The following is a 130,541-nucleotide window of genomic DNA, read 5'->3' as shown; positions in this document are numbered from 1 at the left end:
CATATATTAAACTCTCAATTTTAACTTTATTTTTAAATAAGTGTTATTTTACAGTTTTCTCTTATTTTGTATTTAGCTTACTGGGACTGTGTCAAATATGTATATATATACACACACACATACACATAGACAGATACGTATATGTACACACATGTATATATGTATGGGTATGTAACATGTGGATCTTTTCACAGATAATTGAATACCTGTATGTTTACTGTTTACTATGTATTTATTTTATATGTGTGTGTATATATATATATATATATAGAAATGGTTAATACAATCAAATTAATGAACAAACACATCTATCACCTTACATGCTTACCCTTTTTGTTGTGAGAACAATTAAGATCTCTCAGCAAATTTTCAGCATACCTAACAGTATTATTAACTATAGTCATGAAGCTGTACATTAGGTCACAATAACTTGTTTTATAACTAAAAATTTGTACCATTTGACCATGTCCCATTTTTCCCATATTCAGGCCCTAGTACTCAGCTTTAAACTCTCTGCTTCTAGGAGTCCAACCTTTTTATATTCCCCTTAAAAGCGAGATGGCACAGTATTTATCTTTTTGCTTTTGGCATATTCCACTTAGTCTAATGTCATCTAGGTCCATCTATGTTGAAATGGTAGGGTTTTATTATGCTTCATGACTAAATAATATTCTGTTCTGTATATATACCATGTTTTCTTTATCCAGTCAGTATCCACAAACATTTTAGGTTGCTTTCATATCTTGGCAATTGCAAATAAGGCTTCAATAAACATGAAGGTGCAGATTTTTTTGAGGTACTAAATTTATTATATATGCAGAAATGTAATAGCAGGATTGTATAGTAGTATTATTAAAAATTTTTAAAGAACTTTCATACTGATTTTATAATGACTCTAAAAAATTACAAATCACCAAGAGTGTATAGCATTTCTTTTTTTATATTCATGTCATCACTTTTTATAACACTTATTTTTGATGTTAGCAATCATAATAGGCGTGAAGTAATACCTTACCATGGTTTTAATTTGCAACTGCCAGATTGGTGATATTGAGCCTCTTTCCACATACCTGCTGGCAAATTGTATGTTTTCATTGAAAAAAACATATATTTAGTCCTTGGCTTGTTTTTCAATTGTATTATTACCATTATTACTAAGGTTTTTGCCTTTGATTTATATGAGTTCCTTATATATTTTGGATACTAAAATCAGATATGGGTTTTTAATTTTATTGTTTTCTTGGTTGTGCAGAAGCTTTTTAATCTGATGCAGTCCAACGTTTTTATATTTGCTTTTATTGCTATACTTTTGCTGTCATATCCAAAAATTCAGTTTCAAGACCAATATTAAGGTTTCTTCATATGTTTTCTTTTAAGATTTTTAAGGATTTATGTATTACATTAGAGTCTTTATTTTATATTTAGTTAATTTTTAAATATAGCGTAAGAAAAATGTCTAATTTTATTATTTTACCTGTGGGTATTCAGTTTTCCCAGCAGCAAGTATGGGAGAGACTGTACTTTCCGTGTGGTGTATTCTCAATGCCTCAATGTCAAAGTCGATTTAATATGGAGGGGTTTGTTTCTGGGCTGTCCGTTCTGCTCCACTGATTTTGGTGTGCATTTTTTTTTTTCTTGAGGCAGAGTTCAAGTTCTTGTTGCCCAGGCTAGAGTGCAATGGCCGGATCTCAGCTCACCACAACCTCCGCCTCCTGGGTTCAAGCGATTCTCCTGCCTCAGCCTCCCGAGTAGCTGGGATTATAGGCATGTGCCAGCACGCCTGGTTAATTTTGCATTTTTAGTAGAGATGGGGTTTCTCCATGTTGGTCAGACTGGTCTCGAACTCCTGACCTCAGGTGATTCGCCTGCCTCAGCCTCCCAAAGTGCTGGGATTACAGGCGTGAGCCAGTGCACCCGGCCTTGGTGTGCCTTTTTACACACAGACCATCTTGTTTTTATTGCAATAGTCTGCAAATGTAGTTTGAAATCAGAAAGTATAATGCCCTCAGCTTTGTTATTCCTCAAAACTGCCTTGGCTATTCCAAGCAAGTCTCTTGCAGCTCCATAAAAATTTTAGGTTTGCATTTTCTATTACTTTAAAAAATTCCACTGGAATTTTGATAGGATATTTATTAAATCTATAGATTACTTTAAATAATGTGACTCTTTAACAATATTTATTTTTCTAATCCATAGACATGAAATATTTTTGCATTTATTTGTGTCATCTTCAATTTCTTTCATTAATATCTTAACTATTTCAATAAAAATTTTTTTCACCTCCTTGGTTAAATATATTGCTAAGAAAGTTATTATTTTGATGCTATTTAATTAAGATCTTCTTTTTCATTTCTATTTGATAGCTTGTTGTTAGTGTATGGAAACACAAATGATTTATATATCAGTTTTATATTTCTCTAATTTACTCAGTGTGTTTATTAGCTGAAACAGTCTTTTGGTGACATTTTTACTTTTGTTTTTCAATTTAGATGCTTTTTTTCCATTGAGACAGGGTTTCACTCTGTCAGGCTGGAATCCAGTGGCGTGATCATGGCTCACTGCAGCCTTAATCTCCTGGGCTCAAGCAATCCCCCCACCTCAGCCTCCCAAGTATCTGGGACTACAGGCATGCATTACCACACCTGGTTAATATCTTAATGTTTTGTAGAGATGGGGTCTCACTACAATTCCCAGTCCAGTCTCAAATTACTAGGCTTGATCCTCCCGTCTTGGGCTCCCAAAGTGCTGGCACTACAGATATAAGTCACTGCATCTGGCTGGATGGCTTTAAAAAATTTTTTTCCTAATTGTTCTGCCTAGGATTTCAGTACTATGTTAAAAATAGAAGCATTAATGGTCACAATGTACCCTTGTATTGGTTTCTTTGAAACTGAAGGACCAAACACCTCTTCCATTTTTATAGACTGGTTTCAGCAGGCATAGATCTTCTCTTGGGTTGACTGGCTGATAACATCCCTTCTGGGTTTGCAGTGGTATGTGGGTTGTAGGTGGGTCATGTGACTGCTTCTTGGTCTGAGTGGAGTTTGCCATTAGTGGGCTTGTTACCACTAGCCTGGGTAGTTATTAACCTTCTCTTATTTTTTGGAAGACTGGATTGCCTTCAGGACGTTGATCCACAGGGCCAGCACTAGGGTGGTGTTCTGCAGCTGAGTCAGCATGTGGTGGATCTGATGTGAGGTGTGGGGTGAGTGCTGAGTGTGACTCTCCCTGAGTACCTGGCAGGGTTTCCCCAGGTTACTCTTTGGGTTCCTAACTGGGCAGAACTAGCCATGAACTGTGGCTACGAGTGCTGAAACTGAGTCACTGAAATGTTTACTGTCACAGTAAAGGCCAGGTTCTGCAGGCCTACCTCTATAACCACAAATAGGCATCTCCCCCAGGTCTCTGAATGTGCAAGACTTTTACACGATGGCTGGAAGGAGCTGGAGATGGTTACAGAGTCACTGCAGAATTTTGGTTGGGGTCAAGATAGGTGGACAATTTCTTGCCTTGTAGCCAAGACCAAAGGTTCTCAAGCTTGTCACTTGAATGAGTGCCTGCCTTCTCAAAATGACTCCAGTTAGTCTTTGGCATTAACAGGTTTTTAAAACCTTCTCCCTTAGAAACAAAATTATAATAAAGGTTCCTTTTTTGAGAAGGGTTCTTGCCATATTACCTAGACTGATCTCAAACTCCTGTCCTGAAGTGATTTTTCTGCCTCAGCCTACCAAGTTGGTAGGATTACAGGTGTGAACCACCATGTCTGTCAACATAATGAACTCCATGTAGTATTTCTTATAAGACTGTTCTAGGGGGTAATGAACACCATTAGCTTTTGTTTATATTGGAAAGTCTTTTTTTTATTATTTTTAAAGTAAATGCCTCCCAGATTATGTATCCTTGGTCGGCAGTATTTTTTTCTTGATCACATTCACATTTGGGAAGTCCTTAGTCCCTTTTCTCTTCAAATAACCTCTCGACCACTCTTCCCCTGCATTCTTTTTCAAATAATCCTTTTATGAATATGTTAGTCTACTTGATAGTATCCAATGTTTCATATTTCTCAATGTTTTTGTTTTCATGGCTCAATATTTATAAATAATGTCTTCTGTTTTTAGTTTTTTCTGTCTCATTAACTCTATTGTGACTCTAGTAAACTTTATAACAATTTTTTTTTAGTTCGGCAATTTCTACTGGGTTCTTTTTAAAATAGTTTTTATCTTTTTGTTAACTCATTTTTATGCATAATTTTTCTTATTTTGCTTTCTGTCTGTGTTCTATTTTTGCTATTGGAGCATATTTAGTATCATTATTTTGACATATTTGTCAGATAATGCAAAGATCATCTTTTCTTAAGGATTGAGTTCTGAAGATTTATTTTGTTTCTTCAGGTGCCTTGTTTTTATGTCCTGTGATCTTTTGATAAAATTTGGCAACTTATACACAGACATCTAATCTAATATTTAAAGACTTGCTTAAAGACTGGTTATAGCAGCTAACCAAGCAATAGATTTTCAGTGCTTCACAAACATGTTCTCAGTTGTGTCTTTGGACCTTTGTGGGTAATTTCCAAGTTAACAATATTTTTTCTTTCATTTTCTTTTCAGATTGTCTATTCTTTTGCTTCCCCTGTTGACCGTGGCATTGCAGTTACTTTAGTATCGTAACAAGTGTTCACCTTCTCAGGGAGACAGAATGTAGTAATTAGACAGTCCACTAAAATGCCACAACTTTGAACGGATCCACTGTACTATCTTTCTCCTTAGGGAGATACCGGGAGTTGGTTGTGTTTTTCTTAGCTCAGTTGCTGTTCAGGGAAAGAAGGGTTGTGTTGGACAGTCTTTATGCTAGACCTGGTTACCTTCTGCAGCATAGAAAATATTCCTTAAATGTGAAAAGAGAGGAAAGAATAGTTATACACTCAGATATGTGTGAATGATTTAGCAGATAACACATGTGAAAGGTCCAAAGATGAAGGAGAAAACCAGAGTTTAAAATGTGGTTGAGACCAGCCTGGCCAGCACAGTGAAACCTTGTCTCTACTAAAAATACAAAAACTAGCCGGGTGTGGTGGCACATGCCTGTTGTCCCACCTACTCGGGAGGCTGAGGCAAAGAATCGCTTGAACCCAGGAGGTGAAGGTTGCAGTGAGCCGAGATCGCACCACGGCACTCCAGTCTGGGCAAGAGAGCGAGACTCCATCTCAAAATAAATAAATAAATAAAATAAAAATAAAATAAAATGTGGATTGGGAGGCTGTGCTTCAGTGGAATTGATTCTGAAAGCCTAGGTATATTTCTCTTACTGTCATGGAGGAAAAGTTTCTGATGTATGCTTATTATGGTCTTAAATCCTCTAAGTCTTCTGTCCATTCAATGATCTATGCGTTCATAGTGAGAGGCAAACTCCTCTTTTTATAATATGAGGACCCATATAATCTGACTCCTTTTCCATTTCTTTGAGGGACCTAGGAAAATTTGTGCACATTTTTGGAGACCACTATGTTAAGCTGTTTTAAAAGATCTGTTTGTGCCTTGTGTTAGACATCTGTGAGAGGAGTAAGGGAGACATCGGGATTTGGTTAAGAGATTCCAGAGACACCGGAGACAGATATCCTTTGTTTTCTGTTTTATAATTTTCAGTCAGCTGATCATTTAGAAAATGAGACTGAAAACTTTCATCAGAGCACAAAGCATCTAATTAAGTACAAGAAAATCTAAACATCTATTTTACTTTAAAAGTATCTTTTTCTTAGTAGAAACCAAGCTTAGAAATTTAAATGCAATATGATAAATACCTCTACGGTAGAAAAGTTGATTTTATCTACTCACCTCATAGAATTCTTAAAAACACTAATACCATAGGTTACTTAGAACACTGCCCAGCATATAGTAAATTTCCAATTGTTACGTATTTCTTAATAACTATTATTTTATGATTTTATTTTCTTTACTATGAAGATTAGTAAAATTGTGTCCTATATATATTTTCATTTTCTGATCTGCTGTATGCCAACTTTGCCTGTAGTTTCACAAGTTCTGAGATAATGTGCTTGAATGTATGTTATATAAAAAGTGAGTTAGATAATAGGCATGCCACATTTATTTAAATATTTGATTTTTTTTTTAGTTTACTGCATGCAAAAAGTTATCGTTAGCATTTTCATGCACTTTTCTCAAAATTTATCTAAATGATTATATAAATTTATTTCTAATTGTTCATTTTGTATATTAGTGTTTCATACCATATTGTATCGTATTTATGTTGTTTATATTATTTTGAAATGCAATGCTTTGCTTTGCTTCCAAAGGTTACATTATAGCTTTTACATTTTATTTAAAAATAACAGCAAAATATTAATGACATAAGAAGTTTCTCCAGTATTATTTAAATGCCTGTTCCAATAAATTTTATCAGAGCTTTTCACGAATGATTATGATGGATTTTCTATGAAATTTTATTGCTCTAATTGTATACTAACGATTCAAACTTATTGTCTTCAGTAGCAAAGACATGGAATCAACCTAGATGCCCATCAGTGGTTGATTGGATTGAAAAAAAAAAGTGGTACTTATACACCATGAAATACTACACAGCCATAAAAAAAACAAAATTATGTTCTTTGTAGCAACATTGATGCTGCTGGAGGCCATTATCTGAAGTAAATTAATGCTGAAACAGAAACCCAAATACTGCATGTTCTTACTTATAAGTGAGAGCTAAATATTGGGTATACATGGATGTAAAGATAAAAACAATGGACACTACAGACCACTAGAGGAGGATGGGAAGGAAAGAGACAAGGGGAGAAAAGCTACCTCTTGGGTACTATGCTATCTACCTGAGTAGTAGATGTAGTACCCCAAACCTTAGCAATACAAAATATACCCATGTAACAGACCTACACATGAACCCTCTGAACCTAAAGTAAAAGTTGAAACTTTAAAAACACCAAAATATGTGCTTTTTGTGAATGTACAGTCATAGCTGAAAATTGTAGATACCTGAAAAAAATTCTTTAGTGGTACACTATGTTTATTCAGTATTTTTTGGTTAATTTTTTTGTTGAAATTTGTTCTATCATTTTACATTCCTTTGTCTCATGTTTTAGATTAGGCTATGTCCGATTAATTGTGTTTTTAGTTTTATTTATGTATTATAATTTTGTATGCCAATATTCAACTCTGTACACATTAGGACAATGTTTAAACATTGACATATATTAACCAGCTATACATCTATTGCCAATACAATTATTTCTATGTTTGTTTGCCTGTATAAATATTACCCCTATTTTATGACTTGTGTATTTGCTTTTTTTGGTGGGTAGTCAATGATATTTTTATTTTTAATGTAAAACATACATTACAAAATGTGTAATCTTTAATATTTTCCATTATATAGTTTAGTTATGTTAAGTATATTGACATTGTTAACAACATATCTCTAAAACATTTTTACTCTTGTAAAAGCAATATGCAATACATGTGAATCCACTACTCATTTTTCCCATTGCCCTGCCTTTTACAAACATTATTCTATTTTCTTTTTTAAGGGTATAACTACTTTAGATATTCCATGTAAATAGACTCATACAGTATTTTTGTGGCCATGGCTGCCTTATTAAATTTAGCATAATGTCTTCGAAATTTGTCTTTATAACACGTATTAGATTTTCTGCTTTTAAAAAGCTGAATAATATTCCATTTTTTGTATTCCAAATTATATTCATCTGTTCATCTGGTAAAAAAAAAAGTTTAAATTTCTTTCACCTATTGGCTTTTGTGGATAATGCTTCAGTAAATGGTGAGCAAATAACTCACTTGACCATATATGCAAGAGTTTATATCCGTGCTGCATTCAGTTACATTGCTTTGGTGTTCTGCCTTTATACTGGTACCAAAGTGCTTTGATTACTCTGCTTTAGTTTTGTGTTTGAAATGATTAAGTGTAATGCTTGCAGTATTTTTCTTCTTGGGTAATTGAAAAGGGTTATGTTGAATGTGTGGGTCACTTTGGGCAGTATGGATATCTTCACAGCATTATGTCTTCCAGCTCTTGAACAAAAGCATGCTTGAGTGTGTTGTTTATTTTTTTATTTTATTTTTATTTATTTATTTTTTTGAGGTGGAGTCTTGCCCTGTCACCCAGGCTGGAGTGCAATGGCATGATCTCGGCTCACTGCAACCTCCGCCTCCCAGGTCAAACAATTCTGCTGCTCCAGCCTCCTGAGTAGCTGGGATTACATGCGCACACCACCATGCCCAGCTAATTTTTTTAATCTATAGTAGAGACGGGGTTTCACTATGTTGGCCAGGCTGGTCTTGAACTCCTGACCTCGTGATCCACCCGCCTTGGCCTCCCAAAGTGCTGGAATTACAGGCGTGGGCCACTGTGCTCAGCCATGTTGTTTAATTTTTATATTTTGTTAATTTTTTAGTTTTCCTTCTGTTACTGATTTCTAGTTTCATTCCATTTGGGCTATAAATAATACTCTGTAAAATTTCAGTTTTAAAAAATTTGCTGGTACTTGTTTTGTGGTGTCACAAGCAGTCTGTCTAGGAAAATGTTTTATGAGCTATTGAAAATAATGTGTATTTTGCTGTCTGTATACATTTGTTAAGTGTAATTGTTTTATAGTGCATTCAAGTTTTTTGTTCCCTTATTAATATTCTGTCTTGTGTCAAAAATCCCTATGTATTCAGTATTATTCATTACTAAAAGCGGGATATTTAAGTATCCTACCATTATAATACTGCTGTCTATTTTTTGCTTCAATTCTTTCAATGTTTGCTTTATGTGTTTGGGAAAACTGATGTCAGATATATTTATAGTTTCTCAGTGAATGAACCCTCTTATTATAAGTTAACATCCTACTTTGTCTCTTGTGAATTTCGACTTAAAGTAAATTATATAAAATATGACAGTTTTTGACAATATAATTGTTGCCTCTCCTTTTCTCAGTTGCTTAACACTTCTTTGGAATGTTTTTTCCAGCCTCCCATTTTCAGTCTATTGTTTTCATTAGATCTGAAGTGAGTCCCTTGGAGACATGATATAGTTAATTTTTTTTTAGTTTTCAAAAAATTCCTATATATTCATGTATGTGTTTTGATTAGGAAGTTTAGTTCATGAATATTTAAATAATTTTCTAAAAGAAAACATACTATTATCATTTTATTATTTGGCTATTTGAGCTAATTTGTCTCTGTTTTTCTTTTTTCCTGTCTTTCTATATTTAGTAACATGCTTTTACTTCAACTTAACTTTTTATCTCTACAATTATTTTCAATGTAATTAACATGGGAATTACATAAATCCTTTTAACATTACCATTTACTTTAAACTGGTAACAACTTACCTTTAGTAGCACACAAAAATTGATACTCATTACACCTGTCCCTTTTTATCAACACCACTAATAATATATTTTATATTGCATATACATTAATAGTTTTTAAAATTATTTTTATGCTTTTATTATTTAAAGTCTTTTTCAGTTTGTTTGTTTAACAAATTAGGAACTAGCTGAAACACATTGTTCAAATTTTAGAGCCAAATTCAAAGTGCTATTTGAATCATCATTATAGTATAGTACATTTTTATTTTGGTGTATGTGTGTATCTTTTCCAGAGTTATGTATTTTTACATGATTTTTTCTTCTTTTATAGGATACACTATTTTCAATGGGAGGGACCTTTTTGCATTTGTTGTAGGAAAGTTCTTCCGATGATACATTTTTCTGCATTTGGTCATCTTGGAAAAATCTCTTTTTTACCGTATTTTAAAGGATATGCTGGGCATGGTTGCTCATGCCTGAAATCTCAGCGCTTTGGGAGGCCGAGGTGGGCAGATCACTTGAGGTCAGGAGTTCAAGACCAGCCTAGCCAACACTGTGAAACCCCCTCTCTACTAAAAATACAAAAATTAGTTGGGTGTGGTGTTGGGTGCCTGTAATCCCAGCTACTCGGGAGGCTGTGGCAGGAGCTTGAACCTGGAAGGCGGAGGTTGCAGTGAGCCGAGATGGCACCACTGCACTCCAGCCTGGGCAATAGAGCAAGACTCCTTCTCAAAACAAAACAAAAAAGAATACTTCTGCTGGATATGGTATTCTTGGTTGGACATTTTTGTATTTTTCAGTGTTTTAACTATAGCATCCAACTTTCTTCTTGCCTGAAATATTTCTTCTGTTCATAAATTTACTGGTAATTTTGCAGGAGGATGAATATGAATGACACATCTCTTTTCTCTTTCTGCATTCCAGATTCTTTTCTTGTCTGTGACTTTCAAAATATTGCCTATATTGTATCTTGTTAGGAATCTCTTTGTGTTAATTTTAGTTGAAATTTGCTTAGCTTTTTGATTTTCTTATATATTTTTTCTAATGTTGAAGTGTAGATTTTTTACCTCTGCTCCACAATTTATTGACTTTTTTAATGGTTTTTCATGTCTCAGTCTCCTTCAGCTCAGCTGTAGTTTTAGTTATTTCTTGTCTTCTGCTGGCTTTGGGATTTGTTTGTTCTTGGTTTTCTAGTTGTGATGTGAGGTTGTGAACTTGAGGCCTTTTTAACTTTTTGATGTAGGCATTTAGTATCATAAATTTTTGTCTAAACACTGGCTTAGGTGTGTCCCAAAGATGCTGGTTTGTTGTATTATATCTTTATTCTCATTAGGTTCAAAGAACTTTTTTATTTCTGACTTAATTTTATTATTTACTCTTAAGTCATTCAGGAGCAGGGTTATTCAATTTCCATGTAATTGTATAGTTTTGACTGAATTTCTTAGTCATGATTTTGAATTTGGTGGTTCAAGATATTGCTGTGATAGCAGTTTTTTTTTTATTTGCTGAGGGGTGTTTTATTTCCAGTTATGTGACTGATTTTAGAGTATGTGTTTGTGGTGATAAGAAGAATGTATATTCTGTTGTTTTGAGTGGAGAGTTCTGTATATATCTATCAGGTCCATTTGACTATGTGCTGAATTCAGGTTCTAAATATCCTTGTTAATTTTTTGTCTCAGTTATCTGTCTAATATTGTCAGCGGGTGTTAAATTCTCTTACTATCATTGTATGGGAGTCCGTGTCTCTTTGAAGCTCTCTAAGAATTTGCTTTATGAATCTGGGTGCTTCTGTGTTGGGTGCATACACATTTAGGATCGTTAATCCTATACCGTTTTGTTATGCCCTTCTGCATTAAAGTAAGAGAAACATTTTTAGTTTTAGAAGTAAATTGTTTTACCATTTGCACATTAAGGTAATTAAAATACAGTGAATTTCAAAATACTTTTATATGACAATGTGAACTTAATTTGTTTTTGTTTTTTGTCTTTTGTTTTGAGACGGAGTCTCGCACTGTCACCCAGGCTGTAGTGCAATGGCGCAATCTCTGCTTACTGCAACCTCTGCCTCCCGGGTTCAAGCGATTCTCCTGTCTCAGCCTCCCAAGTAGCTGGGATTACAGGCACACGCCACCACACCAGGCTAATTTTTTGTATTTTAGTAGAGACGGGGTTTCACCGTGTTGCCCAGGCTGGTCTCGAGCTCCTGAGCTCAGGCAATCCACCCGCCTCAGCCTCCCAAAGTGCTAGAATTACAGGAGTGAGCCACTGCGCCTGGCCAACTTAATTTGTTTTAATTAAAGTTGTATTTAATGTGTTTTACATTGAATATGTATCTTGTCACTGACGTTAACTTATTCTATCTTACTCAAGGTTGTAGGTAACAGATGGTGACAATATACTATTGGGTGACAATGGAATAACATGTGTAGTGATTCCTTTTGTCAGTGGCCTTAAACTTCAAACAATTTGGAGAATATTTTTCCTACAAATTGCATTTTTATTTTTTTCTTTTTGTAACTACAGGTAACTATGATGGTTATAAAAAAGATTATACAAGTATAATGGAGCTATATGTTTCTGAATTCTGAACAACTATTTACAAAATTTTATCCTACATTTTTTTGTTGTTGAACATGTGACTAGTCTGCAAAACACATACAGACCTTTAGTTTTGATTTACATGGATTTAAATATACAGATGTGTCACTTAAAATAAACTTTAGGTGTAACAGATTTATGGAGAAAGTAATATATTTGTGTATAGCTGTGTACCTACTTTGAGAAGAAAAGAAAAATATTACAATAAAAAAGATAATGTTACAAGTATTGATAATTAACCAGCCAACCAGAAACTTCAAAGATTTTGAAAGCAAACCTATTTTCTCTGCTTTATATTGAATTCATTTATCTAAAATATTATTGCTCCTGGCTTAGAATCTTATGCAGATTTTTGTTTTCTGTTTATTTGCCTGTTGCCCTAGACCTAATATATAATTATCTTTTTGTCAAATTTCATGAAGTATTTTTTATATTATCCCCTTAGGATTATAAAATTGACTTTTATAAAATTTAATGGTGTCCACAAAATAATTTTAAGATGTAAGTAATTTCACAGTGAGTGTATTATTATATGTTATTTAGTTCATGTGTTGTATATTTTTCTTTCAATTAGGGAATGCTGTTTAATCCAATTTTGTTTAGTTATTGTTCGTTTTACTTTTTAAAATGGGCATAATTGAGTTTATTGAATTTATTGGGCCAACTCATTCAAGTAAACAGTTGGAGGCTTCATAAGTCATGAGGTCTTTTTGGCATATATATAAAGTAAACAAACACAGGACAATGCTAGCTATGTACTAGAAGCTAAATAATTAATAATGAATATTCTTGTTAAAGTTAGCCTGTGGCCTCAGGTGAAAGATTGAAAAACCTATAGTGAAGAAATGACATTGATTCTGCCTATGAAGAGAAAATAGCTGTACCCATGCTGCACAAGTGACTCTCTACATTTAGAAGAAAGTATTGTTTCTTTCACTTTGTAAATATTGTTAGTCTATTTCTATTTCTTTATATTCATCTCCAGCTACATAGGTATCACAGCCTTTTACCTTATTTGCCTGTAGTATGGCTACAGCTTTCTCACTGTTCTCCCCAGCCTGCGTCATTTCACACAGTACTTGTAGGTTTTGGTGACATATTTGGAATTTTGTAATCAGTAAAATGCTTTAAAAAAAAACTGGAAAGTTTAAGGTCATTTATGGGTTGTAAATGCACCATTAAGTGATGTAAATGCATCAACTAATTGAGATAAGAAGAATGATGCACTTTCCACAGACCAGAATCTTAAATCAATCAGCATCTTTTGTAAAAGAAAAATGTTATTAGATCCCAACACAAAGTGTGGCAAATATAAAATTAGTTAGAATAGTTAAAACATTAATAACGGTAGGCCATAAATTGTGAGCACTATATGTAGAAGCACATCAGAATTTGGAAAGCTGTTAAAAGAAAATATATCTTAGAAATAAATATTTGAGAGGTAATGGGAAGTGATGGAGTTTGAATTTTTTAATGAAATGCTTATAAGATAACTTATGTTTTTATGCAGAATCTTTTATTTTTGAGTGTGTTTGTTAAATGTTGAACAAGAAGAAAAACCTCTGTGGATTTAAGATTTGGAAAGATTTTTCTTTTCCAGATTGATATTGGAGTCTTAGAGATTTTCTCACTTTTGTACTATATCCTTTTTATTTTTATGAGTGCAGTTTACAGTCCACAGGTATATTCTTTGTCACTTAACTACAGCAAATTCTTGATCATTCTCTTTAGAAAAGTCTCAGAAATCATGGCACCTTGAAAATGGAAACATTTCATTAGTAATTTTGGATGCAAACTGCTTTCCTGTGTTCACAGAATGGGCAGAGGTGGAACCGTTAACACCACTTCCCTCTTTAGTGACTTCCATGCCATCACCATCAGTGTGACTCAAGTAGGTTAGTGCAGCAGAAATTTCAGTGACACTTATAATAATAAAAAAAATAAATGGAGATCAGCCAAATGAAAACAAGAAATGACTATGTATTTTAGCTTTGCCCTAGGAGGGGAATTAGCCACCATCACTTATGTTTGGTGGAGACTCAAACCAGCAGAAGAGTGGGAAAGCTTTATAGTGAAAAAAGACATGACTTCAGATGGGCCTTTATTGGAGGCTGTTGACACGGGGAAGCTGTAGGAGGGCTAACCAGAAACAATATCCCATTTACTTGGTGAGGATGTATGCTTGGCTTTCTCAGTTTAGTTCTAATTTGGAAAAAGAGGCAACAGAACAGCTGTGACTTATTGATTTGAACTTGGCTGTTTGGGACTGGTTATTGTAGTTTGTATTCAGAGTTATCTTTTTCTATATAGACTGGCTGTTATCTCTTTGTATATTCATCTGTTCAAATAGAGAAGCCACCAGAAGGAATAAAATATTTAAAGGGATACATCTAAGAATGGGCTTCTATCCAGACAAAAGCTTCTCTTACTACTCATTAAAAAAAGATAAACTATTGAAAATGCAAAATGTGTTTCTGCAAAAAGATGCCATACAACTACAATACCATACAGCTTTACATCCACTGGAATGCTCTTACCAAACAATAGACGACAATAACGATAGCAAGGAGGGGCAGAATACAGACTCCCTGTACATTGCCCATAAAAACGTAAGCTAATGCAGTCACTTTGAGAAACGATTTGGTGGCTTTTCAGAGTGTCATATGTAGGATTATCATATGATCCAGCAGTTCTACTGCCAGAAATTTTCCCAGAATAATTGAAAACCCATGTCAACACAGACTCATATGAATGCTCATAACAGCAGTATTCATAGTAACCCAAAGTAGAAACAATGCAAATAACTACTAGCTAATCAAAGGGAAAAAGTATACCTGTAGAATAGAATACTATCTAGCTATCAAAAGTTTAGAATGGGCAACACCAGACCCAAGGCCACCTGACTGCATCTGCATTGACGGTGTGGTGTGCACCTCTGCATGCCCAGGTGCTATGCTTAGACTTCAGGCCAACGTGTGGGAGCCCACAGGAGCCCCTGAGAGCTGAGCTAGAGCAAAGGCATGGCCTGGTCTGCATGGCAGACCAGGCAGCCAGCTAGGCCAGGGGTGCAGCTGGGGTCATCACGAAACTATGCGCACCAATGAGCACAACAAACTTGAAGGGTCTAAGTGAACATTTAAATACAAATGACAGCTTTTAATTTGGGGGGCCACCAACTAAATTATGAGTTTGGGCCTCAGGTAATCACAAGAGTCCTGAAATGTGAAAGAGAGACTGAGAAACTGAATTCTGTGATATGAGAGAGTCAATCAGATTTTTTAGAAAGAATTTTTAAATTTTATATATATAATTTATATACACACAAACAATATATATATTCCCAGTATACACACAGATAGATAGATAGATAGATAGATAGATAGACAGATAGATAGATAGATAGATGATAGTAGATGGTGTATAAAATAATGATGAGACTGTATTTTTAAAAATTTATGTAATAGGATTTATCAAAAAAATTTAGTGAGATAAAAACATGATAGTGATGATTTTGAACATACAATAAATAATATGATATGAAGTCTGTTATTTTCAGATATTCAAAATATGTGTCTTTTTACAATTTAGATTATTACATTCCACTGCTTCCATTTTAAAAATGCCTCTTTTTTCAAGCTGGCATTGGGATCTCAACCAACAGTTTCCTCCTTCTATTCCATGTCTTCACACTTTTTCTAGATCAGAGGCCTAAGCCACTGACGTGACCTTCTGTCACCTGACCCTCATCCACATAGTGATGCTCCTGGCTGTGGTTTCACTGTTGTCTCCAGGTCTGTTTGAGTCACTGTAGTTTCAGAATGACTTCAAGTATAAAGTATCTTTTTCACCTGAATAAGGTGGGACCTTGAGCAATCTTCTGCATTTCAGTAAATACTGCTCGCTTTTCCCATGAAGTCCACCATCAGAGGTCAGAGGACTGTTTCTTATTCTGTCATTATCCAGATATGTTTTTCTTGCAGGACCGATGCTGCTTTCAAGTGCATACATGGTGGTTCTTTTGCTCAGCCATCAGAAGAAATCCTGGTACCTTCACAGCACCTGCCTCTCCCCAAGACCTTCCCCAGAGCAGAGTGCCACTCAGACCATCCTGCTGCTAGTGAGTTTCTTTGTGGTCGTGTACTCGGTCGATTTCATCATCTCATTCTCCTCAGCCTCACTATGGGCATATGACCCTGTTGTCCTGGGTGTCCAGAGGCTTGTGTGCACCGTATATGCCACTGTCAGTCCTTTGGTGTTCCTCAGATCTGATAAAAGAATAATCAATGTGGCCGGGTGCGGGGGCTCAAGCCTGTAATCCCAGCACTTTGGGAGGCTGACGCGGGCGGTTCACGCGAGGTCAGGAGATCGAAACCATCCTGGCTAACACAGTGAAACCCCGTCTCTACTAAAAATACAAAAAATTAGCCGGGCATGGTGGCGGGCGCCTGTAAGTCCCAGCTAGTCCGGAGGCTGAGGCAGGAGAATGGCGTGAACCCGGGAGGCGGAGCTTGCAGTGAGCCGAGATCGCGCCACTGCACTCCGGCCTGGGCGACAGAGCGAGACTCCCTCAAAAAAAAAAAAATAATAACCAATGTGATGCAAACTGTGAGACAGAAGTTTCAGTTTTCTTTTTATTGAAAACAGATTATTCTCTCACCAGTTAAGTTATTTAAGTAGCACAGAACCTGCTATCTAATTTAACTTAAATATATGGATTTACACTTTCAATATTTCTAAATATTTTTAAAACTGTGCCAATTGTTTGTGGTTTCTCTCGTTTAATATATATATAATCGTTTGATATTCCCATCTGTTTACAAGTGTCTTCCTCTTCCATTTTGATTTTCGGGCCTTAATATAGAAAAGTTTTTATTCTTTCTGAAGTGTTATATTAAGAATATCTTTCTGGGGCAACCCCCTTTGGGTCCCCTCCCTTTGTATGGGAGCTCTGTTTTCACTCTGTTTCACTCTATTAAATCTTGCACTGCGCTCTTCTGGTCCATGTTTGTTAACGGCTAGAGCTGAGCTTTCGCTGGCTGTCCACCACTGCTGTTTGCCACTGTCGCAGACCTGCCGCTGACTCCCATCCCGCCACTGACTCCCATCCCTCCAGATCCGGCAGGGTGTCCGCTGTGCTCCGGATCCAACGAGACTCCCATTGCCACTCCCGATCGTGCTGAAGGCTGCCATTGTTCCTGCAGGGCTAAGTGCCTGGGTTCGTCCTAATCGAGCTGAACACTAGTCACTGGGTTCCACTGTTCTCTTCTGTGACCCACAGCTTCTAATAGAGCTATAACACTGCATGGCTCAAGATTCCATTCCTTGGAATCCATGAGGCCAAGAATCCCAGGTCAGAGAACATAAGGCTTGCCACCATCTTGGAAGCCACCCGCCACCATCTTAGAAGTGGCTCACCACCATCTTGGGAGCGCTGTGAACAAGGACCCCCGGTAACATTTTGGCGACCACGAGGGGACCTCCAAAGTGATGCGGAGTCTCACTGTGTTGCGTAGACTGATCTCGAATTCCTGACCTCAAGTGATCTTCCTGCCTGGGCCTCAAAGTGCTGGGATTATAGGCATGGGCCACTGCGTTCAGCCTTTAAATTCTATTAAAAACAGCGTTTGTGAGAACGAAAATGTCTACTTCCTGAGAGAGACTGATAAGAATCTCCAAGGCATAATTTTCTCATAAAAGGATTCTCATTCAGTAGGCTTGGGCTCTGGCCTAATACACTCTCAGTGGAGTACCTGTGCTGCTCCTCACCTGGAAGCAAGAGGCCAGACACGGTGGCTCATGCCCATAATCCAGCACTTTAGGAGGCCAAAGTGAAAGGATTGCTTGAGCCCAGGAGTTCAAGATCAGCCTGGGCAACATAGAGAGACCCCAGCTCTACAAAAAATAATGAAAAGAAAAAAAATAGCCTGGTGTGGTGGTGCATACCTGTGGTCTCAGCTACTCAGGAGGCTGAGGTGGGAGGATCACTTGAGCCCAGGAGATCAAGGATGCAGTAAGCCGTGATCATGCCACTACACTCCAGCCTGAGCAACAGAATGGGACTCTGCCTCCAAAAGAATAAAAATAAAATAGAAAAAAAAAAAAAGAATATCTTTCTGGCAATAAAATCTCTCCATGTTGGTATTTTGGATAATTTTTTAGTAGGTATGTATGTATGTATTTGGAGACAGTCTTGCCCTGTCACCCAGCCTGGAGTGCAGTGGGGGTGATCTAGCTCACTGCAACCTCCAAGCTCCCAGGTTCAAGTGATCTTCCTGTCTCAGCCTCCTGAGTAGCTTAGACTACAGGTGCATGCTACCACACCTGGCTAATTTTTTTTGTTAGAGACAGGGTTTCTCCATGTTGCACAGGCTTGTCTCACTCCTGAGTTCAGGTGATCTGTCCACCTCAGCCTCCCAAAGTGCTGAGATTACAGGCTTGTCTTTATTTATTAAAAATATTTGGCTGAGTATTAAATTCTTACACTCAATATATATTTCTCTGTGTTCTGGCTTCTATCGAGACTGTAGAAATGATGCTCACAAATTTGTGGTTTACTTCTGTTTTCCATCTCCCTACTTGTCGGTTTTTTCTGTCCCTTTAATGTTACACAGTTTGACTATTATTTCTGCTGGAATTATTACCTTTATTTGCTTTTTTGTTGAAAACTTTGCATTTCTACATTCAATAATTTATTTCTGGCTTTTAATTTTCCAAAAAAATTTTTTTTGACTAAAACTGTGTTCTATTTTTGAAATATATTTTTGTAAAGCAATTGAGTATATTTTATTCCTTCTAGTTTTAGTCTTTATAGATCTGTAAATATATTTGCATTTTATATCAGTTTGTCTTTAATTACCATAGATTTGCTCTGCTTAATCTCCCAGTTAGCTGTTTCTCTCATTGGCTTGTTATAAGTTAATAGTTAACCCATACAATGTATATCCAAATTTATAAATTTTATTTTTCTTTCATTCAATTTACATTTGGCTCTTTCCACATACACTCTTCAACTTTTAAGTTTCTTCTTCAGCCAGGCGCTATGACTCACGCCTGTAATCCCAGCACTTTGGGAGGCTGAGGCGGTCAGAACACCTGAGGTCCGGAGTTTGAAACCAACCTGGCCAGCATGGTGAAATCCCATCTCTACTAAAAATACAAAAATTAGCCGGGCATGGTGGCACATGCCTGTAGTCCCAGCTACTCAGGAGGCTGAGGCAGGAGAATTGCTTGAACCCAGCATGCAGAGGTTGTAGTGAGCTGAGATTGCAGACACTGCACTCCAGCCTTGATGACAGAGGGAGACACTGTCTCAAAAATAAATAAATAAATAAATAAAGTGTTTTCCTCTTTCAATATTATTTTGGTTTCTTATTTTACCATTTAATTGATTTAAACATTTTAAATACAATTTTAATATTATAAATGTATGTAACATTCAATTTCTTCTTACTCTAGATTCTGAGAACTCGATAGACTGGATTAAGAAAATGTGGCACATATACACCATGGAATACTATGCAGCCACAAAAAAAGATGAGTTCATGTCCTTTGCAGGGACATGGATGAAGCTGGAAACCATCAAGCTCAGCAAACTATTACAAGGGCAGAAAACCAAACACCGCATGTTCTCACTCATAGGTGGGAATTGAACAATGAGATCACTTGGACACAGGGCAGGGAATATTACACACCAGGGCCTGTCACGGGGGGAGGGGCTGGGGGAGGGATAACATTAGGAGAAATACCTAATGTAAATGATAAGTTGATGGGTGCAGCAAACTAACATGGCACATATATACCTATGTATCAAACCTGCATGTTGTGCACATGTACCCTAGAACTTAAAGTATAATAAAAAAAAATTCTGAGAACTTATTTGCTTGTATATGTCATAATTTATCATTTAGATCTCACGTTTTGGAGATCTTTTTTTATAAATATATGCAGTCTGTATATTTTATTTGTTTGTTCTCCTTGACCTGGCACAAGATTATCAGTTTTGCTTTGTGATTAACCATTGGCTTCTCATGTTGACAACTCCTTTGAATCTTTTCTTATTTGTGTTCCTGCAAAGTCCTGACTTTTTTTAGCCCTATTTGGCATTGTAGGGATGCACAAACATTCACACTGCACACATAACAGTGTGATTACTTTACTTTATTAATATGTGAAAATATTAGTAGCTGCACATGGCTAAAATGAATGTTTCTGTCTTTAACAGTAAGTTAGTACTGGTAGAATTTGTTATGCAATATTTGGTGATTTGGTTCCAGTCTCAATGCTTCTTTCTTGGCATGTCATTGAATCTCTAAATTAACCTCAGTATGAATTTCCTTTGAAATTCAATAATTATTCAACTTGGTCTTAAACTTGTCTGTGGCTAGATATTGTCTATGGGTTGCACTCTAATTCACGGCTTCTGATGTCATTTCACAATGTCTAAACAATATGACCTATTGAATGTCTACTTTCATGAAGTTACTGACATAATTTTGAATCCAACATTTTAAAATTTTAAATATTTTCTATGGAATTTGAAAATAAGAAAATAATATGTATGCTCTTTATACAGGTTTATAATGCTATCCATTTGTTTATCTGATAACTAATCAAACTGACTTTTTTTTTTTTTTGAGATGGAGTTTCACTCTTGTTGCCCAGGCTGGAGTGCAATGGCATGATCTTGGCTTACCACAACCTCCATCTCTCAGGTTCAAGTGATTCTCCTGCTTCAGCCTCCTGAGTAGCTGGGATTACAGGCATGTGCCACCATACCTGGCTAATTTTGTATTTTTAGTAGAGACGGGGTTTCTCCATGTTGGTCAGGCTGGTCTCAAACTCCTGACCTCAGGTGATTCGCCAACCTCGGGCTCCCAAAGTGTTGGAATTACAGGTGTGAGCCACCGCGCCCAGCCCAAACTGTCTTAAAATGTTAATGTGCACTCTTTATGTTAACTTATTTGTTGTATATGAAAACAGTTTATTTTTATGACAGTTTAATGTCACCTAATATTATTTTTAATGTTTCAATTTCTCATTTACATGAATGTTTGTGTTGTTTATTTTAGTCTTACAGGCATTAAAACTGTATGTGCAAATGACTTGGAATAGTGCGTAACACATTGTGAACTCTATGTACGTGTTCAGTGCTGTTTCATCACATTTTAATCTGTTGTATGCTTCTCCACTTACCATCATTTTGTGTTTGTCCTTATTCAAATTATGTTTCTGTCCTGACTACATATTCATGGAAGAGAGAAGGTAGACTCAGACTTCCATCCTGATTAAACACAAAGTTAACTAACATATCTTCCTAGTTCACTTTAGATAGAATATCATATTTGTTTTACAATATAAATGTGAATATTAAGTACAGCATGAAGAATAAGCTTCTCCATCTTACAACAGAAGATCATGAGATATTCGATCATTCATGAATTACCCAAAGCTTTATTCTCTCAACATCATTTTTTTTATTCTTACATCTCAACCTCCAGGAAAATCTACAGGCATGAAATACTAGAAATTAGAAACAAGTTTGCAGATAAACACAAATTATCAAAATTAATCCAAGAAGAAAGGTAATATATTAATATACTTACAACAGGTAAAGAGGTTAATAAAATTCCTTCCCATAAAAAAGGTTCAGATAGCTTCACTGGTAAATTCTGCTAAATATTTAATGAATAATTAATAGGAATGCTACACAAACACCTGCAAAATATAAAAGGGGAAAGAAAACAATTCATTTGTTGAGGCCAGTATCACCCAGAAAACAAAACCAGATGAAAGCATCAAAGAAAAAAATGAGAAACCATTATTCCTCATAAATATAGACACAGAAATCTTTTTTTTTTCTTTTGGTGATGGAGTCTTGCTCTGTCGCCCAGGCTGGAGTATAGTGGTGCGATCTCGGCTCACTGCAACCTCCGCCTCCCAGGTTCAGGTGATTCTCCTGCCTCAGCCTCCTGAGTAGCTGAAATTACAGGCACAGACCACCACGCCCAGCTAATTTTTGTATTTTTTAGTAGAGACAGGGTTTCACCATGTTGGTCAGGCTGGTCTTGAACTCCTGACCTCGTGATCCACTGCCTTGGCCTCACAAACTGCTAGGATTACAGGCGTGAGCCACCGCACCCGGCCAGAAATCTTTAAAGACGCTAGAAAACTGAATTCAGCAACACATAAGAATGTTAGACAACATGACCAAGTGGAATTATCTCACCAATGCAAATTTATTTTAATATTCAAATATTAGTCAATGTAATATACCATATTAATAGAACAGAGGACAAAGCCATAATGATTTCAGTAGACACACAAAAGCATTTGACAAAATTCATTACTCGTTAACAATAATGCCTCCAGAAATCTAGGAATAGAAAAATCTTGCTTAACCTCTCCTACAGGGCATCTATAAAAATTTCACACATTCCAGTAAGGTATAATAGAGGACATACTTATATTCCTTACTTAATGGTTTTAAAAAATTAATAATACATAATAAAGATAATTTATTTACCTAGAAGAAAACACTTCTAAAAATGTTTCTATTGCATATGATAAAAGTGGAAACTAGGATCAAAAAGAGTAGTACTGTTGAGAATGAAAAGATTTGGTATTATTAATTTTCTTATTAGCAATAAAAATATTATTATCAACAATTTTAACAAGACACAGGTGCATTCTCCCCAGCAAAAGGCATGATCACATAAAATCCTTATGTAATACATAACAGAAAGTATTTTATATTTGAAACATATGGTAACATTGTCATAACTGCATTCTACTAAAAATGTCACACAATACACACTCCAAAAATTTAGAACTTTCCCTGGGGACATATGATTTTTCTAAAGATAATTGTGTTGATTATTCTGATAATCAATTCCTCCAAAGGTAAATGTGGCTATCTGGGATTCTGGAAATATTCTGAAAAGTTACATGTTTAAAAATAGTTCTCTTGAAAAAACACCATAACAGCTGGACAATGTAACATGTGCTTAACTGCAGAGATTAGTTCTAAATGCTAAAGTAAAAATAAGGAGACTGGGCATGGTGGCTCACGCCTGTAATCCCAGCACTTTGGGAGGCTGAGGTGGGCAGATTACTTGAGGTCAGGAGTTTGAAACCAGCCTGGCCAACATGGTAAAACCCCCTCTGTACTAAAAATACAAAAAAAAAAATTAGCTGGTCATGGTGGTGGGCGCCTGTAATCCCAGCTACTTGGGAGGCTGAGGCAGAAGAATCACTTAAACCTGGGAGGCAGAGGTTGCAGTGAGCCAAGATAGCACCAATGCACTCCAGCCTGGGTGACAGAGTGAGACTCCACCTCAAAAACATAAAATAAAATAAATGAAGAAGCACAAGCAGCAGAAAGAAGGGAGGATGAGACAGTACATCTGGCAGGGTGAGGCTTCCTACAATAGGTTGATAATAATAGGGGCATCATTTCCTGGATTTTTACAGCTCTCAGGGGTAGATGTGGTGCCACACTAGAATCAAAGTAAGGGGGATGAACCTGACCAGCCCAACTAAAGCCAAAAGCCTCAAAGTTCTGCAAATCTAAGAAAAATGAGATAGAGCATGCAGCCTGCAGTCAAAGGGAGATAAATAGTGAAACTAGTCAGTCCGTGCCTTGGCTGATGTAGGAAGGAAGGCCAGCTGTATTGATATATTGGGGTTTGAATTGACCCAGAGTTTTTGTAGAGAAAAATTTAATAAGTTAATTTAAATGTTTTCCAGATGCATGTAGAGAAGAAAACAAAAATTCCAGACAATTTTTTTTGAGGGAAAAAAATCTCAACCCAAGATACTGAAAATCTTTTAAGTTCAGACTTGTCAAGTATAATCACACAATGTAATTTTTTTAAATATGCAAACTAAAGGACACAAAAATTAATTTTGTTCAGAAATAACATCATAAAATACTTGTACAACTAGACGTCAAGGAATTCCAAAGCAGATGCGCCGAAAATATGTAAGCTAGGCATGGTGGCACGTGCCTGTAATCCCAGCACTTTGGGAGGCCAAGACGGGAGAATCACTTGAGGCCAGGAGTTTAAGGCTAGCCTGGTCAACATAGCATAACCTCATTTCTACAAAAATACAAAAAGAAAAAATATATACATAGTTTTTTTAGATAAATATAAGGGATATCAGCAAAGTAAAAAATATGAGCTAAAGTATAAGTAAAAGAATGAGCTAAAAAGGCCGGGTGCGGTGGCTCACGCCTGTAATCCCAGCACTTTGGGAGGCCGAGGCGGGCGGATCACGAGGTCAGGAGATCAAGGCCATCCTGGCTAACACGGTGAAACCCCATCTCTACTACAAATACAAAAACTTAGCCGGGCATGGTGGCACGTACCTGTAATCCCAGCTACTCGGGAAGCTGAAGCAGGAGAATTGCTTGAACCTGGGAGGCAGAGGTTGCAGTGAGCTGAGATCGCGCCACTGCACTCCAGCCTGGGCGACAGAACGAGACTCCATCTAAAAAAAAAAAAAAAAAAAAAAAAAAGAAAGATCTAAAAGAAATACTTAGATGCCAGGAAAAGGAGAAAAATGAGTGGAAAATATACAAGTTAGAGTAAGTTAAAAATGAAATAAGAGTGCTATGTCTAATGGTTTGTTGTTGTTGTTGTTGCATGGTTTTTGTTTTGTTTTGTTTCTGAGTTGGAGTCTCACTCTGTCACCCAGGCTGGAGTGCAGTGGCACAATCTCGGCTCATTGCAACCTCCACCTCCCGGGTTCAAGTGATTCTCCTGCCTCAGCCTCCCGAGTAGCTGGGACTACATGCCCGCCACCACACCCAGCTAATTTTTGTATTTTTAGTAGAGACGAGGTTTAACCATGTTGGCCAGGCTGGTCTTGAATTCCTGACATCAGGTGATCCACCCGCTTTGGCCTCCCAAAGTGCTGGGATTACAAATGTGAACCACCGCGCCTGGCCTTGTCTAATGATTTTTGAACAAAATAGAGAAAATATGGCATGCTTAAACATTTTAAAGAACTAATAAAATATCAACCAAGGAAAGTACAACAAATATCTAAAAACATCATAATAACTAAAAAGCTTAACACCAAAATGAAGTGATTTAGAATCATTGAAATATAAAATGCTAACTACAAAGCAACAACAGATTTTTAACTCATATTTTGACATCTTCATAGAATTCACAAATCAATGGATATTATGTTTAAAGTTCTGAGTTAAAATATCTGTCAATTTTGAATTGCATAACTAGTTAAAATTTTTTTAAGATAGAAGATAAAATGTAAAATAATTCATATAATATAAACTAAATTTACTTCAATTATTTACTTCTTTAATACGCTTATTAATTACATTAGTAATTACATAAATAAAATGCCATTTCCTATTAGAATTTGTGAAGCATATAATGTTAAAAATTTTGTCTCTAAAACAGGTAACAATTTGAATGAAGAAAACAAAAATTTAATGAATGGCATAAAAATAAATTTCAAGAAAATGAAAGGTTTGTATGATGACTTAATTAAAAGAATGTAAAGGATAGAGATCTCAATTATTTGTTTTTACACATTTTGGAGGGAAAGTAACCCTGAGATAGTAAAGTGCAGAAAATAATATTAATTATATTCTTGAGTTTTCAAGCCCCTCTTACTGACCTTAGTACTTACAGAACATCCGGCACAGGCCCACCAGGATTCCCTGGGTGTTTCTGCCAAGGAGACTATCCAGTGGAAATGAAGCAGACAGCCATGTGCACAAAGATGGATGGATGCTCACCTCCAAGAGACTAGTGGGTGCAGGTTGCAGAGGGAGTTGACCCTCTTGGAGGTCCAGGGAGGGGCTACGGGCACCATCCTTGAAGAGGGTCCTGGAACTCCACTGAGCCCTCCTGCCTACGGGGGCCTTAGAGGGTGCCCTGTCCTGTCCGTGGCCCCTGGGTCCTATCTCACCCGCTAGCTTTTTTTTTTTTTAACAGAGGAATCAAGGTGGCAACCCCAATGCAGCCTTGCTAGGGAAAGGATCAAAAGTGTCAGGGCCCACATCCATCTTGGAACATTAAGTGACTGATTAGTAAATAGGTTAGGAAAGAATGTGCTGTTGTGGTCCCCTGGGATCACATTCCAGGAGGGAACCTGGGTAGCAGCTGCCTGAGGCTGTGCACTGGAGGGAGGCTGGACAGCCCACCTGGGCTTCAGTGATCCTGGGCCCCCAGCTCTCCTGGGGAGACATGCTCTTGGCCAGAGCAGACAATGAAGGTGGCATCCAGAAGACATGCTGAGCTGTCAGGTGGGCACAGAGGGGTAGGCATGAGGGGTCCTTGGGGGTAGAACCCTCTCAGGGCCCTGAACTTATCCCAGAGACTCCCCAGCCTTTCAAAGCACAGGCCGTACCTCAAGCTGCATGATGGGCACAGTGCAGTGGCCTGGTGAGAGTGGAGTGAGCAGCCAGTCAGTTCATTTTCCTGATCAGCAAATTGAGTCTCCAAAACCATAAGCCACGTGGGGCAAAGGCACTGGGCTGAGGCATTACCTTCTTTGTTCTCTGGCCTCCATAGGCCTCTGACCTTCCTGGGCTTGTCTGAAACTGGGAGAAGATCCCTCTTCCTTGTGAGTGTTGATGTAGAAGCCACCACTCATGTGTGGTAAGCCCACCCACAGTCACTCTTGTGGGCCCACCTGGGCCTCCTCACTCTACTGGCCTGTGAAACCCAACTGGCATTCCAGAGTCCAGAATTCACATTTGGTTCCAGAACCAAATAACTCAGCACCGAGGCCAGAGCAGAAATGGGCCTGTTCATTCCATGGCACAAGGCCCAAATCAGAGAACTGGCCTGACTGTTCTGCTGCACCCAGGCAGTGTGTGTACTGTTCTAAGTAGGTCTCATCCTCTTTCTGCCTCCAATTATTTGACCTGCAACTTGTCATTTATACCAGCTCTTTCTCTACCCCACACATCTTATGGTTTGCCAAGCACTAAGGGTCACAATCCTCCTGCTCATTCATGCTGTGGCAGGAAGAGAGATCTCTCAACCTACCTTGACACTTGTATCAATAGTACCAACTCTAGGAATAGAGCTCTCACATACTCAGACTCGTTTCTGGCTTCCATACCAAGGAATATAGCAGAATGAAAAGGAAAATAAGACACAGACCTGGCAGTTCTGCCCTTTAAAGGGCAGCTTCAGGCTGGTCACCCTAAGCCACAATTTGAGGGTCTGGTTCAGCATGACATGTCCCATCTTGGAAAATAGTTGGGCTGGAACAAAGAGCCCCAGAATTTCATGGTCCAATGGTAACCTGGAGAAGGAGCACCCCAGCAGCCTTTACACATTCAGTCACACCTGTTTTAGTAATGAAACCCACCAACTAAAGAGCCATCTCATTCACTTGAAAAACCACACCAGCAATGTGTACAAACTTCAAGCCTTTTGGATAAGCTCCTATCAACCCAGAGATGTAGAAAGAGGCACAAACTTTTGAATCTAGATGCTCAGTAGAAACAGCCTCCACTTCCTGAACCACCCTGTATGGCAGATGCAGTTGACAATGGTAACTTGACTTGGGCATACCTGAAGACTGACCCTGTATGGAAAATGTTTCTGAATGAGTGTTCAGAGTTCTGAGCTAAGGAATCTAGGAGCAGCCAACCTGGAGATTCACTATTTATCTATAAGGAACCTCTGAGCTTCTGGCCTGTCTCATCCTGGGCCATGGAATGCAGGCCATACAGGATATTGAAGCCCTTCACATTGTGTTAAACGAAGGTTGCCTGGTGAAGGTTGTTCAGGTGAAGGTGCTAAATAAAAATGCTATACAAACTGCATGCATTTTGCAAGTGAGTGTGGTTCTCCTGCTCAGCCCACTGACACTAGACTCCCTCCCCTCTATGTAAGCCCCCAGTAAATCTCCATATCTCATTCACTGGCTCTGGGTCCCTTCCTCAGCCTCTTGAACCTGCTGCCATTCCCATGGGAGTAGATGGGGATTTTTTTTCACAACATACCCCACAGGGAGAGTAGATTTCAGGCTCTGCTAAGTGTGCTTCAGAGCTCACCAGGGCATCAGCTCTAGAAGGATGCAGTTGTTCTTTGCACCACCCCCGATCCTGTCTTCTTTTTCATAGATGCACAATCAGTGGGATACCAAGGAGAATGAACAAGGAACACATCGTGGTCAGGAGCAAGACTGATGCAACAATAAGCAGTAACTACTTGGAAACCCAAAGGGAGCATTTTTTCTCTTTCCTATGGGCAGCCCTCAACTTTTGTCCTCACTTCCTGGCCTCAGTGATGGGTTTTGAGCACCATCCTGCCTCTGGAGGCACCATGGGCCCTGCTGGTAAACGCCTTTACTGAATCCTGGTGCAGGAAAGCTTTCTCATGACAAATATGACCTCTTCTCTGTGATCATCAGCTTCTGGGCAATCTGAACAAAGCACGAACTAGAAACCTATAAAATGGAGAAGAGTAGGTCTTAGGAAAACATATGCCCACTTTTTCCCTTGGCAAGTTCAGACAGCAACTGTGAAGGCAGATGGACGTGTAGAAAATGATAGCATTCTATAACTCCTCATCATGTGAGTTTACCATCAGGAGTTTTTAATTCTAGCTCCAAATGGGAACTGGAAGTCGCTTCACTGTGCATCTATCAATGATTGATTGCACAACTTTTGTCTATCATACTGAGGAGACTTCACTGGATGTTTTTCCATTGAACATATAAACATAAAGATAAAAATAGGGAAAGGTGAAATAGCAACTCCATAATCATCAAACAAAGTGTAAGAATGTTACTCTCACATCATTAACATTTTTGTATAAATTTCCATGCATATTTACCCATAAAATGAACATTTTAATAATAAATCAGCTCTATGAAGTCAAAAGAAAAAGCCAATTAAATCATTTTCTCTTTTTTAACAACAAAGAGACACACATATGGTCCAGACATGCCCTGATAGAGTGGAGTGGGTGTGGGTCCTGTCCTGGGAAAGGGGAGGAAGGGCAGAGTCAGTGCTCTGGATCATGTGTTGAGGTGAAAGATGGGACACAAAAAAAGAGGGAGTCAGGGCCTTGACCAGCAACACTGAGGCTTGCAGGGGCCTTCTGCAAGCAACAGACATGGCCTGCAACACTGAAGGCTAGATAGGCCAGTTTCAATAAGAAGATCTGCCCAGACATCTCAGCAACTTTGCTGGGAGGCCCTGACTACACCTGGATTGGATACTCCTGAAGTAGAATGGCTTCCAGAGAGCCACACACACAACGGTCCTGACCACTACGGCTGGGAAAATCTAAAAGAGCCAATTTCTTCTGTTTTCAGAGGCTCAGGTGAGTGGAGACCAGTTAAGACTTCAGTGAAAAACCCCTGAAGAGACAGGGTCTTATAGGTTTTTACCCCCTAAAACCCAAACCAGCTGGCCACCTTTCTCTCTCCTCCATGCCAAGGACACAAGCAGGGCTTCTTGTAGACATCTCTGACCCCTCTGCCTGCGATGCAGCCACCTGAACATTTTGCACAACAGAAGAAGGTGAGAGAAGTACGAGGGCAGCTGCACCAACCTTGTTTTGGTGGGCACCCTGGCCCAGGCTGCAGACAAAGCTGTGGGCATCAGGTGGTGGGCAATGCACCTACCCTCATGCCACTCCAAGCTGAAGCTGCTGTTTCTTCAGTTTCTTGAGCACCCAGTTTAGGAATGACTTGAGATTTGCCCTGGTGCTCTTAGATGGAGGTTGGGAATAGCAATGACTCCTGGCACCCTGGACCACCTTGCCTAGATAGCAGCCGTTCCTGCCCACACTGCCACCAAGTGGCCCCAGGTGCCTGGTTGTCCTGTTTTCCCTTCTCCCACAGCTCACCTTCTCCTCTGACTTTCCTCAAACCCCACTCCTCCATATTCTCATAGTGAGGTGCCTGGCTTCTTAGAGACAGAGGACCAGCCCAGATCTTAGTTCCTGAACATGTGGAGCAAGCAAGCAAGGAGGTCGGGAGAAAAGTCATCTATGCCTCAAGGACTAATAACAATTTTCACACACCAGAAAAAAGTAAGGTGTCCAGTTGGGGACTACAGGCCTCAATTTTGTTCACGTCTTGCCTTGTATATATTGATTTTTTAACATTTAAGTTCAGAGGTACATGTGCAGGTATGTTACATAGGTAAATGTGTCATGGGGATTTGTTGTGCTGATTATTTCATCACCCAAGTATTACGCCTAGTACCCATTCATTGTTTCTCCTGATCCTCTTCTTCCTTCCAACTGCCACCCTCTGATAGGCCCCAGTGTGTGTTGTTCTCCTCTGTGTGTCTATGTGTTCTCATAACATAGCTCCCACTTATAAGTGAGAACATGCTGTATTTGGTTTTCTGTTCCTGCATTAGTTTATTAAGGATAATGGCCTCCAACTCCATTCATGTCCCTACAAAAGACATGATCTCTTTCTTTTTTATGGCTGCATAGTATTCCATGGTGCATATGTACCACATTTTCTTTATCCGGTCTATCATTGATGGGCATTTAGGTTGATTCCACGTTTTTGCTATTATGAATAGCGCAGCAATAACATGTGTTTGAATGTGTCTTTACAATACAATGATTTATATTCCTTTGGGTATATACTCAGTAATGAGATTGCTGAGTTGAATGGTACTTTTGTCTTTAGGTCTTTGAGGAATCGCCACACTCTCTTCCACCTGGTTGAACTAATTTTCACTCCCACCAACAGTGTATAAGCATTTCTTTTTCTCTACAATCTCACCAGCATCTATTATTTTTTGACTTTTTAATAGCAGACATTCTGAATGGTGTGAGATGGTATCTCATTGTGGTTTTGATTTGCATTTCTCCAGTCATCAGTGATGTTGAGCTTTTTTCACATGATTATTGGCCATCTGTATGTCTTCTTTTCAGAAGTGTCTGTTCACCTCCTTTGCGCACTTTTTAATAGGGTTGCTTTTTCTTATAAACTTGTTTAAGCTACTTATAGGTGTTGGATATTAGACCTTTGTCAGATGCATAATTTGCAAAAATTTCCTCTCATTCTGCAGATTGCCTACTCTGTTGATAGTTTCTTTTGCTGTGCAGAAGCATTTTAGTTCAATTTGATACCATTTGTTATTTTTTGCTTTTGTTACAATTGCTTTTGGCATCTTTGTCATGACATTTTTGCCTGTGCCTAGCTCCTGAATGATGTTGCTTAGGTTGTCTTCCAGGAGTTTTATAGTTTGGGGGTTTTATATTTAAGCCTTCAATTCATCTTGAGTAAATTTTTGTATATCGTGTAAGGAAAGTGTCCAGTTTCAATCTTCTGCATATGGCTAGCCAGTTATCCCAGCACCATTTATTGAATAGGTAATCTTTTCCTCATTGCATGGTTTTATCCAGTTTGCTGAAGATAAGATAGTTGTAGGTGTGCAGTCTTATTTCTGGGTTTTCTATTCTATTCACTTGGTCTATGTGTTCTTATACTAGTAACATGCCCTTTTGGTTATTGTAGCTCTGTATTACACTTTGAAGTTGGGTACCATGATGGCTCTAGCTTTCTTCTTTTTGCTTAGGATTGCTTTGCCAATTTGGGATCTACTTTATTCCCACATGTATTTTAAAATAGTTTTTGTCTAGTTCTGTGAAGAATGTTAATGGCACTTTAGTGGGAATAGCATTGAATCTACAAGTTGCTTTGGGCAGTATGGCCATTTTAATGATATTGATTATTCCTATCCATGAGAATGACATGCTTTTAAATTTGTTTAATTTTTTTCTTGTTTCTTGGCTGGTGTCAAAGGATGCTTTATCCTGTTCAGGTGAGAAGTCATAAAAATACACTTAATTTTATAATGTATTTATTGAGAAATCTATATTATCTTTGTGTGAGCAAAATCCTTTGTGATTTGAAGGTAATTTTTGAAAAATTTTATAATTCTGTATCCATTGTAGGCATCATTTTACAACATTTTTTATTTTATTTTACTTTGAGTTCTGGGATACATGTGCAGAACATGCAGGCTAGTTACACAGGTGTGCATGTGCCATGGTGGTTTATTGTACCTATCAACCCATCATCTAGGTTTTAAGCCACACATGCATTAGGTATTTGTCCTAATGCTTTCCCTCCCCTTTTGCCCCACTCCCCAACAGGCCCTGGTGTGTGATGTTCCCCACCCTGTGTCCATGTGTTCCCATTGTTCAACTCCCACTTATGAGTGAGAACATGTGGTGTTTGTTTGGTTTTCTGTTCCTGTGTTAGTTTGCTGAGAATGATGGTTTCCAGCTTCATCCATGTCCCTGCAAAGGACAGGAACTCATTCTTTTTTATGGTTGCATAGTATTCCATGGTGTATATGTGCCACATTTTCTTTATCCAATCTATCATTGATGGGCATTTGGGTTGGTTCCAAGTCATTGCTATTGCAAACAGTGCTGCAATAAACATACATGTATGTGTGTCTTTATAGTAGAATTATTTATAATCCTATGGGTATATACCCAGTCATGGGATTGCTGGGTCAAATGGTATTTCTGGTTCTAGATACTTGAGGAATTGCCACATTGTCTTCCACAATGGTTGAACTAATTTACACTCCCACCATCAGTGTAAAAGTGTTCCTATTTCTCCACATCCTAGCCAGCATCCATTGTTTCCAGACTTTTTAATGATCGCCATTCTAACTGGCGTGAGATGGTATCTCATTGTGGTGTTGGTTTGCACATTTCTCCAATGACCAGTGATAATGAGCTTTTTTTCATATGTTTGTTGGCCACATAAATGTCTTATTTCGGGAAGTATTTGTTCATATCCTTCACTCACTTTTTGATGGGGTCATTTAGTTTAGTTTTTTCTGGTAAATTTGTTTAAGTTTCTTGTAGATTCTGGATATTAGCCCTTTGTTAGATGGATAGATTGCAAAATTTTCTCCCATTCTGTAGGTTGCCTGTTCACTCTGATGATAGTTTCTTTTGCTATGCAGAAGCTGTTTAGTTTAATTAGATTCCATTTGTCAATTTTTGTTTTTGTTGCAATTGCTTTTGGTGTTTTAGGCATGAAGTCTTTGCCCATGCCTATGTCCTGAATGGTACTGCCTAGGTGTTCTTCAAGGGTTTTTATAGTTTTAGGTTTTAATTTAAGTCTTTAATCCATCTTGAGTTAATTTTTGTATAAGGTGTAAGGAAGGGGTCCAGTTTCTGTTTTCTGCATATGACTAGCCAGTTTTCCCAGCACCATTTATTAAATAGGGATTCCTTTCCCCATTGCTTGTTTTTCAGGTTTGTAGAAGATCAGATGGTTATAGATGTGCGGTATTTCTGAGGCCTCTGTTTTGTTCCATTGGTCTACGTATCTGTTTTGGCACCAGTACCATGCTGTTTTGGTTACTGTAGCCTTGTTGTATAGTTTGATGTCAGGTAGCATGATGCCTCCAGCTTTGTTCTTTTTGCTTCTGATTGTCTTGGTTATATGGGCTCTTTATTGGTTCCATATAAAATTTAAAGTAGTTTTTTTCTAATTCTGCAAAGAAAGTCAATGGTAGTTTGATGGGAATAGCATTGAATCTATAAATTACTTTGGGCAGTATGGCCATTTTCACAATATTGATTCTTCCTACCCATGAGCATGGAATTTATTTTTTCCATTTGTTTATGTCCTCTCTTATTTCCTTGAGCAGTGGTTTGTAGTTCTCCTTGAAGAGGTCCTTCATGTCCCTTGTAAGTTGTATTCCTAGGTATTTTATTCTCTTTGTAGCAATTGTGAATGGGATTTCATTCATTATTTGGTCCTCTGCTTGTCTATTATTGGTGTATAGGAATGCTTGTAATTTCTGCATATTGATTTTGTATCCTGAGACTTTGTTGAAGTTGGTTATCAGCTTAACGAGTTTTTGGGCTGAGACAATAAGGTTTTCTAAATATACAATCATGTCGTCTGCAAACAGACAATTTGACTTCCTCTCTTCCTATTTGAGTACGCCTTATTTCTTTCTCTTGCCCAATTCCCCTGGCCAGAATTTCCGATACTATGTTGAATAGGAGTGGTGAGAGAGGGCATCCTTGTCTTGTGCCAGTTTTCAAAGGGAATGCTTCCAACTTTTGCTCATTCAGTATGATATTGGCTATGGGTTTGCCATAAATAGCTCTCATTTTGAAGTACACTCCCTCAATACCTGGTTTACTGAGAGTTTTTAGCATGAAGGGATGTTGAATTTTATTAAAGGCCTTTTCTGCATTTATTGAGATAATCAGGTGGTTTTTGTCATTGGTTCTGTTTATGTGATGGATTACGTTTATTGATTTGCGTATGTTGAACCAGCCTTGCATCTCAGGGATGAAGCCAACTTGATTGTAGTGGATAAGCTTTTTGATGTACTGCTGGATTCAGTCTGGCAGTAATTTATTGAGGATTTTCGCATTGATGTTCATCAGGGATATTGGCCTGAAATTTTCTTTTTTTGTTGTGTCTCTGCCAGGTTTTGGAATCAGGATGATGCTGGCCTTATAAAATGAGTTAGGGAGGATTCCTTTTTTTTCTGTTATTTGCAATAGCTTCAGAAGGAATGGTACCAGCTCCTCTTTGTACCTCTGGTAGAATTCAACTGTGAATCAGTCTGGTGCTGCCTGGGCTTTTTTTGGTTGGTAAGCTATTAATTACTCCCTCAATTTCAGAACTTGTTATTGGTCTATTTAGGGATTCAACTTCTTTCTGGTTTAGTCTCAGGAGGGTGTATGTGTCCAGGAATTTATCCATCTCTTCTAGATTTTCTAGTTCATTCGCATAAAGGTATTTATAGCATTCTCTGATGGTAGTTTGTATTTCTGTGGGATCAGTGGTGATATCCCCTTAATCATTTTTTATTGTGTCTGATTATTCTCTCTTTTCCTTTTTATTAGTCTAGCTAGCAGTCTATCTATTTTGTTAATCTTTTCAAAAAACCAGCTGCTAGATTCATTTATTTTTTAAGGCTTTTTTGTGTCTCTACCTCCTTCAATTCTGCTCTGATCTTAGTTATTTATTGTCTTTTGCTAGCTTTTGAATTTGTTTGCTCTTGCTTCTCTAGTTCTTCTAATTGTGATGTTAGGGTGTTGATTTTAGATCTTCCCCACCTTCTGATGTGAGCATTTAGTGCTATAAATTTCCCTCTTAACACTGCTTTGGCTATGTCCCAGAGATTCTGGTACATTGTGTCTTTGTTCTCTTCGGTTTCAAAGAACTTCTTTATTTCTGCCTTAATTTTGTTATTTACCCAGTAGTCATTCAGGAATAGATTGTTCAGTTTCCATGTAGTTGTGCAGTTTTGAGTGAGTTTCTTAATCCTGAGTTCTAATTTGATTGCACCGTGGTCTGAGAGACTGTTTGTTGTGATTTCCACTCTTTTTCATTTGCTGAGGTGTGTTTTACTTCCAATTATGTGGTCAATTTTAGAATAAGTGCTGTGTGGTGCTGTGAAGAATGTATATTCTGTAGATTTGGGGTGGAGAGTTCTGTAGATGTCTATTTGATCTGCTTGGTCCAGAGCTGAGTTCAAGTCCTGAACATTCTTGTTAATTTTCTGTCTCATTGATCTGTCTAATATTGACAGTGGGGTGTCAAAGTTTCCTACTATTATTGTGTGGGAGTTTAGGTCTCTTTGTAGGTCTCTAAGAACTTGCTTTATGAATCTGGGTGCTCCTGTATTGGATGCATATATATTTAGGATAGCTAGCTCTTCTTGTTGCATTGATCCCTTTACCATTATATAATGCCCTTCTTTGTCTTTTTTGATCTTTGTTGGTTTCAAGTCTGTTTTACCAGAGACTAGGATTGCAACCCCTGCTTTTTTTTGCTTTGCTTTCCATTTGGTTGGTAAATATTCCTCCATCCGTTTATTTTGAGCCTATGTGTGTCTTTGCATGTGAAATGGGTCTCCTGAATATAGCACACTGATGGGTCTTGACTCTTTATCCAATTTGCCAGTCCATGTCTTTTAATTGGGGGCATTTAGTCCATTTACATTTAAGGTGAATATTGTTATGTGTGAATTTGATCCTGTCATCATGATGCTAGCTGGTTATTTCGCACATTAGTTGATGCAGTTTCCTCATAGGGCCATTGATCTTTATATTTTGGTGTGTTTTTGCAGTGGCTGGTACCAGTTTTTCCTTTCCATATTTAGTGCTTCCTTCAGCAGCTATTGTAAGGCAGGCCTGGTGGTGACAAAATCCCTCAGCATTTGCTTGTCTGGAAAGGATTTTATTTCTCCTTCGCTAATGAAGCTTAGTTTGGCTGGATACGAAATTCTGAGTTGAAAATTCTTTTCTTTAAGAACGTTGAATATTGGCCCCCACTCTCTTCTGGCTTGTAGGGTTTCTGCAGAGAGATCCACTGTTAGTCTAATGGGCTTCTCTTTGTAGGTAATCTGACCTTTCTCTCTGGCTGCCCTTAACTTTTTTTCCTTTGTTTCAGCCTTGGAGAATCTGATGATTATGTGTCTTGGGGTTGCCCTTCTCAAGGAGTATCTTAGTGGTGTTCTCTGTATTTCCTGAATTTGAATGTTGGCCTGTCTTGCTAGGTTGGGGAAGTTCTCCTGAATAACATCCTGAAGTGTGTTTTCCAACTGGGTTCCATTCTCCCCATCAATTTCAGGCACACCAATCAATTGTAGGTTTGGTTTTTTCACATAGTCCCATATTTCCTGGAGGCTTTGTTTGTTCCTTTTCATTCTTTTTTCTCCAATCTTGTCTTCCTGTCTTATTTCAGTAAGTTGATCTTCAATCTCTGATATCCTTTCTTCCACTTGATCAACTTGGCTATTGATACTTGTGTATGCTTCACAAAGTTCTCATGCTGTGTTTTACAGCTCCATCTGGTCATTTATGTTCTTCTCTAAACTAGTTATTCTAGTTAGCAGTTCCTGTAACCTTTTATCAAGGTTCTTAGCTTCTTGCATTGGGTTATAATATAGTATTTTAGGTCAGAAGAGTTTTGTTATTACGCACCTTCTGAAGTCTACTTCTGTTAATCCGTCAAACTCATTCTCCATTCAGTTTTGTGCCCTTGCTGGAGAGGAGTTGCTATCATTTGGAGGAGAAGAGGCATCCTGGTTTTTGGCATTTGCAGTATTTTTGTGCTGGTTTTTCCTCATTTTGTGGATTTAGCTACCTTTGATCTTTGAGGCTGATGACCTTTGGATGGGGTTTTTGGGTAGGGGTCCTTTTTGTTGATTTTGATGTTGTTGCTTTCTGTTTGTTAGTTTTTCCTTGAACAAGCCCCTCTTCTGCAGGTCTGCTGCAGTTTGCTGGAGGTCCACTCCAGTCCCTGTTTGCCTGGGTATCACCAGCGGAGGCTGCAGAACAGCAAAGACTGCTGCCTGCTCCTTCCTCTGGAAGCTTCGTCCCAGGGGGCACCGGCCTGATGCCAGCTGGAGCTCTCCTGTATGAGGTGTCTGTCCACCCCTCCTGGGAGGTCTCTCCCAGTCAGGAGGCATGGGGATCAGGGACCAACTTGAGGAGGCAGTCTGTCCTTTAGCTGAGCTCAAGCACTGTGCTGGGAAAATCCTCCTTGTCGGGATCTGCTGCTCTCTTCAGAGCCAGCAGGCAGAAACGTTTAAGTCCACTAAGGTTGTGCCCACAGCCACCCCTTCCCCCAGATGCTCTGTCCCAGGGAGATGGGAGTTTTATTTATAAGCCCCTGACTGGGGGCCGGGCACGGTGGCTCACACCTGTAATCCCAGCACTTTGGGAGGCCGAGACGGGCGGATCATGAGGTCAGGAGATAGAGACCATCCTGGCTAACACGGTGAAACCTCATCTCAACTAAAAATAGAAAAAAACAGCTGGGCGTGGTGGCGGGCGCCTATACTCCCAGCTACTCCGGAGGCTGAGGCAGGAGAATGGCGTGAACCCAGGAGGCGGAGCTTGCAGCGAGCAGAGATCATGCCACTGCACTCCAGCCTGGGCAACAGAGCGAGACTCCATCTCAAAAATAAATAAATAAATAAATAAAAATAAGCCCCTGACTGGGGCTGCTACCTTTCTTTCAGAGATGCTCTGCCCAGTGAAGAGGAATCTAGAATGGCAGTCTGGCCACAGCCGCTTTGCTGGCTCTGTTGAGTTCCACCCAGTCCAAACTTCCTGGCCTCTTTAAAACTGTTAGAGGAAAACCGACTACTCAAGCCTCAGTAATAACAGACACCCCTTCCCTCACCAAGCTCGATCATCCCAGGTTGACTTCAGACTGCTGTACTGGCAGTGAGAATTTCAAGCCAGTGGTTCTTAGCTTGCTGGGCTCCATGGGAGTGAGACCCTCTGATAAGACCACTTGGCTCCCTGGCTTCAGCCCCCTTTCCAGGGGAGTAAACTGTTCTGTCTTGCTGGGGTTCCAGGCGCCACTGGAGTAACAAAATAAATTCCTGCAGCTAGCTCAGTGTCTGCCCAAACAGCTACCCAGTTTTGTGCTTGAAACCTAGGGCCCCGGTGGTACAGGCACACACGGGAATCTCCTGGTCTGTGGATTGCAAAAACCGTGGGAAAAGAATAGTATCTGGGCTGGATAGCACAGTCCCTCACAGCTTCCCTTGGCTCGGGGAGGGAGTTCCCTGGCTCCTTGCACTTCCTGGGTGAGGTGATGCCCCACTCTGCTTCTGCTAACCCTCCATGGGCTGTACCCACTGCCTAACCAGTCCCAATGAGATGAACTGGGTACCTCAGTTGGAAATGGAGAAATCACTGCCTTCTGCGTTGGTCTCGCTGGGAGCTGCAGACAAGAGCTGTTCCTATTCAGCCATCTTGCGCCAAACAATCCCACTTTCTCTCTTTTTGCTCCCCAAAGTCACTAAGGTCTTAAGAGCTAACATTGTAGATCAACTTTGTATTTGTATACATGTTTCATTACAGAAAATTTAAAACATATACAAAATAAAGAAAACAGTATAATACGCCTGTTACCCAGCTCAACAACCACTAATAATGTGCCAAATTTGTTTTATGTATACTCCAATCCATTTTCTACCCAGACTTTATTCTTTATTATTATTTTTTTCAGAGGTAAGATGTGTGCTAATTGAAGGTAAAATCTTGGCTGAGCACAATGGCGTAAGCCTGTATAATTCCACCATTTTGGAATGACAAGACAGGAGGCTCACTTGAGCTTAGGAGTTTGAGAGCAGCCTGGGCAATATAGTGAGACCACATCACTACCAAAAACACACACAAAAAAATGAGGCATGACGGTGCATGCCTGTATTCCCAGCTACTTGGGATGCTGACATAGCAGGATCCCTTGAGTCTGGGAGGTTGAGGCTTCAGTGAGATGCGACTGGGCAGCTACACACAAGCCTGGGTGACAGAGTGAGACTCTGTCTCAAAAACAAAAGAGAAAGATTCAGTCTTAACTGTACTTCTTAAAACATCAATACGCACATATAAACAATTTTTCTTTTAAGAATAGAAGTATCCAAGTTAATAATCATTACTGTAAACCCATTTGTTACTCAGACTTTATCTTTTAATTAGGTTTTTAAAAAAGTAAGATGTGAGCTCATTGAAAGGTCCAATCTTGGCCAGAAATAGTGGCTTGCATTTGTAATTCCATCCCTTTGGGAAGCCAGAGCTCAGGAGTTTGAGACTAGCCTAGGCAACATAACAAGACCTCACTAGGGCAACATAGTGAGACCTCATCTCTACAAAAATTTTTAAAAAATTAGTTGGGCATGATGGTGCACACTTGTAGATGGTGCAGTTATTTGGGATGCTGACTTGGGAGGATTGCTCGAGTCTGGGAGGTGAAGGCTGCAGTGAGCTGTGATTGCATCACTACACTCCACCTTGACTGACAGATTGAGATGCTGTCAAAAAAAAAAAAGGTACAATATTAACTGTACCGGATTGACACATCAATACATACATATAAACAATACCTCTCTTAAAAATAAAAGTACCCCACTGAAAAATTATTGATATGCATGGGAATTACCTACACATTTTTAATTTGTTTTGGTTTGGATTTTTATTGAAAGGAAACACCTAGAAACATTACCTAAAATCTAGATTTTGATAAAAATAGGGAGAATTTCAAAATAGTCATGAGTTTTGTCTGAGAATTTGTCTTTCTAACAAAGTACAGATGTTACAGCACATGGTAGATACAAGGTCTCTTTTATTTAAAATAAATAAAATTTGATGAATAAAAATTTTTAAATTTGACCTGAGGTTAAAGGACAAATCAAAACACCTGTGCTATGTGTTATCTGTAGAAGTATATTTTTAATAATGACATAAACTATTAATAACCAAAAAAGTTATAATAATTTATTAACCAAAGTGAGCAAAATTCCTATTATGGTATCTATGGAAATGCTCTCTGCTGGGCGTGGTGGCTCACGCCTGTAATCCCAGCACTTTGGGAGGCCGAGGCAGGTGGATCACGAGGTCAGGAGATCGAGACCATCATGGCTAACACGGTGAAACTCCGTCTCTACTAAAATTACAAAAAATCAGCCGGACCTGGTGGCGGGTGCCTGTAATCTCAGCTACCTGGGAGGCTGAGGCAGGAAAATGGCTTGAACCTAGGAGGTGGAGCTTGCAGTGAGCCGAGATCGCGCCACTGCACTCCAGCCTGGGCGACAGAGCGAGACTCCTCTCAAAAAAAAAAAGAAAAGAAAAGAAAAGAGAAAAAAAAGAAAAAGAAATACTTTCTTAGAGTAAAATATTCTCTTATCTTGCAAGGGCACTGGTTAATAACAGTGATGATTTGGAAGTCAATGTCTCATAAAGTAAGTAGCAGACCCTTTTCACACTCATAGCTGGCCTTCGCAGAGTTATCGAAAAAGTGGTCATTTACATGAGAGCAGATAATTTTCTTAGGTTCTATTAAGTTTATATGCTAATGTTTTTACAAAATTTAAATCAATTTTCTTATAAGATTATAAGACAAAATTTTATGTTATAATATCACAATATACTACAATATGTAATATAATGTAATATAATAAAATTTTGTCCAATATGATGTCATATTATTATAATTTATGTTATTTTATAAAAAATATAAAATATATTAAAAAATCAAAATGTTATGTTATGATATCACAATGTATTATACCATATATATTATGGTATAATATATTATGATATCACAATGTATTACATATGACATCATTATATAATGTCTGACATATATTATATCGCAACATATTATATTATGTTACATATTATATTATATTATATTATATTATATTATATTATATTATATTGTCCAGCTAATTGACATGGCCCCGCAGACTGCCTAGGGCATGAACTACTTCCATGTCAAGAATATTATCCAAGAAGATCTCAAGTCTAATAACATTTTTTGACACAAAGGGTTCCCGGTAAAGATGAGTGACTCCCGTCTGACCACAGTGAAGACACAATGAAGCAGGGCCCAGCCCTTGGAGCAGCCTTCAGCCTCCATTTTATGGATCGCAGCTGAGGTGACTTTCATGCAGAACCTGAAACCCTTCAGCTCCCAGTTGGACGTCTATGCCAGTGTAGCTGTGCTCTAAAAACTCATGAATGGCTCACTGCTTACAGCCACATTGGCAGCTGTGACCAGATCATCTTTATGGTGGGCTGTGACTCTTTGTCCCTGGACCTCAGAAAAATCTCCAGCAACTGCCCCAAGCCATGCGGTACCTGCTGTCTGACTGCCTCAAGTTCCAGTAAAAGGAGTGGCTCCTTTTGCCACAGACTCTGGCCACAATTTTTCTGCTGCGAGGGTCACTCCCCAAGATTGAGGGAGATACCGCTAAACCTTCCTTTTATCAAACCCAAGCTGATGAGTTGCCTTCCTGCCTACTCAGCACAGGCTGTCTTGAGCCTTAGACCTCACTCCCAGCCACTAGGAAGCCAATCTTAGCCCGCCATGCCAAGGACCCTTGCCCACCAACTAATCAATGTTTTATTGCTGTTCTGATGTTGCGTCAGGATCTCATATCCCCCACCCTGCTAGATGAGGAGGTCCCCATGTGCTTTCCCAGTTCCTCTAAAATTGAAAAACTCTTAAGGATTGAGCCCCTGCCCTGCTCCATCATTTTGTTTCTTGGCTTAGGAGATACCTCTAAATTTGGGGAATTCCTTCATCTCATATGGCTAAATTTTCTAGCAGGGATTTCACTCAGAACCTCTCTGGAATGTATGCCTGACGTGAATTCCACTGGACTTTGGGGTTCTCAGCACGTCATGTATTTTGGGGTTCCCTTTTTGTCCTCTCTTCCATTCAAGGACTACTCTCTTACTTCACCAAAATACAGAGAATTTTTCTGAAAAATCAATAAAGTGTTTCAAATAAAACCTTCCCAACCTTTGCCTCTGGGGAAAACATAATTTTTATTAAATTATTTATGTATGTATTTGACCTCTGCTCTAAAAAGAGACACTACTCACTTCACACAAGGCTGTTAGTTATTTAGAAACATCCTTGAAAAGATTGTCCAAACAGAAGCTTATATAAGACATAAAACAAATTAACCGACAGGTCTATAAAAACTGTCTCCCAACAGAGTATAACATGCCCTTAAAAATACAGAAATATTAGTACGACCATTATAAAAAACACTGTGAACCTTTTTCAAATAATTAAAACAGAATTACCATATTATCCAGCAATTTCACTTCCAGATATACAACCAAAGAAAATAAAATTAGTCTCTAGAAGAGACATCTGCACTTCTATATTCATTGCAGAATTATTTACAATGACTGAGACATGCAAACAATCTACGTATCCATTAATAGATGAATGGATAAAGAAATTATGGAATATTTATATAATGGAATATTATTCAGCCATAAAAAAGAGAATTCTGCCATTTGCAACAATATGAATGAACCTAGAGGACATTAGCTTAAGTGAAATAAGCTAGACACAGAATGACAAATACTGTTTAATTTCACTCATGTATGAAGCCAAAAATGTCAAAGTCATAGAAACAGAGAGCACACAGTGGTTCCTAGGGGGTGGTGGGTGGAAGAAACGAAGACATGTTGATAAAAAGTGCAAACTTTTAGATATAAAATAAATAAGTTCTGGTGATTTAATTTATAGCATGGATGACCATGAATGTTGTCTTAGGCTATCCCTATTTCTGTAACAAAATATTTTAGAATAGGCAATTTATACAGAGTCTAAACTTAGTTCTCACAGTTATGGAGGCTGAGAAGTCCAAGATTAGGGCACCAGCAGGTACACATAATAGTACCTGCTAATTACATTAATTTGAGAATTACACTATGTATATGTATGTATGCATTTGTTGGAGCATCACATTTTAACCCTATGTTCCTTTTATGAAAATGTTACTCCTGTACAACTTTATTCTCTCTTTCCCTGCTAGTTTGGGTACTGATGTTTAAATCTACATATGTTACAAACACAATATGTTTTTATAGTTATCTGCTCATATAATTTTATTTGTTTTAAATTAGCTGAAATAAGAAAAAAGAGCACTTGTATATTTACAGGTTTATTTTGTTAAACTTCTTATTATTCATGGTATTATTTTAATCTTTCAGTTTTACTAATGTATTTTTTTAAATCTTTGTGGATACAAGTTATTACCTGGACAGATTTTCTTAGCCCAATATAGCTTTTTTTGAACCCACCTTCTCTGTGCTGTTATTGGCAAATAAATTAAATTTCTTTATGTTATATAAATTGCACTGAAGATGCAATTACAAACAATATTACAAAGTTGCTTTTGACAATCAGTAATATGAGAAAAAATATTTCTTATATTGCCTTAAATATTTGTTACATTTACTAGTCCTCTTTGTCTTTTTGGGGCATTGAAATTATCTGGGATTACTTGCATTCAGCCTGAAAACTTATTTTTATTCTTTCTCAAATGATCTGTCTGCTATCAAGAAATTGCCTCAGTTTTTATTTATCTGAAATGTTTTTATTTTTATTTATTTTTAATTGATAGTTTTTCTGAGGATAAAATTTTTAGTGGACAGTTTTTTGTCTTTGAGCATTGAAATATATATATTCTTAGAAGCTGAAAAGCTTTTACGAAGAAAAAAATTCGAGACCTGAGAATGTTCAGCGATTTGAGAAATTCAGAAAGGAAGGAAATGCTTTCTGAGGAGTGAGCCACAAGTACTATATGAGTATAGATAATGTGCACCCTACATAGGTGTGATTGTGGATGTGTGGATGTTTGAGATATGTATTTTATGATATTTATTTGTTATAAAATAAAGCTCAGGCTACATTTTAAAGAATTTATATAAGATAGTTGGGGTTAATCGAGATAAATGGGTAAAATTAAAATGATAATGTTGGTAATAATTTTGACCATGCAATAAATAGTGATGATAGGATATCTATTGCTTTTTTCAGATATATAAAGTATGATTCCTCTTCATGATTAAGATGACCTTGTTCCACTTATGATACTATTAAAAATTGCCCTTTTTTTCCAAGCCGGTATTAGACTCACAGCCAACACCTTCCTCCTTTTCTTCTGTATCTGCACACTCCCTCTGGACTGCAGGTCTAAGCCCACTGACCTCATCACCTGTCACCTGGCCCTTGTCCACTTAGTGATGCTCCTCACTGTGAGCTTCTTGGCATCTCCAGACCTGTTTGAGTCACAGTATTTTCAGAATGACTTCAAGCGTAAGGTATTCTACATGCATAGAGGGATGAGGGCTCTCCATCTGTACCACCTGCTTCCGGAGTATGTTCCAGGCTGTCACCATTAGCTCCAGCACCTCCTGGTCGGCAAGAATTAAACAGAAATTCACACGTTGCATCTTTCACTTCTTTGGGTTCTCAATTTGTTTCTCAGTAATAACCTGCCCTCCTCCACTGTGGCCTCTTCTAATGTGACCAATAGCAACGTGCTAAGTATCAGTAAATACTGTTCACTTTCTTACATAAGGGACAACATCAGGAGCCTGTTTTTCATGCTGCCACTACTTACAGATGTCTTCTTTGTAGCAATCATGTTTCTCTCAAGGGCATACATGGTAATTATTTTGTCCAGACATCAGAGACAACCCCAGTACCTTCCCAGCACCAACCTCTCTGCAAAAGCCTCCCCAGAGAAAAGGGCCACACAGACCATTCTGTTGCTGGTGAGTTGCTCTGTGGTCATGTACTGGGTGGACCTTATCATCTCATCATCCTCAACCCTGTTATGGGCTTATGACTCAGTCATCGTGGGTGTCCAGATGCTTGTGGGCAATTTCTGTTAGCCCTTTTATGCTAATTAGTTCTGATAAAAGAATAATCAAAATTTTGCATAATGTGTGATATAAATATCATAGATGATTAATAAATTATGAAAACAATTATCTGAAAAACAGATTTTGACATCAAATTTTTCAAGAAGCAGGCGATTTGATATATTATTTTATTACACTTTTATTTCATCTTAATACTTTTGAAAACTATGCTGCCAAGAACTTGGTGGTTTCTTTAGTTCAAAGTCCAACATCATAGTTCCCTTTGTCCACAAGTTTCTTACATTTAATTTTGATTCCCTAAATTTTATATAAGACAACTTTTCTATCTTCTTAAAGTGTACACTTAAGATGCTCCTGTTGGTAGATGAAATTTCTCTTTGTGTGTGTGTGTGTGTGTGTGTGTGTGTGTGTGTGTGTGTGTGTGTTTACTTTCGAAGGTTATTTAGTTTACCCTTATTTATTTAAAAATATGCTAGTTGTGTATTCAATTATAGGTTGAACAATAATTTTTCAGCACTCTTAGTATCTCCTTCTCAGTTTTCTGGCTCTGCCATGGGCTGTGGAGATTTTATTCTCACCTGTGTAGATTCTCTCTCTCTCTCTCATGGATTTTAATTTTCTTCATTCTCTTTGGTGTTATGCAGTTTGACTTATCGTGTTGGATATCTTTCTTTATTGCTCTCTCACTTTTTTTTTTTTTTCGGAGATGGAGTCTTTCTCTGTCACCCAGGCTGGAGTGTAACGGTGCAATCTTGGCTCACCGCAACCTCAGTCTCCCAGGTTCAAGCGATTCTCCTGCCTCAGCCTCCAGAGTAGCTGGGATCACAGGTGTTGGCCACCATGCCTGGCTAATTTTTCTGTATTTTTAGTAGAGACGAGGTTTCACCATGTTGCCCGGGCTGGTCTCAAACTCCTAACTTCAAATGTTGCGCCCACCTTGGCCTCCCAAAGTGCTGAGATTACAGGCATGAGCCACCGCACCCGGCCTCTTTATTGCTCTCTTTCAGGCACAGTGTCTCTTTTAGGCACATGTCTGGTTTTTAATTTCAGAAATTTGTAAATAATTATTTATTAGTATGACATTATTTGTATGGATTCAAGTGAAATAATTGTGCTTTACTCTTTCTATTCTTCACATATGTATAATTGCATACATATTGCTATTATTTTGTTTCTCTTCCTTTTATTTGGTTATATTCGTTCTGCTCAAAATTCCAATTCATTAACCCAGTTTACTAATTCTCTCATCATCAACTTAGTCTAATTTTATAATTAACTCACATATTGTATATTAAATTTCTTTATGTTTAAATTATTCCATTTCTATTTGCTCTTTTCCAAATTTGTTTGTTCAGTTTATAGTTTCCTGCTCTTTCAAAAATTATTTTGATATCATCTTTTCCCCATTTGTTTTTACTTAAACATTTAAAATAATTAAATTTAATATTTTATATTAATATTTATAAATATAAATATATTTATAATACTTTTTACATTTAAAATATTATAAATATATTTCCAGTATGCAAAGTTTATGTGATATCAAATTTCTTCCAAACCGGCCAGGCACAGTGGCTCACGCCTGTATTCCCAGCACTTTGGGAGGCCGAGGTGGGAGGATCACTTGAGGCCAGGAGTTCCAGACCAGCCTGGGCAACATAGTGAAACCCGTCTCTATTAAAAATACAAAAATTAGGCGGGCTTGGTGGGGCGTGCCTGTAATCCCAGCTACTCGGGAGGCTGGGGAAGGAGAATCACTTGAACCCGGGAGGTGGAGGGTGCAGTGAGCCAAGATCGTGCCACTGCACTCCAGCCTGGGCAACAGAGCAAGACTCTGTCTCAAAAAAAAAAAAACAACAAAAAAACTTCTAACCCTTTTTCCTCGTACCTTATCTTCTTCTGTGCTTCATACTTTATTTTTTATTTTTTGCAATAGGATCCGGTTTACTCTGCCTTGGCAGGGTGATCCTGAGAGTGGTGGGTGTCACCCTCTCCTGGGCGTAGGGAGGGCCAGCGGGCCAGTTAAGCCAATAGTGGGAGAAGCGCTGGTGGGGGGCGGGATTTGGGGGTCAGGGGTGTAATCCCGAGAATGCGGTGAAACCAGGCCGAGGCCTGGAGGCAGCTGTGGTAGCCCAGGGCAGGGTGGAAGGCAGTGGACTGGGACTGGGCCAGGGCGACAGGCTCGAGGACCCAGGCCACACGGGCACCCTGGGAGGTGGGGCGCAGTGTCACATGACGCAGAACATGAATCACAGGCCCAGGGCTCACAGTAAGCACATGGACAAGGGGGCACAGACTCACAGGCCAGATGGACATCCAGCCAACACCGGGCCAGACAAGTGGACACAGGGCCGCTGTCACATACAGACCACGGGGCGACATGGCCCTAGGGGACACACAGACTTGACGTCATAATGCACAAGGCAGGTCACAGAGCTCGAGGGACCTGGGCAGGGGCCGCTTGGCATTTCTGCACTGGAATCCTGTGAGACAAGGGTGGTGGCCGCTCTGGAGGTGCCTGGGGCGGTCCCCTCAAGGCCCTTCCGGGCTTACTCCGTCTTCCACACTGTTGAGCAGCTTTCCTACCTCATGGCAGAGGATAAACACTGTGGTCACATCCAGGCAGACCCGGCCCAGGTGGGGGACAATGCCGTTGTAGAAGGCCTTGAGCCCTTCCTTTCTCAGGATTTGCAGCCGCAGTCCCGTGTGTTCTGCATTTGTGCTTTTCAGGCCCCGCATCCGGGTCTCGATCCCGTGCAGTGGAGCGTTTCCCAAGACACTGGCTGCGCCTGCAATGGCTCCGAAGGCCCCAGCGACCAGCGGGTTCATGGGCTTGCTGGGGTTGTCCCCTCGGTACCAGCTATGCAGGGGGGTCAGGAGAAGAAGCGGATGGCCTGGTTCCAGCCCTGCTTCAGCGCGGGGGCCGTGAGGCCCCGCTGGGTCCCCTTGTTCCCGCACAATCTCCCTAACCCCGGTGGGAGACTCCTCTGCACTGGACGTCTGGGGAGGTCTGGCGGTGGATGAACTTCACCTTGATGGCGTCCATGGGAAATATGACCACCACGGCCCCGGCCACGCGGGCGCCCCAGCCGCACAGCAGCCTGCGTTGTTGTAAGGCCGTCCCTGGGCATCCCTCGTCTGGCTGCTGAGGAACAGGAACATTCAGAACCCAAAGCCGCCTTGGGGATAGAGCGGCAGAGCAGGGAGCCGAGGCCGCGGTGCTGGCCCGGGATGCCGTGGCCGCGACAGTGTACTCGCGGAATCCATGCGCCGTGTCCCGCGGGTGCGAGCGCTCGTCGGGCTGCAGGTGCGTCCTCCCGCGCTCCGTGGGCAACGGACGCCGATTTCGATGTCGCGGGCCTGGCCGCCTGCCAGGGTCGCCTTCCCCGGAGCCTCCGCTGGGCCTTCTTGGACGCGGTCGGGCCACGGCGGGCGGGAGGCGGGCGCCCAGCATGGTCTGAGGTCCCAGCATCCTGAACTCCACACTGGGACCTTAATTTGGTTTTAACACAAATAAATATTCTCACTAAAGATAAAAAGGGATGTCTTGGCTTCTAATTTTTGTTAAAAGCAATAGCATATGTTGTATAGGATAGTGCATTGGGGTAAATGGGTTTTTTATTCTTTTTATTTTTTTCATCAGCCCACTGGCATTGAAAGGGGATAGTTTTTAGGTTATCGATGAGCGATTTTCCCTCAGATAGGCCTTAGTGTAGGGGTTTGTGGTCATGTAGATGAGAGGTAGGCTGGGATTAAAAGTCGTTATGGCAGTAATAGCCTTCTGATGACGAGGAAATTCAAATCCCTTTCATGATACTTTGCTAATATCTCCCGGGTTTGCTGTGCCTTCCCTTTGTGTCTCTTCCCACACATGGTTTCTTGCACTTGGCCCAGCTATATTCCACTGTTCTTTTGACTCCATGCTTCTTAGCCTGGTAGCAGCGGTGAGGGAGTGAGGGGATCTCCAATGTTCTGAGGAAGCCTCAGACTTAGCACTGTGAACTGGGGTGTGGGGTTACTGACATTTGAAGAGTTTCCTGCCCCTCCTGTAGATGCAATGCCAGGGCAAGAACACATTCCTGTCCCTACTTGTCCATGGTAGGGGAGAGATACTCCTTCTCCATGTTCTTAACTCCCAGTTGAAGTGGGCCTGCAACAGTGCCCTGTAAGTTAATAATTTGTTTTCTTTATGGGAGATGCATCTGTGCAAAAATGTGGGTGTTGGCCTTGTTTCTCTACCCTCAGTTCGGGAGTTTTTCCCCAGTGCCTTGTGACTCAGGTTTGGATGCTCTTTCTCTGCAGATTAGGCCTTGTGTCATATAGGGGAGATAGGAGAGCTGTGTCTCCAGAGTTGTAGCAGTGGATGGGATAGTGGTCCTTCCCCATCAGCACTGTGTGGGAGCATTCTCAGGATTCTACCCTATCTTCCCTGACAGGCCTTGTAGGGTACCTAGAAAAATTATACACAACAGTGTAAACCCTATATCTGTAGACTCCAAGGTTTCACATTCTCCTCACCCTCCCACACACAGCCACTAGGAACTAGTTCAAAATTTCTGGCTTAATTTTACCAGTTTTCATGGTTTTCAGGGTGCACATAAAACCTGGGGCCTGTGTGACCTGCAGGCTTCTGCATCCCCTGATGTTGGGTTTGTAGTCTGCCCCATGACCTCAGTTCTCTAAAGGGCTCAGGAGAAACCATCCATTCATTTGCAGTTTCTCCAGGGTTTTGTTTGCTTGTTTTATGTGTAGGAGCAACTCTTTGTCAGGTCTCTATATCTACAAACTTAACTCAGAAACTAATATTTTTAAACACATTATCATACTTTTAGTGCTCCTCTATGCTAATTGTTCTTCAGTATTTTTTATATTTGTATGTCTTTATTTTAAAACCAGGCTTAATCTAATTCATAACAATCTAATTCATAATCTTAATCTAAGATTAATTCATAATTTTAATCTAATTCATAACTGTTCTTTCATGTATTCCCTGTGTAACTTTCTTTTCAGACATTTATTGTTGTGTGTTTCAAGTGGAGGAGGTCAGATTATAACTGACATTTGTCCTTGACTACTAGACATTTCACTTCAGCCCTGATTACAGTTATACCTGAAGCCAGATCTACCCTTACCGTGTATTTATTTTACTATTCAATAAATATTAACTTATCATGAATGGCATATTTTATTACAGTTGTAGGTTTATGAAGCTGAACAATTAAATAAATAAAAACCAAATTACATGGCTTCAGGAGGGTATAATTTTTTAAGTTTTTGGTTCATTAAAACATTTTTGTCTTTTTGTGATTTGCAACCTTCAGTGATTTCCTTGAAACAGGAACCAGAGTTAAAACTGAAGTAGTAGGTGTTGGTGAGATTTTGATGGCTAAGAGCATCAGGCTCATTTTGTAACTGAGAGGGAAATTAGAACACGTCACCAGTTCGATGTAATCACAGTGCATTTGGATTAATCACCATGGCAACCCATGACTTGTATTTTAAGGGAGAATTGGAAATAAAATGACCAAGCATAAAGCTGACCCAGTCTAACATGAATCTTTGTCTTTAAAACATATCTGCGATACTCATGTAGGCAGTGTATAAATAACTTGTCAGAAATATCATTTATGCCAAGGTTCTTGAATTTTTAGGATTTTGTTTCTCCAGTAGTGTGTGTGTTACTGAGCAAAAGGGGCTTTCTATCCAAAACACCAGAACCCAAAAACTGTGGCAATGGGTTTTTCTTTTTAAGAAAAAAAAGCTTTTTATTATAATTTTTGTTTATAATTATATAATTTTAATTTTATTATGGTTGTTTTATTATAATTTTTATTTTAGTATCATTTAGGGTACAAGTGGTTTTTGGTTACCTGGATGAATTGTATAGTGGTGAATTCTGAGATTTTAGTGCACCTGTCACCTGAGTAGTATATAATGTATATATTGTACCAAATAGGTAGTTTTTTCACCCCCATCCACTCCCATCCTCTGCTTGTGAGTCTCCGAAGTCCATTATATCACTCTGTATGCCTTTGCATACGCATAGCTTAGCTCCCACTTATAAGTGAGAAATAATGGTATTTGATTTTCCATTCCTGAGTTATTTCACTTAGAATAATGGCCTCCAGCTTCATTCAAGTTTCTGCAAAAGACATTTCATTCCTGAGGTGCTGACCTTCGGTTTACTGGACACATCTCATAGACAGGGCAGAGGATGAGGGCAAGATCCCTCTAAGGCACTCCCCCACGCCCTACCACTCCTGCTCTGGAAGGACCCCTGAAGGGCACTGGAAGGGTTGGACTTCTCAGTGCAAGCCAACACCCACACCTGTGAGTACCAACAGACCCAGAGAGCAGCAGGAGCCCCTCACTTCTGAGAACCCCTCCCAGGATGTCAAGACTTAAGCCAGGGAGTAGAGAGAATCAGTCTCTCAGACCCAGAGAGGATTCAGGGAAAGGGCACAGGAGAACCCAGCCCAGAGCCAGAACACAGTTCAGCTCAGTGTGGGAACTCGCAGCATGGAGTGGATGGCCCTGCACGGCTGAAGAGACCAGTGTGAGGGGGAGTCTCACCCATTGTGGAGTCAGGCCCTTATATTAGGTGGCGAGAGGGTGAGGTGAGAGTTACAGCCCTTCCCAGCTGAGTTCTGGACCAGGGCTGGAGCCCAGGCCAAACATCCCTGGGGAAAGGGTGTGAGGCAGGAAGCCCTGAGCCAAGTTGAACACTGGGGTGCTGTCCCCGGAGCAGCCTGGGATGCCCTGACAGCACCCATGCCACAGTCTGCACACACCCCTTACTCTGAAATTAACAGCCTGTAGGGGTGTCCTCAGTATCAGAACAAGTGGGCCACACAAAGCCCTCGAGGACTCCAGGAACCCAGTTCCATGGGGTGCAGCCCTGCAAGGGCCAGATGAGCTGGGTAGAAAAGCTGACGAAGTCTTCCTTCCTTCCAGCCAAATCTGGAAGAAAGGCCCCTGGCCTGGAGCAGTGTTCCTGGTATCCAGGCCTCTGTGGGCATCCCTCAGCACAAAGACCCTCTCCAAGGGGGATGGGACGGCCCTTCTAGGACCACCGGCCCAGCTCCAGAAGCCCATGGGTAATCCCCACCGTCACCTGACTGAGCTGTCCCTGAGGCTAAGGCCCAGCAGCATGAAGGGACTCCCACAGAAACCAGGGCAGTAGGCTGCTCTCTGGCGGCACTGGGGGAGCAGGGTCTGGCTAACCTGTCCCTGGCTCAGGACACATGCCTGGAAATTAGGGTTTTCTCCTCTGCTCTTAACATCGCCTGGGTAAACCAATAATTACCCTCCCTCATGTTTCATAATTCACAACTATGTAAAAGTTGCTGGTGAGGGTGACATTTCCAGGAAGCCACAGCCCATGTCACCCCCCTGCAAAGTTGTGACCTTATCCGCGGACAGGTCAGGCGGCAGAGTTCTCCCAAAAGCGGGTGAACTGGCGCTCTGGCTGGAGGGTGTAGAGGGCAGCAGCACAATGGACAGCGTCTGGGACCTCAGGCCAGTTCCACAGCAGCTTAGGAGAGCAGGCGGCTCCCTGGGCTGGAGGAGGCGCGACGCTTTTGAGGGAAACCGAGCTGAGCAGCGGGAGATGGAGTGAGGCTGAGACCCGTCCGATTTGGGCAAAGGCGAGATGCACTTCGCAGCATCACACCCTCCTCACTGCCCAGCACCGACCTACCCCTCAAGTCCCTCTCCGGACTCAATCCCCTTAGCCAGGGTGGCACAGACTGAGGGGCCAGCGTAGGTTTGGAAGCAGAGAGGTCCACACGGCCCAGCTCCTCCCTCTGAGGCTGCGCACCACCCCCGAGCCCGGCGCTTGCTGGGACTGTAGGCCGGTAGCCCTGCGACCAATGGCCGAAAGCGGTTAAGAAACTACTCCTCCCAAGCTTGCAGTGAGCCGAGATCGCGCCACTGCACTCCAGGCTGGGCGACAGAGCGAGACTCTGTCTCAAAGAAAAAAGCAAAAAACAAAAAAAGAAACTACTCCTCCTAGCATGCCTTACGAGGCGCGCACCGCCCTCTCCAGGTATCATCACCAACCCATTCCCCTTGCATGCTGGGATTGTAGTCTCGCAGCCCTGCGAACAACGGCCGAAAGCGGTGAAGAAACTACTTCTCCCAGCATGCCTGGCGAGGCGCGCCCCGCGCTGCCCCCCCAGGTGTCCTCACCAACCCCACTCCCGTTGCATGCTGGGATTGTAGTCCCGCAGCCTTGCGACCAACGGCCGGAAGCGGCTAAGACACTACTCCTGCCAAATACCCTGCAGTAGCGCACCGCGCTATGTCTCCCTCCAGGGATCTGTACCACTCCCAATCCTGTTTCGTGCTGGGATTGTAGTCTTGTAAACCTACAACTAACACCTGGGTGCGGATAAGAGACTACAGCTCCCATCATTCCCAGCAAAGGGCCGTTCTGCACCGAGCTCTTTCAGGATTCCAGTGCAGTTCCGCCATGCGGAGGGAAGCTTGGCTGTTCACAAACCTCTCCTGCACTCGAGGAGACAGCTTGGCCGGGGCAGCTGATCTCACCTTGTCATTGTGACACGGTGTCTCCCCAACGTGCCGACTTCATGACTTGTCGTGCCCAAAGTTTACTTTCTCGCAGAACCGGTAGAGGCCAAGAGCTTCTCAGAGCTTCCGCCGCAGGGTTGCCATGGTAACGCTCGTTTCACCCCACCCCCCCCCCGCCGGGTCGACCCCACCCGTTCCCACTGAGGGGCCTCTCCTTTTAGCCCCACCCTCTATTGTTCCTCCCCTGGCTACATGCGCAGTGCTGCCCCTTGGTCCGGCGACGGAAGCTTCCTCGTGAGTGTCCTAAACCGTTGTTTGCTGCCTCATGTGAAGGTGCCCAGTCTCTGGTAACCTGGCACTTCACTTTTGAAAACCACCTTTTTTTCGGTCTCCCTTTGCTCCCCAGATGCACCTATTGGACCCCGGGCTGGCTGCATGGCCGGCGTCTGGGTCAGGCCTCGCACACAGACGCTCCTGTCACTGTGATAAAGAGGAGAAAATGTCCCAGGAGAAAGGGACATTTTGCGAGCCACATCCACCACTTCTCTGCCCCCCCACACAGGCTGGTTCCCAGGCCCCGGGGTCCTGGTGTGGACCTGCCTGCCGTAATTAACGCAGGTGCAGGACCTGAGCGCCTTGGTCCCTCCCAACACGTGAGAGAAGTTTGTGTGGTGAGGTTTGGACAGTGTCTGTGTTTCTGCCCTGAATAGGGTTCCCTGGAAAAACTTTATCCCTTTTTAAATACTCCCTTTGGTACCGCTTTTAAGACTTTGCCGGTGGAACTTAACAGTGATCATTTTTTTGAATCCATTTTTATATTTGCTTTTTTAGATTAACTCTTAAGTACTCCACGCTTCTGAAACGGGCGTAGGCACAGCGTCAGTTCTGTACAGTGCGGACGCAGCAGGACAGAATCTCCCTGGGCATCTTTCTGGAGCATCAGTTTTACTGCAAGATTTTAAGAAACAAATTTAATTGATTTCCAAGTTAAGAAATTAAACCTTGAAAACTAGACTAAAAAGTCATCTGCACCTGACGTAACAGACTTTCTGCAGGAAGAAAACTCTAAGGAGAGCATATTGTCCATTATTATAAATAGTGAAAATGAGAAATCATAGCAAGTCCCTTGAAAACCCTGCCCTGCCAGTCTTCTAATAGGGCCTTGGTATGGTTTTATGTGTATTTTCTTTTTGAAGTGTGCTCACCTTTTGAATATACAAATTTGGGGTTTTGACCAAATTTTGCAAGTTTTCGGCTATTGTTTATTTGCTTTTGTATCACATTTAATTTTTCTGTCTCTCCCTCTCCTTCTCGGACTCAGTCATTCCACAGGTCTCCAAGGCGCTTTTCATTTTCTTCAAACTTGTTTCACTCTTCAGATTGGATGATTTCTATTGCTGTCTTCTGTTTCTACTGTTTATAAACTCAACGGTCTTTTTAATTTTTCATTTCATTATCTCTCTATTCCATTCTTTTCATCATTTCCATTTCTCTGCTGAGGCTCCACATGAGTTAATTCATTATGAGGATGTTTTCCTTTATCCCCATGAACATACTATACTTATAATAGCTGCTCTCAAACCCTTGTCTGCTGATGACATCGTCTTGGACATCTTAGAATTAGCTTCTGCTGCCTGCTTTTTATCTTGTGTATAGATTACATTTTAACGTTTCTTCACACATTTCATGAATTTTAATATTGTGTACTAGAAATTATAAATAGTAGTTATAGAGACTTTAAATTCTGTTGTATTCCTTTGAAGAGCATTGTTACTTGAAGAGGGGTTAATCTGACTGGATTCAAACAGCAATACCTACCTCCCCTACAGTGGACACAGTTGAAATCCTCATTCGGTGAACACACACACGCATGTATTGTATATAGTTGTGCATTTCTGTGTAACTATATATATTTTATCCAGATTTTCTCGTTACCTGTGAGAGTGTTCAACAAGCTACTCTAGCATTACTGAAAGTCAGAACCTCAGTTTTGTTTGCTTATTGGATTTGAATACATAATGCCTTTGTTTTCTTTTGTAACATTTTTCAATTTGAAGTCTTATTTTGTCCGATATTAATATAGGACAACCCAAATCTCTTTTGCTTATTATTTGCATGAAATATCTGTTTTTCTCTTTTCACTTTCAACCAGTTGTGTCTTTCAGTCTAATGTGAGTCTTGTACAAACATGATAGTTGCATCATGTTTTTTAGTCTGTTTTGCTGATCTCTGCCTTTTAATTTGATAGTTCAATCCATTTACATTTAAAATAATTATTCATAGGTAGATTTCTGTCATTTTGCTATTTGTTTTCTGTATACCTTACGTCTTTTTATTTTACATTTTCTACATTATTTTCTTCTTATGTATTGGGTTAATTTTTTTTAGTAAAATATTTTAACTTTTTATTTCCTTTGTGTATATTCTATAGCTTCTTTTTGTGATTACCATCATGGTGATGACATTTAACATCAGAATTTATTTATTTTAATTGCTGCATAGTACTATATTCAATTATATGAACATAGTATAATTTTTAAATCTATTCTACTTTTGATAGTCATCACTGGGATATTTAATATGACTTATTTTTTAGATGAGTATCGAGTTTACATAAACATTGAGCGGAACATACAGAGTTCCCATATATCCTCTCCCCACACCCAGCTTCTCCTCTATTATTAACACCTTACATTAGTGTGGCATATTTGTTACTCTTAATGAACTAATATAGAAAAGTTATTAACTAAAATCTAAAGTTTGCATTCGAATTCATGTTTTCTGTTTTACACTCTGTGGATTTTGACAAATGCATGATGACATGACATGTATCCATTATTGCATTATACAAAATAGTTTTATTGTCTTAAAATATCCACTGTACTCCATCTATTCATCTCACCCCTTTTCCCCCCAAACTTTTGGAAAGCACAGGTCTTCTTACTGTGTCCATGGTTTTGCCTTTTACAGAATGTCATATAGTTGGAATCCTATAGTATGTAGCCTTTTCAGACTGTCTTTTTCACAGCCATATGTATTTAAGGTTCCTCACGTCTTTTCAAGCCTTGACAGCTCATTTTTTTAAATCAGTGAATAATGTTCTGTTGTATGCTTGCACCACAGCCAGTTTATTTATTTACCTATTGAAGAACATTATTTACCTATTAAAAACATTATTTACCTATTGAAGACCATCTTGGTTGGTTCCATGTTTTGGCAATTATGTATAAAAGTGCTCTAAACAGTCACCTGCGGAGTTTTGTGCAGATGAAAGTTTTCACCTCTTTTGGATTAAGGCCAAAGAGTGTGATTGCTGGATTGTATGTAAGTGTGTTTCTAGCTCTGTAAGAAACTGGCAAACTGTCTTCCAAACTAGTCATAGGACTTTGCATTTTCACCAACAAGCTCTTGTTATTCTACATCCTCACCAGCATTTAGTGTAGCCCCTGTTTTGGATTTTAGCCATTCTAATATGTGTGTGGCAGTATGCCATTGTTATTTTCAATTTCCCAATGACACGCTGTTGAGCATATTTTCATGTGCTTATTTGCCATGCTTATATGTTCTTTAGTAAGGATCTGTATCTTTTGCCATTTTATAATTGGGTTGTTCATTTCTTATTCTTGGGTTTTAAGAGCTCTGGAATTTTTTGCATATTTTTGATACCAGTCTTTTATCAGTTATGTGTTTTGCAAATATTTTCTCCCATTCTGTGGCTTGTCTTTTTATTTTTTAACAGTGTCTGACAATGCAGAAATGTTATTTTTAATATGGTTCAACTTAGCAACTTTTCCTTTCATGGATCATGTTTTTGGTGTTTTTGTTTTTGTTTTTCTTTGTGACAGAGTCTCGCCCTGTCACCCAGGCTAGAGTGCAGTGGTGCAATCTTGGCTCACTGCACCCTCCTCCTCCTGGGTTCAAGCAATTCTCCTGCCTCAGCCTCCGGAGTAGCTGGGACTACAGGCATATGCCACCACGCCCAGCTAATTTTTGTATTTTTAGTAGAGACGGGGTTTCACCATGTTGGCCAGGATGGTCTCGATCTCTTCACCTCGTGACCCACCTGACTTGGCCTCCCAAAGTGCTGGGATTACAGGCGTGAGCCACTGCGCCTGACATTTTTGGTGTTTTATCAAAGGAGCAAAACCTGAGGTAATTCAGATTCTGCTCTTTGTTATCTTCTAGGAGTTTTGTGGTTTTTCCTTTTATATTGGTCTCTGATCCATTCTGAGTAATTTCTGTGAAAGTTGTCAGGTCTAGGTTTAGGGTTTTTTTTTTTTCTTTTTTTCTCTTGCATGTGGATGTCCAGTTGTTCAGTACTGTTTGTTGAAAAATTATTCATTCTCAATTGAATTGTCTTTGCTCTTTCCTCAAAGATAAGCTGACTGTATTTTTATGGGTCAATTTCTGAGCTTTCTCTTATGTTTTATTGATGTTTCTCTATTATTTTTTACCACTACCATGTTGTTTTGATTACTGTAGCTTTATAGTAGTGCTTAGAGTTGGGTAGTGTCATTCCTATAACTGTCCTTTTAAAATATTTTCTTCGTTATTCTGAGCCTTTTGCCTTTCCATATGAACTTTAGAATCAGTTTGTCAATATCCACAAACTAACTTTGTGGAATTTTGATTGGGATTGCATTGAATATGTAAATGTAGTTGGGAAGTACTGACATTTTAACAATGTTGAAGCCTTCTTTACTTGAATGTGGATTATCTCTCCATTTATTTAGATCTTCTTTGATGTTTTTACAGTTTTGCCGGTTTCTTCATATAGATTCTATATTTATATTTATTTTGTTATATTTGTACCTAAGAATTTCATTGTTATTGGTGCTAGCCTAAATGTCACTGAATTTTTAAATTTCAAATTCTAACTACATTACTGATATATAGGACAGTAATTGACATTTGTATATTAATCTTATATTGTGCAAATTGCTATAATTTCTCATTAAAATTGGTTATTCTAAGATTTTGTTTTGTGATCTTTTTGTATTTCTCCATAGGCAATTACATCATCTGTGTAAAAGGACAGTTTTATTTCTTCCTTCCCACTCTGTGTACCTTTTCTATTCTTGTCTTATTGCATTACCTAGGGCTTATAGTATAATGTTATATAGGAATGGTGAGAGGAGACATGTTTGCCTTGCTCCTGATCTTAGCAGGAAAGCATCTAGTGTTTCAACATTCAGTATGAGGTTAGGGCCAGGCGCGGGGGCTCACGCCTGTAATCCCAGCACTTTGGGAGGCCGAGGCGGGTGGATCACGAGGTCAGGAGATCGAGACCATCCTGGCTAACATGGTGAAACCCCGTCTCTACTAAAAAATACAAAAAAATTAGCTGGGTGCGGTGGCGGGCGCCTGTAGTCCCAGCTACTCAGGAGGCTGAGGCAGGAGAATGGCGGGAACCCGGGAGGCGGAGTTTGCAGTGAGACGAGATCGCGGCACTGCACTCCAGCCTGGGCGACAGAGCGAGACTCCCTCTCAAAAAAAAAAACAAAAAAACACACACATTCAGTATGAGGTTAGATGCAGGGTTTGTTTGTTTGTTTGTTTGTCTGTTTGTTTGTTTTAGATGGAGTCTCGCTCTGTCTCCAGGCTGGAGTGTAGTGGCGCGATCTTGGCTCACTGCAACCTCTGCCGCCCGAGTTCAAGCGATTCCTCTGCCTCAGCCTCCCAAGTAGCTGGGACTACTGGCATGCTGCACCACGCCAGGCTAGTTTTTTGTATTTTAGTAGAGACAGGGTTTCACCATGTTGGCCAGGATGGTTTCAATCTCCTGACCTCATGATCAACCCGCCTTGGCCTCCCAAAATGCTGGGATTACAGGCGTGAGCCACAGCATCTGGCCAGATGTAGGTTTTTTATAGACATTATTTATGAAATTGAAGTTTTCTTCTATTTCTAGTCTTCAGAGAGGTTTTCTCATGAATGGGTTTTGGATATTGTCAAATGATTTTTCTGAAAGTATTGATAAGATCTTATCTTTTTTTAACTTAATATGATGAACTAATTTTTTTTTAAGACAGAGTCTTGCTGTGTTGCCCAGGCTTATCTTGAATTCCCAGCCTAAAGTGATCCTCCCTCCTTGGCTTCCTACTGCATTAGGATTACAGGTATAAGCCACCACACCCAGCCTAATTTATTTTCAAATGTTGAACCAGCCTGGCATGCCTGTAATAAATCTCACTAGGTTGTAGTAAATAATTCTTTTTTTACATTTTTGGACTTGATTTCTTAATATTTGGGTGAGGGCTTTTGCATCTTTGTTCATGTGAGATATTGCTCTGCATTTTTTTGTTGTAATGTCTTTGTCTAAATTTGGTATTATGGTAATTCTGGCCCCACTGAATGACTTTGAAAGTATTCACTCTGCTTCTGTTTTCTGGAGGAGATTGTAGAGAGTTGGAATAATTTCTTTTAAATATTTACATAAATATACTAGGGTTTGGTACTTTCTGTTTGGTAAGGTTATTTATCATTGACCCAATTTCTTTAATAGATGTAGTACTATTCACATTGTCTGTTTCTTATTGTGTGATTCTGGTAGGTTGTTTTGTTTCTTTCAAGGAATTTGTCTATTTAGGTTATCAAATTTGTGGGCATAGAGTGGTTTATAATGTTTATTATTCTTTAATTCTTCATGTGCTCAGTAATGATAGATCCTCTTTCATTTCTAGAATTAGCACTGTCTTCTCTCTTTTTCAACTGTAACTAAAAAGGAACATTTTAAAAAGTGAAAGCTATTTTTGATAAACTATCTAATTTCTCATGATCTGCAACTGTGGGTACGTAGGAAGTACATGGAAACAGATGTTTGGCAGAGCTTGCCAGCAAATTCTTTCCTGCATCAAGAAGGCATGCCTCTCAGCATGACACTCTTAAGAGGGAGGAATGTGAAAAAAGAGGGATGTGATCTGCTCCTGGTGAAGAGCCACCTGACTCTCCCTCAGCTGCACATAGTGGCCTTAACGTGCATCTTGCTAGAAGGGGCATGCAAGCCAGGGGCTGCCAGCCAAGCCATACAGGCCAAGGACAGTTTCAAGTCTGCCTTTTATTTCATCGAACTGTTGTTCTAGTAAGCAGCTAGAGTTTTATGAACACTGTAAACTCTTTATCATATTTCTTTGCTATTTCTGGAGGATTTGTTCTAGGAGTCCTCTTGTATACCAAAATGCATGGATGCACAAGTTCTTTATATATAATGGCATAGTATTTACATATAACCTATGCATATTCTCCTGCATACTTTAAATCTTCTCTAGATTACTTTTAATACCTAAATTGTTGTTATACTGTATTGTTTAGGGAATAGTGAAAAGAAAAATAAAATTCTGTAAATGTTCAGTACAGAAACATTACTAAAAATATTTTTGAGGCTCATTTGTTGAATCCAGGAATGCAGAACCAATAAATAAGGAGGGCCAGCTCGACCTATGTTTGGAGTCCATGAATGTGTCCTCTTCCTGTGTTTGTAAATGGAAATTTATTTCACAAAATGACACAACTGCTTCTTCACTGACACGTTCAAAAACTTGCAAGAAGCAGCCGGGTGCGGTGCCTCATGCCTGTGATCCCAGCACTTTGGGATGCCAAGGCAGGTGGATCACTTGAGGTCAGGAGTTCAAGACCAGCCTGGCCAACATGGTGAAACCCTGTCTCTACTAAAAATACAAAAATTAGCCAGGCATGGTGGCAGGTATCTGTAATTCCAGCTACTCAAGAGGCTGAGACAGGAGAATCACTTGAACCAGGAGGCGGAGGTTGCAGTGAGCCAAGATTGTGCCACTGCACTCCAGCCTGGGTGACAGAGCAAGACTCTTGTCTCAAAAAACAAAATGAAACAAAACAAAAAAATATATACTGATAAAGACATTTTGTATTGGCAAAGGGTAAACTCATCAGGAAAATATAAAAAAATTATTCACATATATGCAGTTATCAAATAAGCACAGAAATACATGAAGCAAAAATGACAGAAATAAAGGGAGAAATAGATAATTCAACAGTAATAGTTGGAGACTTTAATGCTTCACTTATATTAATGGATAGAACAAGTAGACAGAAGATAAAAAATAGAAAACATGAACAACAACATAAAACAACTAAACCTAACAAACATATGCACAGCACTGCATCCAACATGAGAATATATATTCTTCTCAAATCCACATGGAACGTTCTCTAGGACAGACCACCTGCTGGGCCATAAAACATCAGTAAAAATAGAGATTGAGATAATACAATGGGTGATTTCTAATCATAATAGAATCAGAGATCAATGAAAGCAAGAAATTTAGGAGACTCTTAAGTATGTGGACATTAAATGGCAAAATCCCAAATAATTTATGGATCAAAAGAAAACCACAAATACTTATCAGAAAGTGTTTTAACATAAATGACAATGTAACCAAAACGTAAAACTTACGGAAACTGGTGAAAGCAGTGTTTTGAGGGAAACCTATACCAGTGAATTTCTTCATTAAAAAAGAAAGACAAATCTCAAGTCAATAACAAAAAAATCTCAATAACAAAAAAAAAACTCAAGTCAATAATAATAAGTTCTCCCAAACTTTTAAATGAATATACTACCTGGCTTTCCTGGGACAAAATATACTAATAGAGGAAAAAATAATCATGCTAAAAAAAAAAGCCCTAAAAGGAAAGACTGGGGAATGGGACACTTTGGGGATTGGGCTGTGATAATAGTCTAGGAAATTTAGGAGGTCATATGGAGGCTCAGGGCCAGGTATGCAGTCTAGAAAAACCCAGGAAGAGGGCCGGGCATGGTGGCTCACACCTGTAATCCCAGCACTTTGGGAGGCCAAGGCAGGTGGGTCACCTGAGATCTAGAGTTTGAGACCAGCCTGACCAACATGGAGAAATCTCATCTCTACTAAAAATACAAAATTAGTGGGGTGTGGTGGTGCATGCCTGTAACCCCAGCTACTTGGGAGGCTGAGGCAGGAGAATTGCTTGAACCCGGGAGGCAGAGTTTGTGGCGAGTTGAGGTCGCGCCATTGCACTCCAGCCTGGGCAGCAAGAGTGAAACTCCATCTCAAAAAAAAAGAAAAGAAAAGAAAAGAAAAGAAGAAATCCCAGGAAGACCCTCAGTATTCACCCTTGTTTGACCTTCAAACTCTGTATCAGCAGAAAGTAAGGCAAGAACCAAGTTGTAAATTTCTGGCTGATTAGTAAAGGCATGCTCCAGCACGCACACACACACACACACACACACACACACACACACACACACCCAAAAGAGAACATTATAAAATTTATTTGGAGGAAGTGGGGAAATAACAAACATTTAAGAAAATCTCTGCAAATCAGTAGCTTACTACCAAGCTAATGGAACAGAGATGTCAATGTACATGCATGACAGAGCACACGTCGCAATAGGTAGCAACAAAAACACAGAAGAAGGATGATAATCTGATTTCAAAATTACTATAATATTCGAAATGTCTTTTTTCAACAAAAAGTTACACGATATGTAGGTATATATTATTTGTTGGTTACGCTTGAATTTGTAGTTTCCATTTTGATTTCCAAGCTGAAAAATATATTTTCTATCTGCAAATTTTCTAGCTGTAGGATTTCTGCTTCTATTAAATTAGTGAGTCTTTTGGAGCCTAAAATTTTGCAATTTTCAATGATTTTTTTCTTTAGTATTTGAAAATGTTGTATATTCTGCTTACTTGGTTCATTTAATAATTTTTTTCTAAGACCACAAAAATATTCTTTTTGTTTTTTAATACATCATAATTTATACTTAAAATTTGGTTTCACCACCTGTACAAAATAGGTTTGTTACATGGCTAGTAATGTAATTTTTTCCAGTAAGTTAAGAAAATTTAATTTATTCTGAAAATCTTGTCTTAGGGTTATTTTTATTTGCCATCACTTGTCATTGCCTCGCCCAGATTAACACCACCTCACACTCAGAGCTGACTTTTTTGTGAAGACTGTGTGTGATTCTTTCCATTTCTTTCTGCATTTTTCAGTTTTTAGCAATCTCACAACACCAAACAGCCAAAGTAGTGCTGGTGTTAAAAAAATCTTCAGTAGACTTTTTTATTGCTCAAAGGATAAATTACTTCCACATTTTATTTTATTAATTTAAAAATGTTAACTGACAAGTGAGGCTTGAGTATTTTCAAGGTGTGCAATGCGATGACTTGATACATGCACACATTGTCTAATCACTTTCACAATCAGTTAAATTAACATAATTCCTATTGTTCAAATATTTGTGTCCCTCCCAAATTTACTTTAAAACTTAATCCTCAATACAATAGTATTAGACTTTAGTTGGTTGCTAGGGCATGAAAAATCTGCCCTTAACAATGCAATTAGCTGTCATTGTAAAACGGCTTGAGAAAATGAGTTTGGCCTATTTTGTCCTTCTGCTGTGTGAGGACACAGCAATTTAAGGTGCCATCTTGAAACCAGAGACTGGACCCTCACCAGACACCTAGACTGCTGGTGCCTTGAGCTTGGACTTCTCAGCCTCCATAACTGTGAGAACTCAGTTTATACTGCTTATAAATTATCTATTCTAAGGTATTTTATTACAGCAGTTGGAACAGACTAAGATAACATTCAGTAACATCCATGCTGTGCAGTAGACCACTAGAACTTGTTTATTTTATACCTGAAAGTTTGCACTTTTTATTAACAACCCCCCATTTCTCCCACCCACCAGCTCCTGGAAACCACTTTGTACTCTCTGTTTCTATGACTTTAACTTTCTAGGCTTCATATATAACTGAAATCAAACAATATTTCTCATTCTCTGTCTGGCTTATTTCACTCAGCCTACTCTTCTCCAGGTTCATTCATATAGTTGTAAATAACAGGATTTTCTTTTTATGGCTGAATAATATTCCATTATATAAATACTCCACAATTATTTTATCCATTCATTTATTAATACTTAGGTTGTTTGCACATCTGTCATTGTAAATAATTCTGCAATAAATATGGGAGCACAGATGTCTCTTCTAGATACTAGTTTTATTTCCTTTGGTTATATATCTGGAAGTGGATTTGCTGGATAATGTGGTATTGTAAGTTTTTAGAAAGCTCCACAATGCTTTTGATAATGGTTTTACCAATATTTCTGTATTTTTAACAAAATGGGCCGGGCACAGTGGCTCACGCCTGTAATCCCAGCACTTTGGGAGGCAGGCGCGGGCGGATCACAAGGTCAGGAGATTGAGACCATCCTGGACAACATGGTGAAACGCTGTCTCTACTAAAAATACAAAAAATTAGCCAAGCATGGTGGCACGCACTTGTAGTCCCAACTACTCGAGTGGCTGAGATAGAAGAATCACTTGAACCCCGGAGGTGGAGGTTACAGTGAGCCAAGATCACACCACTGTACTCCATCCTGGAGTTTTTTCTCAGAAAAAAAAAAAAAAAAAAAAAAAAAAAAAAGCTGTACTCTGTTGGGAGACAATTTTCATAGTCCTGTCAGTTTACTTTTTAACATCCTATATAAGCTTCTATTTGGACAATCTTTTCGATCCATAGGGGTGAAAACTATTGAAGGCTCCAATGCCAAACCATGGCCTTTCCTCAGTGTTGTAAGGCCTATGCCAAGGAGAAAGGAAGGTCATGCCTTTGGGTGCCCCAGGCACACACCTTTCTGAAATCTTTCTCCAGCCAGCTGCTGCAGACAAAAGATGACATTTCTGGGAAGATGAGGACTTGTTTCCAGACCAGCACCCCAGTGGCCATGAGGTCTTATGGCCCAAAGGCTATGCTTACCTCCACCTGAGTGCCTGGGATGGGCCCTTTCTGCGTCTCCCCAAGGCTTGGGTGCTGAGCCTGCCTTCCTCACCACCTAACCATAGTCTCAAACCTGTGAGGAAGGAAGAGGACAGATAACTGATTTCTGTTCTTTTGATTCTGTTTTAAAGTTTTCTTTCTAAAAAAAAAAAAACCTATCTGAAACTGGAAAAAAAAAAAAAACAAGGAAAAAAAGATGTCATAACCAAAGTAGGGGCAGTATTTACATAGGTGAAAACACGTAGATATGTCTATAGGCAACAGACATGTGGCTAATTTACATATAAATTAAACATCTTATTGTCTTAAAGTGTACAGAGCTAAAAAATTATTCAATTCATAATATCAAGCGTTAAATGCAAAAATACAATGAACTGATCTGAGAAATCATACCCCCCCAAAAACACAATAAATATAGAATTGAAAATAAGAGAGATTTTAATGCATAAAATGCTGAATACAACATAGATATACTATGAAAAATAATTCTTTAGATATCTGCAGTTTTTAACTGTGTGTACTCATGAAGAGAAGACATTGTGAATCATTGCTATTCAATGAAGAACAGTAAAACTTCATAGAAAATACATTACAATCATTAATAATAGACTAATGAGAAAATTTTCAAATAAGCATTAAAGAGACAGTAGGAGAAGTTTTTATCATGTTCTCAATATATTGGTGGTATTCTTACACAGATATACTGTCTATAATATGGCCTTTGGGAGCTAATAAAAACTTTATATTTTTAAAATACAAGAACAACATAAATTTTGCAAAACACAATCAGCATTACTGAAGTATAAAGTAAATATTTCAGTTATTTATTTATTTATTTACTTTTTGAGACAGGGTCTCACTCTGTCACCTAGAGTGCAGTGACACCATCTTGACTCACCACAACCTTTGCCTCCCAGGCTCAAGCAATTCTCCTATCTCAGCCTCCTGAGTAGCTGGGATTACAGTTGCCCACCACTACCACTTGGCATTTTTTTTTCTTTTTTGGTAGAGATGGGGTTTCACCATGTTGCCCAAGCTGGTCTTGAACTCCTGACCTCAAATGATCCACCTGCCTCGGCCTCCCAAAATGCTGGGATTACAGGGGTGAGCCATGGTGCCTGGCTTTAAAGTAAATATTTGGAATTAAAATATACTGGCATTTAGAAACAGATTGAAAATGAATATAAATTTTAATGATTTCTTTTTGCTTTCAGTGAGCTTAAAATTATAATGAAATATTTTAATAAATATGTGGGCACCTACTGGTAATTTAATTTACATCTTACATAATGTGTAACTTTTGAATCTAAAAGTCAGAAACAACATTCATTTCAGAAAGTGAAGTGTATAGGAGAGTAACATAAGCAAGATGATGGAACAGGAGGTCCTGCAGGCATATCCCACAACAGAATGTGGAAGCCATGCCAAACAAAACTGCATTTATAAGAGCCTTGGGATCCAGGTCAGTTTGTGACAGCTGGAGGCAAAGACCAAGGGGAACAATTTGAGAGAGTAAGCCCTTGGCCAAGTGGCGTGCTTGCCAATCATGGTCCCAGCTCCAAAACAAAATACTGCCACATCCCACTGTAGATTTAGCTATAGCTCACTAGGCCTTGGTCCTGCCACTGCAACCATCTGCCAAAAACCCAGGAGAATTGATACTCACCTGAGACTTAGGTGACAGGCCTGCAAAACTTGGTTCTGTCTGTAGTCCCTGAATCAGACAAAACTCACCTTCTTTACTTCTCAGGCATGGTCAGGGAGAAATCTTGTCCACACAGGGACCCTCAGGGAAAAACATCCATCTATTTCCTTGGATGTAGGACAATCAATATTGAACTGAATGTGGATCATGAAATGGTTGGGCTGGGCACAGTGGCTTAAACCTGTAATCCCAGCACTTTGGGAGGCTGAGGTGGGTGGATCACCTGAGGTCAGGAGTTCGACCAGCCTAACCAATATGGTCAAACTCTGTGTCTACTAAAAATACAAAAAATTAGCCAGGGTGGTGGCGGGCACCTGCAGTCCAAGATACTCGGGAGGCTGAGACAGGAGAATCACTTGAACCCAGGAGGCAGAGTTTGCAGTGAGCCGAAATCCCACCACTGCACTGCAGCCTGAGTAACAGAGCAAGACTGTCAAAAAAAAAAAAAAAAAAAAAAAAAAAAAAAGAAAGAAAAAGAAAAGAAAAGAAAACAGAAACGGCGCTGGGCTCTAGTTTCATGCAGGCACAGTTCAAAAGCAGTTTTGCTCAACCTGAGATTTGCCTAAAATCATAAATCAGTGCCCCTCTAGGCAGGCCTGCTGACATCAGTCTCACTGTGAATCTTAAAGCAGCCCTGTAACCCAGTTCTAATCCCAGTCAGCCAGTGTCTGGGAGCAGTCCTACCCACCCAGAAACCTGGAGGGAAATACACCATGGACCCAGAGACAGAACTGAAGAATTTAGCCTCACTCGTGTATCCTGAAGCAGCCCTATAAATTAGTTCCCATGGCTCTCAGCTTTGATTAGGGGTCAGTACTGCCCATCCAGTAAGCTGTCTAATAACTGGATTAGCGCACTCCCAGAGACCTAGTGGGAGCCACACCTGTCTACATCTATTCTACCAGCACCCCATATGCAGAAACAACTGCAATTTCTTATCTCAGCACTAGTCCTGATAATCGATATTCTAAAGAAGGTTGACTCTTGGCCGGGCGCGGTGGCTCACGCCTGTAATCCCAGCACTTTGGGAGGCCGAGGCGGGCGGATCACGAGGTCAGGAGATCAAGACCATCTTGGCTAACACGGTGAAACCCCTTCTCTACTAAAAATACAAAAAATTAGCCGGGCGCGGTGGCGGGCGCCTGTAGTCCTAGCTACTCAGGAGGCTGAGGCAGGAGAATGGCGTGAACCTGGAGGCGGAGCTTGCAGTGAGCCGAGATAGTGCCATTGCACTCCAGCCTGGGCAAAAGAGCGAGACTCCGTCTCAAAAAAAAAAAGAAAGTTGACTCTTCCAGGGAACAGACAGAATTTATAACTGTCTTATGTGTTAATAACGGGTCTGCCAACCACGAAACCCACTAAAGACCAAGTAGCAATTATGTGACCTGGCTCCAACAAACTCAACTGCAATGTCAATTAAAATCTCATCAGCCCAGGGACCCAATAGGAGAAAGTATTTATCTTTCAAAACTCTCCTATGATTAGTGGAAGATGTGTTTACTCCTTCATATTCAGGGACACAGACATAAGCCTGCACAGATCTTAAAGAATCTGAAAATCATGAACATCACCCAAAGAAACTAATAAAGCTCTAGTAAAAATCTGCAAAGAAATGGAGATCTCAGAATTGGCCAACATAGAATTAAAAATAATCATCAAGAGATTTCAATAAAATCCAAAAGAACACCAATAGATAACTAAAAATGTTATGAAATGACACAGAAACAAAATGAGAATTATAATAAATAGGCTGATCATGTTGGCTTACACCTGTGCTAACTGCAATTTGGGAGGCTGAGGCTGGAGAATTGCTTGGGACCAAGAGTTTAAGACCAACCTGGCCAATAGAGCAAGACCCCACCTATATTTAAAAAATTATTTTAATAGATAAATAGAAACCATAAAAAACAACCACTTCGTGAGATCTTCGCTGTGGTGAAGATGGCCATGGTGGCAGCTGACAGGACAGCCGGGGTCTATTTTGTTGCAGGTTTTCAGCAAATCCAGGGCTGGTCTGGAGGTGTGAAGCATACAGAACAATGGAGTATATGACAGAATCGACTGACCGCAGCCCTGGACTCATCCTGTGCTGTGAGTGTGGTATTGCAATAAGTCCCAATCCTGCCAATATTTGTGTGGCCTGTTTGCAAAGTAAAGTGGGCATCAGCCAAGATATTCCAAAACAAGTCTCACTTTTGTTCTACAAACAATGTCAAAGGTATTTTCAGCCACCAGGAACTTGGATACGGTGTGCTTTAGAATCCAGGGAACTTCTTGCTTTGTGTTCAAAGCCCCTCTGAGTAAGGAACGGCTTGTGAATGCAGGCTTTGTTTGGACTGAGCCCCATTCTAAGAGATTTAAAGTTAAACTGACTCCAGAAAGAGGTGATGAATGGTGCTGTCCTTCAACAAGTGTTTGTGGTGGATTATGCTGTTCAGTCCCAAATATGTGGAGATTGCCATAGAGTAGAAGCTAAGGGTTTCTGGAGGGCTGTGATTCAAGTGAGGCAAAAGACTTTGCACAAAAAAGCTTTCTACTATCTGGAACAGTTAATTCTGAAATATGGAAGGCATCAGAATACACTTCGTATCAAAGAGATTCATGATGGTCTGGATTTTTATTATTCCTCAAAACCACATGCTCAGAAGATGGTCGAATTTATTCAGTATACAGTTCCCTGTAGATACAACGCATCCCAAAGACTGATCTCTCAGGATGTCCATAGTAATACATACAATTACAAAAGCACTTTTTCTGTGGAAATTGTTCCAATATGCCAGGATTATGTTGTCTGTCTGTCTCCAAAACTGACACAAAGCCTGGGAAATATGAACCAGATTTGTGTGTGTATTCGAATAACCAGTGCCATTCACCTCATTGATCCAAACACCCTACAAGTTGCAGATATTGATGGCAGCACTTTCTGGAGTCACTCTTTCAGTAGTTTATGTCACCCCAAACAGCTAGAGGAATTTATTGTGATGAAATGCAGCATAGTCCGAAATATAAAACACGGTGCAGATGCTGGAATGATATCAAAAAAGCATACCCTCAGGGAAGTCTGGGTACAGAAGACATCTGAAATGAATACAGATAAACAGTATTTTTGTCATACTCATTTGGGACATCTTCTAAATCCTGGAGAGCTGGTGTTAGGGTTTGATTTGGCCAGCTGCAATTTAAATGATGAGCATGGCAACAAAATGAACTCAGATAGAGTTCCAGATGTGGTATTAATCAAGAAGAACTAAGACTGGACCAAACATCAGTGATGTAGAAACTGGAAACTGAAAGAGCTTGCAGGAGAGAGAACATGGATACAGATGATGAAAGGCAATACCAAGATTTTCTTGAAGATCTTGAAGAAGATGAGGCAATTAGAAAAAATGTCAACATTTACAGAGAGTCAACCATCCCTGTGGAAAGTGATGATGATGAAGGAGCACCTGGAATTAGTCTGGCTGAGATGCCTGAAGACTTTCATATTTCCCACGATGCCACTGGTGAAGAAGGTGCGTCAATGATGATATAATGAGATGTTGTAGACTGTTTCCACATATGTGGGCTTAAGAAGTTGGAAAAAATGACCTTAAGTGTCTCTTCCATCTATGCCTCCAGATTTCAAGAGGAGAAATTAAGTTTTAAACCTGAATAAACATGATTGTTTTGATTACTCACTCAAAGCACTGAAAAAGATGGATGGCTTTGAAGTTTTAGATAATAAACGATTATGGAGAATGTAATTATTATTGATATTTAGGCTATTTTACATGTGAAATTTTATCACTGTGCTTTTTTATATGAGGCACTATAGTATTTTCACATAGTATACTACCCTGGATGTAAAAGCTCAAAAATTGTGATTCCTTGGACATTCACTAAATCTTCAAGCAAAAACACATTTTTACATTCTTTTTACATTGATTAGTGAAAGACCATATGAAAAATCATTTTTAATATTGTTAATATTGTTACATACTTTGATCCACTTTACATCATTTTTATGTTCTTGAGGGAGGGAAATTAGGGCTCAGTTTATCACTGGATATTCAGGAGGCAAGTCAATCTTTTTTATTTCCTTATAAAATTAACATCTTCAAAAGCTGTTAAACAGAGGGTTATCTTAATTTTTATTGCAGTAGAGGAAATATATTTAAAATATTTGTAGATTTGTAGCAAATAGATACTCATTATTTAAAGGTTAAATAACAATTTTTTCTTTTGTTATTTTTGCCAGTTTAAGGCAGTAGCTGTGTATGTCATATAAATGTCTTCCTACCACATCAAAAATGTTGCTTTTAAAATTTTTGTTTAAAATTGAGAAGGAAGGAATTTTCTCTCTGTAAGTTTCTATCATTGAACACGCCACCATCAAAAAGAATATTAGAATCTAGCATGAAGATAATGACTAATAAAAATGAGGTACATACTTTATAAAACCATAAATCAGATTTGAATGAGGAATGCTTTCCACATCCTTGAAAGAAAAACTGTGTCTTGGGTTTTAAAGTGTTCTGAGAATGAATTATTAAGATCCTATTTCTATAAGCAAGATCAGACTTACTAAGTATGGCACAACTAAGAGCTCATTCATTCATTCTATGTGTGCCACTAAATAAAGAGATTGAGCAAGTAAAAAAAAAATCAAACAGAAATCCTGGAACTGAAATAAACAGTGGCAGAACTGAAAAAATATAATAGAAATGTTTAACAGGAGAATCAATAATAAAGAAGAAAAATTCAGCAAACTCAAAGACAGGCTATTTACAAGTAACCAACCATAAAGTGAACAAATATACACATTTCAGAAATTTCAGAAAAAGAGAGAAAGAGGAACAGAGATTTAAATATATAATGTCTTAAAACTTTCTGAATCTAGAAAAGAATATGAACATCAAGTTTTATGAAGCTCCAAATATCTTCAGCAAGAAGAACCTAATAAAGATTGCCCTTGGACACATTATGATTGTCAAAATACAAAGATAAAGCACAAATCTTGAAAACAGCAAGAGATAAATTCTTCACATAGAAGGAAACCTTTATAATGGTATCAGTGGATTTTTCAGCAGAAGCTTTGCAAGCAAACTTGGAGACCATATATTCAAAATGCTGAAAGGAGGAAAAAAACTGACAATTAAGAAGAGTTTATCCAACAAGGCTGTTCTTTAGAAATAATAGAGGTCAAGACATTCCAACATTTCAAGACAAAAAAGAAGGTGAGGGAATTTATCACACCTCAACCTGTTCTGCAAGAAATGCTAAAAGGAAGTCTTTATATTGATATGACCGAATACTAATAATATGAAAAATATTAAAGTATAAATGTCAGTGAAAATGGTAAATACATAGTAAAATTTAGAATACTCTAATACTGTAGTGGTTTTGCATAAGTCACTTTGAACTTTAGTACAAAATGTATAAAAAAATTAAAAATAAAATAGCTACAATAATTTGTTAATGGACACACAATAAAAAATTGTAAAGTGTGACATATATAGTATAAAATGTGTGAAAGGGAGAAAATGTGTAAAGTTTTTCTACACATAGAAGTTAAATTGTCATCATCTCAAACAAGATTGTTAAGATACAACATGTTTTATATAAGTCTCATGATAACCACTAGGAAAAAAAACTTTAGTAGATACACAGAAGAAAAAGAAAAAGTAATTAAAGCATATAAAAACAACAAAAATGAAAAAAAATTTAAGTTTGGGTGGTGGCTCATGCCTGTAATCCCAGCACTTTGGGAGGCCAAGGTGGGAGAACTGTATGAACGTAGGAATTGGAAACTAGCCTGGGCCACAGAGTGAGACCATGCCTCTACCAAACAATAAAACATTGGCTGCGCGTGGTAGCATGGCCTGTGAAACAATAAATAAACATGAAATTCTAACTACCACAAACTAAGCTACAATATTTATGTCATCACAAAATAATAGTCAATTTATTTCAGCCCAAAAGAAATAACCAAGAATTGATTTCAAAATCAGTTCAGAGCTTTGCCTTCTCTGTATGGTGGAAGAGCAAGAAACAGACTCCCTCTGGCACCAAACACATAGGAAGCCAGACCAACCACATGAACCAGATGTTTCCAAACACTAGAAGCATCTGCAAGGAGCACAGGACTGAGGTCTGGAGGCTGAAAGCAAGAGAGGGGACCGCGTTGCTGCCCCAGCTTAGAGCCTGCAGAGCCTCCTGGCAGTGCATGGTGGGAAGATATAAGAAAAGCATGGAAGTCCACATGTTAAGGAGATAGGGTTGAGAATGTGAGGAGAGAAAAACATGGGGCTGAGTACCAGAAAGTAGGGAGGAGGGGCTGAAGTACGGTACAATTGGAGAGTAGAAGACAGGGGCTCATTGAACCATTGGCAGGTATATGGGTAAATACCAATCAAGATAAAGAATGTTAGGTACTACAAAAGGAAAAGGCACCCTACACTTTTTTTTTTTTTTTTTTGAGATAGAGTCTTGCTCAGTCTCGGCTCACTGCAACCTCCACCTCCTGGGTTCAAGTGATTCTCCTGCTTCAGCCTCCTGAATAGCTGGCATTACAGGCACACACCACCATGCCTGGCTAATTTTTGTATTTTTAGTACAGATGGGGTTTCACCATGTCAGTCAGGCTGGTCTCAAACTCCTGACCTCGTGATCTGCCTCCCTCGGCCTCCCAAAGTGCTGGAATTACAGGTGTGAGCCACTGCACCCAGCCCACCCTACATTTTTTTCAGAGCATTTTCACAAGAAAACTTGTCATTATGAGTTTAATATTGTCCAAAAGTAGAAGAAGAGAGAACATTTCCCAATATATTTTAGGAAGCTAGTATTACTCTCCAATAGAATCAGGGAAAGACAGTACCAAAAAAACCCTGTCTAACAGTATGCCTCATGAAACTCGATGTGGAAATCCCCAACAAAACATTATTCAACAGAACCACATGCTTCACCCATGGGTGAATTTCTTCTAGTAAGGGAGGAGACCACCCCTCATATTGTCTCATGCCCAATTTCTGCCTCCAAAGAAGAAGTAAAAACTAAAAGGCAGAAATGAAATCCACAAGCAGACAGCCCGGCACCACACCCTGGGCCTGGTAGTTTAAGTTCGACCCCTGACCTAATCGGTTATGTTATCTATAGATCACAGACATTGTCATTGTATAGAAAGCACTGTGAAAATCCCTGTCCTGTTTTGTTGTGATCTAATTACCAGTGCATGCAGCCCCCAGTCACGTACCCCCTGCTTGCTCAATCAATCACAACTCTTTTAAGCAGACCCCCTTAGAGTTGTGAGCCCTTAAAAGGGACAGGAATTGCTCACTCGGGGAGCTCGGCTCTTGAGACAGGAGTCTTGCCGATGCTCCCAGCCAAATAAACCACTTCCTTCTTTAACTTGGTGTCTGAGGGGTTTTGTCTGTGGCTTGTCCTGCTACACTAGGAATCATAAAGATGTGGGGAAATCAAAGGAAATCTTTTATTAAGAATTAAAGTTGTAGACTCCTATCTTGAGTTGATTACTTTGAATTTTTGTCCCAAAATACATACAGGACCAGGTCTAATTCTATGATCTTTATCACATGCAGCCAGATGCTGAAGAGAAATAGATACAACAGCGATATGGGAGTTATCCTCTCTAAAGCCCAACTGAAAAAACCCAGAGTCAGAAATTTTACAAACAGAAAAACAACATACTTATTCTGAACCAGGGAAGGAGAGGTAATTTGAACATTTAAATTTAAATTGCTATGAGAATACTGACTTGTTAGAAACTGAAGGAGTGAGCAGTGCTTCTAAACTCCACGCTTTTCCATCAGAATACAGAGATAGACAACCTCAAAGTGCAGTTTCTTCACAATTGTCTTCATCCAGTCATAACATTAATTTCTCTATGAATCAAATCATAAAATAAATATTAAACTCATGACATATTCTCCGACTAAGAGGCAGCAAGATAAACTGAACAGTTAGTTATCAGTGTAATAAATTATGTACAAGAATCTTATCACTGCATTTTTTAACAATGATGAAACTAGAAATAATCTAAGTTTCTATCAAAGAATAAACAGTGAAACAAGTCTTGTATACCCATTCTTTGGAATATATTTAAGACATTAAAAATAGAGGCCAGGTGCTGTGGCTCACGCCTGTAATCTCAACACTATGGGAGGCCGAGACGAGAGGATCACTTGACGTCAAGAGTTCGAGATAGCCTGACCAACATGGTGAAACCCTGTCTCTACTAAAAATACAAAAATTAGCCAGGCCTGGTGGCACATGCCTGTAATCCCAGCTACTTGGGAGGCTGAGGCAGGAGAATCACTTGAATCCAGGAGGTGGAGGTTGCAGTGAGCCGAAATCGTGCTATTGCACTCCAGCCTGGGTGACAGAGCAAGATTCCATCTCAAAAAAAAAATAGAATCTCATGCACTGATATGGAATAGTGTAAATGATATATTGCTTGTGAAATAGCAAAATAAAACACAATATAGTATGATATAATGTGTTCAAAAACTGTACAGGTATGTATCTCCTTTTTTTAAAAAAATTTTTTGGAGGCAGGGTCTCACTCTGTCGCCCAGATGGCAGTGCAATGGCATAATCACAACTCACCACAGCCTCAACTTCCTGAGCTCAACGGATTATCCCCACTCAGCTTCCCAAAGTGTTGGGATTACAGGCGAGAGCCACTGCAACTGGCCAACTTTATATGTATTTATAAATTTATAGAAAACATCCAGAAAAATAAACACCAAGCTATAATAATTCCTTCTAAGAAGAGAGTGAGTTTGGAACAAAGAGGAAGACATGGGAGATTTTCACTACATAAAGATCTCTATGATCTGATATTCTTAAAACAGTATGCATTTCTTTTATAATTAGAAAAAGGAAAAATGTAAGCGTTGTTACCATTTGGTAGGAGGGCAATAGTTTTATTTTCATCAGTATTTGTATTGCATGTTAGTGCACAGCACAAATCTAGAAGAGAAAGCCCAGAGGAATAATTAGAAGAAAAAAAATCACACCTAAAAAAGTGAGAGGTAGTTATCTTTACATAACAACAAGCGTTCCAGGTGAGGGCTTTACATAACAAGTGTTCCAGGTAAGGTACCGCTGCTCCAGCTCCCTCAAATCACCTATGCTCTGCCAAGGGGAAGGTGGAGGACAGGGAAGGCCAAGTCCCAGTGAGTGCTCTCCCCCAAAAAGGCCTGTTTCTGCAAATTTCCTGTTATTAAGAAAATGGAGTCCTAATGAGATGTGGACCCCTTTGGGATGCTGGCAGAGAAACAAAGTAGAATATGCCATGATCATGCCCTAGAGGAAGACTTCTAGGTTGAGACTTGAAATTCATCAAAAGCTTGTGTGAAGTAAATAAAGCTACTCTACCTCTCTGAGTGTCAGTTTCCACACCTATAAAATGGGGATTGCATGCCAACATCATCGAGTTGTTGCCAGAGTTAAATTCACAAAGATATTTAAAAGTGACTGTTACTGCTAGGGTCCACATTTTTTTTTTATTTAAAAAAAAAACAGCATCGGACTTCAAAATACACAAAAGTAACAATGTCCATGTGTCCAAAGACGAGATGATCAGCTTTCTAATAAGCCTGAAGCGCATAAGAACGAGATCTATCCCTAACTAGAACTCTTCACAGCTCCACTTAAGAGGACACAAGCAGGGCTCCAAGAAGCTAAGTGCACGGCCAGTGTAGAGTGACTGGTGTAGTGAGGGTAGAATCTCTTAAGACCCTCTGAAATGCAGTTACATAACAGGGTCCCAGGACACTGGAGCAAACCAGGCAGCTGAGCAGTTACTACCAGGAATGGCAGAGCAGAGGAGGGTCGGAGCCATAAATCTCAGCAGAATACACCAAACTGCAAAGAGCTCCTGGCTCTGTGAACAGCAGCTGTGGCTACATCAGGACCAATCTTCTAAGACAGCTGCTGGGGACAGCTGAGATCACGTGTTTTGGCAGCAACACACCCAACAGCAGTGCCTCTTGAACACAGACCACAAAATCCTCTCCATTTATCTTTAAGGTGATGGATGATGGATGCCCTCACGTTACAACATCCCCACCAACACTTGCGGACAAGTGTATTTAGAAACTTCCACCTAAAGACGGAACACTCAGGAGTGGAATGAGAATATTGGGGGATGGGGGAGAAACGCAGGTACTTGACCCCACAGACTCTATTGAAAACAAGAGAAGAACCGCTGCGCTGTGGCTCTTCCTCATCTCACCACATCCATAGACACCACATGGTTCTTGTTCCTTTATTGACAAAGGTGCTGATGAGCCCGTGTGCAATTAATCCTGAAGGAGTAAATTCTTCACAAAGTACAATAACAGTGTCTAATATCCATGACCAGGGTTTTTAGGGTTTTTTTTTATGGTAATCCACATTCAGGAATCACAAATGAAGCCTGTTGGAACGTGCGATACGAACAAGGTCTTATTTTCATGTAGATGAACACCTTGGTTTTTACGGATTAGACATAAAAAGCATAAAAGCTGGCGCCATTCCAGAATCAAAGGGACTGTCCCTGGGGACATATGGAAATTAGGGACATCAATTACACGAAACTAGAAGTGATCCCAGAAGTTCCCATTGTCTAGACAGAAAAGGTCAACAGATCAGCCCGAGAGAGTAAAGGTACCTCCGGGAGTGCCGGGGGGTGATGAGCTTTCCATTCAAAGCAAAGATGTGAAGCCTGAGGAGTTACAAAGACTCCCCAAATGGTCCACACCTTGAAAGTCGCTCCCACAAAGCTGGAGCACCACCTGTTCCTGAGGATCAGGCTGCCATCTGTGTTTGAGACACTGGCCAGTCAGACATTTGTTGAGATGAGGCCAATGATATCACGTGTAAAATACCTAAACCATCCTAATCTTTAGGTAGCTATTTGGGGGACTTTCTACCAAATGGGTTGGTGAAAAATGGCGCACCAGAGACACACGCCTGGGAACTGAAATTTTCTCCTCTGCTTTTAGCATCTCCTGGGTAAGCCAATAATGGCCCTCCCTGCCCCCTCAATATCCACATCCGCGAAAAAGTCGCTGGTGAGGGTGACATTTTCACGAAGCCACAGCCCATGTCACCCCGTGCAAAGCTCTGAACTTGTGCACTGGCGGGCCAGGCGGCGGATTTCTCCCCACAGCGGCGGAACTGCGCTCTGGCTGGAGAGAAAAGAGGGCAGCGGCACAATGGACAGCGCCTGGACCTCAGGCCAGTTCCCACAGCAGCTTAGGAAAGCCGGTGGCTCCCTGGGCTGCAGGAGGCGCGATGGCCAGGAAAGACCCTGGGTACAGGTGGGAGAGGGAACCCAGCTGAGCAGCGGGAAGTGGGGTGAGGACTACACCCGTCCCAGTTTGACAAGGGCGAGGTGTACATCGCGGCGTCACGCCCTCCTCACTGCCCAGCCCGGACCTGCCCCTCCTGTCCCTCTCCGGACTCACTTTCTTTGGCAAGGAAGTGCACGCGATCAGTAGCCAGCATCGTTGTGGAAGCGGCGAGGTCCACATTGCCGTGTCCAACCCTCCTGGGCTGCCCGCCTCCTCGCATGTCGCCTGCTGGGATTCCAGTCCAGCCGCCTTGCCACCAACGGGCGGGGGACCGTTAAGAGCTACTGTTTCCAGCCTGCCTAGCCAGGCTCTCACCGCCCCGCTCCTCCCACGAGAACTGCGCCCCGTCCCCGAGCCCGGGTCATGCTGGGATTGTAGTCCCGAAGTGCCTGAAACAACGGGCGGGAGCAGTGAAGAGACTACAACTCCCAGCATGCACAGCGAGGTCAACACAGCCCGGCTTTCCTCTTCAGGACTGTGCGCCGCCCCATGTTCATGCTGGCTGTGATTGTAATCCGGTCGCCCTGCAATTAAAAAACTGGAAGCTAATCAAAGACGACAACTCCCAGTATGCCAGGTGTAGCTCCCACCCACTAATCCACACCTCCCCGCGTCCAGAGCAGTACTGCCATGTCAAGGGGAGCCTGGCTGTTCCCAAACCTCTCCTGCCTGCCAGGCGACAGTGGGACCAGGGCGGTTGGTCCTACCTTGTAATTATGTCACTACCTCTTCCTAAGATGCTGGCTTCATGCTTCGTCAGTGCCTGAAGTTTGATTTCTCACGGAGCGGCAGGGGACCGGGGGCTGCTCACAAACCTGTCAGGGTTGCCATAGTAACGCTACTCTTCCTGTAGCTGGACTCGCCCCACCCTTTCTCGCACGCTTCTTCCCTTGGCCCGGCCTCTCCCCTCAGCACCGCCCCTTCTCCCCCGCCTCTTTTATTGGCACCGCCCCTCATCCTCGCTCCGCCCCTGACACGCCCCTTCGGACAAGCGGCAGTGTAGTCCCTGCGTAGGAATGGGGTTAATGGCCAGATGTCTGACACTTCTCGGACTTTTTGTGATCCCACGCGGGAAGCTCCCTCCTGAGTGTCTGAAATTGTCAGTTCACTGCCAGAAATGGATATAAGCGATCCCTGATAACTTGGCACTTGCCTTTTCAAAGCCGCCGTTTCCTCCATCCTCTGGGTTGTCACAAATCCTCCTTTGCAGCACCGCAGGAGTGCCCCTTGGACCCCGAGCTGGCTGCAAGGCCCACACCTGGGTCAGGCCTCGCACAGGGACGCTCCTGCCACTCTAATAAAGAGTAGAAAACGTCACACTGAAAGGCCTGACCCTGCTGCATCCAGTCAGGAAACAGCCACAGGGAAGGGAACCCCTAAGCCACTTTGGGAGCCACATCCACCACTTCTCTGCCCCTGACCCAGGCTGGTTCCTAGCCCTTAGGGTCCTACTGCGGACCTCCCGGCCATAATTAACGCAGGTGCAGGACCAGAGAGCCCCTTGGTCCCTCCCAACACATGAGGGAACTTTGTGTGGTGAGGTCAGGTACAGTGTCTACGTTTCTGCTGTGAATAGGGCTTTCTTGGAAACAATTTTAATTTCCCTTTTTAAATATCCCTTTGGAACCACATTTAATAATTTGCTGGTGGAACTTAACAGTGATAAATCTTTGAATCCATTTTTCTTTTCTTTTTCTGACACGCAGTCTTGCTTTGTAGCCCAGGCTGGAATGCTGTGACTCGATCTGGGCTCACTGCAACCTCCACTTCCCGGGTTCAAGCGATTCTCCTGCCTCAGCCTCCCGAGTAGATGAAATTACAGACAACCGCCACCACGCCCGGCTAATTTTTGCATTTTTTAGTAGAGATTGGGTTTCACCATGTGGGCCAGGCTGGTCTCGAACTCCTGAACTCAAGTGATCTGCCCGCCTTGGCCACCCAAAATGCTGGGATTGCAGGCGTGAGCCACTGCGCCCGGCCTGAATCCATTTTAACACTGAGTTTTTCAGATTAACTCGAAGTACCCCACAACTACACGCTAATGAAACTAGAGGAGGCACAGCCTCAGCTCCGTGCAGGATGGATGCACAAGAGCAGAATCTCCATGGGACGCCTTTCTGGAGCATCAGTATTACTGCAGGATTTGGAAGCAACAAGTTCAAATAATTTTCAACGTTAACACACTGGAAATTTAAGAGAAGTCTGGAAACTCATCTACCTTTAAAAACTGTCAGTCATCTGTGCCTAAGTCAGACTTTCTCCAAGAAAAAAAAAAAAAGAAACTCTAAGGAGACCCTATTTTTTATTCTTCTAAGTAGTTAAAATTAGAAATCACAGCAAGTCAACAGGAAGCTCTCCTCTGCCAGTCTCCTAAATCACAATATGGCCTTGGTAGGGTTTTATTTGTATTTTTTGGAGGGGTTTGTTGACATGTTGGGTATAAAACTTGGGCGGGGGGGGGTGGTTGACCAATTTTTGGAAGTTTTCAGCCATTAGTTGGTGATTAACTTTGTACCTCATTTAATTTTTCTGTTCCCTGTCCAACTTGGACTCAATCACTCTACAGGTCTCTAAGACTTCATTTTCTTAAAGCTTTTTCACTCTTTTATTCAGAATGGACAACTTCTATTGCTCTGTCTTCTGTTTCTAATCTTTGAATAAGCTCAAAAGTATTTTTCAAATTTCCTTATCTTCCTATTATTTCGTAATTTCCATGTCTTTGCTGAGGTTCCACATCTCTTCATTGTTAGAATATTTTCCTTTACCCCCATGAACAGATTTATAATAGCTGCCTTTAAACATCCTGAATTACAACATCTTAAATATCTTAGGATCACTCCTACTGCCTGCTTTTTAAATTGCGTATGGATTCTATTTTTGTGTTTCTTCACACGTATCATGAATTTTAAAGTTGTGTACTAAAACTGTAAAGAATCATTATATAGACTCTCATTTCTGTTGTGTACCTTTAACAGCGGTGTTATTTTTTACAAAAGGTGTTAATTGGGCTGGATTCAAACCTCAATACCTGTCTACCCTGCAGTGGGCACAGCTGAAAACCTCATTCAGTTCTTACTGACACATAGGTCATATCTATATTATGCAGCTGTGTTTCTATAACAATAGGTAATATATTATGCAGGTGTCATCATTATAATCTGTGTTAATTCAACAAGCTAATCCGGTATTACTGAAAGCCAGGACCTCAGTTTTTTTTTGTTTTTTGTTTTCTGTTTTTTGTTTTTACTGTATAATAGTTTTATTTTTCTCATTTTACTATTTTTACATTTTATGCACAAATATTTTTTATCTGCGTAAAAATAGAAAATAACTTTTATGTAAAATTACAAAAAAAATTAAAACCACAAAGAAATACATAATTGTTATTATGACAGTATAAGTGTCATTGTCGTTATTTAAAGAGTAAAAATGTATGCAAAAGTCCTCCTCCCAATTACAAAAGATTAAGAATTTTGTTTTTCCTGGCAGCAAGTGAAATATTGAAGTATCAATATTTTTACACCCTTTAGATCTGAAGACATTAAGTTAGTCACAGATTTGTTTTGCAATTATGAATTTTAAAACATTTTTGTGCTATTTCAAGGATACACTGGTTCTTTCTTAAAGGCAGTAGCATAAAATGAATATGGAAAACAGCAGACCTCACAAAAATATTTGGTGGTACAGTTCTTTTTGTATCATACTTGAGTATCACCATTAATCAGGGGAGAAAACAACTAAACAGTTTTTCCTAATTAAATGACATAGACTGATACAAAAATAAATGTGATCAGTCAATTTACCTGAAGATCAACCACACATAGCAATTCTGCCTAATTTGTTTTTCTGATGCCAACACAAATATTTAGACTTTAGGCTAGCGAGATATGTATGAAAGTTGGCTCAATAAAAACTTCACATGGAAAACAAATTTTAAAACAAAAATGAACATTTCTTTTACTTAAATTCTTGTACTTCTAAGGTACAAATGATGACCAATAATTTTATCTTTCTTCCTTTGAATATACTGTAAATTCTATGAAAAATTCATTTATAAAAACAAAGCAAAGAATGAATAGAATAAATTTTATTTTCTTTCACAATGTTATATTTTAATAGAAGAAAAAAACTACCTGGCTTTCTGATAACTGTAACCTAAGTAAAACAAATATTTTACATATAATTTGAGGCAAAGTAATGAGTTTCTTGAATCAACTGGAGAAATTAGTCATATTACTTTACCTATGTCATGCATAAATGATGGCAAGAAGAAAAAAAAAGCATCTGATCATGTAGGAGAACTGTCTCTGTTCAAATTATGAGAAATAAAATGAAAATTGCTAAAGGGAGAAAATGAATAAAATATGATTTTAAAAAAACCATATGGGAATTGCATAGATGAGAAAAAAGTTTTCATTCTAGGAATCTAAAAGTAATGTTTCTAGCTTTAAAAACATACACACACATATATAATTGAGACATGTCTATCATCTTGGCTAAAATTTTAATATATGTCTCCCCAAAAGCATTTTAAATATGAAAGCCAAGATTCTTAAGCTCTTGATGATACACCAGAAGGGTATACTTTATTATTTTTTTAAAACTACAAGCAACTTGTCAACTCCCTAGGCCGTAAGAGGATGGTGCAAAACCTTTCTTGCTGTCTATTTGTTACCTGACGCTAGAGCTTCTGTTTATTATTTCATATTGTTATTTTACTCAGATATTCTTACAACCACAGTGCCCAAATTGTACTAATAATCTGTCCATATATTCTCTTTCAAAAAAGTAAAAATGGAAATACAAATCTTACTCTGCCCAGATATCAACTGCAGAAAGAGCTTAATATAATAATATAAATGAATTGAGAACATGTTGTAGTAAAATTATGCGTTAAGATTACCAGAGAAAGAGATCAAAGATTCCTCCTCTCTCTCTTCTCTTCCTTGTCCTTAAGATACCTGCCTCTTAGGATTCATTCCAAACCACTACCAGAATTGCTAACAATGCCATCTTGCCTGTATTATCATGTCTTTTTCTCCTAGTTAAGTCAAAAGCATTAACTGAGCTCTTAAGAAGCTTTTTAAGGGGACATATTTAAAGAAAACAATGAAGGAAAAGGTGCATAAATATTTGAGAATCAACTTTCTCAAATCTGTAAGAGGATTAATAGCTATCTGCCAGTCTCATGTAATAATTCGTGCTTAATACCTTAAAACAAACAACAAAAAGAGAAAAGAAAGAAAAAGACATTTCTAGCCATTTTTGTTTAGTGTTCGCTTATGTAAGGAATGTCATATATGCAGGAATTACTTAATTTGAATCTTAAAATGAGTTGTTTAATAATTTTTCTTCTGTATATCTTCATGCCTTCATATATGTTTATAAAATGATCAACTGAATATGTATATAGATATATGAATACACATATATAATATGGAAAAGGAAAAAAAATAAGTGGAAAAGTATTGTCTTAAAGAGAAGACTGCCTATAACAGAGGTCGAATTTTCCTTTTAAAACTATTTGCAAGTAATTTACTAATGCCTTGAAAGGTAAAGTACTGCTGACTGATTTAAAGTCTTCATTTTATCAGAAACAAAGGAATATAAGCTGCTTTGCATAATAAACTGGCACTACAGGGTAATTTTTTTAAAAAGGAAGCCATAACAAACCAAACCAAACCTTTATTTTTGGGTTGAGGTATACCTTTTCAGTTTTTTAAATCTCTGACAGGAAAAACAGAGATCATTTTATAATTTTTGTAACAGCTGGTTTATTAGAATTAAATGCCTCTCTCAAAATAATTTAAATTCTTGGTCTGACATGAATAATCTATACAGAAAATCCTTAAAATTGGCTTGAGTTAATAAGCCAGATTTAAACCTGGATCTCCTCCTTCAGCACTGCTCTTTTGCCAGCCAACTTCTTACTGTCCTTTGCTTGCAAATATATAAATAACCTGATACTCTTAGTTTAGTAATTTATTATTATAAATTTATTTGGTATGAACATTTTAGCTCTGCTTGATTAGATGAAACAGGCACACATGCTTTATCTGAGAAATTCCATTTTCTGGTTCTATGTAAAGCAACATCTAAAGCAGCAGAGAGGGGAAACAGTTATATTTTCAAATATAGTTAAGCCAGACTGTTTCCTAGAGATACTTCATTTATTTTTTATTTTCAGATACTACTGGCTATTTTTGGTAGGGCTACACATTAATACTGACCAGTTTAGCTTTCCTGACTGTTGACAAACTATTCCACAATGAACCTGCCTTCACACCGCAGACATTGTGGAGATCCTTTAACACACACATATTCTAAAATATATGCTCAAAATAAAAAGATCCAAATTCACAAGAGTATGAAATATTTATAAAAAAATCATGCATCAGACTGTACAGCCTAGAAATAAAAGAAGATTCAAATTCAGTAATAAAGGTAAGAGCTATACTTGCTCTAAACATTTTAAGAAAGACTTTGGAGTCCCCGAATGTCCTGGGGCTCAATTATCCTTTTCCGTTTGCAGAGAAGCAGTAGCCAGAGCTACTGCTGTGACTGGCTGGGCAATTCCATGGAGCTGCATCTTTGCAAGTTTCTTCTGTTCACATTCTGTGACCAAACGGTTCAACTCCGCTGCACTGTATCCAGTAAGAGTCTTCAAGTCACAGACAAACTTGTACACAAATCTCTTGCCTTGAACTTTACAAATCATGTCCCCATCATAATAATATCTTAATGCACGACTGAGTTTCTCATAGTTCATCGTAGGCTTATTTTTACGCTGTCCCCATTTTTGTGCAACCAGTTCAGGCTGATTTAGCTTAAATTCACCTTTATCACCAACCCAAGAAATACAGTCTCGAGCGTCCTTATCAGTAAGAAGTTCTAGCAAAAACTGTCATAGTTGGATTTGGCCATTGTTTCCTGTTCTGTTCCCAGGTGAGCTTCTATCTTCTGAAATCCTCGGCGCTCTTTGTACTTTGGCTGCCTTCACACTACTATTTATAACTTTAATGGTAGTAGGTGTAGCAGATTGCACTGATGCTGGAATAATTTGCACAGGTTGATCAATTGTAACTATTTCATTCATCTGTTGTTCTTGACTTGCCAATACATATTTTCGGAGAAGTTCCAGATGACTCCAGAGAATTTCTCCCTGAGGAACCCGCTGAAAAAAATCTTCTTGGTTGAGACTACATAATTCTCTCCCCGAAATGTTGAGTGTGGTGAGGTCTATATCGGTCATGCTGAATTCCTTCATTACCCAAACCACCCAATGCAGGACTTGGTCTGTGGACCACTGTATGGGATCATAGGGTATCCCAAGGCGTTCTTGTTCTTTCCTATAGCCTTCCAGTGCAGCAGCCCATCTTGTCACTTGTTCTGAAGTTTCATCTGAAATGGTTGTGATGTGTTTTGTGCCATCAAGAGTTATCACTTGAGCTTCTTCAACAAGATGTGCTTCTGATTCAGCATGGTGGGCATCTGGATCAATAACAACCTCAACAGTGTCCGCAGGTTTAACAATTTCAAGGATGTTTAACTTTGGTTCAATTCCTTGATAAGAAATTACCTGTACACTAAGCTGTACAGTTCCATCTGTTTTTACTCCTTGGTCAAATAAACTTCGTTCTGGATCCAGGTGGATATCTTGCAGACAAATTTCATGAGCATCCAAAGAACACTGTAGTCTTGGTTCTAGCAGTTTCTTTAAATTGCCTATTGGTTCATTGATGTCTATGGCCTGGCTTACACATTCAGCTGGCGCGTAGGTTTGTTCTACAATGCTTTCTTCTGTGCACTCTGCTTTCTCTGTTCCATCAATCTCAATTTCTATCAGCTCCTCTGCTTCTCTTTTAGTCGTGGCTGGAGTATTTCAAAGGCTCAGTCCCACTCCAGAATCGGCCCTGTCGCCTCCGCCCGCACTCCAGAGCCGGCTGAGAACCGCAGCGGCGCGGGATCCACGTGCAGCGTCTCTCCAGGTAAGACCTGCAGCTCCCGGGACTAAGTGTGAGGCCCCAGGGCCCTTCCCGCGGAATCGGCGCTGAGAAGCCCCAACCCCCCTCCAGCCTCCAGGACCTCAGTTTTGTCTGCTTATTGGATTTTTTTATAAATCAAATTATATAGTATGTATACTTTTTTTTTTTTTGAGACAGAGTCTCGCTCTGTCGCCCAGGCTGGAGTGTAGTGGCGCGATCTCGACTTTTACATCTACTTTCTTTTATACAACATTATGGAGTCTTGCTCCGTTGCTCAGGCTGAATTGCAGTGGTGCAGTTTTGGTTCACTGCAACCTCCACGTCCCGAGTTCAAGCAATTCTCCTGCCTCAGCCTCCCAAGTAGCCGGGATTAGAGGCATGCACCACCATGCCTGGCTAATTTTTGTACTTTTAGTAGATACGGGGCTTCACCATGTTGGCCAGGCTGATCTCAAACTCCTGACCTCAGGTGATCCGCCCACCTCCGCCTCCCAAAGTGCTGGCATTACAGGCGTGAGCCACTGTGCCCGGCCAACATTTTTTTTTTTTTCATTTTAACAATTTTTAAGTGTGCCGGTCAAAGGAATTAAGTACATTCACACTGTTTTACCAGCATCCTCCACATTTATAGGGAGTGTTTTTGCAAAACTCAAACTCTGTACCCATTAAACCCCGCACCTACCTTCCTGTAGCCCTGGGAACCAGTCTTCTACTTTGTATTTCTCTAAGTACCTTGTATGAGTGGAATTATACAGTATAGTGACGAAATCATGAAGAAGTATAATACACACTATATAACATGTTTATTCATTTGAACACAATCACTAACAGAGATCATTAGTACATGGTGATTATAGAGGAAGATAGATTTAAAAAAAAAAGCATTGGATGAACACATTAAATTTATGAAAATGATGCCCAAATACTACAGCAGTGAGTCCCCTGCCCCAGTCACAGGGCTGGTCACGGTGGAACTGGGAGCCCTGTGCAGCTAGCTGTCTGACTCACAGAGCCCATGCTCAGCCCAAACTTCACTGAACCCTGAGGCACTCTGCCCCTGCCACCCAGGCACTCAGTGGACCTGAGATTCTTCATGGCCTGGTCTTCTTGGCCTTGAGAGTGTGGCTGGCCTACTGGGATGGGGCTCAGCAGCAGGACAGGTTGTAGCTGTAGGACAGAGCAGCAGCTGTGAGGATCCAGGAGCCACACCTCAGGCCTCCCTCCCAGTGCCTGCCCAGGGCTCCCATTCAACAGGGCCTGCTGCCGACCAGGGAGCCGTGGCCACAGGCTGTCTGAAACTGACCACAAGACAGCCTCCACTCCCTCTCCTGTCAATCCGCTAAGCTCTCACTTCTCAATCAGACTGTGCCACTCCATGGACTTGAAACAAACCCCATATTCCTCCTGAGTCTGAAGGTAATTCCCCCTTGTCACTGAAGCAGCTGCATTTTTGCAGCGTGGGAGGGTGTGGGGATGTGGGCAAGTCATGGGCCAGGGTCCTTTCTGAGGGTCTTTGGCTGGCTGTCTTCCAGGGAAATGTGATCAACACCCAGAATGGAAAAAAGGGGAGCAGCTGGGGCCTTCACTTTGGGGAGGGTGGGGATGTGGAAGTCAGAGACCCCCACCCACTTACCCTGGGTAGAGCACTCCCTGGCTCCATCCTCTGCATCCTGGATTTATTGGGAGGGTTTGATACACAGAGGAGGAGACCCATCCCAATTGGAGGATGTGGGTAGGGGACAGGAATCATGGACAAATTCCTAGGGGGCCTGTTTATCTGTTTATATCCAACTCTGAGAAAAGGGTGGGACTGCATGGGATTGGAGAAGAGGGGGCCCATTAAGAGAAAAGCCCTAGAGATTGGCCTCAGTTTACTCCCTCCCCAAGGGCCCTTCAGTGTCTTCCACTCAGGCCCTGTCAGCCTCCTGTCCTTCCCTCTGGCTCCAGGAGATCAAAGTACTCCAAAAATGCAGCTGCTTCAGTGACAAGAGGGAATTACCTTCTCCCAAGCCTCAGGATCCTGGTACCCGACTTGCCTGCCCCAGGCTCACTCCCATTCACACAGTCCTTCATGGCAGTGTCCAGCTTCACCAGGTCAGTGAGGAACCTGCCCAGAGGGGGCACATCCCCCTGGGCCATTGGGGTGGTCGTGGTGGTGAGCTCCTATTGCCAGGTGCCCACCCAAGACCTGCCCCCTGAAATCTCACCAACCACTTCTGCCTGGACACCCCCTCCCCAGGTCTCCCACTTGGAACAGCCCAGGACCCTCAGCTGCCTCCTTCAGCCCTCCTCCTCCTCTCCCCATCTCCCCAGCTGGCCTCCAAGGCCACGAGATACCCCCAGTTACTTCTATGATGGGATTTTAACAAGTCATAAGGTCATGGGGTCCCCTGTCCCATCGTTCCCCAAATCTACACTGAGCCAGCTCGCCCAGGCAGTTTCTCTGGTCTCTCTAATGGAGGCATTTCAGGCCCTGTGGCCACAGGAGGGCAGGGCTGGGGGAGGAAGATGCCCTGTTCTCTTAATGTGGAGGCCTCCAGCTGAGGGGGAAGAAGCCTGTCCTCCGACTCCCTGGAGCCCCTCCCACCACAAATCCACTCACCTGCTGCTCCCACAGCCTCATCTGGGCTGTCTGGGGATTCATCTCCAGCATGGCCAATTTGGAGGTCCCCACCTGCCAGGGTCAGCCCCCCTGACCTCAGATCCTGGATAACTGGCCTGAGTCAGCTGTTGCAATGCTCCCACCACCTCCAGTGAGCCCTGGTTCTAGATTCACTCCCAGCTCCAACACTCACTGCCTGTGTCACCTTGGGCAGGCGGCCGGGCCTCCCTGACACTGTTTTCTCAAAAGGGAAGTGTGATGGGAACCACACCATCCTCACAGGGCCTCCCTGACACTGTTTTCTCAAAAGGGAAGTGTGATGGGAACCACACCATCCTCACAGGGCCTCCCTGACACTGTTTTCTCAAAAGGGAAGTGTGATGGGAACCACGCCATCCTCACAGGGCCTCCTGAGGACTCGGTTTCATGTGGCTCTCAGCATTGCTTTCACCATCATCCTTTGTGGGAAAAGCCAGGCACAAGCACCCTCAAATTCCCTTCCTCCCCAAACCCCATCATGACCCTGTCGGGCCTGCACAACCGGCTCATCATTTGCCAGATGAGGAAACAGAGACCCAAAGAAGGCAGCGACGTGCCCAGGGCCTCACAGGAGAGGCTGGCTCCTCCCACACCTGGAGGCCCTGTCCAAGCTGCCTTCACCCCACACCCCAGGACCACCACTGACCAGGGTCCCATCCTCTGGAGTCTATGGGGTGTCCACATTCCCATCCAGGCTCAGCTATGGTGGGAGGGGGACAAGGTGTATCTGGAGGCCTGCTTGAGCAGCACCTGCTTGTCCCAGCCCCACTGGAATCTCTGCTCCACACACCAGGCTTTATGTCAGACCACAGGCATCACTTACCCCATGATCCACCAAGGGAGTTCCCTGCACAGAACCCTATCTTCCTCCACTCAGCGAGTGGTCACCCAAGATGCCATCTCTGACTGACAGGGCAGGGTCTTCCTAAGGCTGGGTGGTGACACGCCGCTTCCTCATTTCCAGAGAAGATTCTGAGATCTGGTCAGGAAAGATCCACAGGGAATGCAAGAGTCTCCAGATACTTATAAACCATCTGGAGCTTTTGGTAGTGCTCACTGGGCACTGGGGTGAGAATCCTGTGACTGACTGATTAGCAGTGTCTGCAAATGACAGAGTGGGGAGCCACAGCAAACACATATATGTTCACCCCCCGTTTACCCATTGAGACCCACCTGGCCTGTGAGATTCCTCTGCTGTCCCCATCCTTGGTGCAGACAGGAAGACTCTCCCTGTAGAGGTGCAGAAAGAAGCGGTAGCAGAGGTCTGGCTTCCTGGGGAATTGCTGGGCTAGTTTGGGGAAGGAAGGAAGCCCCACCTACCACACCCACCCCACAGCCTGGAGGTGGCTCCATGCCAGCAGGATGGACGAGCATGGGAACCAGAGCCCTGCTCCTTCTGCAGCTCATCCTACCTGCCCAACAGCCCAGCTGACATCACCACATCCCATTACTGGAGTCTCCTGCCCCCAAACCCCCACCTGCCCATGGGCAAACACACTTCTTTCCGTTAATACAGGCTAGACAGGGCTGGAGTTTTTCAAGTAAACCTTCAGTGAGAAAGTTGCACACACCACACACACACACACGTGTGCACACCCCTACACCTGGCCCAGTACCCTTTCCAGCCTAATCTTTTTCTCTACCCCCCAAAACACTTGACTCCCATCTCCCGTCTCCACTTTTCCTTGATATGCAAATCCTGCTCAGTGTACTGTCTTTTCTGAAAAGATTTTTAAATTTTCTGGAACTTTTTCTGTGGAGAGGGAAAAGAAGGAAAGATTTGAGAAATAATAAGGTGAAAGAAGAAATTATTTGAGAATAATAAGCAGATGTGTACATTCAATTCCTTTTGAGAACCAAAAGGAAGAAACTGCCTGGATGAGAATTTCTACGCTGGTCCTCTAAACCCTAAGGGCTCCACGGGTCTGGGGAAGGAGCTCTGTGGAGGCTAAAGCAGCTCCATCTTGGATGCGAATCCACCATGTTGACTTTGAATTAACCCCAGTTCTGGGAATGCCCTTAAGATTTCTACTTGATCTACTGTTTCTTGTGTAAGAGCACATACTTACTGCAAATCTTCTCCTTAGGTCAAAGCTACCTAGATGTCATCATACAAATTACAGGCTATGACGTCCACCTCATTCTCTTTCTGGAAGGCTGACCTTAACTGTCCTGCACATTCCTTACACAGCATATTTGCCCTTTTCCTATACTAATAAGCCCTAAATCTTGGGGGTAACAGCCTGGGGAACTACCTGTCTTGCTACCACTCAAGACCATACTTCTGTCCACAAATTCCCCCCAATAAATTATCTTTTACTGACAAACTGGATTTGTCTGTCTCATTCTTTGGTTTCTTGACTCCTTCTGTGTTGGGCATCCCTTCGCAGATACAGCCCTTTCATAAAACAAGGTATATTAGTCCATTCTCACACTGCTATAAAGAAATACCTGGGTGCCTGGCATGGTGGCTCACACCTGTAATCCCAGCACTTTGGGAGGCCGAGGTGGGTGGATCACCTAAGGTCAGGAGTTCAAGACCAGCCTGACCAATATGGTGAAACCCTCTCTCTACAATAAAATACTAAAATTAGCCGGGCATGGTGGTGTGCCAGCTACTCAGGAGGCTGAGACAGGAGAATCGCTTGAACCCAGGAGGCGGAGGTTGCAGTGAGCCAAGATTGCTCCACTGCACTCCAGCCTGGGGCGACAGAATGATACTCCATCTCAAAAAAAAAATAAAGAGAAAAGAAAAAAGAAAGAAAAATAAATACCTGGAACTGGGTTTAATTGGCTCACAGTTCCATAGGCTGTACAGGAAATAGCAAAGTGGCTTCTGCTCAGCTTCTGGAGAGGCCTCAGGGAGCTTAAAATCATGGTAGAAGGGGAAAAGGAAGCAGGCACATCTTACATGGCTGGAGCAGGAACAAGAGAGAGAGGGGAGAGTTGCCACATGCTTTTCAACAACTAGATCTTGTGAGAGCTCTCACTACCACAAAACAGCACAGAAGATACAGGTGAAAAACCCCATCTCTACTAAAGATACAAAAATTAGCCGGCATCATGGTGCATGCCTGTAATCCCAGCTACTCAGGAGTCTGAGGCAAGAGAATCTCTTGAACCTGAGAGGTGGAGGTTGCAGTGAGCCAAGATTGCGCCGCTACCCTCCAGCCTGGGCAACAGAGCACGATTCTGTCCAAAGAAAAAAAGCTATGATGTCCTGTGTCCTCCTGGGAGATGACATTGTTTGATGCACACCAGTCCTTTGTGTGGGTTAATGTCACCGGCTTCCAATTGGCTTCCCCTCAGAGCATGGCTTTTGCGACCCTCACCTAGAGACAGAACTTGTCTAAGGTTGCCTCAAGGACAGTTCCCAGGAGAGTATTTGTCCCCAGCATGTGCTGGGGGATTGATAAGATGTAGACCCCTCAGAGCCAAAACTCATTGCTTGCTCTGAAGGGACCAGTGACTCATTCTAGCCACATGTGTCCTCTGGTCCCCTTCAATGGCCCAACACTGAGGGGAACATTGGCCTTCCTGTCATGGTAGGGGCTGTGGTGCTAGCTCCCCTCCTGGGAGAGGGAAGAGGTGGTGGGACCAGCCTGCTCCTCACACTGGCACCCACACTCCGTTCCTGGCCCCCAAAATTCCACTCCTGGCCTGTACAGGTCCAAGTATCAGCTGGGCCTGCTGTCTACATGAAAACAGCCACTGCTGCGGCACCCCTCAGCCCTGCCCCTCAAGACCTAGCCTGGTCCAGCTACGGCCACAGATCACCTAGAGCCCCAGTGAGTTTGAGGTGAGTGTGGGGCAGGTGGTGCAGCTTCTCTTTCCTTTTCCTCTGCCTGCCACAGAAAATGGGACCCAGAGCCCCTACCATCCAAAGCCACCCTCAGAAGCAGGCCTGAGGCTGCAGGCTCCCCTGACACCTCTCCAGAGAGCCTTTCTTCCATTTAACCTCCACAGGGGCAACTAACAGAGTGGGCAGGCCTTCCTCTAGGTGCATTCCTTCTCCTCTGACTCGGGGACCTTGCTCTCGACCCCCAGCAGAGCCTTTGTTCCCAGGGGGAGTGCCTGTGGCAGAGGCCAGCCTAACCCCTCCCTGCCTGCCAAGCTCTTGGTTCCTTGGCAATTTTAAACCCCCCAACAGCCTCCTCTATCCTGCTGGAGCTTTCATAGCATCTTGGCACTCACAGGGCAGCCTGCAGGCATCAGGCAGCGGGTGACAGAGCCTCACACAGGCGCTTGGAGGCATCCCAGGATCTCATCGGTAGGGTCCTGTTTTCCCTAGGCCATTCTCTTTTTTTTTTTTTTTTTTTTTTTGAGATGGAGTCTCACTTTGTCACCCAGGCTGGAATGCAGTGGTCTTGGCTCGCTGCAACCTTCATCTTCTGGGTTCAAGCAATTATCCTGCCACAACCTCCCGAGTAGCTGGGATTACAGGCACCCATCATCACCCCCGGCTAATTGGCTAATTTTTGTATTTTTAGTAGAGACGGGGTTTCACCATGTTGGCCAGGCTGGTCTCGAACTCCTGACCTCGTGATCCAACCACCTCAGCCTCCCAAAGTGTTCGGATTACAGGCATGAGCCACCACACCAGGCCTCCCAGCCCATTCTTTAATGAGGACTACATCAGTTCTTCCCTCAGGCTGAACCAGTGGCTGGAGTTGCCCCAAAAGTGACAGCAAAGGAGTTGCCCCAAATTGTCTTGAAATGGGGCAGTTGGAATTCCAAACAAAGAAGCTCTAAAGCCCAGAGTGGTCTGTCCAAAGTATTCATTAGAGGAACAGACACACAGAGGGGGCTGCAGCGTATCCTTGCGAGGGACAAAACAGAGATGTTCTACCCCAGTATGTCTGCCATGAGTGGGTCTGGTTATGGAGTTTATATGAGGCTTTAAGGAATTTGGCTTAGGGCCACGGCTAGTTTCTTTCAATGCTGTGGGCAACATCCTACACGTTTTTATCAGTGCCTGGGAATGTTCAAGGTCCCGGCTTGGGTTTAAGCCTGCAGGGAAAAACCTGCAGCTGGCCGTTATCACAGAGCAGTCAAGTTACTCTGTAATTCTCAGTCTGGACAGAGAAAATAATGGGGAGGAAGTGAGGTAATAGACACTATTCTTTGCAGTAAGTTTTTTTTGTTTTTTGAGATAAAGTCCCACTCTGTCACCCATGCTGGAGTGTATTGGTGTGATCTCAGCTCACAGCAACCTCCACCTCCTGGGTTCAAGCAATTCTTCTGCCTCAGCCCCCCAAGTAGCTGGGATTACAGATGCCCACCACCATGCCCAGCTAATTTTTGTATTTTTAGTAGAGATAGAGTTTCACCATGTTGGCCAGGAGATTTGGAACTCCTGACCTCAAGTGATCCACCTGCCTCAGCCTCCCAAAGTCCTGGGATTACAGGTGTGAGCCACCGCACCCAGCCTGCTGTAAGAATTTGTATTGGGAAGTGGAAGTCAGTTGTTATTCAAGATCGTTTCCTATATTTGGTTTCCTGTGCGTATCTATATCGGTTTTGGTATGTGGAGAGTTGTCAATTTCTACAAAAAAAAAAAAAGCTGGGAATTTGAAGGGATTATATTGAATTTCTCGGTCTATTTGTGGGATATTGTTATCTTGGAAATATTAAGTATTTTTATCCTTGAAAATTAGACATTTTTCAATTATTTCAGATCTTGATTTCTTTCAGTATTAATAAAAATTAAGCGTAGACCAGGCACGGTGGCTCCCGCCTGGAATCCCAACACTTTAGTGGACAGAAGCAGGCAGATTGCTTGAGCCCAGTTGGAGACCAGCCTGGGCAACATGGAGAAACCCCGTCTCTACAAGAAATTCAAAAATTAGTCAGGCATGGTAGCACACACCTATAGTCCCAGCTACTGAGAAGGCTGAGGCTGGTGGATCAATTGAGCCCAGGAGGTCAAGGCTGCAGTGAGCTGCGATCACACCACAGCGCTCCAGCCTGAGTGACAGAGCAAGACCTTGTCTAGAAAAAAAAAAATTAAGTGTAAAATCTTTGCACTTCTATTACTTTTTATAAATATTTTTGAAGCTATTATAAATCAAATGTATACATTTTATTCTCATTTTTGGTTGCTTTAAGTATAAATTTGTATGTGTATCTTGTATCTTGTGACACTGATCAACTTATTAATTCTAGTGGTATTTTAGTGAAACTCTTACACACTTTTATATAAAGAATGATGTCATTTGCAATTAAGGCAGTTCTAGAAGTTGACACGGGGAAGGAGGGTGAGCCGTCAGGACCCCAGCAGGGCCTGTGGGCAGCTCGCACTGAAAGAAGGGGCCCAGGTGAGGGAACCTTCAAGTAACCTCATGTCCTTGGTGACAGATCCACCAGAACTTCAAACTCTGGTAACCAGAAACCCTTATTCTAGACACAGCCCTGTATCAAGCTAATTTCATGGAGATGCTCAAGAGCAAGATGTTCTACTGCTCTATCCTGACTTCCTGAGGCTCTCATCTGTGGAAGGCTTGAAGTGAGGGCATCTTCTAATGATGCAGATGTTGGCTCAGCTCTCATCCACAAATCCTCAGGTCACTTGGCAGGGGACACACATAGGTAACACAGGGCACCTCACGGCAGACCCTTCCAGGCCAGACCTCGCCTGTGATCCCATCTGGGCAACCCCACATCCCTGCCCATCACTGTGTGTCCGGGAAGCAAGAGTTGAGGGTGTCCTCCCTGGACAGGAGCAGGTTGTCAGTTGTTGGAAGCCTGATGGGTCTGCCAAGATCATATCCCAGGTCATGGCTGGCAGGGTAAGAAGTGAGTGTTGGGGAACAAGTTTGCCTACTCAGATGTTAATCCCAAGACTTCACATTGTAACCTTGTTTTCTCTCTGGCTGGAAGTCTATGCAGATGCTTATATGTGCCTGATCTGGGGAACAGAATTTCATTTTTTTTTTGTTTTTTGGTTGTTGTTTTTTTTGATGGAGTCTCTCTGTGTCGCCCAGGCTGGAGTGCAGTGGTGAGATCTTGGCTCACTGCAAGCTCCGCCTCCCAGGTTCACGCCATTCTCCTGCCTCAGTCTCCCGAGTAGCTGAGACTACAGGTGCCCACCACCATGCCCGGCTAATTTTTTTTGTATTTTTAGTAGAGACGGGGTTTCACCGTGTTAGCCAGGATGGTCTCGATCTCCTGACCTCGTGATCTGCCCACCTTGGCCTCCCAAAGTGCTGGGATTACAGGCAATGAGCCACCGTGCTCGGCCGGGGAACAGAATTTCTAACTGGGCTTTCCCCCTGCAGAGATAGCCAGGCAGTTCACTGACACCTCTTGGCCCAGCTGCTGGGCGCTCTCCTTGCAGAGCTTCATGAAGATCGGTAGAAATGAGTGATAGGTTCAACCACTCCATCTCCTTGGACAAAGGGCAGGAGCACCACACCACCAACCATGGCCAGCGCTGGTCTGGGGTGACAGTAGGAACACAGGGGTCACCTCAGACAGGAATCCAAAAAGATCAAGGCAGGACCAGGGCCCAGACTCAAATATGGAGGCTCCATTGCCCCTGTCGAAGGGCTTTCACACCTAAGTGACCCACGGTCCCCTCCCGAAAGAACTGGACCTCCATTCATCACCAACAGAAACTTGATTTGATTCTAAGTTCTTGCTCACATAGTTGTAGAAAGAGGAGAGAACATCGTTTTTTATTGTTTACATTAGGCCACGAGTATCTTTGCATGTTGCTACTATTTATATTGGCTTTTTTTTTTTTGTGAGACAGAGTCTCAGTCTGTCACCTAGGCTGGAGCACAGTGGCCCAACTGCAGCTCACTGCAACCTCTGCCTCCTGGGTTCCAGCGATTCTACTGCCTCAGCCTCCCAGGTAGCTGAGATTCCAGGCACATGCCACCACACCTGGCTAATTTTTGTATTTTTAGTAGAAACATGGTTTCACCATGTTAGCCAGGTTGGTCTTGAACTCCTAACCTCAGGTGATCCGCTTGCCTCAGCCTCCCAAAGTGCTAGGATTACAGGCATGAGCCACAATGCCCAGCCTATTTATATTGTTTTAAACACCCACCCCATGTATTTCCTGTAGCAGGCAACCCCACTGCCCTGCCACACCTTTAAGATTTAAAAGCCCACACTCTTACTAGGGAGGTTTTTACACAAAAAGGTAGCTAAAAGCGGGAGGGAGGATGGTTAAGCTGCTCTATATATTGGTTATCCCACAGAACTCATTCCTGTAGCCCCATCAGGGCTGGAGCTGCAACCTCACATGGCTTCATTATATTCCATAAAGGAGACCATTTTCTTCAGCAGTTCAGTCTTGCAATGCAGGTGGAGCCTGGACATGATCATCTTCTATTTCCATGTCAGCCACTTCTAAGGAAACATCCTATGTGTGCCCTAATCTGTAAGTGTCTGCTAGAGCATCCATACACAGCACTGCATAGTGAAGGACTTTAACAGCAGAAACTTAGTTTCCCACAATTCTGGAGGCTAGCAATCCAACAACAAGCTGTTAGCTGAGATGGTTTCTCTGAGAACTCTCTCCTTGGCTTGTAGATGGCTGAACTTCTATCTCTGCATCCTTAATGCCTCTTCTAATAAGGACTCCAGTCATTGGATTTGGGTCCACTCCAATGAACCCAAAACTTATAACCTCTTTGGAGACCATATGTCCAAATACAGTCACATTCTGAGGCACTGAGTGTTAGAACATGAACTTTGGGGAGGGGACACCACTCAGCCCATTGGATATATTATTCCCTTGTAGATGACAAACTCCCAGGAGATTACTCGGTAGAAGGATATGCATATGTAAAATTTTAATAGCTAAAGACCGATCACTTTCCAAAAGGGCTTTGGAAGGTACATTGCCACCAGCAATTTCTGAATATAGCTGCTTCCCTGAATTCAGATTTTCCTGGATGTTAACTTTCTTTTAATTTTTTGCCGATCTGGTATCCATGTAGCAAATAAAATCATGTTGATTCATGTTGATTTCGCTTCCTGATTGAAATTTGAGTCATCTTTCTTTCTTTTCTTTTTTGAGATGGAGTTTTGCTCTTTCTACCCAGGCTGGAGTGCAATGGTGCGATCTCAGTTCACTGCAGCCTCCACCTCTTGGGTTCAAGTGATTCTCCTACCTCAGCCTCCCAAGTAGCTGGGATTACAGGCATGTGCCACCACACCCGACTAATTTTTTGTATTTTTAGTAGAGATGGGGCTTCACCATGTTGGTCAGCTGGTCTCGAACTCCAGACCTCAGCCTACCTCGGCCCACCTCGGCCTCCCAAAGTGCTGGGATTACAGGCGTGAGCCACTGTGCCTGGCCCTCAAGTCATCTTTCAATTGCTTAATACATATGTGTTTTCCCTGAATCATCTGCTCAGATTCTTGGCCCTTTAAATGGGCTTTCTCCCATCCTGGACTCTCCCAGCATTTGCCCCCTTGTCATGTCTAGAATTGTAGCTGTTTGACTAGGTTCCTTCTAATGTTAAAAAATTGTGTTGCTTAAAGTCAAAAAGGTATTCCTAGGCTGTCTTGCCATGTGCATTGTCTCTAATTGAAGGACATTTCTTGCAGCCCTTGCTGTTTATAGTTCTCAGTTTCGACCCATGTGCTGTTGAGCAGACATCTGACATTGCAAAGCCTGTGCTTTCCCAACTCTACAAGAAGGACATTTTTTGAGGACTCACTGGGATAATTCTCTTCATATAGGCTATTAATGTAGGTGGGTGCTGTTGCTCCACAGATGACAAAGTATCATGAAGATGCCTTGAAGGTGTTAATGGCTTAATTATTCTCCACCCCCACATAAAACTTTGTTGTCTTTGTTTGTTTTTCAGACAGAGTTTCACTCTTGTCACCCAGGCTGGAGTGCAATGGTGCGATCTTGGCTCATGGCAACCTCCACCTCCTGGGTTCAAGCAATTCTCCTGCCTCAGCCTCCTCAGTAGCTGAGATTACAGGCACCTGCCACCAGGCCTGGCTAATTTTTAGTATTATTACTAGAGATGGGGTTTCTCCATGTTGACCAGGCTGGTCTTGATCTCCTGACCTCAGGTGACCCACTCACCTTGGCCTCCCAAAGTGCCGGAATTACAGGCATGAGCTACTGCGCCTGGCCCATATAAAACTTTTGAAGCCTAGAACCTTCTTCACCATGGACACTGTACTGTGTCCTCCACATGCACAAGTCTCTGAAAAATAGGAGCTTCCTGGTATAAGCCCCAGCCCCCAATCTGCCAGTGGTGCACAGTGCTGCCATTGACCATATGTCTCTTCTTGTTCCCCTGCATATGAAAATAAGTCTACCCTAAACCTTGAGATGAGAATAATGCCGACACTCCCAGCCAGGTACAAGAGAGAAGCTGAATGAGCTTCTGGTACTAGACTTCCAGGTTGAGCCATCTTCTCCTTTACCACACTCCTAGGCTCCTACCAGGACTTCACCACCAATCCACAGTTCCTGGGTAAGCTATTCAGTAGGTGTCTGTCTCCTCCAAGACACAGTGGTGACTCTGCAAGCTACCAGGTGGGTACTAAGGATATCATTGCAGCTCTCTGTGCCTGTCTATGCCTCTGAAAAGTGAGAAGATGAACCTCATAGAGTTCTTGTAGGGACTAAATGGCATAAGACACAGCAAGCAGATGCTGAGTGCCTGGCTGCTTAGGATGCTCTGGTTGCTTATATATATTGTTTCTGTCTTTTTGCCCAAGAAGTTCTCCTGCCTCATTGGCCTGTGTCCCTCTACATTTGAAACAGCACCTAGAAAGCAAAGCTGTGTTTGCATTGGTAAACCACATTTGAGATTTCTTCTAGCTGGATTTTGTCCTTGACAGAGAATGAATAAACTTCCTAGGATGCTGAAAGAGGAGTCCCTACCCAACTCAGATATCTGAGGAGGTTCTTGTTGAGGTTTGTTTATTCAATACATATATTTTCGGTACAATGTGTACATCAGTTTTCTAGATGCTTGGCATAATTCAGTGAACAAAGATGACAGTGCCTGGGCCTCTGCATTTTTACTGCTAATTATGGAGCTTCTATTACACAGCGAGCACTGCTCTGTGTGTGTTCATTTCTGTGCCAAAACAGCCTCATGATGTATGAAGCCTTCCACTGTTTACATAAACAAATTGGCTCAGTAAACTTGATTATGTCCATTACAAAAAGAACAATCATGAAAGAAAAAGTGGCTTAAATGGAGTTCTCCAATTAAAAGAAAAAGGATGGAATGTAACTTAAAACACTCGCTGTAGAAACACTAACATCTAAAAGTTATTTTCTGAGCATGATTAAATTTCATAAAATTTATATAATCCCAGATTATAATCCAAAAATAAAATTATCCAATAATAAAATTTCATAAAATTCTTATAATCCCAGAGGACATCATATAAAGAATACTTCACGAACCTTGGAATGAAAAAATTATATAGCAGGTCCAGCATAAGAAACAGGCAAGAAAAAAACAGAGGATTTCCATGGAGATTCTGAGCCAACGGGCCATAAGATTTTAGATAAATGAATTCAATACAAAGCAGAGAAAATAGATTTGCTTTCAGAATCTTTGAGGTTTTGATCTGCCTAGTAAATATCATCACTTTTAAAAATTATCTGTATTGATCTAATGTTTGTCTTTTCTTCTCAAAATAGGTACACACTCACACAAACATAGTTAAATTCACCACAAATCTCTTACACCTGAAGTTTATCGATAATGTGATATATTTGTATATGTAAACCCATGTAAATCAAAACTAAAAATCTGTGTTTTGCAGACTAGAGTGGGCACATTCAGATAAATATAGAATAAAATTTTAAAATAGTCATTCAGAATTCAGAAATATGTGAATATATTTTATTATAGTCTTATGTAATCTTTATTATAACCATATGTGAATGTATTTTATTATAGTCTTATGTAATCTTTATTATAACCATAATGATCCTATAGTTACAAAAAGAAGAAAAAATAAATGTATTACCTCTGGTAACAATATTCCACTGGGAAAAGGGATTACAAAAGATGTCATTGTACTACGTTATCCTCTACTATGCTATCCAATAGTATATTGTGACCATCAGTTACCTACAACATGGGGTAAGGTGGGATAGGTTAATGTTGGTGGTAAGATGCATTTCATTCAATGGAAAATAGTCTTAACATACTAAAAACAATTTTATTCCATTAAAATAAATTAAGTTCAAACATTATCTCAAAAAGCATTTTAAACTCCACTGCATTTTATTATTTTAATGTGTAACTGGTAAAACAATTGACTTCTAAGATTCAAAATGCTTCTCTTCTCCTACAATGCTGAATCATGTTACCCTGAACACCTACCTCATGAATCACTTACAACATTGTTATAAGGGGCCTCTCCACTTAGATTTTCTTTATGCATCTTACATTCAAGTGTCCTTAGTGTTCCATGGAAAAGTGTATTAATGGTGCCCACTTAATAGAGAAAGATGTCTCAGAGCTCTGATGCAGAAACCATTAACCACGTGCTTTCACATGAGCACTAGAAATGATGATATAACATCAAGACATTTGTGAGTTTAACTTACATAAATATTTGCTTTTCAAAGTAACTATAATTATTTCAATTCCAAAAAGTATAATTTGAATGTAATTATAACTGTCCAAAAAAGAGAAAATCAATCTCCTTCTCCATTTAAACTTACACACAAGTAAGCAATCTATTTTAAATTATTCTCTATAATCATCACTGATTAGAGTAATGTCTCAAACTGTTACTGCCTTGGTGCTTTCTACTGTCAATCTATGACATTTACTTTGGCTTGATTTCTAATTTACTTTTTCACATTTCCTAAATCTGTATAATAAATTCTAGTAGAAACTCTCCAGTGTTCTCTAAGGTATATGTATGGAACAAAAGTTTTTCCACATAATTACATCCATAGGGTTTCTCCCCAATATAAAGTTTGAGGAATTCCTGGAAAGTTTCCCTTCAGTATAAATTTTTCAGTGTACAATAAAATCTGTGGTATAAGTAAGGTATTCTGCCTTTATATTTGTAATGCTTTTCTTCACTAAAATAATCTTGTGCACGTTAAGGGTTATATTTTGTGAACAATCCTTCAACAGTCATTACATTAATACCACTTTTATTTAGTATGAAATCACTGCTGTAGATTGTGATGTCAGCATTCACTAATGGTTTTGCCACATTTTTCACCTTGGTAGGGTCTCTCTCCAGAATGAATTCACTTACAGTAAAAGTTGAGCACAAATTAAAACCTTTGCTACATTCCCTACAATTGTAGGTGTTCTCGATCACATGAATTATCTTATATTCAGTAAGGATTGAGCATTGATCAAAGACTTACCACATTCTTCACATTTCTTGAGTTTCTTTCCAGTTTGAATTCTCTTATGTTTAGTAAGGTTTGAGAACCAGTTAAAGGCTTTGCCACATTTTCCACATTTGTAGGGTTGCTCTCCAGTATGAATTCTCTTGTGTCCAATAAGGTGTGAGCTCTGATTAAAGGTTTTGTCATATTCTTTACATTTGTAGCATTTCTCTCCAGTATGAATTCTCTTATGTTTAGTAAGGATTGAGCCATGCATAAAAGCTTTTGCACATTCTTCACTATTGTAGGGGTTTCTCTCCAGTATGAATTCTCTTATGTTGAGAAAAGTATGAGAACCAGTTAAAAGTTTTGCCACATTCTTCACATGTGTAGGGTTTCCTTCAGTATGAGTTCTCTTGTGTCCACTGAGATGTGAGCCCTAGTTGAAGGCTTTGCCACATTCTTCACATTTGTAAGGTTTCTCTCCAGTATGAATTCTCTTATGTCCAATAAGGTGTGAGCACTGGTTAAAGGCTTTGCCAAATTCTTCACATTTGTAGGGTTTCCCTACAGTACAAATTCTCTTATTTTGAATAAGGTTTGAGAACCAGTTAAAGGCTTTGCCACATTCCTCACATTTGTATGGTTTCTCTCTTGTGTGAATTCTCTTATGTTGAGTAAGGATTGAGCACTGGTTAAAAGCGTTGCCACATTCATCACATTGAAAGATTTTGCTAAGGGTAGTTGATAAACATTGGTTAAGTCCATTATAACTTTTTTTCTGTCCCTTACAGTCACCTACACATTCCCAGTCTTTTCTTAAGTTTAAATTTTGAATGCCATAGCTTTCATATCTTCTCAGTATCACTTTTGGGAATGTTTTATGCTCTGCTCAGGCAAAAGGTCTGGAGTAAAATGAGGCAACACAGCTAAAAGAAATAAAAATACATTATACCACTTATTAGACTCAGGTGAATATACTTTACAAATACAAAATATAAAATTATACCAAGCACAATAAGATGGCACAATACTACAGGCCCAAATTCCTTAATAGACATGCAAACTTAACAAAAATATATTGACCAAAATGCCTTTGTAAGAGCTCTAAAAACCAGTTAAGAGACTGCAGTGCCATAGATGAGAATGATGCCAAGAGCCACAGAGAAGACAAAGGAGCATTTGTTACATTTAACCACCACAGCCATACTTCCTCCTAAACACAAAATAATGCCTTTAAGTATAAACCCTCAATGCCTGGCTTCTCTCTCAACAGTGAAAAAAAAAAATAGTGGCACATGTGTCCATACTTCTGGCTTTGAGGGATCTTTCCAAAGACTGGTTTCTGTCTACTGTGACACAGAGTGCCGAAAGAAATTGTGCTGTACTTTGAATGACAGGTTACTGTCTGTGAGACAAAAGGTAAATGATTTTTAGGCCAGCAGAGAGACTATAGGACCACAGAGAAACAGCAGGTGTACCAACTAATTACAGGCTCTTAAGCAGAAACATGGGCAAACCCGCATAACTCAATAAGGGGAACACAAATCTAGGGAAGAGACATCTTAAGAATGGTTTGAGAAATTCTCAATATCCATCCTGGTAAATTGCAGGGAAGAAATCCACTTTATACAGACTGTGATGGGTGGCTTTATTTTTAATGCACATATCTCAACCAAACACTACAATATATACAAAATATCAGACTAACACAGCCTAATCAAAGAAACAAGTATGCTGAAATCAACCCTAAAGAAATGAAGATGAATAAATTATCTGAAAAAAATCAAAATAAACATCTCAGTTATGCTCAATGTGTAACATGGGAACACAGACAACTAAGTGTAATCAGAAAAATAAGAATATCAACAAAATGACAAAAAGAAACAAGTTTTGGAGAAGAATACAAAAATGACTGAGAAATTATCCAATGTAAGAAAAAAATACTAAAAACTGAAGCTCAACAAACTCCATCTTGGATAAAAAGACCCATAACAAGACACAATCTAAGCAAAGTTTTGAAAGTCACAGAAAAGAAGAGAATCTTCTTTTTCTTTCTTTCTTTTTTTTATTTATTGATATTCTTGGGTGTTTCTCGCAGAGGGGGATTTGGCAGGGTCATAGGTCAATAGTGGAGGGAAGGTCAGCAGATAAACAAGTGAACAAAGGTCTCTGGTTTTCCTAGGCAGAGGACCCTGCGGCCTTCCGCAGTGTTTGTGCCCCTGGGTACTTGAGATTAGGGAGTGGTGATGACTCTTAACGAGCATGCTGCCTTTCAAGCATCTGTTTAACAAAGCACATCTTGCACCGCCCTTAATCCATTTAACCCTGAGTGGACACAGCACATGTTTCAGAGAGCACAGGGTTGGGGGTAAGGTCACAGATCAACAGGATCCCAAGGCAGAAGCACTTTTCTTAGTACAGAACAAAATGAAAAGTCTCCCATGTCTACTTCTTTCCACACAGACACGGCAACCATCCGATTTCTCAACCCCTTTCTACTCCACAAAACCGCCACCGTCATCATAGCCCGTTCTTCATGAGCTGCTGGGCACACCTCCCAGACGGGGTGGTGGCCGGGCAGAGGGGGTCCTCACTTCCCAGTAGGGGCGGCCGGGCAGAGGCGCCCCTCATCTCCTGGACGGGGCGGCTGGCCGGGCGGGGGGCTGACAGCCCCACCTCCCTCCCGGACGGGGCGGCTGGCCGGGTTGGGGGCTGACCCCCCCACCTCCCTCCCAGACGGGTCGGCTGGCTGGGCGGGGGCTGACCCCCACCTCCCTCCCGGACGGGGTGGCTGCCGGGCGGAGACGCTGCTCACTTCCCAGACGGGGTGGCTGCCCGGTGGAGGGGCTCCTCACTTCTCAGACCGGGTGGCTGCCGGGCGGAGGGGCTCCTCACTTCTCAGACGCGGCGGTTGCCAGGCAGAGGGTCTCCTCACTTCTCAGACGGGGCGGCCAGGCAGAGACGCTCCTCACCTCCCAGATGGGGTCGCGGCCGGGCAGAGGCGCTCCTCACATCCCAGACGGGGCGGCGGGGCAGAGGCGCTCCCCACATCTCAGACGATGGGCGGCCAGGCAGAGACGCTCCTCACTTCCTAGATGGGATGGCAGCCGGGAAGAGGCGCTCCTCACTTCCCAGACTGGGCAGCCAGGCAGAGGGGCTCCTCACATCCCAGACGATGGGCGGCCAGGCAGAGACGCTCCTCACTTCCCAGACAGGGTGGCGGCCGGGCAGATGCTGCAATCTCGGCACTTGAATGCAGAAAGACAAGAGGGATGTATCACCTATATGCATACTCCTGCAAGATTAACAAAAACCCAAGAGGAGAGTTGGGTTATATAGTCCAAGTGCTGAAGGAAAAAAACTTTTAGCAAAACTGTCCTAGAAAATTTTAAAAAATAAAGATTTTCCAAGATAACTAAATGCTGAGAAAGTACATCACCAGAATAACTGTCCTACAAAAATGCAAAAGGAAGTCTTTCCCATTAAAAATTTAAAATGCTAGAAAACAAACCAACTCATATAAAAATACGCAACTCTCTGAGAAAGATATGCACGTACACAAAAATAATACTTTATAGTATTATAATAAATAGGCAGAAAACAATTGTGCTTTAAAATTTGAAAGACATCATGAAAATTAAAGCACCCATTAATATATGATATACTTAGTGACATTGTTAAGTTGAGGGCAGATGTAATGAGCAAGAATTTTTGTATGCAACTGAGTGCAAGTTGTTACTAGTTTAAAATACACAGTTGTAACTTTAAGGTATTTTATGTAATTTAAATGGGAACCATAAAGAAAATGCAGATACACAATAGAAAATAAAAAAGCAAAGCATGTCACTGCAAATATCAACAAGACACAAATAAATACAAAGTAAATAGGGACAAAATAGCTACAAGAGTCAAATAAAACAATAAAATGGCAATTGCAAGTCATTTCCTTTCAGAAAAGTATTAAAATATTCATGGACTAAACTTTCCAAATCAAAAGGCAAATATTAAATAAAGGGATTTCTTTTTTGAATTTAGAAAACAGAATCCACCTATGTCATGTTTCCAAGAGACTCACCTCAGAAAATAGACTGAAAGTGGCAGGATGAGAAAAGCTATTCCATGCAAATGTTAACCAAATGAGAGCTGGAGAACTAATGATATTAAGTCAAAAGCTGACATATTTTATAAAATATAGTTTAAGTCAAAACTCACAATAGACACACAAGGACATTAAATTATAATAAAATGTTTCATTCACTGGGAACCTACTTATATCTCTTATCAGGGTTCCCAAATATATAAAGCAAGCATTGACAGAAATGAAGTAATGTAATACTGGGAGAATACTTTAATATTTTCAGTAATAAATAATAAAGCATGACAGAACATTAATAAGGGAACAAAGGACTTGAAAGCAATGTAAAACAATTACACCTAAAAGACATATACAGAATATGCCACACAACAGCAGAATACACAATCTTTTCAATAGCTCATAAGAAAATTCTCCTGGATACAACACCTGCTATCTCATAAAACAAGTCTTAATCCATTTTTGAACCTTGAATCTTACACACTGTTATTTTTGGCCAAAATTGAATGAAACTAAAAATCACTAAAAGAAGGAAAACCAAAAAAATTCACAAAATATGAAAATTAAACAATACGCTCTTAAGCATGCTCCTGTCCAAATGTTGGAAGACTTAATACTGTGAAGATGGCCATACTGACCAAAGTGATCTATCTACACATTCAATACAATCCCTTTCAAATTCCAAATTTTAGTTCTCCAAAAATAGGAAAACAACCTCCATATTATATGGAATATTAAGAAACCACAAAGAGCCTGACTATTTAAAAAAGAAAAACAATATTGGACACATCATGCTTAATGATTTCAAAATACAAAATGAAGGTAGGGTAATCAAAGAACTTTGGTAAAACCCTACACACCAACAAAACAGAATACAGCACAGATAAAAACTGTCACATGTATGTTCAAATGAGTTATTAACACCATTTATTGTGGCATTATTCACAAAAGCCAATAGGTAAAAGCAATCCAAACTTCCCTCACCAAATAAATGGATAAATATAATTTGGAATATAAAAATAATGGAATATTACTCAGCTTTAAAAAAAAAACAGGCCAGGTGCAGTGGCTCTCACCTGTAATCCCAGCACTTTGGGAGGCCGAGGTGGGTGGATCACTAGGGCAGAAGTTCGAGACCAGCCTGTCCAACACAGTGAAACCCCGTCTCTACTAAAAATACAAAATTGAGCTGGGTGTGGTGGCGCGTGCTTGTAATCCCAGCTACTTGGGAGGCTGAGGCACGAGAATTGCTTGAACCCAGGAGGCGGAGGTTGCAGTCAGCCGAGATCATGTCACTGTACTCCAGCCTGGCTATAGAGCATGACTCTGTCTCAAAAAAATAATAATAATAATAAATAAAAATTAAAAAAAACAGGAAACCTTCTAACATCTGCCATAAACATAAATCTTGATGACATTATGTTAAATGTTAATAAGCCACCTGAAAATACTGTGTGAATCCACTTATGTGGGATATCTAAAGTAGTTACACTATTAAAATGAGAAAATAGGATAATGTTTGGAAAGGGCCAGGCAATGGGAAATAGGATTCACATGGATTGTGTATTAATTTTACAAGATAAAAACATTCCAGGCTGGGCACAGTGGCTCATGCCTATAATCCCAGCACTTTGGAAGGCCAAAGCAGGCAGATCACATGAGATTGGGAGTTTAAGACCAGCCTGACCAACATGGTGAAATCTCATCTTTACTAAAAATACAAAAATTATCCAGACATGGTGGCACATGCCAGTAATCCCAGCTACTAAAGAGGGTGAAGCAGGAGAATTGCTTGAACCTGGGAGATGGAGGTTGCAGTGAGCTGAGATTGTGCCACTGCACTCCAGCCTGGGTGACAGAGTGAGACTCTGTCTCAATGAAATAACATAAAAATAGAAAACATTCTACAGATACATTGCTAGCAATGTCAATATATGTAACATAAACTGAACTACATGAAGTATTTATGATTGTACATTTTGGTGTGTATTTTTCACAAATAAAAATAAATGTACAATAGATAGAGTTACGAAGCTTTTCAAAACTTACCTCCAAATCACAAAATATTTCTCTCACACCAAGATCATACATATTCAACAATAAACAGGTGTGGAAATTAAGACAATTTCCATGACTACTCACTGACGCAAGAGAAAATAACCATCTATCACCAACCAAAATAACAATTAATTATACACAAATTATTTTTTAAATGTTGGTAATATTTATACAGGCAAACAAACATGAAGATAATTATAGTGGCAATAGACGTATGGCTGATTCATACTTGACTTTTGCTGTACACTGGCTTAAAGTGTATGAAGTTGAATATTGTCATAAAGAATTATAATATATAAAATAAAACAAAAACACAATTAACTAAAATGAGGTAGCCCATCCTAAACCATGAGATGTCGACATATAAAATTGCAAAACCCATCCTGGCTAACATGGTGAAACCCTGTCTCTACTAAAAATACAAAAAAAAATTAGCCAGGCATGGTGGCATTTACCTGTAGTCCCAGCTACTCAGGAGGCTGAGGCAGGAGAATCTCTTGAACCTGAGAGGCAGAAGTTGCTGTGAGCTGAGATCATGCCACTGCACTCCAGCCTGGCTGACAGCAAGAGTCTGCCTCAAATAAAAAAAAAAATTGCAAAACAAAAATTTAAAAACACATTAACCCAAAAAGTCTTGAATAAACATAATTCACTACTGAATCCTTCTAGATACCTACAATTTTCAACTATGACTGGGCATCCATAAAGAAAAAATATTTGATTTTACTAAAACTTCAACTTGTAGGTTCAAGGGTTACATGTGCAGGTTTGTTACATGGGTGTATTGCGTGATGTTGGTTTAAGGTAGGATTGATCCCATCACCCAAGCAGTGAGCATAGTGCCCAACAGGTAGTTTCTCAACCCTTGGCCCACTCCCTCCCCGACCCAGTGGTCTCCAGTGTCTGCTGTTTCCATCTTTATGTGGCACAATCATACCTTATTGCAGCCTTGACCTCCCGGGTTCAAGCAATCCTCCTACCTCAGCCTCCTGAGTAGCTGGGACTACAAGCACCCACTAATATATATCACTAATTTTTGCATTTAGTAGAGACAGGGTTTTGATACATTGTCCAGGTTTGCCTCAAACTGCTGGGCTCAAGCAATCCAACTGCCTCAGCCTCCCAAAGTGCTGGGATTACAGGTGTGAGTCACTGTGCCTGGTCAATTTCATTCTTTTTTTATGGCTGCATAGTATTCCATGGTACACATGGACCACATTTTCCTTATGCAATCCACCATTTATGGGCACCTAGGTTGATTCTGTATCTTTGCTATTGAACAGCATAAATTTTTAATCATGAGTATAAAGTGAGAGCAATAAATTTTACAGAAAATGCATAATTATTAAAAGCTTTGATGAGAAAATTATAAGAAATAAGCATTTTCTTATTCCTTCTGTGCTATTAATATATTGTATTGTTATTAATATATTGCTGTATTATGAGAAACGCTTCTGAGAAACTTCTGTATTATGTTATTAGTATATTGCTGCTCTTCATATACAAAATGTAAAAGCTATAATCTGGCATTTAGAAGCAAAGAAAAACATTAAATTTCTAAATATAATGCTTAAAATATATTTATAAATGCTAAATATAATGGTAAATACTGATGTATAAAGTGAACAATTAGGGACAAATTATCCTATCATTAAGATAAATGTTAAGAAAAATCAAAGAAAATGCTAATGATAACTTTTTGTTTTTTTTGAGACAGAATCTTGCTCTCTCACCCAGGCTGGCGTGCAGTAGCACAAGCTCAGCTCACTGCAGCCTCTGCCTCCTGGGCTCAAGCGATTCTCCTGCCTCAGCCTCCCAAGTAGCTTATAGGCATAAGCCACCGCATTCTCATTAGTGAAGCTAACGCCAGTAATCCCAACACTTTGGGAGGCTTAGGTAGTCAGATCACCTGAGTTCAGGAGTTTGAGACCAGCCTGGCCGACATGGTGAAATCCTGTCTCTACAAAAATACAAAAATTAGCTGGGCATGATGGTGGGTGCCTGAAGTCCCAGCTACTCAGGAGGCTGAGACAGGAGAAACACTTGAACCAAGGAGGCGTAAGCCTAGCTAATGATAACTTTTTACAAAGAGTAATCTTAAACATAGAAACCAAACATTTTAATAAAAGTGGAGTGCCCACTAATTATCTAATTTTCTTTTTATATAATAAAATCAAGCATGTTATTTCAGAACTTTGAAACTAAAATTACAGGCAAATTTGACATGTGATCAATCAGAAAGTGAAAACACATGGGATACAGTCCTGGTAATTTCTATACTGGAGGATTCTAAGATGATAGTTATTAAGAAGTAGGTAACAATTTAAAATTTGCTACATGCTAGGCAATGCTCTAAGTTTCCCTACGGTATTAGTGTTTTTAAAATTTTTATGAGGTGAGTAGATACAATCAACTATTCTACAGTAGAGGAATTTGACATAGAGTTTAGATTTCTAAACTTAGCTCCTACTAATAAAAAGAAAATCTTAAACAGATATTTTTCATATTTAATGAGATGCTTTGTGCTCTGATGGAATTTCTCAGTCTCATTTTCTGTAGGGTCATGTATGAAACCTCCATGGGACTGGAAATTATAAAGCAGAAAACATATGACATCTGTACCTGGTATGTCTGGAATTTCTGAACAAAATCCCAATGTCTCCACTACTCCCATCACAGACGTCTGACATAAGGCACAAACAGATCTTTAAAAATAGCCTAACATAGAAGTCTCCAAACATGTGCACAAATTTATCCAGATCCCTCAAAGCAATGGAAGAGCAGTCAGATCACACAGGTCCCCCACAGCATAAAGGGAAGAGTTCAGCTCTCACTGTGAATGCACTGGTAGATCACTGATGGACAGGAGAATTCTTAGAGAATTTAAAAGCATAATAACCATAGTGCAGGAAATTGCCCTCTGTGATGGTAAAAAAAATAAATATAGGCTTGTCAAAAAAACAATTCCGTTGAAGCAGAGCTTGCAAAACCACATTTTGAACTCTGGTTTCCTCTTTGACCTTTGGGCCTCTCATATGTATTATCTCCTCTGCTCATACATTCCCATCAATCTGGATGTATAGCTATTGTCTTCTCCCTTTTATATTCCAGGGATACGTCCTTTGCTGCATGCTTACAGACTGTTCACCACGTCCCTTCTTCTTTCCCAGAATAGCAATTAGGTTCAGGAAAAAACAAACAATTCTCAGTGTCTCCCTCAGGAGTGACCTAGAAGAGTGAAACACACATTCAAAGCTTTGGCATTTTAAAGAACTGTCTGGTGACTACATTCTGTCCCCCCTAACAAGGATTGTTAAAGGAAATGATGGGGTAATAGGATAACAGTTTGTAGCTGTTGAGAAGAAAAGCGGGTACTTATTATAACACTAGAGAAACTGGTGGTAACACTAGTCAACCAGGGAAGCAAAAGACTACAGAATCTGGAAATGAAATGAGGAAAATTGTCTTTAACTTAGAAAATACAAACATAAGTCCAGAGAAGACACAACTGGGAACATGTTTGTGAAGCCTCCAGAATCTATAGCCTGATTGACTGCTGTCAGTACACCCCTGTGGTAGGCCTGTCTTTAAATACTACATTAGATGGCTGCTTATAAATTTCCAAATCTCATCAAAGGAGCTCAGGACATAAAGAGAAGGCAGGAAACATGTCCCTCTTGAAGGAACAAAACTTTGCACTATCTGACAGTGACTTGAAAATAATTATATTAAATATGCTGAATAAGCAAAATTAGAACATAGACAAAATAAAGATGCAAAAGAAATGAGATAACAGCAAAGAGCTAAAAACTATGAAAAACAACCCAATTGAAATTGTGGAGCTGAAGAATAAAATAATAGTTGAAAAATTTACTAGAGTCAAAACAGCAGACTTAATAAAGCAGAAAAAAGAATCAGAAAGATGTATCATTTATAAATATTAAGTCATGGAAATAAACTTTTTAAAAATGGAGAAACATGAAGATAGAATGTGGGACTTACTGGAGGAAACATGGTAGAGGGGTTATTTAAAGAAAAAAGGGACTAAGGACTTCCAAAATCTCCAAGTGATTAAAAATAAAATACTATCAAACAAGAGGACTTGACCTGGGGAAAATTTACTTCAAAAATAAAGAAAAAATAAAGACTTTCTAAAATAAACAAAAGTTGAAGGTGTCTGCCGCCTCTAGAACACACCTACAAGAAGTGATACAGGGAGTCCATTATCTTGACAGACATTCTGGCTCACACCTGTAATCCCAGCTACTTGGTAGGCTGAGGCACAAGGATCAATTCATGCCAGGAGTTTGAGACCAGCCTGGGTAATTATAGTGAGACCATGTCTCAAAAAAATAGGCTGTATACTAATTTTGAGATTCAGAAAGAAGGTGGTGAAACCCTGCTCAAGCCTAAGACCAACGGGAGTCATTTTGAGAAGGCTGATCCTCATTTAGGTGGCAAAGTTGAGGACCTCTGGCTTTGGCTACACACCAGTAAATGGTCCACTCAACTTGACCCCACTTACAATTCAAAAGTGACTCTACCCGTCTCCAAATCCTCCCAGCCATGGTCCAGAAGTGGTCCTGCCCATTCAGAGACCTGGGGAGAGATGCCCATTCATGCCCAGAGAGGCGGGCACTTCAGCTGTACTCAGTTTCAGCCCTCGTAGCCACAGTCCATGGCCAGTTCTGTCCACCTAAGGACCCATACAGTGACCTGGGGAAATCCTGCCAGGTACTAAGTGGGAGCCATACTCATCCACAAACCTAGTATTAGGCCCACCACAGGGAGACTCAACTGTAGAACCCTGCCCTAGTGCCAGCCCTAGAGATCAAAGTCCTGAAGGCAATCCAGTCTGCCCAGGAGTAAGACAAGATTAACAACCACCCAGGCTACTGGTACCAAACTTACTAAAGCCAGACCCAAACAGCAGCCTTATGATTATGACCCACTTACCACCCATCTCCACTGCAAGCCCAAAAGGGGTCCCATCAGCCTCGGGACCCCACAAGAGAAGATCTTTACCTGCTGACACCAGTTTATAACAATTAGAAGAAGTGTTTGCTCCTTCAGATTCACAGATACCCATATAAGGCTGCATTTTGTCCATTTTTAATGGTTCTATTTTTACACAGTACTGGAAATCTCAGGCAGAACAATTAGGCTAGAACACTTTCTTAAAGCCATCTACATTGAAAAGAAGTAAAAATGTTGCTGTTTGTAGATGACATGATCTTGTATTAGAAAACCATAAACAATACATCAAAATAGTGTTTCAGATAATAAGCACACTCAGTAAATTCGCAGAATATAAAATTAACTACAAATATCAGCTGTGTTTTCATACACAAATAGAAAACTATTAGATAAAAAGAAAAAACTCAGTTACAATAGCATCAAAATCTTAAACTTTTAACAGTAACTTTAACCAAGGCAAATGATTTTTTTGGTACCAATCTTTATGTATTTATTCACACATTTGACTAAAATGTTACAGTTACGAGTGAAATCATTACAATGACATAAGTAACTCTACAGACAGACCCCCAAGTGCAGAGTCAAATTGCCGTAAGTCAGAACATGAGGCAACTGCAACTCCTTAGCACCTATGCATGCACTCACGCTCTTGCATTCTTTCTCTCTCTCTCTCTCCTTCCCTCCCTCCCTCCCTCTCATGTGCACATCCCTCCATACCCCAACGATCACAGGTGCTAAGTTCAGATGTAACCCAAGGACTCTTCCCTGGCTTCTGTCAGGTCTTGGGGAGAAGAGAGAAGTGATGAATGAAAAGCAGCTGTGACTGCTCAATGCATCTCTCTGCTGTGCTAACAATGAGTCAAAGAAGGCAAGACATAGACATCGGGACAGCTATTTCCTTGGCACAAAAATTAACAGACAACAAGAAGGTCAAGGAAGGGTTTAAGATAGTCTTGGGTTTAAATTATTTTTCAATACCACAAAAGGGTAGCAAGCGGGATAAGAAAGAAAACTCTGGCCATCAAGATTCCAGAAACAGGGAGAGAGGAGGATTTAAAACTTGATCCCTATTCTCTCAACAGATTGCAACTTGACCATAAGCAAAACCAGCTAGGTCAAACTGACAGCATCTAAACAGCATAGTTTGCTTTTATTTTGGCTCTGAAGAGAGGAAGAAAAACTTTTTGGAGGAACCTGATGGTCACATAAACCACATCCCCACTATATTAGTATTTGTCACAAGATTACATCTGTGTTCACACAGCTTGTCTATAGATCTGAGAGCTCCAAGGGAGTGGCCCAGCCCCCCATTCCTGCCTTTAGCCTTCTGAAAAGAACAAGTCAAACCTGAAATGTGACAAATGCCTGAATCAAACTGATGTTTTCTATACAATGGGACTATGTATGAATCCTGCTCATCTCCTCCTTTTTGACACAAAAGTTAAAGCATTTTTAAACTAAATTTAAATGTGACGTTTTGAGCAACAAACAGCTACTATCTAAAAGGATTAGTTTCCCAGTGCTCTTGGTAAACGGGAAAGTTTAGGAAGGAGGCAATAATCTAATGAATATAGAACTGGCCAGTTCAAAGGAAACTGCTTTGGATAAGGTGAATCAATGGGTGGTGGGTACTGTGCAGGCAGAGAAAGAAATGTCTTGGTACAAACCTCATGTGCCAAGGTGAAAGATTTTTACACTGGAATATATTAGATATTGATGAAAGAAACTGAAGAAGACACAAATGCAAAAATATTTCATGTTCATTTATTGGAAGAATAAATACTATTAAAGTGCCTTATTACTTAAAGTATAGATTCAATGAACTCCCTATCAAAATTACAATGTCATTTTTCACAGTAATAGAAAATACAACCCTGGCCAGGTGCAGTGGCTCACACTTGTAATCCCAGCACTTTGGGAGGCTGAGGCAGGCAGATCACAAGGTCAGGAGTTTGAGACCAGCCTGGCCATATGGTGAAATCCTGTCTCTAGTAAAAATACAAAAAAATTATCCAGGCATGGTGGCACATACCTGTAATCCCAGCTACTCAGGATGCTGAGGCAGGAGAACTGCTTCAACCGGGGAGGCGGAGGTTGCAGTGAGCCGAGATCACACCACTGCCCTCCAGCTTGGGTGACAGAGCGAGACTCCATCTCAAAAAAAAAAGGAAAAAGAAAAGAAAAGAAAATACAATCCTAAAATTTATATGGAACTACAAAATACTTTGAATAACCAAAGCAATCTTGAGGAATAAGAACAAAGCTAAGAGCATTATACTTTCTGGTTTCAATCTACATTTGAAGACTATTGTAATAAAAACCATATGATATATGCACAAGAATGGACAAAAAAATTGGAGAACCCAGAAACAACTCCATGCATATAAGGCCAACTAATCTTTGACAGGGGCACTCAGAATACACAATGAAAAAAGTATAGTCCCTTCCATACTTGGTGCTGGGAAAACTGAATACCTACAAGCAAAACAACAAAATTAGACCATTAATCTTACATCATACCTGATGATTAACTGAAAATAAAGACCTACATGTAAGACATAAATACTCAAGAATCTTAAAAGAAAACACATTTAAAAAACATCTTGATACTGGTCTTGCCAATGAATTTCTGAATACCACAGCAAACAGAAGCAAATATAAACAAGTTGGACTGCATCAAACTAAAAAGCTTCTTCACAGCCAAGAAAACAATAAAATAAGAAAATCTGCAAACCATATATCTGATAGATGGTTAATGTCAAAAATAGGTAAGGAACTCATACAAATCAAAGGCAAAAACAATAATAATAATGGTAATAATAATCTGATTAAAAAATAAGCCAAAGACTGAATAGACATTTTTCCAGTAAAGACATACAGATGGATAACAGGTAATGCAAAGGTGCTCAACATCACCAATCATCATGCATTTGCAAATTAAAACCATGTTGAGACATCACTTTCCATTTGTTAGGATGGCTAATATCAAAAAGAAGAGAGATAACAAGTGTTCACAAGAATGTGAAGAAAAAGAAATTCTGTACAACTGTACCAAGTTGTAACTTGGTAGGGTCATTATGAAAACCAATATAAAAGAGTTTTTATTTTAAAAAATTATTTTTAATAGTACTACTAAACAATCCAGCAATCCCACTTCTGCATATACAACTAAAGAAAATAAAATCAGCATCTCAAAGAAATATCAGCAACATCATGTTCATTGCAGCATCATTCACAATTGCAAAGATGTGAAAACAATCTAAATGTTTGTGGATGCTGAATGGATGAAGAGAATATGGTATATATACATAGTAGAGTATTATACAGCCATAAAAAGTGACATCCTGCCATTTCAACAAGATGGTTGGACCTAGAGGATATTATGCTAAGTGAAATAGCCAAAAACAGAAAGACAAATACTGTATGATCTCACTTCTATGAAGAATATAAAAAGGTTGAACTCACAGAAGCAGAGTATGAAAGCAGTTACCAGGGCTCAGAAGTGGAGAAGATGGAAGATATTCAAAGGGTACAAATTTTCAGCGATAACATAAATAAGTTTTGGAGATCTAATGTATAGCTTCATGACTATAGTTAATAATGTTATGTATACTTTAAATTTGCTAAGACAGTAGACCTTAAGTGTTCTCACTACAAAAAAAGGTAACCATGTGAGGTGATACGTGTGTGTCCTCATTAACTTGATTATGTTAGTCACTTCACAATCTATGCACATATAAAATCATTACACTGTACACAATGAATACAATTACCCAATTATTTGTGAAAAAAATCCACATTACACACATAGATACACATATACACATGTAAATGCATATATGTGTGTGTGTGTGTATGTATGTATGTATGTATGTATGTATATGAAGGTCCTGGTAAACTTGATACCAAACAGGAGAAAATTATAAAATACAGTTATTTAAAAAGAAAGTAACAAGTGGGAGTTTAATATATGCTCAGCAATGTTTTAAGCTCCCCAGTAACAGAGTATATTTGAGAAATGTATGAAGAAGGTACATTAAATTGTATTGCAGTTGAAGAATTTGGGCATACAGAGTTTAAATTACCAATCTCAGTTTATACTACAAACACTTATAATATTATTTTGAAGTAAAATAGCATTAGACTTTCAAATATTTAGGGAGATGTTTTGTGTTCTAATAAAAATTACTAAGTATAAATTTCTGCAAAATCACATTTGAAACCTCCACTGGATAGGAAATCATAAAGCAGAAAACACACAACATCTGTCTGTAGTGTTTCTGGAATTGAAGAACCCATCCCAATTCAGCACTACTCTCACACGTTTCAGACATGGTGCAAACAGAGAAGTGAAAAAATGGTTTAACATAAAATTTCTCAGTAATAAGCAGATATTTCTGTCCTCAAAAGCAGTGAGATCACACCGTCTCTTATAGGCCATGGGGAAGACTGATTGTCACTGTAAACTCAAAGAATATTACTGAAGGGGAAGTAGATTACTTAGAGAATTCAAGAGCGTGAAATAGATGTTCCCATGCAAAATCAAAAGAAACAAACGCAGGCTTCTCAAAAACTACTTCCATTGGAGCAGAGCTTCTCAGACCACATTTCAAGTCCAGCCTACCCTACCCAACGTGGTAAAACTCTGTCTCTACTAAAAATACAAAAATATAGCCGGGCATGGTGGTGCATGCTTATGGTCCCAGCTACTCGGGAGGCTGACGTGGGAAGATCGCTTGAGCCCGCGGGGAGGAGGTCGCAGTGAGCCGAGGTTGCACCACTGTTCTCCAGCCTGGGTGACAGAGCGAGATCCTGTCTCAAAAATAAATACATTAATTAATTAAAGTAAATATTAAAATTAGCCAAGCATGGTGGCACACGCCTACAGTTCCAGTTACTTAGGAGGCTAAGATGTGCACATCGCTTGAGCCCAGGAGATCAAGGCTGCATAAGCCGAGATTGCACCACTGCACTCCAGCCTGGGTGACAGAGTGAGACCCTGTCTCTAAGTACACACATACATACATACATACATACATAATACATACATACATACATACGATAAAATAAAAATAATATCTTAAAACTATTTTGAATTAAATAACAGATGCTAGTTGGATGTCTGGGTCATTTCCAATTATGAAAAAGTTTACAATATAGGGAAACATGTTTCTAAAATTCGTGGAATGGTTTAATCTATAAAATACTAACATCTGATAGACAGCTCTGGGTTTCTTGTTTCTTAGGTTTTCACTAAAATTTAAAGTTTCTAAGAATAAGAATTCTAGTTAGTATATAATTCTGTAAGTTGTGTTCTTTCTAAGAAGAGATAATTTTATATAACTTGGAGGTTATTTAAAATTTATTTAGCATGCTATAGATGGTCTCTGTAAGCTGTGATAAGAAAATTTATGTAAAAAAATTTATATGTACTTAAAATTGGCCAAGGGGATCCCAAAGAAACCTGAAAAACTAGTCCAAGCCATGAAGGGAAGGAGGGTTGGATGTGCCTCTTCATACCCTCCCCACTTTGGAGTTTAGGAACAACTGACCAGCATTAACATTAAAATTGATATCATAAGACTGGCAATATAGGCTCTTTGAAACAATAAGATACCAAATTATAAACAAGACCTAACACCATGCCTGGCAAGGGTTAAGTCACACACTTCTACACTTAAAAAGTTAACTAGATTCTAACTGCCACAGGATTTTTGTTTTCTGTTAGCAGCCAAAGAAGTACTGGCCTCAAGATAAGTAATATTAAAACAATTTATGTGCCGGGTGTGTTGGTTCATGCAGGTAATCCCAGCACTTTGGGAGACCAAGGCAGGCAGATCACCTGAGGTCAGGGGTTCGAGATCAGCCTGGCCAACATGGCAAAATCGTGTCTCTACTAAAAATACAAAAAAATTAGCTGGGTGTGGTGGCATGCACCTGTAATCCCAGCTACTTGGGAGGCTGAGGCATGATAATCGCTTGAACCTGGAGGGTGGAGGTTGCAGTAAGCCAAGATCTTGCCACTGCACTCCAGCCTGGGAAACAGAGCGAGGCTCCATCTCAAAAAAAAAAAGAAAAAGAAAAAAGAAATTACACATCTTCATGCCTTCGTGTCCTGAAAAGACCTTTTGACAGACAGGGTCTAACTGTACATTTAAATGTTGTCTCCATCCCAAAATGAACGTGGGTCATATATTACATGCATATTTATTTGTTCAATACACATGTGTCAGGACCGCCTTCATGAATATTCACAGCTCCTCCTGTAACCTGTTAAACACGTTAACCATTCTGATGTCAGATCATCATAGAAGCTGCAGGTACAACTGACAGTGCAGAACTTAATTATTAATCAATGTAATAGTTAAGATTGAATGCTGGCTGGGCACGTTGGTTCACACATGTAATCCCAGCACTTTGGGAGGCTGAGGCAGGCAGCTCACATGAAACCAGGAATTCGAGACCAGCCTGGCCAACATGGAGAAACCCCATCTCTACTAAAAATTAAAAAAATTAAAAAAACTTAGCCAGGCATGGTGGTGCACACCTGTAATCCCAGCTACTCGGGAGGCTGAGGCATGAGAGTTACTTGAACCCAGGAGGCTGAGATTACAGTGAGCTGAGATCACACCACTACACTCCAGCCTGGGCCACAGAATGAAACTCTGTTTCTCAAAAAAGATTGAATGATGTGGGTACTTCCAGGATAACTCTGGAAATATCCTCAGCCCTACAAGACATGCAAAGCAAACTAATGCTATGTCTGATCCCACAATGTCTAAATCAATGGCTTGCCTCATGATTTGTATCTGGCCCCTCCTGGTGGGAAAAGTTGCTCATGATTACAGGGATAGGATTATTCTTCTGCTGTGGACTGCATTGCTGTTACACACTCCCCATGATGCTCCAGCGGATCTCTTCTCTAAGTCCAGGGACTCTCGAACACTTTCAACTCTGGGTGGATAGGTTCATTCCGTGGCCCCCTGACTATGCCCCTTTTCAATAGGAAGTAGCCAGAATGAATCAGTTGCATGTTTTCCACAGAGACAGAATGAAACTTGACAGTGGGGAGTTTGTAACCAGGGACCTCAGTTATTTAAATCAACCTCTTTTTTTTCTTCCTTCTCTCCCCTCTGACCACTTTATACCTAACCTCTCTAGATACTCCCCTCTGGCAATGCCTGCTTATCCAATTATGCACTTAAAAAATTCCAAGCTGGGTGCAGTGGCTCACACCTGTAATCCCAGCACTTTGGGAGGCCAAAGCAGGAGGACTGCATGAGCCCAGGAGTTCAAGACCAGCCTGGGCAACATAGGGAGACTTCATCTCTACAAAAAAATTAAAAAATTAGCCGGGCATGGTGGCACATACTTGTGATCCCAGCTACTCAGGAGGCTGAGGCAGGAGGATTGCTTCAGACCAGGAGGTCGAGGCTTCAGCAAGCCATGATTGCACCACTGCATTCCAGCCTGGGCAACAGAATGAGATCCTGTCTAAAAAAAAGAAAAAAAAAATCCAGAGACAAATCTTGAAAAAACCAGGCAGGGAGCCCCTGTGGAATTTTCCCACTTGAGGGGGTGTTGGGCACAATTAGTTCACCATCATCAGCCCAAAGTCAGGTAATCAACAACCAGACTTCCAGAAGGGCAAATCCCCAGAAGAGTCACCGGAAGAAGATCCACAGACATGCACACTGCACCCTGCACCACGCCCACATGCCTCTCACATCAAGCTTCCCTTTAAAACTCCTATAGTGAATTTTAAAATGTACGATGGTAATTTATAACACTAGCTCACCATCTTCTTGGTTGTCTGGCTCTCCAATTAAACCCCCTTTTCCTCCTGTCAACCCTCACCTCTTGTGTTCTGGCTTTCAAGTGGTGAGCAGCTGAACCTGGGTCTGGTTACATGGCCACATCATTACCTATATGTGCATGTGTACAAGTGGGCAGAATTATATGGTGACATCTGAATGGGGGAGGGATGTGCCCTCAGAACCCATTCCCTCTGTGTCTCCACTTGCCACTGACCCTGGGACAGACATGAGATTCACAGGACAATTTACAATGTGACAGCCTGTGTGCAGAACAGAGCCTCAATTCTTCAAGACACCTGAAGTCTCCTTCCAGCCCAGGACCTGCGTGACCCATGCTGGGTGATTCACAGGCACACATATGTCCTTGACTCCCCTGATATTCACTGGAGACACTCAACCCTCGGCTCACTACAACCTCCACCTCCTGGGTTCAAGCGATTCTCCTGCCTCAGCCCCCCGAGTAGCTGGATTTCAGGTGTGCACCACCACACCCGGCTAATTTTTGTACTTTTAGTAGAGATGGGGTTCCACCGTGTTGGCCAGGCTGGTCTTGAACTTTTGACCTCAGATGATCTGCCCACCTCGGCCTCCCAAAGTGCTGGGATTACAGGTGTGAGTCACCATGCCCAGCCAATAGTGCATTCTGTGGTAAAATAAAATAACTATTTTTAAAAAGGCAAACAAATGAAAATCTTCCCCACTGTAGTCTCACTTCCCCAAATAACCATGAGGGACACATTTTTGTATCCTTCTGAAATGGCTCCATGACTTTTCCACGCATGCCATCCTTAATAAAAGGGCTCACTCTTAACCCAATCTGCAATCTCAGTTCCTGAGGTTCTAGGCAACATTATCCTACTCTTCGACTGAAGACAAACCTCAAGAAGAGTTTTCCTCTCAGAGCATAAAGCAACCAGAAACCGAGGTGTGCTTCATGATACTGGTGTGTGTGGAGGGAAGGCTGCGCAAGCATCCACGTTGTGCCCAGGCATAACCTTCTTTGCAAGCAGAAACCAGCTCCAAAATAGCTATTTCCTGAATGAGTCGCCACCCATGCTGACCCCTGTTGTCATCTGCCTCCTCCACTGAGCCTGGCAGCTCATAGTTGGAGTATTTATGCCCAGGTGGGCATTCCAGGACAGTGTTCTCCCCCTACACCCGCACTTCTGTACTGGGGACAAAAAAATCAGTTAACAATGAGAAAGAATAGAATTTTTTTTTTTTTTTGAGGCAGAGTTTCATTCTTGTTGCCCAGGCTGGAGTGCAACCTCTGCCTTCCAGGTTCAAGCAATTCTCCTGCCTCAGCCTCCTGAGTAGCTGGGATTACAGGCAACTGCCACCATGCCCAGCTAATTTTTTTGTATTTTTAGTAGAGATGGGGTTTCACCATATTGGCCAGGCTGGTCTTGAACTCCTGACCTCAGGTGATCCACCCGCCTCGGCCTTCCAAAGTGCTGGGATTACAGGCATGAGCCACTGCACCAGGCAGAAATTTTTTAATCTGATGAATGTGAACTACTTCTAAATGATTAGGCCCATGCAGGCACAGAAATTAGGCAACAGTTATGTCTCACTTCCTCCCTTGAGCTATGTAATCACTTTGTGAAGCTGCTTGCTCTGTGGAATCTGGGCTGACTGATGCAACAAGTGGCTATAAATTAACCTAAAATTCCACATGCTGGACAACAAAACCCCTACCCTATAGTTCAACAATGTATATTCAATCACTATCAGTGTTTTTTTTTGTGCAGTTCATGAGCATCATTCCGCAAGGAGTCACCCTAGAGCTGTGAATCATGGGCCAAGCCTTTTGTGTACCAATACATATGTAAACCAGTGCAAATTCCTGACAACACTGTATCAGCCCACTTCCTATTCTTTTATCTTTATAAACCTTGTAACAAAGGCCAAATGTGGTTCCTATTTGAGGTTATTTGAGTCTGAGTCCCCCAAGTAGTCATCCTCACCTTGGCCTGAAGCAAATTCTTTAAAATTATATTTTGTGGCTGGGACCGGTGGCTCACGCCTGTAACCCCAGCACTTTGGGAGGCCTAGGCGGGCAGATCACCTGAGGCCAGGAGTTCAAGACCAGCCTGGCCAACATGATGAAACCCCATCTTTACTAAAAATACAAAAATTAGCTGGGCATGGTGGTGAGCACCTGTAATCCCAGGTACTCAGGAGGCTGAGGCAGGAGAAACTCTCGAACCCTGGAGGCAGAGGTTGCATGCAGTAAGCTGAGATCATGCCACTGCACTCCAGCCTGGGCAACAAGAGGAAAACTCCATCTCAAAAATTTAAAAAATTACATTTTTTACCTTAGCTTTTTTTGTTACGTCAACTTTTCTGGTGCGGTGAGCAGGACTGCAGGATTCAAGACTCTCTTTCCTCCCCACAACCAACCAACACTCTGGGACTCGGTGCCTGGCTGACCAGAACATCTTGTGTTCATTCCTCTGGCTCCAAGTGTACTGTTGAGTGTAAGGGGTGAGTCCTCCTGAATTTAGACCTCCTTATTGGTTGGTGAGACCTAGACTTTACTTGAGCTGTTCTTTTCAACCCTCCCTTTCTAGAAAACACATTTCCATCTCCAGCCACAGGCAGAAGTTTGGGTTTCAAAATTTAAAAAAATAAAAAAGAATGAAAGAAAAGAAAACTTCTTTCTCTGCCTCATGATAGGAGGTCTAGGGTATGATACTGCCAGTCTAACACTGCTGGTTTCACTTTTTTTTTGAGATGGAGTCTCACTCTGTCACCCAGGCTGGAGTGCAGTGGCATGATCTCAGCTCACCGCAACCTCCATCTCCCAGGTTCAGGCGATTCTCCTGCCTCAGCCTCCTGAGTAGCTGGGATTACAGGCACCTGCCACCATGCCCAGCTAACTTTCGTATTTTTAGTAGAGATGGGGTTTCGCCATGTTGGCCAGGCTGGTCTCGAAATCCTGGCCTTAGATGATCCACCCACCTCAGCCTCCCAGAGTGTTGGGATTACAGGCGTGAGCCAACACACCTCGCCTAATTTCATTTTTTTGGACTAAAATCACATAACATGCTTTTAAAATTGCAGCTGCTTCCTAGTCCTTGTAATTTGAACTTGTTTTCTCATTTGTGACCAATTCCTGTTAGTTTCAAACCAAAAGGTGCATGAGGGTGAACTCTCTCACTCCAACTAGAAGAGGCAATTGCTCCGTCTGACCCATTTGGGTGCCCTAGGCAACTAAAGATTTAGCAGAGGTGCTGGGACACTTTTCAATGATGCATACCATTTCTCAATAAGGTATACAAGTCTCATAGGGCCTCCCCACAAGAAGTCCCCACTCCTCTCACCTGTGGGGACTTTTAGCTCAACTGGAAGGTGCACTCAAGGGTTGGCCCATGATTCACAACTCTTGGGTGACAGCTTGAGGAATGATGCTTATAAACTGCACATTTTGACCTGGTACACTGTTCTGGCTCTGATCACTTTTGAAAAGTTCCTAAATTATGAGAAGCTGCTCATCAAAACTGAGCCCTCCCTTCTGGGGCAGCTCCCCTTGGAAACAGTAGCTGGAGTTATGTATAATACCTACAGGACTCCATTTTGCAAATGTCTAGCTAAATGGGCCCACATGGCTTCAGATAACCCCAAATACAATGGCCAAAATGGAGATCTTCTGAAATTTCTAAATTACTAATGCATTTGCATGCATAATTGGAACCAGGTTTTAAAAAAAATTTAATGAAAGCGCCACTTTCCACTTTGTTTTTTCTGGCTTGATTTTTTTTTTTTTTTTTTAGACAGTCTTGCTGAGTTGCCCAGGCTGGAGTGTGCAGTGGAGCGATCTCGGCTCACTGCAGCCTCTGTCTACTGAGTACAAGCGATTCTCCTACCTCAGCCTCCTGAGTAGCTGGGGTTACAGGTGCCCACCACCATACCTGGCTCATTTTTGCATTTTTAGTAGAGAAGGGGTTTCGCCATGTTGGCCAAACTGGTCTTGAACTCCTGACCTCAGGTGATCCACCCGCCTCGGCCTCCCAAAGTGCTAGGATCACAGGCATCATCGCACCCAGCCACTTCTGGATTGTCATAAGAGATTTGATTTTTTAAGACAGCTCTTCTTTCACTCCCTCAAGAAAACCCTTAAACTCAAACACTCTGACGTTGCAGCAAAATTTATAATATATTCCTTGGAGACTTACCACATCTTTGGAGTACTCATTTGTGATCTTCTCTAACCCCATGGACAGTGTTTGTTTTCCTTTTTTTTTTTTTTTGAGACGGATTCTCTCACTGTCATCAGGCTGGAGTGCAGTCGTGCGATCTCTGCTCACTGCAACTTCCCCCTCCTGGGTTCAAGCAATTCTCCTGCCTCAGCAGGAGTAGCTGGGACTATGGGCACATGCCACTATACCCAGCTAATTTTTGTATTTTTAGTAGAGACAGGGTTTCACCATGTTGGCCAGGATGGTCTCAATCTCTTGACCTTGTGATCTGCCCGCCTCAGCCTCTCAAAGAGCTGGGATTACAGGCGTGAGCCACTGTGCCCAGCCTTGTTTTCCTATTTTACTGTCTCTTTTAGTCTTCTGTCTGGCCTCTGTGGTCAGCAGAGAAGCAAAGACTCTAGAATATAGGGCCTGCAGACATGATTGCACCCTACTTGTAGTAAGCTGTCCTTGGGAGAGGTTTTGATTATGAATGAGCAAAAACTTTCTGCTCTCTTTAGAGACCCTGGTTAAAGCCATAAAATACTTTTTGGGTTTGGTCTCATGCGTGTTTATTTCTGTTGGTTTCCAGTCACTTATTCAGGTATACTTTTGATTTAAAATTTGGGTTTATATTTAGAGTGCAATAGCAACTCTTTGTTCTGTTTGGTTAGCCTTCTCTCCTAAGCTAAATGAAAACATATACTCAGAAACAAAGGAAAGTGTTTACTAAAACATTTCAGAGACAAACTACTTTAAATAGTGATTACCCTAGACCTCCGGTAAACAAATATGCCCCATCTCCAGAACTCCCTCTTGATGTAAATTTTAGACTGGAAAAGCCAAGAAACAGGAATGTTTGCTATTTACCTGGCTGAAACCTGATTTTACAAAAATTAAGAGCTCTATAGGAAAAAGTTCACTTCACTAAAACTGATATTTAAGTTATATATGTATACATACATTGATTTGAGGTGTTTTCTCTGACCTCAAATCAATGTATGTATAACTTAAATATCAGTTTTAAATATCAGTTGCTTCACAGTCAACTGAATTCCTCTCTTCTCAAACCCCAGCTACCAGATGTGCTCCCAGTGTCTGTTCCTCTTTTTGTTGACATGATTTTTGCCAAGGATAATGTAAAAACTTCATTGGCCCTTTGGAAAATAAGATTTAAATAATATATTTTAACTCAGTTATTAGAGATGAAACAGCCCACAAAAACTCACCCTACTTCACTTCTTCCGTAATCTTTGTCCTCCTAGTTTTTCTATTGCATCATTTCTATAGTGTCAGAGTAGATAATATTTACATTCTGTTTTTCTCCCCAAAACCTGGGTTGTTTAGTCTTAGTTTTGCAATTATATACACTTAATGCTCCTGCTTGTCCCTTTGCTGAAGTTCCCTTTGCTATCCATTGGTGGGTAAAGTTTATTCATTAACAGTTTCCTCAAGAAAAATATTCCCATGGGAGGCCGGGCATGTTGGCTCACGCCTGTAATCCCAGCATTTTGTGAGGCCGAGGCAGGCGGATCACCCGAGGTCGGGAGTTCGAGACCAGCCTGACAAACATGGAGAAACCCCATCTCTACTAAAAATACAAAATTAGCCAGGCATAGTGGCACATGCCTGTAATCCCAGCTACTCGGGAGGCTGAGGCAAGAGAATCGCTTGAACCCGGGAGGTGGAGGTTGCAGTGAGCTGAGATCATGGGCCACTGCACTCCAGGCTGGGTGACAAAGCAAGACTCCATCTCCAAAACAAAACAAAAAAAAGAGTGAATTGTATAGTAAACAAATCATATCTCAATGAGACTGGGGGAGCCAGTCATCAAAACTCATTGTTGAATATAATTGTGATCTGAGTACTTCACAATGTGTAAAATACACTTCAAAAACTAATGCCACGTGGCCAAGTGTGGTGGCTCATGCCTGTAATCCCAGCACTTTGGGAGGCTGAGGTGGGCGGATCACCTGAGGTCAGGAGTTTGAGACCAGCCTGGCCAACATGGTGAAACCCCATCTCTACTAAAAATATAAAAATTAGCCAGTCATGGTAGTGGGCGCCTGTAATCCCAGCTACTTGGGAGGCTGAGGCAGGAGAATTGCTTGAACCCAGGAGACCAAGGTTTCAGTGAGCCGTCATGGTGCCATTGCACTCCAGCCTGCATGACAGAGTGAGACCAGGTCTCCAAAAATAATAATAATAATAATGTCACCTGCACAGCGTGGTAAATATAGCTAATAATAGTGTATTGTGCACTGCAAACTTGCTGAGAGAGTAAATTTCAAGTGCTCTCACCACAAAAGTTATTTGAGGTGAGAAATATGCAAATTAGACTAATTTTCCACATTGTATTGATGAAAATGCAATGTTGTTTTGTACCCCATAAATATAGGCAAATATTGTTTGTCAATTTACAATAAAAATAAACTTTAAAAATAATTCTGCCATTCATAATGAATGAGTATGGTTGGGTGCAGTGGCTCACACCTGTAACCCCAGCATTTTGGGAGGCCAAGGTGGGCAGATCACTTGAACTCAGGAGTTTGAGGCCAGCCTGGGCAAAAAAGTGAGAACCCCTGTCTCTAGAAAAACTGTAAAAAATTAGCCGGGCGTGGTGGCGAGCATCTGTGTTCCCAGCTACTTGGGAGGCTGAGGTGGGAGGATCACTTGAGCCCAGGAGGCAAAGGGTACAGTGAGCTGAGCTTGTACCACTGCACTCCAGCCTGGGTGACAGAGTGAGACTCTGGCTCAAAAAAAGAGAAAAACGAAAGGGATGGAAACATGTGTACATACTATACGTATGTAACTATAGAGATACTTGCATTTACATAGACTATACTTAGAAGCATACCCAGAGAACTATCAAGACTATGCACCTCTGATATATGAAACTAAGATTGAAAGAAGGGAGGAAAAGGTATACAGGGGAACATTTCCTTTTTCTTTATACCCTTAATTTCTTTCAACAGTGTTGTCTTTCACAATTTATAACTTGTTTTTTTTTGAGATGGAGTCTCACTCTGTCACCAGGCTGGAGTGCAGTGGCATGATCTCAGTTCACTGCAACCTCCACCTCCTGGGTTCAAGTGATTCTCATGCCTCGCCTCCCAAGTAGCTGGGATTATGGGCATGCACCACCATGCCCGGCTAATTTTTGTATTTTTAGTAGAGGCGGGGTTTCACCATGTTGGCCAGGATGGTTTCAATCTCCTGACCTCATGATCTGCCCACCTTTGCCTCCCAAAGTTCTGGGATTACAGGCATGAGCCACTGCGCTGGCCAATTTATAACTATTTTTATTTTTATTTATTTATTTTTGAGACGGAGTCTCACTCTGTCGCACCCAGGATGGAGTGCAGTGGCATGATCTCGGCTCACTGCAACCTCTGCCTCCTTGATTCAAGTGATTCTCCTGCCACAGCCTCCTGAGTAGCTGGGATTACAGGCGCCTGCCACCATGCCCGGCTAATTTTTTGTATTTTTAGTAGAGACGGGGTTTCACCATGTTGGCCAGGCTGGTCTCGGACTCCTGACCTCAGGTGATCCACCCACCTCGGCCTCCCAAAGTGCTGGGATTACAGGTATAAGCCACTGTGCCCAGCCCTATAACTATTTTTAAATAAATTCATTGAATTTCCATTTACTTATTATTTATTTGCTTTTTAAGAGACAGGGTCTAGCTCTGTCACCCAAGCTGGAGTGAAGTAGCAAAATCACAGCTTATTACAGCCTTGAAATCCTGAGCTCAAGTGATCCTCCCAGCTCAATCTCCGAAAGTGCTGAGATTACACCACAAGCTACCAGGCCGGGTCCAGATTTTTTTTTAAATCATTCTGATTAATTTGCATTTTCCTTTGTAACAAATTAATTTTGACTACACTTTGACACGTTTATGAAACACACAAGAAAAAAGTGAGAATGGTTGGGTGCAATGGCTCACGCCTGTAAGCCCAAGAGTTTAGGAGGCCAAGGTGGGTGGATTTTTGAGCTCAGGAGTTCAAGACCAGCCTGGGAAACATGACAAAACCCTGTCTCTACAAAATATACAAAAATTAGCCAGGTGTGGTGGCACGCGCCTGTAATCCCAGCTACTCGGGAGGCTCAGACATGAGAATTGCTTGAACCTGGGAGGTGGAGAATGCAGTGAGCACACCTGTGGTCCCAGCTACTCAGGCGGCTGAGGCACAAGAATCGCTTGAACCTAGGAGTTGAAGGTTACGTTGCTGTGAGCTGAGATCATGACACTGCACTCCACCCTGGGTGACAGAGCAAGGTTCTTGTCTCAAAAAACAAAGAAGTGAGAAGACAGGATGCTTTTTCATTTCAGAATTCAGCAAATCACATTTCTTGGGCAGTGAATTTGACTGAGTTTTCCGAAAAGTCAGGACAGAAATAAATTTTTTCCTTTCTCCACTTTTGAAGGAAAACACAGTATTTATACTATCTTTTATTTCTGACCATGAATACCACATAAATTAATCTTCAGTATTTCCCCCTAGAAATTCTATTGAGCAGAAATGAGCTGTTAGACATTGTAGTATAATGATATCATTTGTGATCATGTATAGCATCTTAGAAAATGTGGCCCAACTAAATCAGCATGGTCAGCATGGTCCTAAGTTGTTTTAGTGAAGTGATCAAATATCAGAGGCTTTAAATAAACCCTGGACAGGTGGCTTAAATTTCTGGTGAAATGTTCGAATCTTCAGTTCAGCTATTTTACACTATCCTTTAAGTGAGAGCATAAACCAGATTTCATGGGTGGAGGGAAAAAATTAACATTTTGAAATAGCTTTTGCTTATCTTAATCAGCAAATAACCTTCAAATAAGGTTCACCAAAATACTTCAACCCAGTAATGTTTTTTGAATGCTTCCCCATTGCTCTATTATACCACTTTTTTTTTTCTATGTTGTTTTTGCAGTGAGCCAATGATTAAGGCATTCTTTTTTCTTTCATTCCCTGATACCACCT

General features: G+C 40.7%; 4 long non-coding RNA genes and 7 pseudogenes across 13 annotated transcripts, besides 1 other annotated feature; 7 read left to right on the top strand and 4 right to left on the bottom strand.

Moving 5' to 3' along the window:
* On the top strand, positions 13,506 to 13,876 carry VN1R36P (vomeronasal 1 receptor 36 pseudogene; annotated as a pseudogene).
* On the top strand, positions 15,562 to 16,223 carry VN1R35P (vomeronasal 1 receptor 35 pseudogene; annotated as a pseudogene).
* Positions 21,488 to 53,749, bottom strand: LOC105375318 (uncharacterized). Of its 2 annotated transcripts, XR_007060342.1 has the most exons (4): positions 53,674 to 53,749; positions 27,933 to 28,378; positions 24,306 to 24,427; positions 21,488 to 21,652 (listed from the first exon to the last, which is right to left on the bottom strand). It is a non-coding gene; the product is annotated as an uncharacterized LOC105375318 (long non-coding RNA). The 2 variants fall into 2 exon arrangements; XR_001745236.1 differs by lacking the exon at positions 24,306 to 24,427.
* Positions 41,142 to 41,947, top strand: ARAFP1 (ARAF pseudogene 1; annotated as a pseudogene).
* VN1R34P (vomeronasal 1 receptor 34 pseudogene) lies at positions 44,323 to 45,190 on the top strand (annotated as a pseudogene).
* Positions 47,421 to 48,544, bottom strand: SLC25A1P3 (solute carrier family 25 member 1 pseudogene 3; annotated as a pseudogene).
* On the top strand, positions 51,740 to 58,628 carry LOC124901653 (uncharacterized). The gene is made up of 2 exons (XR_007060341.1): positions 51,740 to 53,800; positions 54,487 to 58,628. It is a non-coding gene; the product is annotated as an uncharacterized LOC124901653 (long non-coding RNA).
* Positions 53,308 to 53,367: an enhancer, noted in NCBI's record as "active region_26054". NCBI's record gives its function as "activates an Ori minimal core promoter by ATAC-STARR-seq in GM12878 lymphoblastoid cells {active_cell/tissue: GM12878}" and the evidence as "EXISTENCE:reporter gene assay evidence [ECO:0000049][PMID:35858748]".
* Positions 54,452 to 79,756, bottom strand: LINC02848 (long intergenic non-protein coding RNA 2848). Of its 9 annotated transcripts, NR_186803.1 has the most exons (7): positions 79,655 to 79,756; positions 79,209 to 79,316; positions 78,616 to 79,025; positions 76,064 to 76,132; positions 74,916 to 75,042; positions 65,437 to 65,530; positions 54,452 to 54,603 (listed from the first exon to the last, which is right to left on the bottom strand). It is a non-coding gene; the product is annotated as a long intergenic non-protein coding RNA 2848 (long non-coding RNA). The 9 variants fall into 9 exon arrangements; NR_186798.1 differs by lacking the exons at positions 76,064 to 76,132; positions 79,209 to 79,316; positions 79,655 to 79,756 and adding an exon at positions 62,087 to 62,135 and having other exon boundaries at positions 78,616 to 78,814; NR_186804.1 differs by lacking the exons at positions 54,452 to 54,603; positions 76,064 to 76,132; positions 78,616 to 79,025 and adding an exon at positions 61,660 to 61,856.
* NMD3P1 (NMD3 ribosome export adaptor pseudogene 1) lies at positions 69,093 to 71,289 on the top strand (annotated as a pseudogene).
* GABPAP (GABPA pseudogene) lies at positions 81,746 to 86,405 on the bottom strand (annotated as a pseudogene).
* On the top strand, positions 88,304 to 91,454 carry LOC124901654 (uncharacterized). The gene is made up of 2 exons (XR_007060343.1): positions 88,304 to 88,580; positions 91,215 to 91,454. It is a non-coding gene; the product is annotated as an uncharacterized LOC124901654 (long non-coding RNA).
* The last annotated feature ends 39,087 nt before the right edge of the window (positions 91,455 to 130,541 follow it).

The sequence above is a fragment of the Homo sapiens genome, chromosome 7, assembly GCF_000001405.40.
Source record: "Homo sapiens chromosome 7, GRCh38.p14 Primary Assembly".
In the NCBI taxonomy this organism is placed as follows: Eukaryota; Metazoa; Chordata; class Mammalia; order Primates; family Hominidae; genus Homo; species Homo sapiens.
This window is presented reverse-complemented; position numbering and strand designations above follow the sequence as displayed.